We start from the raw sequence: 144,179 nt of genomic DNA, 5'->3' as shown, positions 1-144,179 counted from the left end.
GGCATGGAATTAAAAGAAATACAGAGGGAGGGAGGGAGGGAGGGGGAGAAGACTTTCATCTCACTTTGGGAATGTGCTTTTCTACTCTGGAGTAGGTGTGTGCCTCGGGTTCCGAGAGTTTTTTGGATAATAAAATATCCTCCATATCTCATTCCTCCACTAGGAGGAGGAAACCTGTTGGTAAACTCTATCTGAATTAGTAAATATTATAAATGTCAGATATTTATACAGAAATATACTTTCTTTCATACAAATGTAGTTAGATTGATTGAAGTGGTTACTATTAATAATTCATTTAAATTGACTAAGTTGTTAAAAATGGCAAGTTGTGGCCAGGCACGGTGGCTCACACCCATAATCCTAGCACTCTGGGAGGCCAAGGTGGGAGGATCATTGAGCTCAGGAGTTTGAGACCAGCCTGAGCAAGAGGAAGATCCCATCTCTACTAAACGTAGAAAAATTAGCCAGGCATCGTGGCACATGCCTGTAGTCCCAGCTACTTGGGAGGCTGAGGCAGGAGGATCGCTTGAGCCCAGGAGTTTGAGATTGCAGTGAGCTATGAGGACACCACTGATCTTTAGCCCGGGAGATAGAGCAAGACCTTGTTTCAAAAAAAAAAAAAAAAATGGCAGTAGTGATTGGCCTATAAATCATAACATTGTAAGAATAAAATAAAAATTTTGAACTACCTAAGATTTATCCAATTTTATACTCAATCAGAAGCCCCATGAAGAGCTTAGATCAGATAATCTCTCAGGTCTTTTTCAGTTGTAGAAGTCTGTGATTCAGTGTCTCAATATTACAAATTCTGGGTTTATTGAGTCTGAATTTAAAAAGTTTTCCTGCCTTTAAAATACAATTTAAAAGTTATACTGCAAAGACTTTAGGAGCTGGAAAGTGTTCAAGTGTCCCATGTGCCTTGGCCCTGTTCCCTGCCTATTCCTCCTACCTGAGGCTTCGTTGACTCACCTGTAAAGTGAGGATAATAATACCTTCTAGTAGACTTGTTCTGGAGATTAGCAGAAACATATATACAGCACCTTAAACATTACATATAACACCTTAAACATTACATATGGTAATGCCCAAATCATTGTATTAATAGATGCTGGTGCATCTATTAATATCTGCAGCACTTGCCAATAGATATTACCTCTTAGGATTAAACCAATCTCTTTCTTCTAAAATTATGCAATGTAATGATTAACAACTTTGGAGTCACTCTTGGGTTCACATAACTGCTCTATCACCAACTTACAGGCTGTATGATCATGAACAATTTACTGAAGCTTCCAATGTCACAATTTCTCATCTATAAAATGAGAAAATAATTGTACCTAATTAATAGACCTATTAAATGAACAAATGTGAAAAACACCATGTCTGATTTTGCTAAATAGCTTCTCCCCATTACCTTACATAGTACTCAGTGGCATATAACAAGCATTCAGTAAATATTAACTAAGATTTAGCTATCATATATAAGTACTTTATTATTTAACTATATATTAATATTACATATGTATTACCATAAGCATTATCATCATCAATAAACTTGTTCTATTTCTATCTCATATCTTCCTTGGTGTATAAGTTGTAGTTACATGTTTTGACAAAAGTTGGTTTTGGTTAGGTCCTAGACTGAATAATGATATCATCTACATTGTTTAATTATTCATGTATTTAAGAAGTCTTGACTGAGCAGCTGTTATGTGCCAGGCTCTGGGGAACTATGAAAAGCTAAAAGGTACACAATCCCAGCTGCCATGGAGCAGAGTTTATGAGAGAGACTAATGTTAATGAAAGAAGGACACTAAAAAGTAAACAATTGCATAACTTTGCCAAGAACCAAGGAGAGAGACACAGCTCTGTGAGGGGGCTTTGACATAGTCAGGGAGGTAAGTTGAAGCCCAAAGCAAAAGATGGAAAAGCCTGATCAACCACAAGGGGGTTTGCATGCCACATTATGAATTTTTTTGTATCCTAAATTTAATAGGGAGTAGGGGATAGTATCATGATGAGATTTCTGTTTCCAAAAGCTTACCTTGATACTATATGGAGAGTGAATCAGAACGAGACATGGAGATATAAGTAAATGTTAAATGTCAATGATTTATACTATATAAAATCCTAAGAAAGTAGTCTCCATGGTAATTCCTTCTTTGAATCTCAGAAAACAGGTCGATGCCTTGTTCGTAAGCACCAAAAAGGCAGAGGGAGAAAGACCACTCCTTTCCCCCAACAATATGTAAACTTTTCCTTTTATAATTAGTATCAATACTGAGGACCAAGAAACACCACATAGGCCTCTGAATTTATTCTTCTCCTCTGCTGCATTTGCTGTGACCACAAGAGAACAAGGTTGTCTGTGTTTACTGCTCTATATTATGGGCAGTCACATGCCTTCTAATTGGAGGGTTGCATGCCAAGCCAATGGTCTAACCTCATAAAACTTCACTAGTTATTATAGTGATGGGGCCAGGCTGCAACGCAATTACAGTTATGAAACTTATCTCTAAACCTTATATCTAACAATCAAAGAAAAAAGAAAACACCTCTACCTAGAGAGCTCTCATAGCAACCAACCACTTAAAGAGGTAAGGTGACTTGTTTATTAATATCTCATCCTGAAAATATTTATTCAACTCTTATTATGTGCCAGCCACTTCCTAAGTATTAAGTGGTGAACTGAGTCCCGTCTCGAGGGGGACATCTGCTACATCATGTGATTTAAAGGGAAGGGCTAACATTTATAAACCCACTATGTACTTGGTACTTTATATAGGTTATCTGATTTGGTCATTAAGACAACTCCACAAAATAGAAATTATGATCTCAGCTTTAGAAGAGTTAGAATCTGAACCCAGATTCATTGACCACAAAGCCCTTGCCTGGCCATTGCACCATGCTATTTCCCAAGAAGGAGCCCCTGTGCAGCGATAACTCCCCAAGGGGACTGGAAACTCTGCCATTAGTGAGTTTTCTATGTGCCAAGATTCACCCTGTCTCCAGCACCCTCTGTTTAAAAACCACAGCAGGATTTCTCAACCTCAGCACTTCTGGCATCTAGGACTGAACAGTTCTCTGTTGTGGGGGCTGTCCTGTGCACTGTGGGATACACAGAAACAGCACTGACCTCTACCCACTAGGTGCCAGTAGTACCCCAGTTGTGATGACCAAAAACGTCTCTGGACATTGCCACATGTCCCTAGGGGGCAAATCATCCCTGGTAGAGAACACTAGCAGAGAACAAAGGCAAGAGGCCAAAGGGCTGTACCCTGAGATTGACCAACATTTAAGAGGAAGCCAGAGGAAGAGAAGTTAGTGTAAACAACCAAGAGAGCCCAGTTGCAGGAAATGGCTGGCAAAGTTGGCTATTCCACAAAAATTATATGAGACATGGATAGAAAAAAAAATCTTTGAATTCAGTGGTGAAGAAGTCCTTAGTGAGCTCAGGGAGGGCAGTTTCAGAGGGCTGGTGGGTTCAGGAAGCCAGAGGAATACATGGAAAACATGAGAATAGGGTCAATGAGAATAAATTCCCCTTTCAATAAGCTTGACAATACAGTAGAAGTGAGGCTGTGCTAACTCTGGGCTCAGGACTCAAAAGATTGGAAGCTTCTGCTTTCTGTATCTTGGAATACTCTCTCTGGGAGTCCCTGAGCAGGCAGAGAAGAAGTTGACCAGACTGTGACCACCATGTTGTGTTCACAGTCTCAGCTGAACCCAGCCTCCACCCATCCCCACCAAGCGCAGTCAAAGCTGTCTTGGAGCCTCAAGGCCAGCCCATCCACCTGCTGAATATCAGTGAATGACTTAAGTCAAAGTCCTAGGAGCAGAATTGCCCAGGTGAGCCCTGCCTAAATTTCTGAATCACAAAATCACGAGGTACTATAAAATGGTAAGTTTTACAATGCTTTAATGGTTTGTTGCCCAGCGGTATGTACCGGGACAGAGTACAGTGCTAGTTCTGGTTTCCTTCTCCCAGTATTGAGATTTAAAGAACAGGGATGATAGTCTAAATGCTATGCAGTTCTCTCTGCTCTCAGAGTAACTCCTAAGGTCAAGTTTTGTGTCATTAGTATATGATGGTCTAGCTCTCAGACTCGACTCCAGAGTCATACAGACCCAAGGTCAACTCTCAGCTTCTCCACTTTGTGGCTTTGCAAAATAAGGGTTATTATAGGTCCTATTCATCAAAGTGTTGAGAAAGATTGAAATGCATTTATGTAAAGCACTTTTGCAGTGCCTGCCACGATAAATGCTTGCTAAATGTTGGCTCTCGATTAAACCATGAATGGACAGCAAATCATCACATTCTTTATTAAATGACCCTGACTTTGATTTCATAAAAGTTTGCACAGACTTCATCCCTGCACACTGGAGAGACTAATGGGGCCTTCTCCTCTCACTTTCTGTTTATTCACAACCACAATGGACCACAAGTCCATTCCTGTTGGTTGTCTTGTAGCTTCCAACCTCCAGTTCTGTTTGACCTACAAACCTTCACACACACACATGTGTGCACACACATACACACACGTGCACACACTGAACAAGAGAATGCCTCCAAACCACAAGTTCTCCTCTGGGAAATGTGTGTATTAAAGGATTGACTTCTGAATGGACTTTTAGGAACCAAGAACATTTCAGTTCCAGTCTGTATTATTTATGAATCACTCGTTTTGGAAATAACCAGAAAAGGAAAGAAAACTGGGTGTTGGGAATGTAAATAAAGAATAAGGTAGAAGGCAAAAGAGGAGTAGACATTTTTGCAGTGAAGCCCTGGGCACTCTGAAGGAAACTGAAAACAAGAATGAGATGCCTGTTTTTACCAGGAAGCAAAGGGGCTTGGTGTATAAATAGGGCCACAGGCAGGGCTGAAGCTATAATCCTGGCTACTGGACAGATATTCCAAATACACCAACTTAGCCATGAAGGCAGCCCAAGGTCTTTTCCATATCATGCACCCTAACTAGTCTCCATTTCTGGACCCACAGGGAACCTGGGGTCTTGGTTGTGTGAGTTAATACTTCGGAGTCAGAACTGAAGTATTAACAAATACTGAACGTTTAAGCAGAGGAAAGACACAGAGAGAAAATGCCTCCTACTATGCATATCATATGAAAAACCAGTGTACAAACATCTCAGTGATCTTCTCTAGGAGGGAATTCCTGCTAAGTTGCTAATAAGCAATGGGTGTTAAGATAAAATTAGTTATACAGCACCCATAATAACTAATTTAAGTGGGCAAAATGTTACCAGAAATTTATTTAGTGTGTTCTGCTTATTTTTTTTTACCTTCAGAGACATAAAAATATAAGGTGAATGGCAACCTCTGACCCTTAACCCCAATTTTCACATTGTCAGAAGTTCCTTATATTCATTCCATGGGTTTTTCAACAAGAGGACTGATGATTAATATTAGTGTGAGTGGAGGTGGCAGTGGGGAGGATGGTGACACTATCAAAGGGTGGGCTTAACAGAGTGGCAGCTGGTAGCCAGGTACTCCATCAGGGTCCTTTTGATGCCATGGGAACAGTCAGACTTTGGAGAAACAAATTGATTTGATGCCTTTTGAGTCAAAGCACTTAAGATTGTCTGCCTTGCTGAGAGCTATTCTTTGTGACCACAGGGCACAGAGCCATGGACCAACTGTGCTTCATGTCTGCAAAGGTTCCTCTGAGCATTAAAACAACTCCCCTTTCAGCCCCATTTAGACCTCCTTCCCCACAACCAGGGCTTTTCTTGGCAGGGGTTGAGTGTGAGTGGGGAATAGGAAGGAGAGGAGCCAGATCTCACATTCTTAAAGGGCCTGGAATTTAGACTTTTGACATTTTCTTCAAATGAAGTTATATAAACATTATACTTTTGGAGTGTTAAAATATTAATTTATCTACCACATACATATACCCCTGTTTTGGCATCTCTTCTAGTTTTAGTATGTCTGGGTCCTCAAAAATGGAAGTGGCCTGGGTTCTTTCCATGTCTGGGAGGCCCTGCCCAACTCAGCAATCACCTACAGCGCTTCCCCCAAAATGTTGAAACTTCTCAAACGAAAGGAGTTAGATGAGAAGTTGAAAATGGGAATGATAAGTGAATATGCAGTGGGCACGTACAGGTCCAGAGGAAGATACTAAAATATATTCCATTAAGCCCCACTAGAAGGTATGCCCCTTGAGAGCTGGGGCTCAATCTTTCATCTCCATTGGTCTAATTCATTGTACAGTCCTAGAACACAGTAGGAGCTCAATGTATGTGTGTCGAACAGGTAAATGAATGAATGAATTAACAACACTAGACTGGGCAGATGATTCTTTATGCAATATATGATACTGTCAAATTCAACTGCCTGCAAGGGAATCATTTGTCTATGGAGTAGGCAAATTTTCAATATGAAGCTGACTTCAAGCCATTGCTCAGACCAAGTGCCCAACTAAAGGAACATAAATGATTCTTAATGTCTGACCAAGAAAAGTGTAAGGGGGAGAGAAAATCTGCAGCTGGAAAAATCAAAGCATATTCCAAAACCAAAGAGAAATTCCTTTTGGATTGTCAATTATTTGGGGTTACCTGGGCCTGGGTCACAGACCATTGGTGTGGATAATCAAGAATTGACTGCACATGTGGATGTTTAGCCTGCTTGGACTTGGGCATCCCCCAGTGGCCTGATCCCAGCCTCCACCCCTCCCCACCACACAGAACCCAGGGTAGGAATGCAGGTGTGGACTCACAGCAAGGCTGGGGGCCAGAGGCCTTCTACTAATATCCTCAAAGATTGGAGTCTCCCCCAGAGCTACAGAAATGAACTGGGGTTTGTAATGAACTCTGCAGGCAGAGCAAAGTTTAGGAGGAGTAAAGGGGTCATGGAAGAGAAAATTGGGAGTTCTCTGTGCCACTTGCGTTTTCCTGGTTACTCCAACCTCAGAATTGTCTGTCTTAACACATCACATGTATTAAAAGTAGGGATGACTGTGAACAAGGTTGAAGAGTGAGAATGTCTGCTGTGATCACTGCTGCCCTTGTCTTCACCTCCCTGTCCCCATCACTTGGCCTCCACCTTTGGTCCATGAGTGGCCATCAGGGTCTTCCCCTGATGGCTTCCTCTGGGGATGGTCCACATCCCCGGCCTTTCCTGCATCATGAGCAATTTCCTGTTCTACCCTGTGTTCTGCCAGAGGCCTGCCCTCAGCTCCCAAAGTCCAGGTCTAGGATGATTTGACAAATTGAACTGGGTTTTCAGATTAACGTGTCAATGAGTACTCTTTCTGACAACGGTTTTCAAGAGAGTGGCCCCATTTGTGTTGGCCCGCCATAGTGGAGTCACTCAGGAGGAAGAATTCACAGGACAGGATCAGGTGGGGGGTCAGCCACAGGGTGACTATTTTGAGGTCTAAGAACTGAGTCTCTCAAGACACTTTTGGATTCCTATGGCTGGGTCTGTCTGGGAGAGGTAAGTGAGGATTGGGATTTTCTGCACTGAGGGACAAGTCTAGAATATCACTTGATAGTTTTCTACCCCAGTGGGCTCCAGAGGGTATTTTATAGGCTTTCCATTTTATTAGTCTTGTTTCCTGAGAGTATATAAGCAAACACAAGGGGGTCAGTTTGAGAAAATAAATGCTGGGAGAGGGATCCACAATGAACAGGAGGTTCTGTGGCCCGTTGTAGTGAGGGGAGGGCATTGGATGCACACAAACTGAGGCTCTGCCCCCGAGGTTGGGCTTTCTAAAGGAGTCCTTAACCTCACCAGAAAGAGTGGGATAATTTATAGGTTAACATTTTCTTTTAATGTGGATAGCATTTTCCTCATTTATAGTTAATTAGGTTAAGCATGCATGGGGAGCGAGGGAGAAAGGCTTTTAGTGATGCTCTAAATGATTAGTAATTTGAATAAAGAACCTCTAAAAGATGGAGCACTGGCACACGTTAAACATACTCCTCTAAGTGCTGGAATCAGCCCACTCTCATTTTGAGGATACCATGGTAATTAAAGCACTAACGATAGAAAGATACAGAATGTGCTAAATATTTTAAACAGGTTTAAGCCATATATATGTGTGCTATTAAGTGATATCAAAACAAATGGCTCAAGACTGAGCGTGTTGGATTTTTGGTGTCCTGGGAGCCTTGGTGTTGAGCTTTGGTCCTGAGTCCCACTAACTTGCTAGGGCCCAGGGATAAAGTGGTGGTGATGGACAAGGGAATCATGTTTTAAGCCTCAGCCTCCTTATTTGTTAAATGGGAATGATAACAGTGCTCCCTGCTCCACCTTTGTGCTGTCATGATGCTCAGAGGTAATATGTGCATCTCACTTAGCAAACAGTGGGCTCCAGTATGTAGTAGCTATTGGTATAGAATCAAAAACATCTCCTCCTTTGTTTAACCATCATTTCTTGTCTTCTTCCTTTTACCAATCCAGACCTGTTATGTCAATGGCCACTATCTCACACAAACAAGGTGCACGTTCTTATACTTACAGTTTTCTGTAGCACTAATCCAGGTGGAAGAGTTTCAAATACGGCTTCCTTACCAATAATCTTCAACAAACAAAAATTTAAACAACACAAAGTCTTTACTACAGTTTACAGAAAATAGGATTTGTTTCTATCACAATGCATCAGCTTTAGGGGTTCCTGAAATATCAACAAACCTTCCTCTCCTATGCACACGTGAGTGTGTGTCATCAGGAGCCCAAGGAACTTTGGTCACGTTGGGTTTCATCACCTCTACCTACATGGTGTGCAGTCCCAGCCTCTCCAGACCTCTGTTTCACCCTCCATACAATGGTGACTGTCTTCATGAAGCAAACAACGTAATTTAAATGAAAGAATTATAGATCTCAATCCGTGGGTCAAGGAATTAGTTTTCATAACACAAGGTTTTAATGGCATAAAAGGACTGTTGCTCTCCATATTTCTCTGGCTGGCTTCTCACTCAGCTCCTTCTTCTTTATTAGTCTCCTGGTGAGGGGGATGAGGAGATTTTGGGTGGAAAGGACATTGGGCTCTGGAGCCAAGCAGACTGCAATTTGGATCTCAGCGTTTCCATTTCCCAGCCACGTGAGCTGGAGCAAATGTCTTAGCCGTTTGAGACCTCTGTTTGTTCCCCTTTAAAATGGCTAAAAAAGCACAGAGCCCACTCCCAGTGTCAGCATGAGGTTAAAATAAGGATAAACAGTGCCTGGCTTATAGTTGGTGCAGAACAAGTTTCAGTTCCCTGCCTTCCAACAATCAAAAAGACAAAGCGGTGTATTTGTAAGATCCCTCTCCCCCGTGAACTCTTGCATAAGCTCCTGAAAGTACTCAGTGAAAAGATGCTTTTTATCTATCTCTTGCACACACACACACACACACACACATACACACACACCCCTACACCCTTCCCCCACCCCACTACCTCCACTGCCCTAACTCTTTGCCCTCCTTTCTCATTTTCCCCAGAAATGAAACCGGCTTGACAGAGGGGCCCAGAGAAGAGAGGGGCATTTAAAACCCGTGTGCAGACCTAGGCAGGGAGGGGTCACTGCCTTCCAGATTCCCAACCACCCCACCCCCTCCAGGCAGCTGGCCTGATGAGGAGCACGTGATTCTTTTTTCCATTGTTTTAATTTAATTCTAATTGAATGTACGACTGGAGATGCCTTCAAAGGGCTCTTTTTTCTTTCTGGTTAAATTTCCTTGGGGAGTGTGTACCCCAAGACCTCTCTCTTTGTGATAACTTATTCTGGCCAGCAGAGCCAGGGTCTATTTATTACATCTCCCAGCCACCCCCCTCCACAACCCTAGCAGGAGGGGCCCCTCTGCAGTTGCTGATGACTAGAGAATTACTCAAGTGTGAACTGTTTCACTGTCTGTCACTTTGCTCATTAGGCAAGTGAGAAAATGTATCTATGGCTCTGTCTCACAGTCCTCATTAGCTTAGAGGCACATTTTTACTTCCCTTATTTGTTTTTAAGATGAATGCATAAGAAACAGTATTAGGTTGTGTTCCTCGGTATAATTTTAAGAAGCAAAAGCCTGGATAATCTTATTATCTTCCCAATAATTGTGTTGTTCAGACGATAGGGAGAGGGTAATTGCCTCCACTGCATTTGCAGCCAGGATAGGCGGTGTAACTGCTTTAGCTGTAGTAAGGATTCAAGTCTTCAGTGTTGGGGGAAGATCATGGTGTTTTTAGAAAGACAGTAAAAAGATACCCCACTAAGGACAACTATGATACAGAAACTAATGAGCCTGTGCCCTGAGAATGTTGTTTTATTTCCTTCCAACACTCTAGTCCTTGTAGGTTGTAGGTAGAAGCTATCACTACCTTTGTGTTAAATGTAATTCTCTTTCTGCCTGGAGATTTAGGGAAAGGTTAGGGGTTGGGGGCATGGTTCTGGGGAGATGGTAAAATGAGAGGGGTACATATAAAACTTGATTTTTATGGAGCATTCTTTATAGGCATTTATGTTGTTTATCATCTCTAGATTTATTTACTGAGATGATAAAACAGAGTTGAGATCACCCCATATCATTCAGGAGTTTGACATTCTGGTTGCCTTCCTGATAGAAATGTGTCAGCCTATTTCTTGTTTGCTGCGCTTGACTTGGGGTGTTTAGGATCCATTTTTGTTCAGCCACATAAATGTTGTTCCAAATTCATTAGCATCTGTGTGGAGTCCCAGCCATGGTACCCTGTGGCTGGTGATTTAAGTGGAAAATGTCAGTCCCACAGGGCTAAAGGAAGAAAAATACTATGTTCTTTATCTAAGCTTAAAACTTCTAACGCACATGTAGTATGTTGGGGTTGGCATTAGCTACTAGCATCAGTTCACACAGTGGTCTGCAAAATAGAACAAGCTCATGAACAAGACTGGTAAATATGCAGAGTATATTTTTGTTTATTTGCATTTTCAGATCTGAGTCTTAAAATCTAATAATGGAGAAAGAAGCATTCTCTTATTTTTTTAAAAAAGCTTGATTCTTGTAACAATGCCAGCTAAAATGTCTGAATTTTTATCTCCCTCAACCATTTTCTTCATTCAGAGAAATGAAAATGCATATAACCCATTCAAGGGAAATATAATGCATTATTATAATATGACTTGGCCTAAGTAGCTAATCACTTTTTATTAACACTTTTTGGCCCAGGGAGTTGGGATTTCTCCAAGCTGCCTGTCAGGGCAGGGATTCTGGGAGTCTATATTAGTAATTAGCATTACAAGATCTTGACTCCTGGGGTGATTCAAATTAATACAAAATAAAAGTGCAAATTTCCAAATAGCTTTGAAAGCCATATCTATTATTAAATTTATGTTATTAAAACCCTTTCCAGCCAGTATGACAGGAGTCTAAAGCAGAGGGTTTCCTTAAATATCTGCACAGCTCGTCTTGGATTCTTTAAAATTAAATAAAAGAACATACAATGAAAGATCAAAAGAATTTTCTGTACAATTGAGTTACGCCTTGGCAGTAAAGTTTTCCACCAAACCAAATCCCCACAAAGCAATATTAGTTTCATGGTCACAGTTGCTTTTGGACTTTCCTTGATACATTTGGCAGCTATCTTGAGAGCATCCAAAGAACCGCTGGCAACATCAATCACTCATTTCACAAGTAGGCGCTAAGAGGCGACAGGAGGGCGCTTGGCACAATACCATCTCTCCACCATGGAGCCCCTCCCAGGCAGGAAAAAGAGAAACGGTGCGGCATAGAGACATTATGGAGCACTCGTCTTTGAATAAGGTTCTACTAATGTGTAAATAACCTGCTTTCTCTAACCATGTCTTTAGCAGACTAAGTGGTTAATTGTTATTGATCAGCTCTGCCCACTGTTCCAATATCAGTCATTATTGAAAATAATCTCAGTATCCTTCATTAGGCATGCATCTGTTTCCATGGGAATGCATTTTAAACACAGAGAGCTACTTGAGTGTTATTGGTTTCACTGGTAGTGCCGGCACTGAGGGCTGTGGTTGCCCAATCTGTCATAGTTAATCAACTCTCATCTCTTAACACTGGCTGCAGTTATCAATGAGGTAAGGATTAATATTCTGGGCGAAGCAGATGATAAATCATTTGTATATAATTAGTGTACAGCAAGGTTACAGCTGACATGAATTTTTATCTTAATTATGAGAGAAATTTGTTCCATTAATTTAATTTAGTTTGCATGAGTGGCTAGACACCTAACAAAGTTAATCTTACACCTGTCATTACAACATTAAGGAGAAAGCCTCGTGTTGAGGCGCTAGTCTCAGATCCTCCCGCTGATGAGGATAATGTTGTTCATCCTGATGTGAAAATAGATGATCGTAGACAGAAGATGTAAAGTCGACTCTTTTTAAAGTTGTCTCAGGGAATTTATGGGAGAATATTGAAGCGACTCAAGTTGCTGTGCTTTGGATGCCATCGTCCCCTTTCAAAATTACCTCTCGCCTAACTTGTAAATCAGGTGAAAAGACATAGACACAAGAAAAGATTTGTTCTTTTTTTTTTAATGTATATATGCTAACTTCAGAGCATTTGGCCAAGTAAAGCGTTGCCTCATGACAAGCTATTACATTTGCATCAAATGCAATGAATTAAGAAATGTGTGCTAGCTCAGGTTGTCTAGTCTAAGTACTTCATGTTTATATTATAATTGACTAGCAGAATTCATATAATTCGATCTACTGTACAAATGGTAATTATGCAGACATCCCAAAGGCTTCAGAATACTGCACAAACCTAAACCCTGTACTAATTATCCGAGTAATCACTATGTCTGATCAATCATATTTGATTGATAGATTAGGTTGGGGCTGTTTATGCAGCAGAATGTGACTTCCTTTATTTTCCTAATGATTAGCTACACATTTAAGATTTTAAAAAGAAAGAAAAGACTTGCTGACTTGGCTTACATAAAATTGTTTCCCTGTAGTCTTACATTTGTGATAATTATTTTGCCCTGATGTCTGACCTAGTGTAGGGAGAAATCTTTAAATGAAAAATGGCAGAAAGTCCCAAAGTTACAATACAAAATCCCTGTAAACAGGATGACCAAGGAATAATTCCAGTAATGTGGAAACAGAACTACAAATGGCATCATGGAAGAACCCATTTCTGAAACTGTGTATTTGTTATATAAGCTCCGGCTTCCAAAGGAGTGGGCCTTCACATTTAGGAAAACCCAAAATAAGTCTGCAACTGAAATGCTAATTGCACAGTAACTCAGATTAATGTATTGTAATATTAGTCCACAATTATCTCTTGGAGATAGGGTCAAGAAGTGTATAGTTGGTTATTCACAAGAAATGACTGATTTAAAAACAAAGAGCTCTAATGGAATTCAATAGTGCTTTTCAGTCATTCTGCTTGGCATCTCTATTACCTGCGATGATTCACAGTCCATTATGGGAGCTTCCATGCTAATAGAATGTCTATCTTCTGTAATACAGACACATCAGAGCACTAACTGGGAATCTGTCACAATGAATTTCATCTAGATTTCACTTCATCTCTTCATGGACTGTAAAATTTGCTCTTGTACAATGCCTAAATTTACTGTGGGTAATTGAGAGAGATCTATAGATGCAGCAGCACTCGGTAAAAAGCAGTTTTCCAAAGATCTATTGTAAATTGTGCAGCTTTGCGTCAGCTGGGAAAAGATTATGGGGAGCTGAATCTTGCCTTTACTAATGAGATGTTTTGGTGAGTTCAAAAGAAAGAGGGGGGAGATACTTTAGTGGATTCTGCCACGTGGAAAAAGGAAAACAAGGAAGGGACCTATCTTTCATTCCAAGGGAGGCTTTGCAGAAAGGACAAAAATAAGTTTGGATCCAGGCTTCATTACCTTCCATGGGAAGTATAAATCAGGGCTACGATAGACATAATATTTTCCAAATCTGCCTGCATTTACTTGGCAGAAAAAGAATGTCTCATGCATGACCCAGTCTTCCAGTAGCTTACGTTCACCTCCTCATGCAGCTGCAGGTAGAACAAATTCCATCTCTCATTTGCTAAACCTTCTGTTTCACAGATTGTTAATCCTAACTAAAATATTTGGTATTAAGCTATCTGCATGAATTGTTGATAAAGAATTAAGATAACATTTGAGCTATTAAATATAATGTGTGCTCATATTTTTTCAATGGATACTTGGGTTTCTGCTCATAAAGTACACAGACTAACCTTTTTTTTTCTTCAAACCGTTTCCCTTTCTTTATTTTACTTATTCCCATCAAAAGCTAAACAGAATCACTGGGTGCCCTTAACAATCATAGGGCTTAATATTTGTTAGCCAATTAGAATTGTGAAATATTCTATAGCTTTTTTCCTAAGCCAGGAACTGAATAATAGCATCATGCTTCACTGGCGGTGAAGTGAGCTGAGCCTTTACATTAGGAGAAAATCAGAATGGTATGACTGCAGTTCATTACTGAAATAGGTAACTGATGAACTGAAAAGACAAAGGGCATTGTTAAATGAAATGTCATTATTAGAGGTGCTCATGTTTAACAAATGTACTGTAAGTTAATTCAGTAGTGTTTTCTATAAAGTTCTCCACTGAATGTTCGCTGCTCATTTTTACTGTCTCTGCATACCTAACGTCCCCTTAAAAATGTCTTTAAGGAAACAACGTCAACTCCCAATCATAAGGAGTAATTAAACCAAGGTCAGAACCATCTTCTGGGCTCAGGTATTTGTGTCCCTTTCACTGAAGACCCTGCCCAGATGCAATTGGGTTTATTATGTTCCCAGATTCACAATACAATATGCTAGGATGTTAATAACGCTGGAGGTGGGGGTGGAGATAAGCATGATCTTGCAGAAGACTTGAGAAAAACGTTTTCAGCTTAAACAGAATAAAAAGCAATGAAACCCCTTTGGCATCTGTGCAAAACTGTTTGCTTGACTCTGGAGGTGATAAAAATAATTTATGAAGCTCCACGTTTTTAGCAAGAGGAAATGACCTCAGCTTTTGGCAATCTGATGCAGTTAGTGAAGCCTCTCTCTACTACTTTTATGGATTTCCTTGAGCTACATATTCTGTGACCTGTATTTCAGATTTATTGGCAGATACATAAGCCACATTAAGTAATATAAAATGCAGTGAATGCATCAAACAACTCAGCAGGGACCAACTGACAGCAGGCGAGAGGCTGCCTCTTCGAAGAAGTCACTCTAAATCGGATACCTGTTTATGCATTTGTCGAACCAGACTCTGAATTTTTGTTTTAAATAAAGACATTAGTTCAAAACAAAAGAGTCTCCAGCCAGACCCATAACATATTGGGTGGCAGGAAGAGACTGTATGGTCAACTTTAAAATCTAATCAAACCGTCAGAATTTTGAGTGTGAACATGCTTTGCTTCCAGTTTGGGGGGAAGCATGACTTCTCAGTAGAAGAAAGGGGGCCCCAGCATATTGTGTTTGGTTCTAAGCAAGACAATAGAGTAGCATTTTGATGAGGGAGATGCAGACTGACCAATGTGTCTTTTGGTAAATACTTACTGCTCTGAAAAAGAGAAGCTAAGTACTATTGAGAAAATGAGTATTGAATGATGCTATATACTAAGCACTTGAAACTGAGCTGGAAGGATTTCCATAAGACCTATGCCCCCATCCCTGATGCCATCAAAGGCAGGGGCCCCATGTAGCAAAGTGGAAAGAAGACCAGTATGGCTATCAGGAGACCCGATTTCTAGCTGGACCTGCTGTGTCACCTTGGGCAACTCACATCCTGTCTCTGGAGATCACAGTGGGATTCCTGGTATCCCTTTCAGCACAAAAATTCCTTGATTATTTAAACAATGAGGTATGAATGATTGATGTACGAGAAATGAGATCACAGGATACAGGGGACACCTCAACCAGCAGTGAATTACCTGGGAAGATATAGGCCCTGGCAAAAACCCAAATAGAAAAATGATGGACATGGGGAACTTCTAATTCACCTTCTTGTTACTGTTACATTTTACTGTTAACCACTCCCTGTTAAAGAAAGTCCTGTGAGACTCGGATAAAGGTACACTCTCTTCAAATAACCTTCGGGGTGAATTCTACCCTACAATGGCCTCTCCAGTCTCTGAAAATTGACAGCTATTTGTCTACACCACTTAATACTGCCCATATGAACAATTAAGCACAGTGGTTAACAGCTCAGCTTCTAGAGTCAGATGGCCCAAGTTAAGTCCTGATTTTGCCACTACTAGCCTTAAACCTCCTGCAAGATTCCTAACCTCTCTGAGTCTTATTTCCCTCTTCTGTAAGATAGGGATGACTATATAGTATTTGTTTACTGAGTTATCATGATGATGAAATTTTATCCAATTTGTAAAGCATTTAACACAAAGTATGCCACAGAGTAAAATTCTCAATCTATATTACATATTATTATTACTGTTTCATACACACCCCTCTTGTCTTTTCTTCACAAGAGTACAATTCATTAAAGGCAAAGTAACAGCAGCACATGTCACTGTGTTCCCTACAGTATTGAGCTCACATTATGTTTTTAGAAAATAAGTATTGAGGGGTTCTGTCCTATAAGGTGGAGAAAGGAGAATGAAGCCTAATAACAATAGAATAAAAATACCTGTGTTTCCATTGCATAAAGAGCAGTTCTAACAATGGCTACCAATACTAAAGATTCACCTCCTGCCAAGCACTTTACATAAGTTATTTCTAATTACTATTCTACCAGATATGTATCACTATTCCCGTTTTACAAAAACAAAAATGGAAATTCAGGGAAAGTAAGAAATATTTCACATTATCAAAGTGAAAGAATGGGATTCAAACCCAGATTCATCAGCTGCCAATTTCATTTCTATCTTGCAGCCCTTCCAGCCACATCATGCCGTCCAGTGAGATAGATGTGACCTCTGAACATGCAACATAGTTATCTCCTGCTGGTGAGTGTTAAGAAATTAGAGATAAGGTAGCCAGAGGAGGCTAAAATGAGGAGTCACATAGAGTAAGACACATTGCAGGCAGTGGCAAAAACTAAAAATTGAGAGTTGGTCTTCAAAAAATGCACAGTATGAAATGCAGATCCTAGCCATTTTGGGCTCACACCATAGCAATTACCATAACCAGGGCTCTCTTTGAAGCCCAATAATGGTGACTTAAAGACAAAAGGTGCTAAATAATTAAGACGTTGAATATGGACATTAAATAACAACAACATGATTCCTTCTTACTTGAAAATAACAGTCATGCCCTACACTTGCAAAAGATCCTCTATCTCGCTACAATGTTCATTAGCATTAAGTTAGGGGTAATAAGATAGGGGAATTCACCTTGGCAAGTTTAGGACATGGTCTGGGGAGAAAGATGGAATTAGGAGAAGCACCCAGAATCGGCCATAAAATCCCAATGGGAAGTGCCAATACAGGTTGTGACTTGAACTGGGGCCAGCAAAGAAACATGTGGTCTACGCAAGACATGTTGGGAGCCATATTGTCAGGAAAGACTTGGTATTATGAATGTCTTTGTCTGATTGAAAATATCTGGTCTCTCCAAGCAACCATTTCCAGATCTGAGTGTTGTCTACCTTCCAGAAATGTTTCATCCTAGACTTGAGTTATTCACATTGTTTCCCCAAATGCCAAGTAGCAATGCCTGGGATGATAAAATAGAAAGCACAGAATACATTTGCTTTGGGTACACATTCTCAGACCGCAAAGGAGTCCAGAGCTCTGCTAGCTAATTTAATAAGAGAGTTGAGGCAAGAACCACCTCTAATAATTCAAAACTAAAATTAGACATTTACTTGAAAAATTCAGATAACCAAAACAAAAATGAGGGGAATTTTGTTTATTTAAATTATGAGGATAATTGCCTCAATTCTCCAATTCCCCTCACTAGGGTAGTCTTGGCTTGAGTGTGTCAGTATCCATGGTGACTCATCTAATAAGTAAACTGCATTAGCTCTGCTACCAGAAAGGAAGGGAAAGGTCTTGAAATATATTTGTTGTGGCTTCCTTCCAGAGCAGGGGATTTCATTATATCCTGAAGACATGAGGCAGTTCAAAGAAATTTGAAATATGGAATGAGAAGGCAGAGGAGGAGAAGTTTGGGATTAGACACTTGTTTTTTAGTTTTGTTTTTATATATGAGAATCAGACGCTAGAGACCGAGACTCTAGGGGGAGACTTTATTCTTCTGGTTCAGGGTTTTGTTTTGATTTGCTCTAGGTTGATATCCTTCCAAAAAGTTCCCCCACACGAGCAGGCGTTCACATTTACTCTTGTGTACATAGTTTCAAATAAGTCTGACAGAAAATCCTTAAAAAAATACACATACATGATTTTATATTCCATGGCTGAACTGAAATTTGATGGAAAAAATGCATAACGGTGCCTGTACAGTAAATCCAGACAATGCGGAATGATAATAGAAATCATCCCAAAAGACGTGCCACAATATTCCTATAACAGAATAATAACTCGCTTTGCCTCCATCTACTTTTGAAAAACATTTTATGATTACAGAAGGTAAGCTATTCTAATTATTACTATAAATAATTAATCATTTCCTCTACAATCACTTAACTGGCTGTCATAACATTGTTGTGAGTTAGGTGGAAGACAAGGATTCAATATTCAGTTATTAACACCTAATTAAAATATTCATTGTTTTCCGTATGTTGTTTATAGCTTTGCTTCCTCACACTTGATTTCAGAATTTCTCTAACAAGGAACAATGTCCTTCATTTGCTTAGCTAGATCGCCATCTGTTGTTGAGAAGTAGAAAACATCCTTCTCTGCTTTTCACGTAAACAGTAGCTTAATCCTTACCTCTCAGTTTTTATTTGGAATTATAGAAGTTTGATTCACAATATTCTCCTCCTGAAATATTTTTTTTACTTTATTTGTCCTGCCACTGACTATGTAAAGTATTCTGCTGACTAATTTCAATGGTATCATGTAAGTAGTAAATTAAGTGAGCCCATTAATGAAACTAGTGAAAAATTCAAACTAAATGAAGGAATTAGCTAACTGGCTTGGTTTACATAAAGTCATAATTGAGGGAAATTTAAGGTTGAATAATCCAAATCACCTGAAGATTTACTCCATACTAACTCATCTTTATAATAAAAGCTTACATTTGCCAAATGACTGCTGAGTACTAAGCACTGTTTATTCTTACCACAATCCAATAATGGAGACACGGTCACTGTGCCCATTTTACAAATACGGAAACAGAGTCACCGAGAGGTGAAGTAATTTGCTGATGCAGGACAGGATAAATAATTTGCAGGGTCCAGTGCAAAATTAAAATGTGGGTACTTTTGTTCGAGAAAAAGGAAAAAAGTGCCATTAAAGGTACTAAAATAGAAAGCTTTTTTCTTCCTTCCCCAGTTTCTCTCAACTTTTTATGATTTTTTATTTGCTATTTAATGTCATTCTAAGTAAATAAAATTTTTAATTTTGTTATTAGTATGAATTATGTCATTTGTTTTTATATTGTACAGCACTAGTTTTTAATGCAAATATAAGAGCATTTAACTCATAGGCAGAATAATCGAAATTGCACAATTCATTATTTTGCAGCTCTTCTATGTGTATTTTGTTCTCATCAAAAACTGTAGAAATGCTACACAAAACTAACTGAACTGCCTTTCTTTCACTTGAAATGCGCACATTCTACCAACATTGCTCACCTTCGGCTTACTGATGAGTAAGAAATTACAATTCTCTTTCCTTCTATGTCATTTTCAGTATAAGTGGTTAGTTAACACAGAGAAGTAATATAAGACAGTACATGGTAGGGCTGCCTGTCATTAGTGTTTCTTAGAAGGCCACTGCCTTCTTCCTTTGTTCTAAGCATATTCTGGCTCAAACAGAAAGTTGGGGATAGACATAACCTGCTTACCTTGCACTCACTGAACCCACGCTTATTGTGGGTCCGCCGTATTCTGAGTTCATGTGGCAGACACCCCTGTTGTGTTTATCTTCTCTATGTAAGTTCATGTCCCAATAGCCCATCAGAATTCACTTATAAAATTCAAGTTCAAAGATAAAATTATTAGGAATTTGAAGACAGAGAGAGCAGAACATTAAACCAACTGTGGGGCCCTCAGAGCCTCGGGGCCGTGTAGGACTGCTGAGGTCACATGCCCACCAAGCAAACCCCAAGCTGCTGAACACATGCAAAGTGACAAATCTGAATCCAGAGCGCATGCTCCCAACCACTGTGCTCTGCTGCCCCTCAGTCTGTGCCCAGAGGCTCCTTCAAAAGTTTCTGCTTTATATGTCCATTATTCACAGAATTAAAGAAAACTGATGATGGAAGGAGAGCCTTAGAAGTTGTTTTTTTTTTTCACCTGGAGCCACGCCCAAAAAGCCTTGAGCAAGTGGACTCCCAGAAGTTTAATCTTCTCATTTCACAGATAAGAGACAAGAAGCCTAAAGATCAGGATGATAGTCTATGTGTCCTGAATCTAGACCTTCCCAATCAAATTGTCAAAAAGAATTTAGTGTCTCCTTCCCCTCTCCACCTCTTCCCCAGCCCACCCTTCCTTTGGGCATGGAAGGCAGGCAGGCCTGGCAAAGCCACGTCCTCCGCAGGAACCTCGCTACAGCTGTGGGGAAAGGGACACCCTCCTCCTCTAGGACGTTGAGACACGAGGACCACGAAATCCCAGAGCACCCAACTTGTCACCAGGTAGAGAGGGACTCTCTAAGAACGAGGTCAATGTGGAGGAAGGCAGCGCAGAGAGACGCAGAGAGAAACAAACACCTGAAGAGAACGTAGATTCTGAGCATCTCGGTGGAGTCATCAGGGACATAAATGAGTTAATAAGCTCCTCCTTTGTTTCTTACACAAATTTGAATCAGGTTTCTGTTACTTGCAATAAAGAGTCCTATTTAACGTCAATGGAGATACAGATTTGGGGATCATCCTATAAACATGGTAACGGAAGCCATGGTGAGAGTGCGAAGAGGTCCAAAGATAAAGCTTTAGGGAATTTCATTTAAGGAAAGAGCAAAGGAAGAGAGGCCAGCAGAGACGGAGGGAGCAATCGGGTGGTTTTCAAGAGACCCAGCAGAGGAGACAATGTCTACCAGGCAGGAGCAGGAAACAGTCTGTGAGCAAGGCCAGGGAATATGGAAAGTTTAAGCAGGATGAGGGTGGAAGAGAGTCTACTGACCTGGATGTTAGGTTAGCGGAGACGTGCACCGGGCATTTGTTGGGTGTAGGGAACGAAGCCAGGGGGCTGTGGGTTAAAGAAGAAATGAAAAAAAAAAAAATCTTGTATTTAAAATGGTAGGCTGAGCCCACATATTGATCAGTTCCTTCTGAGACACAACCAAAATGCCAGGAAAATAATGAAAAGTATTTTCACCTTCAGGGACAATGAGAACAAGAGAAAAGACCACAGTGGATAAAAATTGACAGTAGCAAATGAAAAATGTCAACAAATTTTTGAAAGTGGGAAAACAGACTGAGGACTGGCATCTGGCTTTGCAAGGGGAGGAAGCAGAGACACCTAGGAGCCCACCTGGGGTAACAGCAGGGAGTGATGTGCAGGACTCTGACAACCTCAGGGCTGGGGCACAGGTATCTTGGAGAGCAGGAGTAAGGCTCACGGCCGGAAACAGGGAGAGTGTCTGAAAGCCTGTATCAGAGCAATTGGACCCACCCCTAACCTCTCCCATCCTTTACGGTTGGGTCACTGACCCCCAGATTCTCACAAGTAACCACAGAATTAATCTCTGGAGATCCCGAATCCGGCCTCTGAATCACCTGGCAGAGTCACGGCCGTGGATGAGGTTCTGTGTCCCAAACCAAGGGATTAGCAAAGGTCCACATACTAATGGCGAGAGCCTGTCCTGTCTCCTGTCTTTTACCAGGGCACCAAGGGTCAGGTGTACACTCCCCACACAAGACAGAGAAAGAGCTTCTCTGCAGAAACAATGCCCCTGTGGTGGTTTGTACTGCGTGTAGCAGACTCTCCTTCCCTGTGTGGTTCTAGGTTGGGATGGCAAGAGGATCTGTGTGCAGCTTGGAAAACAGAAAAGGGAAGCAGCCTCCCCTGTGCTCTGAACGTGGGTGTAGGGTGCCGGGTGCCGCTGCAGCCCCTACACACCGTTGCTGATGTCTGGCCCACAGCTCCGCCACTTGGGGGATCTCCTTCAGCCCCCTGCCTTCTGGGTCGGGCATCACCTGCATCACCGAGGTTGAGGTGGCGAGAGCACCTCAAACCGGATGTTTGCAAGCCACAAACTAGGTGGCTTAAAACAACGGGAATTTATTCCCTCGTACCTCTGGAGGCCAGAAGTCTGAATCAAGGTGTCAGCGAGGCCATGCTTGTCTGAAACCTGTAAAGCCTTTTCCCAGCTTCTGGTGGCTTGCAGGCAGTCTTTGGCGTGTCCCAGCTGCATCACTGTGTATGATTGGGTTTGAGGATTTGCTTATACATCAGCTTCACTTCTTTATGTTTCAGGTCTTGGTTCTTCATCCATAAAATGAGACAATTGTGTTAGCTTATAGAAAAGATTAACACTAACACCAGTAATAAACAATATTCCATTTTTCAACACAATTCTGGGTTCCTTCTCTATGCCAAGCATTGTACTAGGCCTCAAGGACATTCCAGTCTGTAAGACAGGCACGTTCTCTGCAGCTTCATGAAGTTTACAATCTAGAGGGATGAGAGTCACAAATATTCACAATAAATAAACTGTAGTACATTCATACAGTAGAATACTACAGCAATAAAAATAAAACGAAATGCTGCTATACACAACCAGCTGGGTGCCTCTCACAGCCACAAGGCTGAGCATCTAGAAGTTCAAAGCCAGGAAAACTATCGCCTGTGGTGATAAAAGTTAGACAGGAGAATGACCTGGAGGGGAGAGGAGTGTAAGCCTTCTGGGATGTTAGAAATGCTCTGTAGCTTGATCTGGGTGGTGTCGCTTCCCAACACTCCCCCAAGATTAGGCACTTTGGGGCATATGTTATACCTCAATACAATGTTAATGAATATTCCCACATAAAATTAATCATTTGCAATGAGTGCTACCAAGAAAAATTACAGTGCTCCACTAGAGAACCTGGTCCGAGATGGGGGATCTGAAGGATACCAGAAAGCCTGGGCACGGGAGCAACGAGAGGCAGGAGTGTTGCAGACACCAGCCTGGCCAGAGCGGCAGCCACTTGTCACCGATAAGGATGTTGCAACTCATTTCTGAGATCGATGAAGGGGCTTTCAAGCAGGCAACAGACACACAGCATAGATTACTTTGAAAAGAGTGAGTGTTCAATTCAGGTACTTTTTTTACTAGCTGAGTTAACAACTAAGCATCTCTCTGTAACAACACTTCATTTTCCAGTTTGCATTTAGGGGATACATTCATTTAATATAGATAATAACTTCTCTCCTCACTTTACCTGCCTCTTCTACACTAGACAACAGTGCCCCTGAGCCAGTGTCTAACATACACACAGCACCAAGCAGATATACCACTCCCAGACATAGCTCTGGGAATGGACCCCATCTAAATCTACAGGCCAAGACTCTTTTGCAGAACCAGCCAACACCAACATCTAGAGAACTGTTGCTCAGACAGTGCTATGAGGCATCAGTTGGTATCTCCGGGGAAATACGCTTTTAAAATATTTGGTCAGAATTAAACAGTTTCGCTATTATAGGATTTCTCAGAGAGTTTCATTATAATTCTCTAAAAATGGGAAATAATATGCAACATTCCCAAACGGACTTGAACCATGGAACCCTTTTGTGGGATGAACAGTATTAGCAAGTCAAAGTATTATTCAATGAAACACAGTTTGGAAACTGTTGATCTGAAGTGGTAGGTACTTTCTACTAGTTAGTGATTTGTGGCATTACAATGAGCAGTGACCTCCCTTGTCTTAATTTGGTTCTAGAATAAATATCAATAAATGACAGAAAGCTGAGGTTATTTCATTTTTGTCCTTCACGGTTTTATTTCTTCTACCACCATTATCTGCTCACCTTCTTCATTTGCTCTTTGGAAGCTCATTCATCTTCATTGGCTATTGATTACTCTCTTCTCTGGTAATTTTGAGTAGCTAAAAAACTTCCATTGACTTCTCATATTGTGTGAAAGAAATCGTATTGTTGTTTTAGCCCCTTTCAAAAATTGCCATAAAGTTAATTGGACTCAGATCTCCATTCTAACTATCACCATTGACACATAAAATAGTATTTTTCATATCTCAAGTCCAAATCATGTTAAGTGTTGTAGACAATTTTCGTGGAAAAAAATGCACAGAGCCCCAGAAATATTAATTCTGCTACATCTAACATATGGAGAATTTTTGGTATTCAACCCAAGCTTTGCATTTTCTTTGCAGTTTTCAAAATGCATACCCTCACACTTTCTTTCAAAGGCTCTGGTATTATCCAAAAGCAATTACGAAGAAAAACGAAATTACCTTTCGTCATTCTATCTATTCAGGGCCTTGGAAATTCAGGCTGACAATGAGCTGACAATTATTTGCAATCCACTTTCAGTTAATTTCACCATAAATTGAGCTTGAGGACTGCTGACAAATAAAATATATTATTCATCTGAAAACTTTCTCTTTGGAGCTCCAGATCTCCAATCTATTTCATTAGTGATCACGATCAAACTAAGTTGGGAATTGATTTATGCAATAGTTATCCTTCTACAATAATTAATTAGGAAAATAATACTTTGGTGGAGCTTTGAAAAGGAGCAGTTTCTAAGGCTCTTTGATAAAACTGAAAACTTTAAAAATAATTACGAGGCAGTGTTCCTGAGGGAGTAGATATGCATTGTCTTTCCTATTTCTACTAAACTTAAATCAGAGTCAGAAATAGCTCCTTGAATCTCAATTCAGTTCATCCAACAATTTTTGAGCATGTACTACATGCCAGGCACTGTGTGCTAGGTCTGTGAGGGTTACAGAAATGGAGCACCCTCAATGAGTGTACCTGGGCAGGTATCAAGTGTCCTAATAAATGCTATAATAAACATTATTGCAAAGTATTTTTGCACACATAGAGCCTCCAGGGATTAATTCTACTTAAACCATTGTGGAATACTTTGTGGGAGAAAGTGGCTTTAGAATTAGTCCTCAGATGGTGGGTACAACTTCAATTGGCTCAGATGAAGTGCTGTGGGCTGAAGAGACTGGACGTGCAATTCTAGGCAGAGAAAATACATAAACAACTGCAAGGAGCTGGGAAAATTCCAAGAGGGTTTGAGGAGCTGTGAGAAATCTGGGCTGGCTGTGAGAAGTTAGGAGAGGAAGGTGTGTTGAGACCAGATTGTGAAGGGGAAACAAAGCCCACAGACAATTTTTAATATATGGGTTTTTAAGCCAGACGGCCATGTTGTTCAGGTGATAAATCTGATTGTAGTGTCATAGGGTAAAGGAATGACTGGAAGGTATTGTCATTGTGACAGCCAACAAAAAATTGTGGGAGAGGAAAATAGGGACGCAAGGAAGAACAGGACTTGGGAATCATTTAGTTCATCCCCCTTCAGAGAAGTCAAGGCACATTGAGGTCAAGGAGCTGGAAGGATCCTGTGGGTGTTGAAGTCGTGGAAGTTGTGAGCAAATAATAGTGAGGAAAAGACAATATGAATCAAGTGCTAATGTCTTGGCAGAAGGCAGAGGTGTCCAGGAAGGTAAAAGATGAGGATACTGTTTGTTCACTCTTTAGTTCATGTATTCATTCAAAAACCTGTGAGAACCTACTTCATCAGACACTAGGGGCACAAACACCAATAACATGCATTAAGTCAGTAGCATTGATCAGAGAAGGAATTTATGTCTTCAGGCAGGGAAAGGTTTCAAGGTTAATTAATAGACCTAGAAAGTGGAAAGTCATGAAATTCAGGATAGTGCATACAGGTTAACAAGAACTTTAAAAAAAAAAAAATGGAAAAAAGTTGCTGGTCCAACTTGAGCTTCATGTCACTTTTCCAGGCAGAAAGACAAGAATAGAAAAAGGCAAACAATGTGTTGAAGGATTTTTCCCTAGAAATCATACACTTACATTTTATTGCTCAAAAGTGGGTCACGTGTCTATTCTACAGTATGAGAACTGTAGAATTTAACTCAACACATTTTTGTGCCCAACAAGTTCTTCTAGGAAGGAGGCGAGGAAGAATAGACATTGCTTAGACAACTAGCAATTATACTTTGCATATTTGAAATAGTTTATTCTGTTATATGTTATATTAAAATATAATATATATTATATATTAATATATAATATATTATATATTAATATAATATATTAATTCTAATCAATTAAAACCTTTCTGGAGTATAAAATCTAGGTTAAAAATAATTTTTCTTTAGAATTCTGAATGCATTGCTATATTGCGTACAGCTTCCAGTGTTACTCTTGAGAAATCATGCCATTCTCACTTTCATTTCTTTGTTTTGTGACCTGGTCATTCTCTGTAAATATGAGTATTTTTTCTTTATCTCTAGTGTTCTGAAATGTCATAATAATGTGCCTTGATGTAGATCATTTTGCCATTCGTTATGCATGGCATTTGGAGCATCTTTCTAACCATGATGCTGCTTTATTATTTCTTTAGAAATCCCCTCCCCTACTGTCTTCTATTAGGATGTCTGACCTCCTGGTCTTTTCCTTGGCCCTATTTTCCAACGCTTCTAATGACTTTATAAATTTCAGCTATCATTTCTTAATTTCTAAAAGCCACATTTTATTCTTTAACTATTACTAATTATAATTAGTAATTATTTATAATTGTAATTATGTAATTATAGCATAACAGGCTTTTAAGTGAAGTTCTTAATAAATTTGGAGTTTTGGCTGAAGCCCAAAGCCTAGAATGTTATATACCCCCATATTTCAAAAGAAGATGCTAGAAATTCATGCAAGAATGGTATACCATTCACAGTAAAGCAAGTTCTCTACTCTTAGCCCACCTCCCACCTTTAGTGCATATGTGAGGAAAGAAAAATCAATAAAAAGGCTAGAGACTCTTTAGAGTGAGTCAGGACTTTTTAAAATGTGAACATTTAATGTTTCTCTCCACCCCTTGAGCCAAGCAAGGGGAGGTTTTGTGGTGCACACTCAGAACACTAAGATCAGTGAAACCAACACCTCAGCCCCCAGCCAGCTGCTGCTGGGCTGCAGAAATCTGTGGTCCTGCTCTATGTTGGTACCTGGGCAGAGTCTGGGAAAAGAGTGTTCTTAGGAAAACTAGACCCATGTACTCTGGAGTTAGGGGATCAGGCGGGTAGAGGGCAGAAGGATCAGTGCCTTCCAGGAGATGCCTGTGTAGAACAAAGAAGGGACTACAGTGGGAATGATCTCAACTTTCATCATTGAATTGGACAGAAACTCATGAGTTTTTTCAAGAAGTGAGAAACCAACAAAGTAATATTGAGCTATCTTGAGTTTCTACCCAAAAGTTCTAGCTCTAAAGAATGAGCTTGCATCAGGGATACTCAGAAAGAGAATTAGGGCCACATCATCAGAGGTCAACTGCATGAGGTTTCACCCAGTAAGGTGTGGGGAGAATAATGTAAGGTCAAAAGCCTCATGGGAAAGTAGGCAAAAAACATGCAAAAGCATTTTCAGCTTTGGGCTTCCACACAGAGGTAGCAATGCCCGGTACCAATGCCCAATCAAATAGGATTGTCCTTTTCTAATCCCTGCACCTTTGGGCATGATACTGGGGGTGGTGCAGAAGCATCAGTTAGTGAATAGAGAAAGAAGTGGGATGATGATGAGAATGAATAGACAATGCACCTCCACTTCCATTTGGCAGAATTCAGAGTCAGAGCAAAGCTTAGGAAGGCGGACAAGGTATGGATTGGATAAAAAATTGATGATTAGATTAGACTTTTCAATACTTAAAACTGAGACTATGTCAATCTCCAAAAGTGCCCAGAAGAGATTAGAATCTGTACAAGATATCATCCTGGTGTGGGGAAAAGGAAATCTGACAGAGAAAATTAAAAAAAAAATGGATGGAAAGAAAACCAGATTGTTTCCTGCTTATACCTTATTAAGTATAACCTATTTTAAAAACTGGTCATAATAGCATTTTTGCTTCCTCTTCCATCCTTTTTGTCCTTATGGAATCATACTTTCCCTATCATTTTACTGGGATTTCAGGAGAGAAAGAAGATGGACACATAAGTTCAGGACCTTTTTAAACTAAAAGTCAATGCAATTGCCTTTTTTTTTTTTACATAAAAAGCTCATTCTCTAGGGAAGACTAAGTTGACCCACTGATATGTGAAATGAGAAATCAATAGATAACAGGATAGCCCCAAATTTCTACTTATGTATTGGTCATATTCCACTTACATAAACTTATTTAAGAGAAAAGTTATAACTGTGGTTTACTATCTTGTAGCTAACTATCTGAACTTTCTCTGAAAGGATAATCATTGACTGTCACATCTGCCACCTGGTGGCCACTTTGATGCACACATCATACTAATATGACCACACTTAGCCTACACCTTTTCATCTGATCACCCCCTCATCTATCATTCATCCATCTGTCCATCCACCCATCCATCCACCCATCCATCCACATACCCATCCAACTATCCATCATTCATCCATCCATCCTCTCAACCATCCATCCTCCATCCATACATGTATCATTCACTCATCCATTTATCCATCCATCCATCCATCCATCCATCCCCCATCCATTCATGGTGCACTTACTTCTTGGGGTGGGTTCTAGTAGTGCAGATGAACAGAATACTCAGAGCCCTTATCCTTCCTTGAGGAACTGACAATCTAATGGGGAGAAAACCATGCTTTTTTTCTTTTTCTTTTTCTTTTTTTGAGGGAGGTTGTAAAAACTAAGACTCTAAGGTCCAAGTCTGTGTCTTAAACCTTTTTATAAATCTCAAATGGCTTCTTCCTTGCAATTTAATAAGACACTTAAGTATTTGGCATCTTAACAATAACAACAAAAGCCAAAGAAACAAACTTCCCATCAATCATGCTACCCCTAACCATCTTCTTATCTTTTAAGACTTTTTTTTTTTGAGACAGTCTTGCTTTGTCACCCTGGGTAGAGTGCAATGGGATCACCATAGCTCACTGCAGCCTCAAACTCCTGAGCTCAAGCAATTCTCTTGCCTCAGCCTCCCAAGTAGCTCATGCCACATTGGCTAATGTTTCTATTTTTGGTAGAGATGGGTCTTGTTCAGACTGATCTCAAACTCCTGAGCTCAAGCAATCCTCCCTCTTCAGCCACCCAGAATGCCAAGATTATAGGTGTGAGCCACCACGCTGGGCTGGATCCTAATTTCTAAAGGTCTGAGTACTCTGCCTACACCTACCTTTTTCATGTATAAAAATTATGGCCCCAGAAGTTGTGAATGTTTACAAAAGTGGCAAAGTCTTACTAAAGATAATTCAGAATTATGATAACCATTATGTAGAATGTTCCAGATGAATAACACTGCACTTTAAGATTGATCCTTTCCCTTCCATGGACAGCTATTGCTTTCCTGTTTGTCTCATTTTCTCTCCCAAGAACTTGTCTTGACTGTCCATCTGTTGGGAGGATATGGGTTGTTGGGCTTGCCTATGCAAGTGGCCAACCACAAGGTTGAGAGCCCCCAAAATGTGGTTGGACAGAATGTGGCTGCACTCCATTTGCAGCCAGCTTAATACGGACAGACAGAAGTGTGGGTTGCACTCTATTTGCAGCTAGACTGACTGTTGCCAGCTCTCAAGGTGTTGTCTAAGTGTCTCTCTCTCTCTCTCTCTTTTTTTTTAGGGGGGGCTGTTTCGAGAGAGAGGCTCTGGATCATAGAAGAGCTGACCCGGAGCGCTCCCAAATTAGGCCCACCCAGGAATGCCTATTGATGTGCAGAAGCTTCCAAAAAGATTTCAGATTTTTTTTATTGCATCCTTTAAAAGGCTTTTTACAACACACCAAATAAAAAGCTCATGTGGGTAATTGATAAGAAAATTAAATCCACTAACTTTTTGCTTAGCCCTATTCATTAAAGGGCTCTACCTGAAGTCAGTAATTTAAATAAGAAACAAACTAATTTGAAAAGACTGCCCATTGAACTAAATTGGTCTCCAAAATACAAGTTTTTGACATTTAGCTGGCTATTTTTGAAACTCTTTGTAAAAAGAAATTTGTATCTATGAAGGAAATCTCCATTTGTAAGGATGTCTCCTTCTCTGCATCTAAACCACCATAAACTTTAACAAAGGGGAAAACATTGGCATAAACTTTACATTGATAACCTTACCTTTATTTAAGGTACTTTTCCTGGCCATCTAGGCTTACCTGGATCTTTTTACCTAAGCCCTTTGTCTCAGCAAACGGTGTTTAGATGTAAGTTCTATAAATTTTCCACCTTGTTCGACCTGAGTGTCATGCCTTTGGAAGTGCAAATTTAGAATTGGCTAGCTAACAATAACTTAGGGTAATGGCAATCAGGAGATCGATAGTCTAAAGCAGGTGGGAGAGAAACTACTTGAAAACTGGCAAATGAAGAATCTTATAAAAACTATAAGATCTGTTTCTGTCAGTGTGTCCGTATGTCTATATGTGTTATGTATATGTGATATTTTTTCATCAAAATATATGAAAGAGTTCTAATTGGCTTGAAGAAAAAGTAAGTGCTTAAATTAAATATCTTAATGCATTTCAGTTCATATGATTTGGGTAAATCTTTGATAAATAAGACTATTTAATATTGGTGTTAGGAAGATAGCGAGGGATTCTGGGTCTCCTAGGGACAAAAGTGGGTGCTGCTGCAATTCACCCCCACAATGAGCTTTCAGAGAGGCTCAGGGGAGATATGCATGCACAGTAAGACTCAGGTCATGCAACTTCCAACTGTCCAATCAAAGTGGTTCCATGGTGACATTTGAACCACGAGGGAAGTCCCAATCCAGGCACTATAAAACAAGATGCTGACCATAACCAGGCCCTTTTTGCACCCTATCTTTTGCTCTCCCTTTGCTGTGACAATGGGTCTGGCCGTCATCTGTGGCGTATATACCACACTCTGTAAACCTATATCTTGCTCTTGCCCTATAATCCTATCTTTCTCTCCTCAATAAACCTCATTTTTGTGCTTGGCTTACTTTGGAGTATCTGGTCATTCTTCAGCCATAGGCAACACCAAAAACCTACACTTTCACACTGAAACCTGACATTGGTGGTTTAATAAAAACCTGTGTCTCCTGATAAAAAAACTGTGTCTTCTGATTAGCAAAATATCCATGTATTTAACTTGCTTAGGTGGCAACTGCCCAACATTTACATGCTGTAAAAATGGTTAACAAGGAAATAACTTGAGATGATGGCTAGCCTTGTTTAATGAGCAGTTCAAGCATAATTGTTAAGACTGAGTAAATTAGGTGAGTTATACGGGATAAAAGTTTATAAGTAAACTTTTTATGGTTTTAAAAATCTTTTTCAGTAATTTAACCTTAAAGTTGTGTTATGATTAAGTAGTAGATACTAATGAAATGTCTGAGTCATTTCTAAGTAAAATACTGAAACATTAATTGCTGAATATAAGTTTAAGTTTATTTTTGGCTTCTTAAATTTTATAGAAATATAAAATGTATTTAGGTCTGCTAGTAAATATATCCTGTTCTACAATGAAAAACTGTACTTTGAGGAAGCACGTATTTCTAGAAATTAGGAAATGGTGTTAGTCTATAGAATGCTGGTTCACAACTGCTAAAGATTACAGATTCTAATTAATATATGTAATTAAAACTACTAGAAATAAGGGGAACAATTCTGTATGCCAAGAACAGAAGGAAAGTGAGATGTGTTTTGGTTGAGAAAAGTTATAAGGAAGGCATGAGGATGTGTTTTTTTTTTTTTTTTTTTGGAAGGGGATAATTTTGTCTAATTTGGAGGTTATTTAAAGATCATTTCAAAATATGGACTTAGGGAGGAAATAAAAACATGGCAGTTAGGAACCAGTAAGTAGGAGAGAGATTTTGTATTCTATCAAAATAATTTCCTGTGCTTCGTGCTGTCTTTACTAGATCTTACTTAAGAAAATGGAATTAGATTGTTAAGGGTTTTTTCCTACAAATATGTAACTTCTTTTAAAGTCTTTTAATTATCACTTTGATTAAAGGAATGACTATTATTTTACAGTGACCTGGGATCCCATTTTTGATAAAGTATTTTGAACATTTATTTTTGACAAACTTCCCAAAATAAAATTCTAAAATTAAGTCTTTTTTATGTCAAACTATCTTTTGGACATTGCAGAAGAGCCCCTGAAAGTCAAAAAAGAGAGATAATTAAACAAACTAGGCTTATAAAATATTAAATTATGTGACAAACATTGTCGATAAGAAATGATGTTTAACCTTCTTTGAGTTATATTTGTATATATGTTATTAATATGTGTTCCAAAATTGTATGAAATTGTTACAGCCTTACCAGGTTCATTGCCCGCTGCTCAAGAGGAAGCCAATACCCTGAGACAGCAGGGATTACAGCAGAGAAAGAGTTTAATATCCCAGTCGCCATTCGAGGAGATGGGAGGAAGCTCTCAAATTTGTCTCCCTGAGAATTTGGGAGAAAGACTTTTCAAAGACAGTTTGGCAGGCAAAAAGCTACGCAATTGGGTCAGTTAATTGGCTGGGTTGGGGCAGAATAAAAAGGGTGTAGAATTTGTCTTCTTTGCTAAGTCAGTTTTTGGATGGGAGTTGTAAGACCAGTTGAATCAGTTCCTTGGTGTGGGCCTCTGGAATGCAGGGCCTGGAAGGTATCTCAAAAACTAGCCTCAGGTTTCCCAAGGGTGATGTTATCTATGGGAGCAGTGAAGAAAGCTGAGTCTTTATGAACATCAGCTATATGACTCCTGAGTAGAGTAGTGAGCAATTATAGGAAAGGAAGCAGGGAATGATGGCTGGTTTTAAATATAAATATAAATTTCCCCTAACACAGTTTCTACCTTGTGGCCTTTATTAATTTTATAAAGAGTGTTTTCAAAATTTCTAGAAATCTTATTGGTCATAATTTCTGTTATTATGTTAATATGTTATATACCACAGAAATGACCGATTTCCTTGTCAATTGCATCATTAGGGACTCTCACATTTTTAACTATGGCCATTTCAAGTCTTGTTGTCCACAGTTAATTGCTTTATTTTGATGCCTTTCTGAAAGCTTTTTACAAGCAACTATAATCCTAGAGTGTGGTGTCTTCAAGGAGGTTCATGAAAAGGATGGAAAGAATTCTGACAAGTATAGGCTGATAAATTTGAGATTTTTTTTTTTTTTTTTGAGATACCATTGGACTGGGTAAGTTTCTTTCAGAATTTAATGAAGAAACTGATAGGTTTGTGAAACTGTTAACCAAGATCAAACAGAGCAAGAATTGTTAACAATTACATGGGACTGAATGAACTGATAAAAAAGAACTATGGGTTTTATGACTTTTTTAATGAAAAAATTGCTGGTTCTTTTAAGGTTTTGTTTTCCAGATTTAAGAAAACTTTTTTTTTTCTTTTAAGCCATCTATAGTTCATAACAATTTGCTAATGCATACTTCTGTAAACAAAAATTGAAATGTTTGCTTTTCTTTCCTACCTGATCCCTCCAAAATTCAGGAGACAATTTGTAATATTCTTATTGCTATTTATGATAATATGGTTATTTGCATAAGTTTAACAAGAATCTGTTCTCTTTAACAGGATACAATTGGAAACACTAGTTATATTACCTAGGCTTTGACTGTAATGTCATATTTGAAAATGTGCATAAAATGCCTGCCTTTAAAGGAAAAGTCTGATACCTGCCTTGGTTTGATTTCCTAGTGTTAAGAAGTTTTTAAAAGTCCAATCTGAGATTTCTTGTCTCTGGCAAAGCAAATTTAAAAGGAGCTTATATGGTTATTCTTGCTGCACTTATGCAAATAATCAGCAAGTTTGAGACTAAACTTATTTTACAAACAAATTTTGTTACCCATGATTATCTTCGGTAGAAAGATTATCTTTGGTAGAAATAACAATAAAGAGAAAAATTATATTTCAGGAGAAAACTACAGTATACCTGTTATTAGATTGTAGCCCTGTTCATTGTTTTCAAGTTTTTATTATCTATCTGTAGATTGGACCAGATCCTGAATTCTTCTAGTTTCCTTCAATACCTGGTTATAACTCTCCAGCTAAGAACAAAAACTGCTAAGCTGGACAACTCAATATAATTGTCAAGGGTCAAGTCTCATGCCTGATGTGTGGACCACATGAACAGTTTACCAGAACACCTCATGCCACAACCAGAGACATTCAACTCCACACCAGGATGAGAAGTTGTCAACTTCATGCTGTGGACAGCTTTTCCCAATTCCATTAGAACAAGACTCCCTACCATAATAAGACTCTTACCCCTCCTAATTTTTTCTTGCTTATGCCTACCTATTTCACTTGGCAGGACAAAGTAGTTAGAATTGCACAATGAGGAGTTTTCCTGGATAACTTGATGGAATGTTGATTCTGTCATGCTAAACCCAAATCTTCGCAGGACCTAAGAGATCCTTTAGGCCCCCTAGTGGGTAACTTTAGCAACATCCCTAATGCAACTGTTGGTTCAAATTGTCTCTTTTATAGAGTTAGCACTCTCTTCTTTCGTTTAACCCACCCCCGGGGTGCTAGATGATGGAATTGCTACCTACTCACTGAACAGGAAGAAATCTGTGCAGCTGCTGACACTTCATGTAGCACATAGATAAATACATGGTGTATTGTAGAGATTCCGTTGCAAAAAGTTAACAAACAGGCTACTTGGCTAAAATGGATAGATTCCTCCTCTGACTCATCCTTTGATCTATTCAATTTTAGTTTGTTTGGTTCATGGAGACCCCGGCTAAGGAGCATATTGCGAAGCCTTGGTATTATCCTCCTGATGATCCTAACAGTAGTCTCCCTGGTACACTGTATCTTCTCAGAAAGTTTTAAATGTTTGCATATAGTCATCTGTCAAATGTCAAATGGTCTCTCTGTGGCTAGAATGACAAAAACTTAATGAAATGCATGAACATGAGGGCTTCATAACCTGTGAATAATGTGTTCATCCTGGAAACCGAGAGTAGCACTAAGGCCCTTAGTTTTGGTCACAGTCTCACCAAGGTGAGTGCGTGATTGAAAGGGGGGAATTGTTAAAACAAAAATTATAGAATGCCATTGTTTTGGACCAAACTCCTGCACTAGAACCCAACAGACCAGAATAAAAATAAAAATAGTCACCCATGCTCACCAAACTGAAACTGAGTTGTAGTTCTTTGTTTCTGCTTTCTTTAGCCTGTTTTTGCCTGTAAAGCCAAACTCCTCTGCTCAGCTCATTAGAAAACTTATTCCTTTTATAGAATGAAGTGTTGCCCAATTCTGGAACAAAGCCTATTGAGATCTTAAAACCAAGTTTGTTATAAACATGACCAAAGTAATTCTGATTTCTTTTACTCTTAATTTTATTGCTATTAAGTGACAACACAATGGTTCAATTACAAGCTTTTTGGTATTACAATTTTTAGGACAATGTTTTATTATTTTTAATTATTTAATTGTCAATTTTATATATTAATGACTTCCTTGTTCTATTTGTAGGTAGAATAATTAGAGTATTTTGGTTGTTAACAAATTCAATAAAATAATCCAGAAACACAGCAGCAATTATTTTGTCATTGCCAAGAAATGTGAAGGTTCTTGGATGATATTTTATAAATCTACAATATTATAATACTATGAAATATATAGTTGATCTTCTTCCCTTACTTCCTGATAGATATCTTCTAAAATTCTTGGAATCTTTGGAGTGATAAGAGTGTCTTTTGTATGCTAATGAGATAACTGGTGGCCAGTGACTCCAAGGTAAATTTAGGGTGGGGGCTGGTCACCAGAAAGACCAAGGAAAGATTAGAGGGTTGAGACTTTCAGCCCTATTCTGAAACCTCTGGACAGGGGATAGAGGCTGAAGATTGAGTTGATCACCAATGGCCAGTGATTTAGTAATAATGCCCATCTAATGAGATCTCCATAAGAATCCAAAAAAACAGGGCTCAGGGGGCTTCCAGATAGCTGAATACAGTGGAGGTTTCTGGAGAATGGTGTGCCTGGAAAGGGCAAAAAAGGACCGTGCTCCTTTCCTCGTGCTTTGCCCTATGTGTCTCTTCCATCTAGTGGTTCATCTGTATTCTTTGTAATATCCTTTATCATAAACCAGTAAATATAAGTAAGTGCTTCCCTGAGTTCTGTGAGCTGCCCTAGCAAATTAATCAAACCCAAACAGGGAGTCATGGGAACCCTCATTTATAGCTGGTATGTCAAAAGCACAGAGTGTTACATCTGTGTATGGGGCAGTCTTATAGGACTGAGCCCTCAACCTGTAGTTATCTCCAGATAAGTTGTGTCTGAATTGAGTTCACAGCTCACCGGTGTCTGCTGCAGAATTGCTTGGTTGTTATGTGGGGGAAAACCCCACAAATCTGGTGTCAGAAATGTTGTCAATAAAGAATTCCAAGGCTCATAAATTTGGAGAGGACCTTATATAGGGTTACAGCCTACAGGCTGGCCATCCCACAGGCTGGGAAGCATAACCTGTGGCAGAGACCAAAAGCAGGCACTTTAAGGGAGGGAAGGGTAGAACAAAAATTTATGCCAAGTGAGTTGGCTAAGTATACATATATAACAGGTTATAGGAGGAGCTATGAATATTCATGATGGGGGCACACACATGCATAATAAGAAAACATGTATGTTACATATTTCCCATGTTCACTTTTGGGTGGAGACTTAACATTTAAATGCATTAAATTAGGCTCTATACATCAAGAGGTGGAACAGAAGACACAGAGTCATCCTGTGGGCAGCACCTGTAAACTGGCCTGAACCAGTTCATGGTCAGTAGTCTCTAATCAGGAAGGAATGGTTGAGAGACTTTCTTTCAAAAGGCAAGTCTTTTGAAAGGGCTGGTTTCTGCTTAACACTTTTAAGTAAGAAAGTCTAATGGCAGTTAGTGAGGGAGGGGGTATAATGAGGTGTGTCCACCTCCCCTCCGTCATAGCAAGGAACTCAATTTTTAAGATTTCTCTGGGATCCATGGTTGGCTTGAGGAGGGCCTTAGGATTTTATTTTTATTTCTAACTGTTGAGTGACTATGAGTACACTGTGGGAAAGCACTTTAATTTTTCCTATATATACACATACACCAATATGTGTATAAATCTCAGTACATTGTTTCCATCTTATTTGATGTCAAGATAGTGAAATTATAGTGTTTTATTTCTATTTAAGAAGTCTTTCATATTAATCCAGGAAACAGTATTTTTTAATCTCTCTTCTAAAGTAATTTTTAATTTTCTCTCATTTAGTTTCACATGGAAGCTCGATAGAACTGTAATTCCAAGCATAATGTTATGTAAATGTAGTCTATTTAAAAGTGAATTTCCTGAGTCAATTGTTTCCTGCAACTTCTAGACAGTGTAAGGGAGTACTTCAGTTGTTGTTGTTAACCCCAATCCCATAACGGGACCAATAATAGGAATTTTATGGAAACAATCTTGCCATTTGTGTCATTTGAGACTCAAATCCCATTTCTATAGACCAAAGCCTGAATCACACTAGTGACAAGACTAATATGTTTACAAAACAAATTTTGCTTTACACAAACCAACAAAAAGCACTTCAATGGCTCTTCTTGTATTTAGGTAGTATCCAGTCCCATTCCAGGAGCACCCAAGGTCCTGTGTGTGCCAGGCCCTCCAGGTGACACCTTGTACTCCCACTCCAGCTCCTCAGGCACGAGGAGCTCCTCCCACAGTGGCCCATGCACCCAAGTCTCTCAGCTGGACGCAGCACTTCCTCCTCTCTGTGTCAAACTCCCTCACCCTTAGGTCTTAAATGTGACGTCCCTGGAGAAACTTTCATAGACTTCCTAATCAAAATCATTCCTCCTGTTCCTCTTTTTCATCCCACCTTTCAACTGGTCATCAAAGGCACTTATTGCAACATACCATAGTGACCTTTGTGATGTAATGATTTGCTGACTATGGATATTCATCCCACAGCTCCATTTTGTTCCTTTTCTGTATCCAGTGTGTCTCAGGCAGAGGTTTCGGGCATGCTTATGACATTGGTGTGGAGGACAGTTCTTCTTTGTGAGGTATATTAGATTATGCATGATAATGATGCTTAACAAATAACCTGCAAATGTCAGTGCTCATCACAAACACTGATATCCCATTCCCAGGTCTGGGACTTGGCTGGGCTTGGGGCTAAGGTCTGCTCTACTCTCTTACTGCTGGTTCTCATTCCAGGGGCCTGGTGGTGGCAGCAGTGGCCACTTGTGTATGCTCTCCTAGTGGATGTCAGCAGAGTAAGGGAACACAAAATGGCTCTTAAAATCTCACCCAGAACTAACACAGTCTCTTATCTGCCCGTGTCCCTCTGGTCAAAGAAATTCTTATGACCCAAAGTCAATGCAGGAAGTTTGATATGTATAACAGCTGGTGCTAAGTGTTGGTAATACCTCTGTTACAGTCTGAATGTTTGGGTCACCTCAAAATCCGTATGTTGAAATCCTAACTCTCAAGGGATGGTATTAGGAGGTGGGGTCTTTGGGAGGTGATCAGGGCTCTATCTTCATGAATGGGATTAATGCTCTTACAGAAGAGGCCTGAGAGAGGGTGCTCACCCCTTCCAGGTGAGTCAGTGAGAAGCCAGACATGAGAAATTGGTCCTCACCAAGCACTAAATCTGCCAGTGACTTGAATTTGGACTTTCCAGGCTCCAGAACTGTGAAAAATAAATTCCTGTAGTTCAAAACCCACTCATTTTACAGTATTTTGTTATAGCAGCCTGAACAGACTAAGACAGCCTCCCAGTCAAGTCACTGTGAAAACTCCAAATGGCCCTTGTTGCTGAGTCACTCCTCCCACCTCCACTGGGAACCGTGAGTACATAGAAGGTACTGAATGGGTATTTGGTGAAAAATTAACTTTGCCAAATTGCCCTCCAGAACTGTTGTAAAAACTTAATGACTAGAGAGTGCTACTGGCATTTGTTTAATGTCCTTATAATAATACCTCATTTTAACTTTTGAAAATGGGGCTGAAAATATTTTTTAATATGTTTAGTAACAATTTTTTTTAGAAAATTTCTACTCCAGTCTTGTGCTCATTTTTCTTTTAAATTTTCCTTCCTCATTTATAAGCATTTTTCCTACCTCATAATAAGAATTCTTGTTATAGGTAATGAACATTTTTCCAGTTTGCCTTTGAAGTGTTTTGATGATTTTTTTTTTTTGACAGACAGACATTGTTAATATTGATATAGTCTCATCTCTCACTGTTTTCTTTCATGGCCTATTGAAGTGCACATTTTTACTGGCAACATGATGTCACACCAAATGGACATACTATAATGTACTTAATTAGTCCCTTATTATGGGCTATTTACATGGCTTACAGATTTTTCTCTCAATAGTAACAATTGTGATGAAGATCTTTGTACCTAAGCCATAAACATGGAAGTATCATATCCAAGGATATTTTTAAAGTTCTTGACATATTTTGCCAAATTATTATTGAAATCCTATTCCCTAGGCCCCACAACTCAAATCCCCAAACCCCAGGACTCATATCCAGGCACCTCCTCATCTAGGACCCACACCCTGGATCCTCACACCCCAGGCCCTGCTGATGAAGCCCCTACTGGTCAGCCTTGAATAGCAGCAAGCAAGGACAGAGGGCTGAGAGCGGGTGTGGAGGGGTAAAGGGAAGCTGTGCAGAACACCGTGGATGCTACTTCTGCCAGGAATGCTTTTTCTTGAGGTCTTCCCATGGCGTCTTCTTGGGATTTATGGTCTCGCCTCCAATGGCACTAGAGAACGCTATCTAATAGAGTTAGATAGGGTGCCTTTGTCTAAAAGAGTCTGACTCCAGCTATTCCCTATCACATTATACTTTTTTCCTTAATAGCACTTATTTCTACCAGATATTATCTTATTGATTTACATGTTTAATTTCAGTAATTATCTTGTCTGGTTTGTTGACTGCAGTTATCTCCAGCACCAAGAGCAGTTTCTGGCACAGAGAAACTCTTCTCAAACTGGCTGCTCATTGGAATCACCTGTGAAGCTTTAATAATCCTCATGTTCCCCCCTCCAAAATAAGAAATGTTCAATTATTAAATCACTTTACCGAAAAATGTTAAATATCATTTTCTCCAGGAGATAGAGAATGTAGCAGATAGTCTCAAGCATGTTTATTTACGGCTGTGTGGTTGGATCCTTGTCAAATCCTTTTTAATGTAGCTAATAAAGTGTGGTTGTGAAAAATACAGAAGTTATTGGAATTTTTTAATGAGACTATTGTTTGGAAAAATGTACTGAAAGAACTCATCCAAGTGTGTGTGTGTGTGTGTGTGTGTGTGTGTGTGTGTGTGTGTACATGCTGGATTGTTTTACCTTCAGTCCATAAGTAAAGGGGGTTTAAGTTTGCTCCCATTACCTGTGCTTCCATTTTTTACTATAGAAGTGTGACATGCTAAATACAGGATAGTGCATTGTACAATTCTACTGCTTGAGAATAGAGCACCATATCATTAACAATTTTCAGGAAGAACACATTTAACCTAAGGACTCTTAGTTTGTTTATGGGTTTTGAATTTTGTATGCCACTGTGATCTATACAGAAACACACTCATAATGAAGTCACTGTTCAGTACTGTGTTGTATATAATGCAATATATTCCAAGGCAAAAAAAAATCCAATGTTCATGCCTCTCCCAGGCCAGTTAAAATTGCTGAGGGTAGAATACAGGTGATTCCAATGTGTAGCCAAGATTAAGAGACAATGACATAGAAGGAACTCAGTAATATTTGTTGAATGGATGGCTGGATAGATGAATGAATAAAAGGACATTGTGAATTAGAAATTTGGAGCTGTGGTTCCAGCACTGCCTCTAAGAGTGCCTAAGCTGTGTCACTCTTCTTTTCTGAACACCCATTGTTGCACTAGATGCCTGCTAAGTTTCCTCCCTGCTTTGAGACTTCACTATTCCTCCTGTTCATAGCAAGAGTCCAGAGTAGAAGGACTGGGAGAAGCCTGGAGACAGAATGATTCAGGCTTTATAGAAAACTTCATCCAGGATAAAGTTGAGCCTAATAGGAAGCTCTTTACTATGCTACCCCTTTACCCAGGAATTGGAAAGTATTTGTGAGGCTCCAAAGACTCTTGCAATTAGAGTATCACATAACTCTGTAATGAATGTGCATAAGAGAGATAGGATGACTGATTCCTAATCCCCAAATATCCTACTAGGGAGACAATATGTGGGGGTACCTGGAGCCAGGGGAAAGGGAGAGAGATGCACTTATCTGAGACATTCTTCACAATCCTTCTTGTCTGTCACTGTCTGTTAAAGGTCTACTCCAAGGCTATGCTCCGGTTCCCCTTTCAGCTATAGGCTGTTCAAACTTTCTTAACTGCTGCCATGGCTGTTTTGCTGAGATCCTTAAAAAAAAAAAAAAAGTATGCTACCCAACTCTGCTATTGTCACCCTATATAGACAGTAAAATGGGGCAGTTTCTTCCTGGGAAAATTAGTAGCTCATGTTTATTTAAAACATTGCAGGAGCATTTACAACAGGGGACTCACATCATGGCCTATCTGAGACCTATTATTCTCCAGGCCCAAGTCCCCTGCTTTATATACAGCTATTTAGGTTTGCCTGCTATGTGAGATTTTGCTACCTGTCTCTAGACATCAGTACCTGTACAGTCATCAAATAGTGGCCACAAATGATTATCATCCTTCGTTCCCCCTCAACCCATGCCATTTCAGTGAAATACAGTTTTAAGGCTACAAAAATAACACATTTGGGCACCTATGGGAGTGGGCACCTTAGAAATTGAGTTTCTTTGGCTTCACAATGGGGAAGAGCAAGATATGCAACACAGACAGCAGGGTTTCCATCTCAACACCTTAACCTGAATATTCAGATTACTCAAATTATTGGGGACCAGGGGTAGGGAGTGGCACATAGTTTTGTATAATATTTGCTAGCTACATTTAAGAACAAAATGGCATTCTTAGGGCCCTTCCAACCACTTGTGTGTTCTGGTTCCACAGAAATCTCTGTTCTGTCAGAATCAACTCCAGGAGTACAAAAGGTGCAAAAAAAAATCTTCAAGGATGAACGTTAACTGCGTACTTACTTTTTAAGATGCTAGGGATGCAAAGAAGGGGAAAAAAGCAAATACAAAAACTCTTTGATCTCAAGGAGCTATAATAAAAGTCTCACATTCCTCCACCCCACACACATATAGAAGGATCTTTTCTAGGGCAAAAGTTTTCACATAAGTCATCTCTTTCTTCATTGCTTAAAACTAAGAGAGCTGGAAAGCAATATGAAGTAAGTGACGGGGACCCCTTTTTATGGCTGCCGTCCTCTGGGACAGACAAGGGGTACATCATGTAAGTGTTGTGGCAGCTCAAATGACATGAGCACAGGAGTCCGCATTCTCAGAGATGTCCTTCCTCCAGAAAGATCCAGAAACCGTGGATGGGGTGGGGTGGGGCGGGGGACATTATCCCAAGCGAGGTTTCCTAGGAACACGATGCCACTGGCTAGGACGCTGAGGAGGGCAGAGGGCGTGGAGACTCCCTTCTCTGGGGCTCCGTTCCCGGCCCACATACGGGGCAGTTTGCCCAAGTGTGCATCAACACAGGCTAGAACCGGGCCTGGATTCGGAATCCCGAAGTTCATCTGTGCTCAGACTCCGACCCCGGAGCGAGGGGGCCTCCGAAGTCCACCTCACGCACAGGACCAGGCCCACTTGGAGAATCCGATGCCCGTGAGAGGCAGGGAAAGGAGGAGGAATGCAAAATGTCCCCAAGATGCAGGAATGAGCCCTTCCATGAAGCGCGTTGGAGAACAATTCGGAGCCCTAGCCCGAAGCCTACAGACTCAGCCCTCCCCGCCGCGGCCCGCCCAGCCTCTTCCCGGCCAGCCCTCGCGCAGGCGCAGTCGCGCCGCGCTTCCGCCCCAGCGCGCATGCGCCTCCAGGCCGCGGCGCTCCCGGCCTGCGGCTGTGGCGGCGGCGGCAGAGGAAGTTTCCGCTTTGCACTCCACCCCGGTAGCAGCTTGGCCGCGGGGACAGCTTCCTCCGGGCGCTTCGCGGGCTTTGCTGCCGCCGCACGTCAGCCCAGTCGGATCATGGGGTTTCCCAAGGGGCCGGAGGGCCAGAGTCTCCCGGAGGTAGGAACCCTGCTTGCCTGACACGTCGGGGTTGCTGAGGAGAGGGCCGAGCCCGCAGGGCGGCGGGCGGAGCGGGGCCCTAGGTGTGTCCGGGCGCCCCGCCCCCTCCTCAGGTGTGGCCACCGCGGGGAAGCCCTGACCCTGACGGCGGAGGTGGCGAGAGCAGGTGCCCCTGCGTGGGCGAGGGGCAGCGGGAGGGTAGGGACAAACTTCAGCCGCTCCCGGGTCTGCTGGGGCAGAGGTGGCCTTCTCAGTCCGACACCTCCCCTTGACGCAGCCCCCCAAGCTGCGGCGTCCCGGGTTCCCACCTCTCCCGCTCTCCCGGGCAGCCTCCCTTGCCCCCCGGCGCCCAGGGGCCAGCCCCGAGGGCCAGAGGCTGCTGCGCGCAGGAGTCACGGGACGCGCGCGCCGGGACGGTCCGGGCTGGGGTTGTGCAAAGGGCGGTGACCTTGGGTCTCCGGCTGCCGCCACGCGGGGTCCGCGGGAGCCGGGTGGCCAGCCTCCCCCGTCCTGGGGTCGGGAGGGAATGCCGTTCTCCCTGCGTTCACCGCGTCCTGGGCGACGGGAGGAAGTTTGGGAGCCGTGTCCGGCTGGGTCAGTCCTCCGCGGCGTTCGGGGTGAGGGCGCGCTGTCCAGGGGTGCTGTGTGGCCAGGGACCGAGCTCTGGGCGGAAACGCTGCTGCTTCTCCATAACGTAGCGGGTGACTTTCCAGACGTGTTATTAAGTACTTGGTGCTAGGGACAGGGCAATCAGTGGTTTCCGGATTTCCACGTTTACTGGGAATAAAGGGGAAGTGCATTCATTTTCTTTTGGCTGCAGATATCACTTAGCTAGGTGGTTTGCATCTGTCTTCCCTTCCGGTTGATTTGCTCAAAAGCTAGTCGAGTTTACTAGATTCTGGAGAGAAATGGAATCCATGCTGCACCTTGATCCCCCTCCTAAGATTCTGACACAGATATTTTGGCAAAGGGACTGTTTCCTTGACACGGTAACTGATACCTTCACACTTGCCTGCCTATGACCAGTCTTGTTTCTTCGTGCCATTCTCAATTCCTCAATTCTTTCATCCCACAAGTACCCAGTAATTGAGGGATCACTGTGTTCTGTGTCCAGAATTGGGGATATAGTGATTGAAGGATACTTATCTGTCAGTGAGTGCTCCCAAAATGCAAGTCCATTTTGTTGTTTTAAGAAAACCTAATAATTATAATGTTGTCAGAACCCCCGTATTAGGTAAAATCTTACATATGTGTTGATTTGATGGCACCCAGGATTGTGAAGAATAGGATCTGTACTGTGATATTTGAAGTTTTCTTTATTACTGCTTTGTTCTAAGCTCTCATCAAGTTTTTGCCTGGCCTTTTGCTGTAGACTCCTGTGTGGTCTCCCAAGTTCTGCCTTGAATCCCTCCAACTCAGTGTCCCACAGTTCTATCTATCAGTGGGGGTCTTTCTACCTTTTTTTTTTTTTTTTTTTTTTGAGACAGAGTCTCACCTCTGTTGCCCTGGCTACTCTGATGCCCTAGAGTGCCGTGGCATCAGCCTAGCTCACAGCAACCTCAAACTCCTGGGCTCAAGCAATCCTCCTGCCTCAGCTTCCCAAGTAGCTAGGACTACAGGCATGCACCACCATGCCCGGCTCAGTGGGGGTCTTTCTAAAATAAAAAGCAACTTGCTCCTGTGTGTCTTTTGTTTAACTTTTCAGTGACTGCTAGGAATCCGGGTCTAATTTGTCATTGTAATCCAGGTGCCTAAGACCTTTCCTAGCAATTAGGAGGTCAGGGTGAATGTAATAAAATTATTATCATTTATTTCAAAGACCAGTAAATATAAATATGGATAGTCTATGTTACCTAGCTATCACTAGACCAGTTAATTCATTAAATTCATTTTTTTTAACCCTTTACTGTATGTATGTGAAGGATAGAAAGATAGCTAGACTTGGCCCTGCCTTCCAGCTTACATGAATTACAGTGCAGGGCAAATGAAAATTTATTGGGCTTGATTTAAGAGCTCACAATCATTCATCTTTATCAGAATTTTAGTTTTAACGATTGGATGTATTAACCAGCCTGGTGGCTTTTTATGGCTTCAAGTGTGGATATCCTTTCATTCCCTGTGTATTAGTCAATTCTCTTTTCCATTTTGTTTCAGTGCTAATCTGCAAAGTGAGTTTGAAGTTAAATGTTCCCATTTAGTATCTTGTGCCAAAAAGTTACTTCAGGGCCGGGCGCGGTGGCTCATGCCTGTAATCCTAGCACTCTGGGAGGCCGAGGTGGGTGGATCACTCGAAGTCAGGAGTTTGAGACCAGCCTGAGCAAGAGCGAGACCCCGTCTCTACTAAAAATAGAAAGAAATTATCTGGACAACTAAAATATATATATAGGAAAAATTAGCAGGGCATGGTGGCGGATGCCTGTAGTCCCAGCTACTCGGGAGGCTGAGGCAGTAGGATCCTTTAAGCCCAGAAGTTTGAGGTTGCTGTGAGCTAGGCTGATGCCATGGCACTCACTCTAGCCCGGGCAATAGAGCGAGATTCTGTCTCAAAAAAAAAAAAAAAAAGTTACTTCACAGATTCTATTGCAAAAGTACACTTCTCCACACTTCTCCATTCTGGGGGCAAGTGAATGGGAAGCATGGGTCATGCATGCATCTGCAGTGGGGTGGCCACTGGGTGCCTGTTAGATAAGTGTTGAGGCAGAGATGATCCTCCTGTGGTGTATTGTTCTCTTCTTGGAAGTGTTTTCATGATAAATGATATTTTCATGACAAATGATTGAACAAATGAAGTGTTCCTGTTTTATACCCCAGGAGTTTCAGGAAAGTACTTATATGATCTCATTTTCTTTTTATGTTCTTTCTTCTTAAACCATAACTACTCTTTATCTTTTTTTTTCTTTGAGTCTTTTCACTTATAGATATTTCTCAGCCATTCTGGATCATTTGCAGAAGGGAGAGAAAGTGTGAATAATTAATATTACTTTTTAATTTTTAGATATCCACTAGTAACTGGTGAATGCTAATCTTCAGAATCCTTGATAGGCTGGACCAGGGTCATTGAGGGGTTGTAAAATGAGCAGTGGCTCAAGGCTGTCACCTCACGCATGCCACTCTTGCTCCATTGCAGGGGATTATCAGTCACTTTAATAATTATATGTTCGGCTATATGTATATTCCTTTTTCTGGCAGTGTATACTTTAAAATAAACTTCTTTCCATTATCAGCGTCATGACTATGAAAACATTTTGTTAATACACGACTGGTTTAGGTCATATACTTTATTTAAGGATTAGTAGGTCATTCTGTATTAATAAGTGTGTCCATTGAGCTTAATGTGGTTTTGTTGCAGAGGAGTAAACACAAGTGTATAATATATAGGTCCTTCTGAACTAGCCAGTAGTCCAGTTAGAAAGATAGGCATGTGCATAACACCAGACACGTCACTCATAAGAGGCTAGTACTTAATTGTATGAATGCCATAAACTATAAATAAAATAGAAATGCAGAGGAATGACCATTTCAGGCTAAATTTGTAAGGGATGCCATTGAATAGGAGCTAGAATTCTAAGGTGATTTCTTAATAGGTAGAGAATATCAAGAAAAGGTGAGTGGTGTGAAGAGTGAAGAAATGGGAATAAGCAGTGCTTGTCTAGGTTGCCCACAGCCATGCCTTAGTTGTTTTGGGGGAAGAAAAAAGGATGGGGAAGCTGGAAAGATAGTTTTCTGCCAAAGATCTGAATGCTAAACCAAGAAATTTGGAGTTTATCATATAGACAGTGTATGATGCATTGATGATGAGGGCTGGGAGATAAGCTAAAGAGGGATAACATGAAAGCCGTGATTTAGGAAGGAGTGAACAAGACAAATTATCAGGGAAGAAAGATTGAGAGGCATTTGCAGTAGTCCTAGAATGAAGTATGAATAAAAGGGAAAGGAGGATAAATCTGAGATACCTAGTAAAGGAAAACTTAACAGGCATTTTTGGTTGAGGGAGTAGTCAGAGATGAATAAGAGAATTTACCAAGTATCTTTTTTTTTTTTTTGAGACAGAGTCTCACTCTGTTGCCTGGGCTAGAGTGCCATGGCTTCAGCCTAGCTCACAGCAACCTCAAACTCCTGGGCTCAAGCCATTGTCCTGCCTCAGCCTCCCAAGTAGCTGGAACTACAGGCTAGCGCCACTGAGCCAGGCTAATTTTGTCTATTTTTAGTAGAGACGGTGTCTCACTCTTGGTCAGGCTGGTCTCAGACTCCTGAGCTCAAGCGATCCTCCCACCTCAGCCTCTCAGAGTGCTAGGATTTATAGGCATGAGCCACCACGCCCAGCCTGAATCAAGTATCTTGGGTGGTGTTTTATATAGAGAGGCATGTATGTATGTATGTCTTTATTTATTTATTTAGGGACAGGAGGATCTCACTCTGTAATCCAGGATGGAGTGTAGTGGCACAATCATAGCTCACTGTAACCTTGAATTCCTAGGTTCAAGTGATCCACCTGCCTCAGCCTCCAAATCATCCAGGACTACAGGCACATGGCACCACACCCAGCTAATTTTTAAATAAAAATAGAAGTGGGGTCTCGCTGTGTAGCCCGGGCTGGTCTCAAATTCCTGGCCTCAAGTGATCCTCCTGTCACAGACTCCCAAAATGCTGGGATTACAGGTGTGAGCCACTGCACCTGGCTAGAGGTGGTTTTTGATTTTCTGCAGTAATGGGAGAGAGGAAAGATAGTTCGTGAAAGTAAATGAATACAAAAACACTAGACTATTTAGATGGACTTAAATAGTAGATAAACAACTAGGGTCAAAGGAGGATATAAATTAAAAATTTTAAATCAAATACCAATTTAAATATATTAGATGAATTTATTATTTTTAAGGCAATCCTATTATGTGGCAGTCATCACCCTTTACTGTGTCTGGGTTGAAAGCCTTCCTTATATTTGCTTTAGAGATCAGAAAGGCAAGTGCAGAGATGGATACATATTTGAATTCCCTTCTTACCCCTCTTGTCAGTAACTTCTGGGACCTGGATGAGTATAAAGCTTTTTTTTAAAGAAAACACCAAAAACAACCTTGTTCTTGTCTACAAGGAGCTTATAATCTAGTTAAGAAGCCTGTCAGTGCAATGGGGCAAGATCTAAAAGAAAAAAAAAAGAGAAAGAAACCTGTCAAGTAAACCATGTGTTAGAGAAAAAGAAGGTATTGTGCTCTAATCTTCCTTTTCCCTGAATTCCTGCGGCACAACTAAGTAGTCTATGGTACTTGTCTTCTCCCCCGAGCTATGACACTTAACAGTCTGTTGAGGACTGGGGACCTGTGCTTTGTGACTCTAGCAGCACCGTCCATATGCTTTTTTTTGTATGAGTCTTGCTGAATTTTCACAGAGAATCTGGTGCAGTGATACAGCCCATGTTACCTGCTCCTTGGCAATGAGATCATGGCATCAGAGGATATACCTGGTGTTCCTTTATTCAAGATAGCTTTTACCAGCCAAACTTTTACCTTTTTTTTTAGGTGGAAACAAGAGAAGATGAAGAACAAAATGTCAAGTTGACTGAAATTCTAGAACTCTTGGTTGCAGCTGGGTATTTCAGGGCAAGAATTAAAGGCTTGTCACCTTTTGACAAGGTAAGAGGAAACGTTTCTAACCATTAGACTAATTTTTTTTTTTTCAGAATGACATGGTTAATCATGGCAAAGAAAGGAGGAAGAGATTACATGTTTATGTTTCCATTTCTTTCTAATTCAGATTCATTATGGAAATGTTCAAATTTTCTTTTCAAGGAAAGTAATGATATATCAGTAAATATGTCTTGAATTTTTTATCTGTGCACAAAGCTTTAGGAAGTAGAAAGAAGCAAAATAGATAGTTCCTCCCTTCAAGGAATTTACAGTTTAGATGGAGATTGTAAAGCTTATACCAGATAAAATAATCTCAGTGAATAATGGGCCATCCCAAGTCAGTGTGCTCACAGACAGTTGCCAGATGTGGTAAGTGCTCTGATTTAGGAGGAAGGAGAAATCACTATGGGATAAGTCTTTTAATTCAGCAGAACTTTAAACAATTATTATGCCCGAGGCATGTAATAGGGGTTGAGGGTACAGAGGTAAAACAAAGGCACTGTGCTCAAAGAGCCCACCTTCTGTAGAGTAGGGACAACAGACAAGTAAACCAACATGCATAGAATAAGTAGCCTGATGCAGCAAGTGCTACATTGTACTGTGCATAGAAAGGAAGTGTCCAAATCAGACGGGGTAGGCCACAAAAGCTTTCTGCTGGAAGACAGTGCTAGTGCTGCAGGGGTCACAGTCCTGGCTGGGCATAACAGAATCACCCTGGGTTGTTTTTCTAATACTGATGTCTTAGGCCTCACTCATTGAAATTCTGGTTAGTTAGATCTAGGCTGGGGCCCTAGAATCTGTACTATATTGGGCATCTCACAAGAAACTAAAACATAGCCAAGGATGAGATTCACTGTTGTTTTTTCCAATACCAAGCTGTGTCTGAAAAGGATTTTGTTTCAAAGTGGGTTTTTAGCTTTAGTCTCATTTGCGTCTCAGATAAATCCTATGGGAAAAGTAGAGCAGGGATTCTCAATTAGGTAGATGAGAAAAATAAGATATATGGAAACAATGTCAGCCTTACTGCCTACACTGCTGATCTGTACAACACATAATGTCTGTCTCCTTCACTGTAAAGAAGATCTATGTGTACTATGTTCATTTGATGATAAAAGTCAGCTTCTCAGTCATACTAGCCACATTTCAAGTGCTCGGCATTCATGTGCGGCCAGTAGCTACCATATTGGCCAGTGCAGATGCAGAATGTTTCCTGCACTGTAGAAAGTTTTCAACTGCTATTTTAGATGAATCGTAGTTGATGGGGTAAGGAAGACTCTATTTCTCTCTCTCTCTCAAGATACATAATTTTGTATGTTTACTGAGTCTGTAAGAGCTATTTATAATTTACCTACCTTCCACTTCTTCCCCTCTCTCCAAACTAGAAAGAGGAAACAAGTATGTTTTTTGTGTCTTGCAGGTAGTGGGAGGAATGACTTGGTGCATCACCACTTGCAACTTTGACGTAGACGTTGATTTGCTTTTTCAGGAAAACTCTACAATAGGTCAAAAAATGTAAGTTATTAGGGTTTTCCATGGAAGAACCTAAAGGTGGGGAGAAGAGAACTACCTTTTGAATGTCTGCTATGTGCCAGAATCTGTGCTGGATGCTTTATATATTTTAATTTTTATTACTACAGGTATTATCCCTGTTTTATAGATGAAACTGAGACTGAAAGAAGCCAAGGTCACACAGCTAGCATACGAGTCATTTAATGTTCCGGTTATTTCTGATACCAAAGTTTTTGGTGACTGCTTCATTCATCTCTTTCCAAAGGCAGCTAATTTGGGTGGAAGTTGATTAGGAGGAGGAAAGGAGAATCTTTCCTTGCCCTTTGCCTCTGTGTAAGGTGCAGCCTCACTTTGTCTGCCATTGAGAAAAGGCAGTATGGGCTCTTTGCTAGAGATTTTACCTGAGGGTGCCCTGCCCAGTCTTTCATAGCTCACCAGGGACTTGGCCATTTCATTAGACCGTTTGAGATACGTGGTTCTGCTCCCAACCCGGCCAGTGGGCCACTGTGTGACCTTGGGCAAGCCACTCCTTTGGGCCTCAGTTCCCTTATCTGTATGAAGAGAGATTTCTTGAACTCAGATATGTGTAATTCTGTGACTTACTCTATTTATTCATTTTCCTGAAGTATTACACTTCCCCAAGAAAAAAACACTTCCAAAAGGATTAAAGAGATTAAAGATGGCATATAAATATGCATGTGAAATAGTAATGGTAGAAAAGTGAAGCAAAGGAAAAAGAAAAAGTGGGGACAGAAGGCAGGGTTGGGGCAAAGGCTACCAAATGAGTGATGGGCCACAGATGCTTTGTTTTCCTTGGGTAGGTCAAAGATTTCCCCCCAAGCTTGCTGGCAGCCAAGTGGAGGTGATGTCTATGAGTTACTGAGAATCAGGCACATTTAAATTTTTTTTATTTTTCTCTTTATTTCAGAATATTACGGGGGTATAATTTCTTTGGTTACATAAATTCAGGCACAGTTTAATTTGCTTCGTATTTATATAGCTTTTTTTCCTTTGAGTTTCTAATTGCCTTTTTTTTGTTGTTGACAAAAGAAGCATATGCCTTTACCTGTAGCTCAGATCAGCTAGATTTTTTTTTAATAGGTTTAGTGGGTACAAATTGAATTCCATTACATATGTATATTGTATAGTGGTGGAGTTTGGGCTTTTGATATACCCATCACCCAAGTAGTGTACATTGCACCCCATTGGTAATTTTTCATACCTCATCCCCTCCGACCCTCCCCCATTGTGAGTCTCCTGTGTCCATTATGCCATTCTGGGCCATTCTGTAGTCACAGTTTAGCTCCCAGTTATAAATGAGAACATGCAAGATCAGCCAGCTTCTTAATCAGACTGTTTACTGGCATGATTTCACCGCCTTCTTGAGGGTACCCCTCTTTGACGCCACTGACTTTCTACTCCAATTTTCAGCTGATTGCTTCCTATACCTGTGGCACCCGTGATGTGCTGGGATTTCTTTTCATTACATTCTTTCTGGACTAGTTTTATTATTTCTTGAATTCACATGTGTCTCCTTGGTAAATTCCTTTTGAGTCTCACAGTGGTTTGTAGCCCCCGTTTTCATCTTGGTATCCTTGGGGGATATGACACACTCCTATTGGTGATAGTATCCTACTATCCTTTTTTTAAATTTATTTTTTTCTTTGACCATCTTAATGTTAAGAACCACTGTACTTTCAATAGCTATTGGAACATATTTTTTTCATATGTATTCTCAATCTCTCATCTGTATTTCTGAAATCTAAAAAGCTCTGAAAATTGTTTTTTTCTTTTAAAGTTTATATGCAAAAGTTATTTGGAGCCAGGTGTGGTGGCTCCCACCTGTAATCCTAGCACTCTGAGAGGCCGAGGCAGGAGGATTGCTTGAGCTCAGGAGTTTGAGACCAGCCTGAGCAATAGCGAGACCTGATCGCTACTAAAAATAGAAAAATTAACTGGGCATTATGATGCGGGCCTGTAGTCCCAGCTACTCGGGAGGCTGAGGCAGGAGGAAGCTTGGGCTCAGGAGTTGGAGGTTGCAGTGAGCTATGATGACACCACTGCATTCTACTCGGGGTGACGGAGTAGGACTGTCCCGGGGGAAAAAAAAAAAAAAAACACGAAAGTTATTTGGAAGCAAAACATGACCCGAACTGACTTAAGGCTATTAAAGTTTTGCTGAAGAAGTATTAATTCTTTGATTATAGGGTACTATTCTAGATTTCCCTGGAGTTTTACATAATACATAGTTTATGCCCCTTAGATATACTAAAGTACTATCATCTAAAAATTTGGAATTCCGAAACACATCTGGCCCCCAAAGGGTTTGGATAAGGGATTGAGGGTGTATTATATTCTCTGGTAAGTGCTTGATGTGTGTCTCTTAAGTGCAGAGTGATGAACTGTAATTGTGGGCAAAGCTGGGAACAGGGGTTTACATGGCTAAGGACCCCCAGACTCAGTATTGCACCAGGCAGTTGGTTCTTTATTTTCTGCAGGAAAAATGTCATAGCCAAAGAGCACTGAATTATCCAAAAATCTTTTCTGTTTGGTTTTGGAATGTGTTCTGTGTTTGGGGTTCCTCCCCAGAGTTTCTGATTAGGTGTGATTTAGATTAAAACTACCTTACGTTTGCCGTTTCTCAGTATATCCCAGTCCATGTAATGGATGGGCCAGGCAGTACCTCTGAGGAGCACACTTGCCTGTTGAGGGCAGGATTATCTCTCAGGCTCTCTTCTATATGCACCCAGCTGGGGCCTTGTTCTCCTCCTCCATCCTGCTTTCCTGTGGGTTCCATAAGCTTCTATCCTCACCCCCAGCTGCTTCTAAAGCCCCATTACCAAAGGATCCTATGCTCAGAGGCTCATAAATGAGATTTTAGAGTTATAACTAAGTTCATTTCAGCAACAAACATTTGCTAGGCACCTGTGTTCCAAGCACTTACATGTGCATTTTATTATTTTACCTTCACAACTACCTTTGAATAGGCAGGACAGAGATTATACCTAAGTTTTATGATAGGCATATTGGACCAGAGGGACTGAGTAACTTGCCAAAAGTCCCAGAGTTGGTGGCGGAGCTGGAATTTAGACCCAGGTTTGATTTACTCTCTTTGAAACTATTTGCAGTGGAGGAGAAAACTGTACTGAGCACTCTTAAAATCTAAAGGAGGGTCCGGCGTGGTGGCTCATGACTGTAATCCTAGCACTGTGGGAGTCCAAGGCTAGAGGATCCCTTGAGACCAGGAGTTTGAGACCGGCCTGAGCAAGAGCAAGACCCTGTCTCTACAAAAAATATTAATAGAAAAATTACCTGGGCGTGGTGACACGTGCCTATAGTCCCAGCTACTCGGGAGGCTGAGGCAGGAGGACAGTTTGAGGTTACAGTGAGCTATGATGACTCCACTGCACTCCAGCCCAGGTGATAGGGCGAGACCTTGTCTCAAAAAAAAAAAAAAAAAAACTAAAGGAGTCAAACTAATCACAACTGGGCATGTTAAAATCTTAGGCTTAGACACCTGTGTAGTGACCTCTGCAATTATCACTGTCTCTAATTTTTAGAAGATCTGAAGGATCCACCCTGAGCTCCAGGGAGAAACTGAATGGAGACTAGTAGATTTCTGAAAGTCTTTCTGACTTTCTTCCCTTGTCCCAGCCCACCTGTGTTTCCTCCCACATCCCCACCTCCCAGCAGTGTCAGTACCTTCAGTTGCTTCCGTGCGCTGCTGAGACTGTCCAGACTGACTTGGCGGTAGTTTCTGAGAGGTGGGTTTAAGAGGCCTGTAAACCCTGAGATGACCCAAGATGTCCTTCCCTCGGGGACTTTATGAATTGGATGAAAAGCCTGGCTCTGAGGAGTGGCCAGGGAGAACCTTGTTTAAAGACAGGAGATTAGACTGGATGGTGTTGGAGGTCGTGGCCTCTTGTTTTCAAGCTGCTGAATGGTTCTAGGCAATCGGTAACCCTATGCAAACCGGTAGATCTGTAGCCACAAGAGGGAGCTCTCCTCCTACTGAACCAAAATGTAACTAAGAGGAAAGGCTGTAGTGATCATGTGCCCCCACGTGTAGACAGTTGAGACCTGTGTTGAGCAAGGAAAGGCTGTATTGAACACATGCCCCCACATACAGATAGTTAAGAACTGTGTTGAGCAAGGACACAAAACTAGGGTTGATACTCTTCATTTGCTAAGGTTAGAGTTTGGGCAGCAGGGTCACTTAAATATTTACAAATGTTTACAGATTTCAATGAAAGTAAGAAACAAGGCTTGGGAGTCTAATAGAGATTAAAAATAAAAAATAAAGCTTACCATAGAAAGAGCCCTAGGTATGTTGCCAAATGGGTTTGTTAGTACTTCCCTACCAAACTTTCCATTCAAGTCCCAAGAAGACCTGGACAATCACAGGCTTCTCCACCAGGGCAGGTCACACATGGCAGAAAAGACACATGTGTCCCAAAGACATGCTGCTCAGAAAGGAGGGGCCCCAAGAGCAGCTAAGAGCCACAGGACAATTTCCTTCTTCCTCTCAGGACTTTTGGATAAATAACTCTTCACCCCAACTTCTGCTGGGGAGGAAGGGTGAGGAGGAAGGAGCAGAGAATGTTCTTCCCTGTGCTTCCCTCCTGGGAGATGGATGTTCCCTTTCTTCACTGAATGTGTGCAGTGGGGTATCAATCTTCCCTTCCCCACATTTTTTCTCTTAACGTATTGGACTTGACATTTGATCTCATGATCAGTGGGGTGTGACTGTTGTCCTCAGCAGGTTTTAATCTTGGTCCCACCTTGTGAAGCTGTTTTCTAGATACCAGACACTGGTTCTTAGTATATTCTCTGGGGACCATTTGCTGGGGGGCTGTTTAGCCTTTGCTCCTAGGTCACCTAGTTCCTACTAAGACTGAGGAGGTTAAAAACTGCTTAGGGGAAAATGGGTAACATGATAATAACTCTCACCAAGTTAGATATTGGTCTTGAAGCTACCTAGAAGGATTATTGAACTGCAGAGAGATAAAAGTGGACAAGATTTCTCTGAACAAACAAGGAACACTTTTGGTACATCCAAACCTTGTTAAATTTGAAGCATCTAGTAAGATAACTGACCCCTTGTTCACCAGGGCCTATGTCTGTTTAAAAAATAGTCCTGCACTTATAGACAAGGCCACAGTAGCTGCTGTGACTGGCTAAGGTTTTTAAAAAAGTGTTCTTGGGTGGGGATATAACCTAAACTATCCATGTAGGCTGAGCCAGAAGCTCCCCTTTCTCCATATGGCCAAAAGGCCATGCCTGGTGATTGTTTTTCAAGGTTCCCAAGTGATGTGCCATAGCTTTGGGGTATATCAGACCTACTAAATAACCTCTTTCTCTCTTCTTGAATCCGATCCAATTAAGATAGCATAAGAAACAAGAATCACACAGTTAGAGATCAAATACCAGCTGATTAAAGAAGGCGGCTTCAAGCCATGATAAAACAAACTTGCACCCAAATCCCTCTGTCACTCCTGTCATAAAACTGTCCTTACCCAGGCTAAGCTGAGAACCTCTCCAGCAAGAAGAGGATGCTTACCTCCTCACCTAGGTAGAAGAACACTCTGGAACCTCAGGGAGCCCAGTTCCTCCTCTCCCAATCCCATTCATTCCATAGGAGGAAGATTGAGGCATGGTGTTAGAGGGAGGTCAGAGCACCCCTCATGAGAAGCAGAACGTATCTACTATCTCTGGAAATCAGGATAGGGATACAGAGTTTCCCTAAAGGTGGGATTAATTTTTTCTTTTTCTTTTTCTTTTTTTTGGACACGAGATCTCACTCTGTTGCCTAGGCTTGTTTTGAACTCCTGAGCTCACGTGATCCCACTGTCTGCCTCAACTTCCTGAGTAGCTGGGATTGCAGGTGTAGGATTGATTTTAGAGTATCAAAAAAATTAAGAGATACTATTTATTTAAAAAAACTTTTGTACCAGAGTAGAGAACTCCAAATTTATTTTCAATAAATAAATTTGGAGGCCTTATGTTTTATCTTAATATTCTGAGCACCTTGCACAGGGTCTGGTAATTATTTGTTGCCTGAATAATATTTAGAATGATTTTTTTAAATGTGTAACCTAGTAGTTCCCAAACTTTTAGAAAAGTAGATCAGTAAAATGAAATGTAAAAGAATATGAGGCACTGAAACTTTTTATTTTACTAAGGATGTTAAAAAATAATAACTACTGTCTCTGAACATCACTATTATTTCATAAAGAAAAAAAATATCTTACTATCAAAAAAGTGAGAGGAACATCTTAGAATAAAGGATGAAGGCAGTTCTTTGGCCATAGATGCACACATCTAAATTATGCTTATTTTTCTCATTTGTAGTCATCCAGGAGAATCTTGGTCATGGTCTGTCACTGGCCTGGCATTGAGAAGCCCCAGATTCTTCTCGGATGCTGACCAGACTTTAGAGGTACCATAGGACCACTCAATGTGTCTTACTCCTTGCTTGTTCTTTTTCTGAACAGAGCTCTATCTGAAAAAATTGTCTCAGTCCTGCCAAGAATGAAATGCCCACACCAGCTGGAGCCCCACCAGATCCAGGGGATGGATTTTATTCACATATTTCCTGTTGTTCAGGTGAGAACTTCTTTGTGGTTTCTTGTCCTCTGAACATCGGAATTCCTGTAACGGGCTTGGCTCTTGGTCCATCTTGGCCTGGATCCTGAATTCAGTGGGTGTGATATAGATTTGGTGCAGCAGAACATGATGTGCTTCTTGTCATCATCTTCAAAAGATTGCCAGTACTCCGTATTGCCCAGTTTCACACTGTCACCTATTATGATCTTTGAATGTTCTCATCAGTGGCTTTTCATTGCCTGTTTGGTAAAGATAGAACTCTACAGCCCTGTACGCTCTGGTCCCATCTGGCCTATGCTGCTTGATCTCATTCCTTGCTTTTCTTTGTTCTCTTTGTTCTAGCCCCTCTGACTTTCTTTCATATATACTTATTATGCTTCCTGCTGTCACAGGGCCTTTGCATTGCTGGTTCCTTGAGCTGCAATACTTTTCCATTCTCTCCGTACCTGCTTAATTCACATTCATCCTTCAGATCTCAGTTCCATCAAACCTCTTCAAGAAAGCCTTCCCTCATCCCCTAATCTACAATAGGTTCCTTTCCTGTATGCACCCATATGGCCACATTCCCTTCCTTCACAGGAATCTTCTTACTACAGTTTGTAATCATGTATGTTTGTATATTCATGTGTGTGATTATTTATCTGCCTCTCCCATCAGCCTGTAAGCTGCATGAGGACAGGGTACATGGCTGTCTTGCTCACTGTTTTGTCTCTAGCACCTACCAGAATGCCTTGCAATTTGCAGGTATTTAGTCCTTATTTGATGACTAAATGACTAAGGGGAGGCTTCTGTCTGCCTCCGGCTCTTTCCTAAGCCTCTATGATTAAGTGGCGCTTGTATGTACAGCCTACAAACAGTTGACTGTTCATATCCAAAGTTCCATGTCCACACATTCAACCAACTGTGGGCTGAATGTGTTTAGGAAGAGAAAACACAAACAATAAATAATAAAATATAATACAAATTAAAAAGCACAGTGTAACAACTATTTATATAGCACTTACATTGTATTAGGTATTATAAGTAATCTAGAGATGATTTCAAATATACAAGAGGATGTGTGTAGTTTATATGCAAATAATATACCATTTTTCATCATGGATTTTGATATCCTGGGGGGTTTTGGCACCAATCCCCCATGGATACTGAGCAACAACTGCATTCTGTGCAGTTCTTGTGTGTGGGCTTCCCCTTTTAGGCACCTCAAAGAGGGGAGGAGCAAAGGGACTGAAGTGTGTTGCTTGCCGTGTGAAAAGTACTTTGTGTCTGATCCTATTAGAGCTCTTTGAAGCATCTATTATAATCTCTTACATTTGAGGAAAGTGAGAAATGTAATTTCCTTGCATTTAAGGAAAATGAGACTCAGAGGGTAATTGATTTGCTTAAGGACAGAGAACTAGTGAGTGGACAAAAAAAGGTTCCAGTCTAAACTCTCTTGTCTCTAAGCCTCTGGTTTTCCACTCCACCCTTCATGCATCCACTGAGAAGGAAGCTGCACATCCCTTGCTAGAAAAGTCTTCTAGTTCTGTGTTAAGATTGTGCATGTAGTGTAGGAGTTAAGAGCACAGACTCTGGAGACCTCCTGGGTTCACATCTCAGCTCTGCCACTTTCTAGCTGTGTGACCTTGGGCAAATGACCTAACTTCTTATCTGTTAAATAGAAATAATAATAACACCTACCTGACAGGATGAGAATTAAGTTAATATGTCTAAAGCACTTAGATGAAAGACTGGCACATTTAGTAAGTGCTTTATAAGTGTTACATAGTTGTGTCTGTTATTGTTACATGTTGAATATTCTCCTGCACTAGACTGCAAATTGAATGCCATGAAATTTGTAAATTTTTAAAATGAAATTTGTAAATTTAAAGCCAAGACTTTAACTTAGATTTGATTTGCATGTTTGGTGGACTTTGTGTCTCTCTGATGCAGAGGGATGCTACTTGATTCTTTTGTGGAAATGGAAAATGTGGGCCCTGGGTTGATTATTACTGAAACCTCCACCACAATCATACTGTGAAGTTGTTACCTTCCCCCTAAAGCTTGGATCTCTAGGGATTAGACCATATTTAACCCCATGTTAGAACTTCGGGGGCAAAAAATCTAGTCTAGATATGAGATGATGATGAATTGGAAGTGGCCTTCTATAGTCAATTTGGGCGTTTTGAGGGTCTGTGAATGTTCCCCATTGTGAGTGGAATGTTAGAGGGGTTCCTCTCTGGAAGCCTTCTGGATGTGAGAGCCTAGGCAAGTGGTTACCAGATTTCTTAATTTCATGGACCTATAAAATTTGTAAGAAAAAATGGAGGTTGATCCAGGGTTGCCACCTGTAGTTGGCCAGGCAAGGACATTTTTTAAATCCAGCTACTACCTTTCTTTCTCTATCCTTTTCTAAAAGAATGGGCTTTTAATTCCCAGTCTCAGAAAAAAGCACAATCTTTCGAATTAAATACATGTAGCATTATAAAAAGCTCACCATGTGCTTGTAGGTTTTTCCTGTTTTTCTGGGGACCAGTGAAAGAATAATTATGGACCAGCAGTTGGGAACAGAACCATTGACCTAGTTGTCTTGCATGAGTCTAGGCTCACCACCCTTGTTCACACCATTGTAGCAAAGCTATAGTAATACTCTCTGCATGCCAGCCAAGAAGAAACAGATCTAACTTCCAGCCACTCGTGGTTCTAAGTCATATCTTTTTTTCCATGTTAGATGTCTGAATCCTGTGAAGGTGGATATTTTTCTTGAGTGTTAGGGGCACTCTGTGGCAGAGCTTGGCTGTCCGAGAGGTTCCCTCCATAGCCCGTCATGCTGAGAACTCCAAAATTAATTCTCTCTAAGGGAATCCTGTGACTCAGCAGGCATTGTCTTCTTACCTGATCGCACTCTCCAGGATCCAGCCAGGTGGTAATTTAGGGCAGATCTAGAATTAAGGAAGTAGATCTGAAAAGGAAACAGATATGGAAGTCCAGAAACTGAGTCTCCTGATTCAAAAGAAAGCAGAGCTAAGTTGATTTGAGCAGTATTTCAACTGCCTTAATTGGCCCTTAGCTGTCCTGAGCTGTCACATTGGGATGGGAGTGTGGATGAGGGGCTACACTAGTTCTGAATGCTGTCTGATCTTCTGCTTCTACTTCTGGATTTTAATCAGTGCCTGAGGTCATTGCTTGGAGGTGGGGTGGAATGGTAGAACTAAATGGAAGATACTAACAACAAAGAAATATTCCTCATATGGTTATTTGCAGCCATCTCTATCCTGGACAGCTACTTCCTAAACATGCACTGTACTTGAGCTGGCTGCCCTTTGTGAACAAGCATCTCTTTTCATCCCTAGGAGAGCACCATGCAGCACCATGTTATGTGCCATGTGTCTACTTTCCTAGGTAGCTAAACCTCACCAAGTGTGCTTGCTCTTGGTGAAACATAGCTACTGTACCAAAACTGCTTTTGAGATGGAGTAGCTCTCTCTGGAGAGGTAGTAGCATTCCCCTCCATGATCTTCAGTGATAGAGAGAATGAATGAAGAGCAGGGGAGGAGAAGCAAAGGTTCTTTTTACACTTTACACTCTTATCCCAGAGTGGCTGGATCTTCTACAGGTTTTTTTGGGCAGGGATCGGGAGGGTTGGAGGGGGGCAGGGGGTGCGTAGGTGTTTTAATTAACTGGAGTTTTAAGTTAAGAGAAATGAAGAGCAGCTTCTTCTGGGTATCAGCCCAGTAGAGCTGGGAAACATTTAATGAAGCCCATTCGTCCAGTCTTCTGAAGTGGAAGAGCCTCCAAGCTGTGACTCCTAGCTTTGCAGCTTGCTAGCTACAGATCAATGAGCAAATTACTTGTTCTCTCTGCGCTTCAGGTTCCATAGGACTCAGCATGTTCCTTCTAATGTTTGAGGATTAAGAGAGAGAGAATGTTGTTAGTATCAAGCTAACCCAGTGCCTTCAGCTATGTACTCAGTACGCACTATTCTCAAATCTGAATATTTTGGACTTTTTTTTCATCCATGAAATGAGGAGTTACACTAGTGTTCTTTGTGGTTCTTTCCCTGATCTGTGGTACAAGCAACACAGGAAAGAGATTTTCATTAAGATCTGCTCCTGGGACCAGGAGGTTGGGGGGACAGCTATATTTGTTTTGTGCTTCAGGTATTTACAGAGCACTCTAGTATTTGTGATTGCATTTGCTCCCACTTTAGCTCTGTGAGGGAAAAAGAACTGATATCCTTGCCTTTACAAAAGAGGAAAACTGAGAACTGAGGATATGAAGTAAGTCTTTAAAGCTCTGCACTGCTACTCGGCACCAGGTCCCACTGGATCTTAGCATCTCAGATACCTGGCTGGTTGCTTTTCCTGTAGGACAACATGCGTTGGTAATTTCCTATCACCCACTCTCGTCAACTGTGCTGATTTGGGTTCACAAGTTGTGCCATGTCTGAGTTGGCCTTCACCACAGTGGAATTTTGTCCATATCAACTCAGGTTTTTTCACTTTCTTCCCCAGTGGCTGGTGAAACGAGCTATAGAAACAAAAGAAGAAATGGGCGACTACATCCGTTCCTACTCTATATCCCAGTTCCAGAAAACCTACAGTCTCCCTGAGGTCAGTATTGTGCTTTGCTTTTATTTCCAGCTGAGAACCTGAGTACACACTTAGAGACTCTGCAGGAAGGAGCAGCTCAGCTCGGGCTCCCCTGTACTCCCGCTTCCCTACTTGGCATCTCTGGCCCTACTTGGTCTTGCCCTGACGTTGAAACTAGGCCTCTTGGTTCATTAGAACTGCCTCTTTAAATGGCTGCTGAGTGTAAAGCCCTACAATTTTGTCATTTTCTCTGAATTTTGGTATTTGATCTAGAGTTTTTATTTTATAAGAACAAGAGTATATTTTTTATAAAGCTTTTTGAGAGACCACTCACCTAGGACATCCCTATAGTAACAATTTAATAACAATTACAACTATAATAAAAGCTCATAACTATTGAATATTTACTACATGCCAGTCCTAGCACATCATATGGCTTCTATTCTTTAATCCTCAGAATAGCCCCCTGAGATAGATGTTGTTTTCTTTATTTAACAGATGGAGAAACTGAGGCTTAGAGGTTAAGTAACTTACCTGAGGATTCAGCGCTTACAAGAATTTGAAATAAGAAGAACACTTGTCTTGAGCGTTATACTTTATGTCCCTCCTTTTTCTTACTGGCTGTAGGATCTATGTGGGAGCCAACTGCAGAGGTCCTAGCCTTTTCCCATGGAGAATATATTCGAATTCATTAGGAAATTGAGACTTGTCAGGCAAAGTAGTAATTAGAAGTCAATTTATAATGTAGGTTTCTGAGCAGTCCAGTTGAGTTTTAATCTTCACATGGGATTTGTTTAATCTCTGTTTTGTCTTGTAGGATGATGACTTCATAAAGAGAAAAGAAAAGGCCATCAAGACAGTTACTGACCTCTCAGTAAGTTCCTTGCTGTGTTCTCCTGTCAGAGCACTATGTAGCCTTCAAATAGCCCTTTGAGTTACATCACAAAAGTGTTACTTCCTGAGGTTTCCATCTGCTGGGATTGCCCAGGAGCTGGTCTCCAATGGGTATGTGAGGGAAGCCCTGCCCGGGTCACTGCTCAGGACCGAGATGCCAGCAGTGACAGGTAGAACTTGCCACAGCCATTCCCCTGCGTTCTCGCTTCCAGTTTTAAGGGAGAAACAGCCAAATGCAGAGCCCTTCCTCATTTATCCCAATGGCAGGTATAAACTTCAAATAGCTCCAAAGAGCAGGTGATGAACTGGAGATAGTACATTGAGGTTACTCCTTACCCCTGTGATGGCTTTGGAGAGGCAGAATAGCTTCTGAGCTTTGTGTGGGAAATTCTGGGGTGGCCTTTCTCACCATACACAGTGCATTTTAGTCACTGAGAGTCTGCACGTATGTACCTACTTCACCAGCATGAGGGGCAGTGGAGAGCTTTGATCCTTTACAGAACACTCCAGGCCAGGGCCAGCAGGGTCTTGTCAGCAGCATCCTCCATCACCCAGCCTTCCTATAATACCCAAGCTGATGGGAATGAAGCCTTGTATATATATTGCCAGTGTGTACATTTTTTTTTTTTTTGAGACAGAGTGTCACTTTGTTGCCCTGGCTAGAGTGAGTGCCATAGCATCAGCCTAGCTCACAGCAACCTCAAACTCCTGGGCTTAAGTGATCCTGCTGCCTCAGTCTCACCAGTAGCTGGGACTACAGGCATGTGCCACCATGCCTGGCTAATTTTTTCTATATATATTTTAGTTGGCCAGATAATTTCTTTCTATTTTTAGTAGAGATGGGGTCTCGCTCTTGCTCAGGCTGATCTCGAACTCCTGACCTCGAGCGATCCACCCGCCTCGGCCTCCCAGAGTGCTAGGATTACAGGCATAAGCCACCGCGCCTGGCCTATTCTTTTTTTTCTGAAAATAACGTATAGTGTTATTTTGCATACTTTTTACTTTATCTGAATCATACACTAAATATTTTACTCAACCTTGTTTGTAAGAATCAGCCAATCATATATATCTAGTTGGTTTTTATATTAATAGTTGTATTATATATTGTCTTAATATGCCACCCAGCTTAAATATCAGGTGCACTTTTTTTGCAAATGACTTGGGTTACATACCTTGTGTAATTGTAAAGATTGAAGTTGTCTGGCTTGTGTGGCTTTGTGAATTGACTATGCAGTCTTACCAGAAAAAGAATTCTTGAACTGGCTTATCTTATAATAAAAATAAATGTGTGGTCTCCCAAGGTGATTACTCTGAAAAGAACAATCGTTTGATGATTAAAGATATGAAGCGCTTATATAAAATGAGCCTTTGTCACTTTATAATTGTGATTCATATCTTTTCTTCACTTCCACTTTGGAAATGGGAGGGGTGGAAAACCTTTGAGATAGTGACACTCTGAAGCCAGATACTGTTTTCAGATTTGGCAGCAGTATTAAATAATAATAATTAGAAGAAATGATATGACATCAGAGTAATTTCTTTCCTTGTTATGATATGGGTGTTCAGTTTAGAACATCCTTAAAGTTTTTAAAAAGATTGATAGATACAAGGGAAGAAAATTAACCTTAATCTCACAACAGAGAAGCAGCCACACATTTCTTCCATGTTTTTAATGTACATTTTTAAACAGATTTAGAACCATACTTTAAAGATAATTTAATTTTTTTCACTTACCAATATAGGGTATTTTGTATGCTATTCAAGATTCCTCCTAAGAACATTTCTCATGACAATAATCAATTGGTTGGATATGCCATTGCTTTCCCCTATTTTAAGTAATACTTCATTTCTGGAAAGATGAAAACCAGGTTTACAGCATAATGTCTGATGAACTGGGGGGCCAGCAGTAGGAGAGGAAGGAAAGGAAATTTTCTCTTCCCTATAAGCTCTGTACTATTTGAATTTTATGCTAAGTCTATGTATTACCTATTCACAAATAAGTACAAATTAAAAAATTTTAATGCTTTCTCAAATATCTTCATATATAAATCTCACTCTGAGCCTGGGATAGAGAGAAAAAATGATAGTTTTTGGCTGTATATCCCAGAATAAAAGGCCAGCATAGCTGTCAGTCATCCTAGCAATGAAACTGGGCCTGGCATTTCTATTCCTATGGAATAGTTAAGGCCTCTAGAGACACATTTTTTCTTCTTCTCTGTAGTGGAGTTTTTTTTTTTTTTTTTTAATATACTTCTGCTTGATAATGTGAGAGCATCGAATTTAAGGAAATAATAATAATGACAAAAACTTACATAGTGCCCAAACATTGTTGTGTATGTATATCTATAACTCATCTAGTCCTCACAACAACCCTATGAAATAGTAGTTTTTTGTGGTTTTTTGTTTGTTTGTTTGTTTTTGTTTTTTTTTTTTTTTTTCTTTTTTTTACAAATGAGGAAACCAAAGCACAGATAAGTTAAATTTCCCTAGGTCACATTGGCAGTGACGGAGCCAGGACTCAAATTCAGTCTTGTGACCACTTTCTGTGAGCCTCTAGATAAAATGCTGTTTGCAGCTGATTAGAAAATAATCAAAGGAAAATGGAAAAAGATTTGTGAGTCTCTTTGGTTATAATTTGCATTGCTTAGTTTATGTCCTTTTTATGTGTAAACTTAATCCTCAGTTAACTGGCAGTACAATTTCAGCAGGAATGATAAAGAATTTTTATGGATAACTCACAGTTACCTTTGGGTTTTATTTGTTTGTTTTCTCCTTTTCTCATCTACTGAAAATACTTCTCACTTTTGGAAGCTATCTGCTTAAGTTTCTTAGCTGAGCTCCTTTGCATTAACTTTCATCCCTCCTTTCTACCACTCTGCAAGTGCTTCCTTAGCTGATTTGAAACTAGAGTCCCAAGAGCTCATAAGAGACTCCAGGGCTGTAATGCATATATCCCTGGCTTATTCTGGTGAGTCAGTATAAAAAACTAAATAGCTTTCAGTTTTTTATTTGTTTTCATTCTCTCCAGGGAAAAATCGCTATTTTAGTGAAGAGAAGGAAGTCTTTCCTAGAGGACCAGATGGTGTGGCTCTTTGCAAGTCTCAGGTTCTAGAGGGTGTTCTCTTCTTTCAGCCTTTTCCCAGCTCTGCCTTTTAGATGCTGTGGCAGTGTTTCTTGCTTGCTCCCATAGATGAATCTAGAATCCTAAATTTAAATTGTGAATGGAAAAATTAAGGAATAAAATAAAGCTCAACCTGTAGGTGCCTAGTTTCTAGACCCAGCCTTTTATAAAATATATATGTAGCTGCCATGTATTTATTGAGTGCCTTCTGTGTGCCTGGCATCTAAATAGGCATTTTACAAGTATTATCTCATTTACCCCTTATCAACACTCAGAGAGTTATACGTTATTACCATTTTATAAATCAGAAACTTGAAGCTCAGAAAGATTAATAAATTCCCTATGTAGCTGCAGAGCTAGGAAGAGGCAGCTAGATTTTGATTTTACATCTGATTCTAACACAACAAATGTTGGCGCTTCTCCCATTTTCTAACTCTTCACCTGGTCTCTGATTTCCCACATATTCCTGGCACCAATTTTGTAGTAATGTTGCTGACTTACTGCAAGACTCTGGGATATTACTCGTTTGGGTCCTAGGGACTCAGATTCATCCAGGGCAGTGGGGTGCTCTCTCACTACCTCTTCAGTCCCTATGGGGGCACTTACTGGGACTGTTCTCATTTGAAGACCTTTGCCCAGCCAGCAGAGGGATGCCAAGTGTAGGTTGTCCTATTGTCTTTTTTCATCTGCCAACATGATACCATTATGCCTTAACCAATAGGCTTTTACTTATTCTTTCTAAGTTATAATATACAAGTATTGAACATTTAAATATTTAGCTTATTCTTGTCTTTAGCCATCCTTAGAAGACTATCTCAGTTGTTTGCATTCATCCTTGGTTATATAGCTCATCCATTTTTTTAGTGTATGATTTTTTGTTTTAGAAAAGGTTACTTTTATTTTATGCTAATACCGTAGTAATAAGAATGAAAAATTAGGAAATGGAGAAAAACTACAAAGACTAAATCACCTGTGATAGCATCAGCAAGAGCTAACCACTGATAGTCCAAGTAGGAAATACAGTCCTATGGATATTAATAAAGAGAATTTGAGATTGCAAAAAGAATGGCATTATACTACATATTGTTTTGTTACTTGCTCATTTTGTTCAACAGTCTATCAAGGCTATCTTTCCACGCCAGTAAATATGCCTCCATAGTGTTTTTAGTGGCTATAGATTATTCATTGTGTGGAACTGGGAGGCCCAGGCAGGAGGATCACTTGAGGTGAGGAGTTTCACTCCAGCCTCAGCAAGAGCGAGACACTTGTCTCTACAAATACAGAAAAATTGGCTGGGCATGGTGGCACACGCCTGTAGTCCCAGGTACTCGGGGGGCTGGGGCAGGAAGATTGCTTGATTCCAGGACTTTCAGGTTGCTGTGAGCTGGGCTGACGCAACGGCGCTGTAGCCCCCGTGACAGAGCAAGACCCAGTCTTGAAAAAAAAAAAAATTTATACACACTCCCCAAGCAGTGCTATAATATAACCAACCATCGGTTGCGCTTGATACTGTGGTTACTGTGAACCAGGAAACAAGGCACACGACACAAAGGTGAGAAGATTCTTTCCAGGTTTTCTTTTCTTCTTTAAAGCAGAAATGAGAACCAATAAAATTAACATGAGAAAGAAAAAAAATTAGTTTAGTTTGTATCTTTTTTTTTTTCCCCTGACCATTATGTAGGACATCCTCATAGCTAAATTTTTTCTTTTATCTCTAATTATTTACTTAGGATCCACTCCATAAAGTGGAATTGGGTCAAAGGCTATGCCTAATGCTTTTAGTACCTCTTGCCAGATTGCTAGGCAGAAAAGTTGTTGTGAACTTTATCATCTGAGCTAAAAGCTCATCACTTTGGGGTATTTTCTTTTTGCTGTGGCCTCATTTTTCTTTCTTGTAGAGATTATTCCCAGTACCTGCTTTCTTCTTTGAAATGTGTTACTTTTTAGCTTTTTACCCTACCTCCTTTTCACAAAATAGCTAGCTGCTTTGTAGTAGGCCTACCTGATGGGAGGTGGTGTTTTCAAAAGACTTAAGAAACAGAAACTATTGCCACCCCAGGGCAGGCCTCTGCTTACCACCTTCTGCTTTTGCATCATAATCGTAATGGGCTTTTTTGTCTCACTTAGTGTGCTGTTACACAGCTTTATTCTCCTCTGAGCTGTCAGCCCTCCATATCCATGAAATATCTGTCCTGTGCAGTGAGATCTTTTACTTCTTAACCTTGAATAAAAGGTGTCCACAAAATTATACCCAAGCCCCCGAAAGATATATTCATTTACTATTTACAAGCATTTTTGGGTAATGTTTAGAATTTTATATGAGAGTAGAGGGAACAGGAAAAAAAGGCTTCTTAGAGCTTCTAGTCTCTTTGGAAGGGAATGCTTTGTTGAACTTACTGGATCACCTAGGAGACCATGCCATTTAGAGTTCCTACTCCAGTGCATTCTTCCATAGATGGTGCTTTGAGGAAGGCCTTTTCATCCAGTTTGTAAAATGGAAATGTGGTGACATAAGCAAAACGGTGTATCGCAATTTATTATTAATAATAAAAATATACATCCATATGTATGTAAAATTATATATTTACTGTGTGTCAGGCACTGTTAAATATATTGATTGATTATTTCTCGTAACTCTTCTAATACCTAATTTACAGGTAGAAAACCACAGAGTTTAAAGTAACTTGCTCCAAATCAGAGAGGTGTAATAAGTAATGGAACAAAGACTGAAACCCTAGTCTGACTCCAAGCATTCATTCAGTAGTATTAATTGAGAGCTTACTGCATGCCAGACCAGATTCTAGGAGCTGAGGCAACAGCCCTAACATTGCAGCTTGTAAGGGGTTTGAGGGATTTGGGAGCTCATCAAGAAGGAAGCTCTGACTACAAGCTTTATTTGGGAGATGATTTGACAAGTTTCCTTACAGGGTGGGGGAGTGGGGGTCCTTCACACTGTGAGACCATCCAGAGGCTTAGGCACAGGGGCCACCATCCAAAAGGGGAGGAGGGCAAGGGAACTCCCCCACGTGATCATAGAGGAGGCTCCTGAGTCTAGCTGATGCTGCTCAACAGCACAGGGAGCCTCTGGGTCAGAGATCTCCAAAGCTCCCCAGTGCTGTGGGGGCTTTATAGCCCCAGAGCTTGTTCTTTCTATGATTAGTAAATGCTGACAGTTACCAAGCGTGTAGTTTTGGAGGGTATATAAAGTAGGCAGGCTCTACAAAAAATCTGCTTGTTTAGGGTATGTTTAAAACAATCTGATGTGTAAAAATTTGAGTTTGATGTTGACCAACTCTTGAGCTAGTAAGTCTCAGTCTGCTGTGAAGAAATAAACAACCTAGCCGCCATTTTAGCTTATTTATATGACACAGCAACCTTATTCTTACCCACCAAGTTATACTGCTTGGTATGGACTCAAGGAGACCTGAGATTGGACTTGTGCTGGACCTCAAAAAGCAAAGATACACTTACATGGCAGAGCCCATATAAAGAGAATGGAAAAGGAGAAAGGTTTGGGGGTGTCTCTGTAGAAAACACTACAGAAAGATCGCTGTCCACCCATCTCACATCATTTTCTTCACTCAGTACCCAGCGACTTCATTCTGATTGTTTATTGTTATGAATGTGAGACATTTTTTAAAGCATTTATGTGTCCCAATTATAACTTTTTTTATGGGATCTTTCAGAACATTGCACTTGATGGAGAAAACATCTGTGGGGCCACTGTAGGTGGAAGGCAGAGTTTACTCACCAGACTCATAGGCCGGAGGCGGGTCTGTTGGAATTGGGTTTGGACTGTGAGAATGAGCTGTTAAGGTCATTGGAGGTAGCTCAGGGAAATGTTGCTTCTTGCTGAGTTGGGTGTGGTCTGGGCCACTGGAGTTTTGAGTGTAGACTGCCAAATTGGTGGTGGATGTTGCACTGCCTGCTCTGTTATTTCAATAAAGACGTTGTCTGCCAAATTGTGAGGGCAGTGATCAGGGATTTGATGCAGAACTTCTGTGGTGCTGTGCTGTTCCACTTCCCTTTCCTGCCATTTGGAATGTGAACTCAGAGGAATTACTCTGACAGGTGAACCTGACTTGTAACTAGACCTGCAAAGTAGAGATCTGGTTCTCTGCTTTACAAATGGGTCACCCTGATTTGTCTTTTTTCTGAGACAGACTCTTGCTCTGTTGCCGGGGCTCAAGTTCATTGATGTCATTGTAGCTCACTGCAACCTCAAACTCTGGGGCTCAGGCAGTCCTCCTGCTTGTCTCCTGAGTTGCTGGGACTACAAGTGTGTACCACTAAGCCCAGCTTTTTTTTTTTGGTAGAAACAGGTCTCACTACTGACCTGGTTGGTCTTGAAACCCTGACCTCAAGTGATTCTCCTGCATCAGCCTCCCAAAGTGCTAGGATTACAGGTGTGAGCCACCGCACCCAGCCCACCTTAATTTTTTAACCCTGCTCATGTGTCTTTTATTCTCTGCCACAACAAAATATCAGAACTCAAAGTGTGATCAAAGTTGAAGTATAAAATGTTTTTCAGAGTGCTAAAATTTTGGTATTGTATTGTTTCTGTCACTTACTGCCTTTGTAGCCTTGAGCAAGTTTTTTAACCTCTCTGTGCCTAAGTTTATCAACTATAGATAGTAAACAAGGATAACTACCCTCATAGATGTGAAGATCAAATGGGCAGCACATGTATCGCAGTATATGCCTGACATGTGCCTATCATGTAATAAATGATAGCTATTATTGTTGCTGCCACTATTAATGGCAAAAGGATAAATTGATTTTATATGCTCCTTTTAAGAGCACAATCATGTGTAAAGCATGGTATATTTTTTATTAATTTCGGACTTTAAATTTTTTTAATGAATTATGTTACCAAGTCAGTATCTTTGTAGGATTAAAAGAACACAAACAATGAAAGACTGGGAGTATCCTTCAAGATCTGTTAGTACAGCCTCATTTTACAGATACAGAAACTGAAGCCCACTGAGAGGAACTGCCTTTCCCAAAGTCATACAGCTGGTTAGTGGCAGAGATGGGACTAGACATCAGTGTCCTGACTCCTGTTCCTTTAAAGAGCAACTTTGCAATAGTTCTTTATAGTTGGCATAGAAACCTCTAACTTTAGGTCACATTACTTAAGCCGACCATTGTAATGATGGCAGCTAGAGCTAGTTGAAATGGCTGGTGGAGGGCTCGAGTGCCCACCAGAGGTGAATTAGTGTGGGAAGAAAGCCTTGGGATTAGAAGCCAGGGTACCTAAGGCCAGGCCTAATACTGTCCTAGGGATCTTGGACAAATTATTTTATGTCTGCTTCACTAGTAAAGTGAAGATAATAGTATGTGCCCTGCTGCTACTTCATAGTGTGCTTATGTTATAAAGTGTAAAATGTGAGATGTATATATAATTTTATACTTTAAGGGGTAAGGAATAATTCATAAAAGCCAGCATTGCCATTGTTTGGCAGAATAAAAGGCCCTTTTAGCTGTTGGTTTCAGTATGCTATTGTTTTGGAGTCAGTCTTTTTTTTAGAAGAATACAATTTCCTGTCTTGGGTCATTGACTCTTTCAATAGTAACTAAAGAAAATAACAGTTAAGTTCAATTACATAGTAGTGCTATAATAGTAGAGCTCAGTGGAAATTAAATCATATGCAGTAACTGACGTCATGCGGGTTCATTGTATTAATATTTTTCATTTCCCTACAAGTCTGTTTTATGTTATTTATAGCTTCCTATTCATAGAGACACCAACAGCAAACTAAGGAATATTTGTGGCAGCAATTTGTAAGAACCACCTTCCAGTGTCATCCCAAGCCCTGTTACAATCCTTTTCCACAAAATTGTTGAGATTATATAGTATGTATTAGAGAAAGAATGTTATTCCATATGTTTGAAACTTTATAATAAAGTTAACCAGAATTAAGGGAAATAATTCTAATTAGAATAAAATGCCACTATCTGGAGAGACTTGATAGTAAGCTTGTTGTGGTGATGTCCAGGTCAGGATTAAATGTAGTAAACCTGGGTAGTGGAAAAGAAAAGATCCAGAGATGAATTGCTATAGGATACCTTGCTGGCCTAACAGCTGCCTGCTTGCACACAGATTGCTGAGCAGATAGTACTAAGGCATCATCCGACTGTCAGCTTAGCAGTCAAGAAGGACATTCGGTCATCTGAGGGTGAAGACCTACGTTTATTCAGCACCTACTACATGCCATATTGTTTTGTTTAAGAGACAGAGATATATACATATAATTTTAGAGTATGTCCTATACAAAACAGATCTACATTTATACATTTATAACTAAATCACACTCTAATAATTAAAAAAGCCAATGAAAGTTTACAGTGCATTTTGTTTTCACAAATTCTTTTGAGGATAAACCTCAAAACACTTTTGTTAAAAAGATATGTATCTCTGAAGGGTTGTATCCAGTCTTCTTTTCTGGTATTAGAGTCTAAAAGAATTGAAATCTCCTTTAACCATTTAAGAATTTTTAAATTTGGTGTGAATATAATGAAAATCCAATGGAGTTTTTCTTAATGAACTTGACAAGCTGACAGTAGAATTTATTTGAAAGAGAAAATGTGTAAAAATAGCCAGGAAATTTGAAAAAAGACCAGTGGAGACAAGATGGAGAATCATAAAGCAAAAGAAACTGAAGAGAGTAATCAGTTGTTAGATTCCTACTTTTCACTGTATAAAAAAAATTGAATGGATTAAAGAGCTAAAGATAAACTGTAAGCTAAATATAAACTGTAAAAGTGACACGTGAGAATTTTGTTTTTACCATCCTCGGGATAAGAAGTAAGATATAATATCTGAGAACTGTACAGAAAGTGATTGATAAATTTGACTTCATAAAAAATTAAAATGTCATAGGACCAAAAAACACCAAGTTGAAACAAAATTGACAAACAATAGATTGGGTGAAAGTATTTGCTACATAAATGAAAGCCATAGGTGTAATGCTCCTATATAACAGGCTTACAAATCAGTAAGAAAATTATGAATTAATCCACAGGAAACCAGTCAAAGGATTTGAACAAGATAAATGGCAAATAAACAAGAAGATTCCCAGCCTCACTAATAGTTTGGGGAAGGCTAATCAAAACCGTGAAATATTTTTCACCCATGTGATGTAGAAAAATTAAAAAGCTTGTGAATATTTGTTGCGAAAGATGTGATTAACAAGTTGGAGGGCACATAAATCAGTACGGGTCGTTTTGTTTATTGGCTCAACTTGGTAGCGTAAAGACCCTTCAAACCAGTGATTTCAGTTCTAAGTTTCTATCCTAGCAATCTACATACACAAGTTTAAGCTTGTTTTAAATAAGAGCTTGGAAATAACCTAAAAGTACTTCAGTAGAAGATTAAATAAACTAGGAAACACCGGTATTAAGGAATAATACATCTAGTTATAAAGAATAAAATAGATTTGTGTGTAAATTTATTTCATGGAAATAACTCCAGTATATACTGTTAAGCAAAATCAAACAAAAAAACCAACAAAAAGTAAGTTGCAGAACAATGTATGCAATATACTCTTAGTTATGTTAAAAAAAAAACTCCCTAAACCATCTATTGAAAAATGTGTGTGTATTGTGCACAGTATTATATGTAAATTCACAAACAAAGATTTAAAAGAATGTGCGCCCATCTAACTGACAGTGGTACCCCTGGGGAGAAGTTGGAGCTAGAGGAAGAGGGGGTGAGACAAGCCTCTTTTCAAAAAAAAAAAAAAAAAATTCTGCATCCTTTCTTTGTGTTTGAGAAGCGTTTGAAGCTTTTTATAGGAATATACCCGTGTGTTATGCAATTTAAAGCAAATTAATACAAAACCAGAGGCTAAGGCTACTTTCTGAAGTTCTTGTTTAAAACGTCCATTATTTTTACTCATGCCACTGTAGAAAGACAATAGCTGTTTTTATCTGGGTAAATTAACATAGAAGAGTACATAGCAAACACTAATAGTGTTACCTTCTTGGGCAGGGTACATCCTCCATATATTTATGTATTATTTGAACTTTCTTCAGTGAGCACATATCATTTTTATAGTTAAAAAATTAAGAGCAAAGGACCCTCTTTTGTTATTGAGCTTTTCCCTCTTTTCTGTTTCTCAGCAAAGGAGGGCATGTGGACATAAATCATCTCAGGTAACCAGAGGTTCAGTTCATTGTCTCCTGCCCTGACCTTTCATAAACCTTGCCTCTCTGTCCTGAAGGCAGCCACCCAGAATGTCCTTTGTCCTCAGTGGAGCCCTGGACACATAGGCTGTGACAGGGAAAGACCCACTTCCCCTGACTGGCTGGAGGCATCCAGCAGCAGTTCAGGACAACCGTCTCACACTTGGTAACTTGCCTATCTCATCCACTTAGGATGTTTACAAGCCTCGCCGGAAATATAAACGCCAACAGGGAGCAGAGGAGCTGCTTGATGAAGAATCTCGAGTCCATGCTACACTTTTGGAATATGGCAGGTAATGAATGAGACCCAGTCTAGGTGTCTATTTTATAAACCCATTTAAAAGAAAAGCTAATTTAAATTATTTGTTTTGAATTAACTGGTTTGGATTCTACCTGATTTAACTTACTGTTTACAGCCATGAGATTTCTAATATCAGGGACTTTTTTTCTAGTGTTGAATTGCCTGAGTTTTTGTGGGTAACCTTTGCAATTCCTGTCTGGAAATGTGCACTTGGGGAGTTGGGGTGGTTGAGCCATTTGCAGAGGCTGGGGTGGTCTGCCCATCGTGCCCCTGCTGTTTTTATTATTAAAATCTTTAGGTAAATAAAAGAAATGAAAGCAGTTTTAGTAGTTCTACTTTAAATGTTAGAATAATCATTTTGGTTTTCTGTGAAGATTGTCCTGACTAGGAAAATGAAAAATTTAGAAGTAGTTTTGTCACTTCCTAAAAACATCTTAGTTTTTAAAAAACAATACTTATTTTATATCCTCAGTTTTTACTTAAAAAAAGGACAAGGACATGCTTCTCCCCATTGAATTTTTTGGTTGACACTGAGTATTAACCTTCTTTCATATTCTGCATTCTTCACTCAGGGTAACTGATTCCTTGATGTGAGTATGTCTCCTTGTGCTTCCTTTGTGCTGGGAGTGGCTCCTGTGTGCTGCCCTGCCTCACAGCCCAAACCTTGTTGGGTGGCTGGAACTAACCGCTACTAGCATTTCCCTGAGTGAGCAGCAGATGGCTTTCCCCTCCAGGGTACTGGAGAGAACCAGCAGGAAATTAGGCTTAACTATACTACTTTTCAAATGGAAAATGCAAATGCTTTTTTTTTTTTTTTTTGAGGTGATAGTTTGAGGTCAACTCTTTCTTTTCTTCCTAAGAGTAAAAACTAATCTGTTTCAAAGGAAGTTGAGGTAGTTCTGGCCCTAAGCTGGGTGTGATGGCTGTCCCCACAGCTCACCAGTTGCTTCTGTGAATTGAATGCCTCCTCTGAGTCAGGCATCAGGAGGACTAGCTGCATAATTTGTGGAGCCCAGTACAAAATGAAAATGTAAGGCCCCCGATGTGTTCACAACTAGTAATGATTAATTGTTAAGAATTTCAAGATGAGAACAACAACCAAGTGCAGGACCCTTCCTTCTAACCATGGGCCCTTGTGTGACTGGATGGGTTGCATGCTCTCAAAGCTGATCCTGGGGCACCATAATGTGGTCCGTTGAGCCAGGTCCCAGCTGCAAGTGAGCAGGTGAGGCGTGGCTCCAGGAGAGCCAGAGCTGGAGAGACCAGCTGCATGGGTGTTACATCTCCCAGAACCAAGGAGTACTTAGGGGAATATAGTGGTTTTGTTAGTTTGTATTGTTCATACCTCCATTTTTTCCATTATCATGGAAAATCAGATGCCCCTGAGGATGAGAAAGAGTCAGAGATCACTGCCTCACTGAGAGCATGCTGACAATATTTTGTTCTGAAATTCTCAGCTTTGAATTGGATCTTTTGCATATGTGTTGTAGATGGCAGTCATTATCACCATGTGAAGGCTGGTTAAATTTAGAACATCCTTGCCCATCCTCAGAAGTGGTTAGTGCAGTTTGAGGCCAGAATCTGGCTTGGCTCTCTTTAGGGAAGGAAGAAAGGCACGGGTTTTGTTTTTTTCTCCTCTCAAATTCTGAGTGTGAGAAATAACAGTGTCTCAATACCAATCTTAGTTCTTGTCAGTGGGGTCATGCTGATTTCTGCCAACTTCTGAGGCTGGGGTAGGTATTTGGTAAAGGTTTTAGGTTTTTGTTTTTGAGGGTTTTTTTTTTTTTTTTTTTTTTAGGGGAAGGGCTTATTTTGTTTTCTTTTTAGCTTTTCTGGCAGGGAGAGGGTAAGTTTGTGAGGGGTGGGGTAGTGGATATTTAGGACATTCTGATAATTTATTTAGCTCGTTTTCCTCTTGAGGTTAATAATGACAGCATTCAGAAAGGTTGAAAAATAACTTGCTCAAGGTCATAGAATTACTAAGAGGCTCAAAGTGGGACTTGAATTCAGATTTCTTGAACTCCGAAAGCATGTCATTATCATTATCTGCAAATATTGTTTGAGCCTTCATTGAGAGTATATTTTTAGGCTCTGGGCTTTAGAAAGACAGGCCAAGTCTTTGCTGTTTGCTCTAGACTGAACAAGAAAGAGAGTGGTTATTAAAACTGACAGAGCCAATTGTATAAAACTTAAAGCCCCAACAAATGTGTGCTTTATTCCCCCTCACTGGGAAGGCCTCTCTCTTCCTTTCTGGCCATCTGATTCTTTGCTCTAGGTTCTATTCAATAATCCTGACTGCATGGAGATCTCTCTCATTAAATAGAGATTATGTAACAGTATGTATATAAAGAATTTTGAACAGTTTGTCCTATGTAGAAAACACTCAGTTTTCTACTGTCATCCTTGTCCTTGTCATCATCATCATCATTAGCAGCAGCAGTCTTCACTTCTCAAATGCCCTTAAATATGACCTTTTCCCAGTTCTCCTTACTGTCCCTGTGTTCTCCTGTGGGGGTGAAGAGGGAAAGCCTCCCCTTGGCCCTTTCAAGGTTTGCTGAAAATGAACTGACAAAGGGTAGAGTAGCAGGAGAAGAGGGCTTACAAAATTTATTCACATGCATGGGGGGAAATCACAGAAGTGTGATTACCCTGTAACCCAATGATGGCCACAAGGCCAGCCTTCTTCATAGGGGAAAGGGAGGGAGATGGGGAAATGTGGCAGCTGAGGGGTAGTAAATGATTTGTAGGGGGGATGAATGTGCCTGATGCTCAGATGATGAGATGATATAAGTAAATGACTGAAAATTGAATGGGTGGGAGAACAGTCAATGGTTTGGGTTCTAGGTGTGGTATTTAATTTTCAGTCTCTTGCTCTACGATAGATAATGAGATTTCAAGGAGGAAATGGAAGGCAATCTTGTACTCTTTGACAGGTCCAGTCTTTATGCAGATAAGGGAAAAAAGCCTCTTCCTTCATCTGCTGGCCTTCAAGAGCCTTTAATGAAAAATATTCAGCATAACCAGCATGCCACATGTTGGGGTGACAGTCCCTGGACTCCTTCACTCTTTAGCCTCAGCTCCAGCCCTCCCTCTAGCACACACATGGCAAGACTCACCCCTTCGTCAACCAAGGGTGGCCCTCTGCTGGCCCTTGGACTCACTTTGCTCCATCCTCCCTCTTCCCTCACCCTTGTGGCATTCCTGAATTCCTCATCCCCCTTACCACAGCACACCTTCAGGAATCCACACCCCATGTATTTCCAGTGTTCCTGTTTCCTACCTCATCTCACATCTTGACAAGGGGCCAAGTCATTTGGCTTCTAGAACAAGAAAGTCTAAGTGTTTCTTATTTGCGGTTGAAAGTCACTCACCACCCTTAAGCCCACGGTGCCCCCTGGCTTTGAGGTTGTCAGCATTCCATTTTCTTCCCCTTTTTTGACTCCTCAGTTGCTCAAAGCAAGCTAAACTTTGAGCCTAGTCAGTCATGCTGAAGGCCTTAAGGACTGTGTATCTGTTAAAAACATGTTTGGGTGTATTTTTCTAAATGCTATGGAGTTAGAAAAGCAAGACTCATAGTTTTGATTTTAGACTTAAAATCACAGCCTTATAATATTTCAGTTTTATTATCAGTCCAATCAATTTTTAGAGGTTAACTAAAACACCTTACCATGCTATAAAACTGCTATTGTAGGGAAATCTGTTTTATGTGCTGTATATTTTACTTTCAAGTGGAAGTTTGAGGCATAACTACTAGAATACTGGTGTTCACCTATTACATAGTATTAGAGGTTTAATTTTGAGTTGCCTTAAAGTCATTCTGTAGTTAACAAATGAAATACAACATGTGTCTCCCAACTTGTTTGTGTCTACTATGATGGTAAGGCCTATGACATGCTCATAGAAGGAAAGTAGTGAATTCTTATTGAATGAGCAAAGAACAGAGTTCACAGTCCTTAGTATTTAGGACTTTTTATGCCCCTATTTTGTTCTGGATTCCAGATAGTTAGATAACTGTCTTAATTTGGCCTGAGGCAGTTACCTTTGAAGGTTATTTTATTTTCTAGAACGGTGATGTCCAGTATGGTAGCCATTAACCATATGGGGCTATTGAGCAATTAAAATGTGACTAGTGTGGCTCAGGAATAGAATTTTAATTAAGTTAAATTTAAATGTAAAAGCTCATTTTTGATTTAGTTCTTGGAAAATGTTTAAGTGTGTTTGGAGTAACTTGGATATGTGAATCTACTAATCTAAAAAATTATATATGTGACTCTTCTTTATATTTCTTTTTTACTGTGCTATTGTAGATGTACATCCTTGATTGAAAGACCCAGTCCTAAGTCTAGGGTATGAAGAAGTGAACCTGGGTGAAGAGAGGACTGGAATTCTGTTGGTGATGATGGTTCAGGGCAGAAAAGTTGATGACCCAGAGCTAAAGAAGGGGAAAGCAGGAACAAATAGAAGCATGGGGCACAGCAGATCAGAGCTGGCACTTGAGGGGGAAAGGGCAGGGCTGACAGGACAAGAGGAAGGAGCGGCAGCTGAGGGCAGTGCTTGGCGTGGAAGCATTACTGCCATATCATGTGGAGAAGGAGGCCTTTAGAAAAATCAGCCGGACTCTTCATTTGTTCAGCAAACATTGATTGAGTGCCTGCTTTGTGCCAGGCACTGAACCGGGCAGTGGAGATATAAAAGTGGATGAAGCTGTACATGAATATTTATAGCAGAACTATTCATAATTGCCAAAAGGCTGAAACAACCCAAATGTCTATCAGCTGATAAAATAAAATGTGGTTTAACCATACAATCGGATATTATTTAGCCATAAAAACATATGAAGTATTGATGCATGCTACAACATGGATGAACATTAAAAATACTATGCTAAGTGAGAGAAGCCAGATACAAAGGGCCACCTGTTGAATGATTGATTTCATTTATATGAAATGTTCACAATAGGCAAATCCATAGACACAGAAAGTAGATTAGTGGTAGCCACAGGCTGGAGAGTGGGGGAATTGGGACTAACTGCTGATAGGCACAGAGTTTCCTAGACAAATCCATAGACACAGAAAGTAGATTAGTGGTAGCCACAGGCTGAAGAGTAGGGGAATTGGGACTAACTGCTGATAGGTACAGAGTCTCCTTTGGGGTGTTGGAACTGTTCTGGATTTAGATAGTGGTGATGGTTGCATAACATAGTGAGTACACTAAAAACCAGTGAACTGTACAGTTTAAAATGGTGAGTTTATTTTATGTGAATATATCTCAATTTTAAAAATATAAAAAAAATGAATGAAGCAAATTCCCTTCTCTCCAGGAGTTCAGCAGGCTTAGAGGATTACTCATAACAGATAGTTATTGTGCACACCACAATGATGCTCTGGCAGTATAAACACAGAAGCACATATCTGGGGGGCTAATGTAGTTTTGAGTAGCAAGATTCTCCCACACCTCTATCTTTAAGGAGGAATAGATAGGTCCTGGGAATTGAGTCACAGAGATTTAGTTGTTTACTGCTTTATTTGGAAAATCCACAAAGTTCCTGGGCCTTAGATAAGGGCTCTCTGCCTGAATCCCTGTGGGCTACAAGCCTAGAAAGGGAAGGATAAATATTCAATATGCAAGGACACTTCTAGGAGTGGGAAACTTTGGCAAGACTCTGTATTGGTCAGGGTTCCCTGCCTGGTTGAGAACACAAGTACCCTCCTACTAGTTTAGCAGAAAGAATTGATTATTGGGATCAATGGGCACTGGGCTGAGCCAGCGTCAGCTCCCAAGCCTTATGTTAGAACTGGAGCCCCAGGGATGCTGCCTCTGCCTCCATGATCAGGAAGCTAGCTAGCAGCCTGTGGAATTGGGAAGCTGGTGCTACAGCTGTTGGCAAGGGAACCACACCACTGCTGTCTGAATCAGGAAGCTGTCTGCAAATCAGGAAGCCACTGTGAGAGTTCCTGGCCCCAGAACCAGGTTGCTTCTATTGGGATCCATGCCAACACAATGGATCCTTTATGTGTCCCCTTTCCCCTTATTTAATGGTTCCACATTCAAAACTCCAGCAAATGCATCTAATTGGTGGAACCTAAATAGCACTCAGGACCCTAGGTGCAAGAGTATGGAAAATAGTCTTTCCAGCCTCTGCAGTGTAGGAAAATGCAATAAATAGTGAGCCAGTTCACAAAATCTGCCATAAGGCCCTTTACAGAGTTTATATAGATACCCAAAAATGTAACCTTGGTCTGTTGCACGTTGAGCCTATAGATTTATGAGTAAAGAATGGGCACACTATGCCCAACAGTGAGTTTTTGGTCTCAACAGTTATATGACAGTCTATTATCATAAGTTCAGGTAATACTTTTGGTTTCTGGGTTTTCACATTATTTTCACTTACGTTTAGTGTATTCATTCAACAAACACTGGAAATATAAAATGTAAAAGTAGAATCGTTGTCCTCAAGGAGAAAGATACGGATATGCAGTCAGGCAGTCAGACGTAGTCACCATCTGGGAACCGAGAGGAGCATGTATAGATGCAGGGGGTGGGCAGGCCAGGGCCTAGCGTGTGTGCATGGGGGTACCTCAGAAAAGGAAGCTGTAGAGCCGAGGGGTGTAGGGTACATCAGGAATTAGGGGGAGAGAGGAGAATGGCTCAGTGTGTGCAGAGCTGTCTGTCCAGGCGGTAGATGGAACAAGAGCACATGAGGTGAGCTGCTGGAGGTGAGGCTAAATGGTTGTAGGCTGGGCCACAGAGGAGAAGCTTTCATGAGACTGCTGAGGAGGTCCTGTTTTCTCCTGAGGGAGGAGGCTGCTACTGATAAATGCAGGTCAGGCCAATGTGAAGTTGGATAAGGAGTAGGCAGGAAGAGTAGGGGCAGTGAGGCTAGAAGCTCAAAACGAGGTGAGAGGCATGGCGCAAGCAAGGACAGAGCAAAGCCTTTCTTTTGTTCTTCTTAAATGGTACATGGAATTTTATTTCTTTACAGATTACTTAAAGGTATAAGAGGCTGGGTGTTTTGCATTATGCTTTTTGTTTTAAGTTGAATGGTTTTTGCATTGTTATACTTATTTAAAAAAAGAAAAAGCATAGATTAATTGCAGCCAGAAAATAAACTGCTTTAAACTGAAGTGCATTTGTATTTGTGTTTCTTTGAATTAAAGTTGTGTGAATTGAGTGTACAACATTATTGGCATCGTGGTTGGATTATGTTTGAGAAGAAAAGTTGCTGAAGTAGCTACCAAAGAGCATATTTGGCTGAAGCAAACACTTTTACTTTTGTTTACAAAGATATTTTTAAGGCTTTTAGCTTAAACTGTGGCTCTGAAATGCAGTTCCTGATTCAAAGAGTAATGATTGCACTTTAGGAAAACATTGTACTCTACTGAGAGTTCCCGTTTATCATATTTACATAGTAAGTGTGGTGACTGGCTCTTTATTCAAAAAACAGTGGCATATGTTTGTGATTTAGGCACTTAAAACATTTTCTTCAGTCACCAAATAACCTAAATTCTCTTTGGTGCTTTTCATATAAAAATCCAACCAAAATGCATTTGATTGAATTTATTATGATTTTTGAATTGTAATTGAACTCCTCTTTTTTGTGGCTGCAGGAGATATGGATTTAGCCGCCAGAGCAAAACAGAGAAGGTAAGAAAAGCATAGATAATGGGAAAGAATACTTGAGAGATGGAAGCAACTCCTTCACCTCTGTCTGATACTCACAGTCTGGGCAGCAGTTCCCTGGGAAGCCCGGGAGGGGTGGTGGGCTGGCAGGGCTGCTGCTGACCAGGCACTGATCCCTGGGCAGGCTGTGGTGGCAGGGGTGTGCCAGCTGCTTTTGACCCCTGCATCTCCATCCTGACTTTTTTGGTCTGCGGCCTCTACAGACCAGGGAGCGAAGCAGCAGTCTCATCCCAGGGATGGAAGTAAGGGGTAAGTGGAAGTTATGACCCCAGGGTCAGTCAAGTGGGATCCAGTAGCTCCAAAGTGAGAATATGAAGTCTACTCTCAGGGCTCCCACAGCATTCCTCATCTGAGTCTCTAGACAGATGTAGACAGGAAGCTGGCAGTGAGATAGAGCAAAACTGTAAATTATGCACCTCCCTGCTGTAGAAATGCCAAATGTGGGAGAACCAGGTAAGTCAGGATGGGCGTTTCTAACTTCACAATGGAATCTTTGTTAATGTATGTGTTTATCGATCATCCTTAATCATCATCAGCAGGGCAGGCACATAAATCCTGTGGTACCAAACCCTTACTGTGTTGCAGGCCCTTCGTTAAGGGCTTTGCGTGTACTTTTTCACTTATTTTCCAGAATAACTCTATGAGAAGGATACTTACTGCTGTTTTTCAGGTCAGAAAGTTGATGCTCAGAGAGACTCAGTGATTTGTCCAAAGTCACACAGCCCTAAAGTGCATTAATAAGAATCTGAACCCAGGTTGTCTGACATCAAAGCCCGTCTCAAGTGCCAGCTAAAGTGGTCAGTAGCCTCTTAAAAAGTAGGTTCCTGCTCAGATGGCTACACTTCTGAGTTCTACCAAACAGTTAAAGAAGAACTCATACCTATGCTACAGAAATTATTCCACAACATTGAGGAAGATGGCATCCTCCCTAACTCATTCTATGAAGCCAACATCACCTTGATACCAAAACCAGGAAAGGACACAAAAAAAGAAAACTACAGACCAGTATCCCTCATGAATATTGATGTAAAAATCGTCAACAAAATTTTAGCAAATTGAATCCAACAGCATATCAAAAAAATAATTCACCATGACCAGATGGGCTTTATACCAGAGATGCAAGGCTGGTTCATCATATGCAAATCCATAAACACAATTCACCTCATAAATAAAAGCCACAACAAAGACCATATGATTCTCTGAATTGATGCAGAAAAAGCATTTGACAAAGTCCAGCACACCTTTATGATAAAAACTCTTACCAAAATAGGCATAAATGGGACATACCTTTAAGTTATCAAGGCTATATACAATAAACCCACAGCCGATATCATTCTGAATGGGGAAAAATTGAAACCATTCCCACTTAGATCTGGAACCAGACAAGGATGCCCACTATCCCCACTTCCATTCAACATAGTACTGGAAGTTCTTGCTAGAGCAATCAGACAAGAGAGGGGAATTAAGGGTGTCCAAATGGGGACAGAAGAGATCAAACTATCACTCTTTGCTGATGATATTATATCTAGAAAACCCCAATGATTAAACCAAGAAACTCCTGGAATTGATAAGTGAATTCAGTAAAGTCTCAGGATACAAAATTAATACACACAAATCAGAGGCATTCTTATACACCAATAACAAGCCAAAATTCAAATAAAAAACATAGTACCTTTTACAATAGCCTCAAAGAAAATCAAGTATCTAGGTATATATTTAACGAAAGAGGTGAGAGACATACACAGGGAGAACTACAAAACACTAAGGAAAGAAATCGTAGAAGATGTAAACAGATGGAAAAATCTACTGTGCTCATGGATTAGTAGAATCAACATTGTTAAAATGTTCATACTGCCTAAAGTGATGTACAGAATTAATGCAATCCCTATCAAAGTACCAACATCATTCTTTACAGATTTAGAAAAAATAATTTTATGCTTTGTGTGGAATCAGAGAAGACCTCATATGACCAAAGCAATCTTAAGCAAAAAGAACAAACTGGGAGGTATCAGTCTACCAGACTTCAAGCTGTACTACAAGGCTATAGTAACTAAAACACCATGGTACTGGCACAAGAATAGAGACATAGACCTTTGGAACAGGACTGAGAATCCAGAGGTGAAACCATCCACATACTGTCATCTAATCTTTGACAAAGCTGACGAAAATATACACTGAAGAAAAGAATCCCTTTTCAATAAATGGTGCTGGGAAAACTGGATAGCTACATGGAGAAGATTGAAATGGGATCCCCACCTCTCACCTCTTACAAAAATCAATTCTAGATGGATAACAGACTTAAACCTAAGGCATGAAACCTTAAGAATCCTAGAAGAAAATGCAGGGAAGACTCTTTCAGACATTGGCCTAGGCAAAGAATTTATGAAGAAGACCCCCAAAGCAATCACAGCAACTACAAAAATAAATGGATGGGACCTGATCAAATTAAAAAGCTTTTGTACAGCCAAGGAAACTATCATTAGAGCAAATAGACAACCTACAGAATGGGAGAAGATATTTGCTCTCTACACATCTGATAAAGGGCTGATAACTAGAATCTATCTAGCACTCAAGTCAACAAGAAAAAATCAAACAACCCCATCAATAAATGGGTGAAGGACATGAACAAAAACTTTTAAAAGAAGACAGAATAATGCCCAGCAAACATAAAAAAATGCTCAACATCTCTAATCATTAGGGAAGTGCAAATCAAAACCACAATGAGCTATCACTTCACTCCAGTAAGATTGGCCTTTATCAAAAAATCCCAAAGCAAATGCTGGTAAGGATGTGGAAAGATAGGAACACTCTTACACTGCTGGTGGGACTGCAAATTAGTGCAACCTCTGTGGAAAAGAATTTGGAGATCCCTCAAAGAGCTGCAAGTAGAACTACCATTTGATCCAGCAATACCGCTAATAGGCATCTACCCAAAGGAACAGAAGTCATTCTATGATAAAGACATCTGCACTCGAATGTTTATGGCAGCACAATTCACTATAGCAAGGATGTGGAAACAACCCAAGTGCCCATCAATCCATGAGTGGATTAATAAAATATGGTATATGTATTCAGTGGAATACTACTCAATTATAACAAATGATGGTGATCTAGCACGTCTTATATTTTCCTGGATAGAGCTTGAGCCCATCCTCTGAAGTGAGGTATCACATGAATGGAAGAATAGGCACCACATGTACTCACCATCAAACTGGCACTGACTGATCAACACTAAGGTGCTCCCACAGTAGTAATATTCTTTGGGGTAGAGGGGCTAGGGTGGGTAAACTCACAACTAATGGACTCGGTGAGCGTTGTAGGGGGGGAAAGGGCACGTCTCAAATCATGGTTGGGATGTGGCAAAGTCATAACATGTAACCAAAATGTTTGTACCCTCATAATTTCCTAAATAAAAAAAATTAAAAATAAAAAGTAGGGTCCTGCTGATTGAGATCTGTTACTAACCTTTTCTCATTCTCTACTGACCCCCAAATTTTCTTGAATGGAACAAACACACTCCTGCTGCTATTTGCCTGCCATACTTCCCCTGTCCAGCTCGCCCAAACCCCCCTCTGCTTCCTGCATTGTTGTCTCAGCCCCTGGAGGGCACCAACTGTGACTGCGAGCATTGTTTTGAAGCCAGACTGGCTGGTTTCAAATTTTAGCTCCTCCCCTTACTGTGTGACTTTCAATAATTTACTTACTCATTGTACCTCAGTTCACAGAATCTGTAAAATGGGGGCAGTCATTGTACTTACTTCACAGCATTGTTATGAAGATTAAAATGGAAAGGACTTAGAATGGTCCAACACACAGTAAACATTTAATAAGGGTTAATTAGTATTAGTACTAGTAGTTGTAGTAGTTTATTGATAATTTGTCATGCACTGATCATGATATCTTCTTTTTTGGTCTTTTCATTATTTTTTACACATTTGTGTTTTTACTCAACTAAATAATCATTTCCTGCAGAGCAGGGTGTTTTCTGGATTTGAGTATGTAATGTGTCATGTGGTGTATAAATAACGGTTTGATGTGTACATTTAGTTTGATATGTAATTTGAATCTGAAAAGATTGTCTATATATTGTGAAATAAGGCAATTTGGTTGTGACTGGAAAAATTCATGCAGCCAGGAGCTCATGGCGTTCCCGTGGGCAATGGTAGACTTGTTCTAGAAAAGGATCCCAGAATTGGGATGGTGTAAAAAGGGCTTCTGAGACCAAACCTTTCATTCACCCCTAGAAGACCGTGATCCAGAGATCAGAGGTAAGCCTGAGGTCACCCAGCTAGTGGCTGACAGAGGTAGGATTAAATCTCCAGACCTCTAGCCCATGTTTGAGGAAAAGCAGCTAATCTGGGGTATCTTTAGTTTGTTGTTTTACATAGTATTGAGCCTGAGAGTTCAGAGCATGCAACTTGATCACTAGAGGAAACAGTTTTGATTTTTATCCTTTAGGACAGTGGTTATCAAACTTTTTTGATTACTCTCAGCAGTAAATATTCTATTTTTCATCATGGTTCACTTACACAGACACACAAACACCTCAAAAACAAAAGTTTCACTAAGCAGTACTTAACCCTTTGCTGCTTACAAAGCACTCTGATGTGTTCTATTCTTTTTATTTAATTTATATAGATGCTAGTCATACCTGCTAATTTACTTTCATGTCCCACTAATGAGTCTCAATAGGCAGTTTGAAAAAACACTCCTTTAGGAGTGGTCTGCTCTTGAAGGTGTTAAAATAGGAGGAAGATCAATCAAAGCATAAGGATAGGTCTGGAAAATGTGTGTGGCCTGATATGAACTTAATCAGCTCAGCGAGCAGTTGGCAAGTGGAGACAGGTGATTGCCAGGCCCTGAAGCTGAACCTGCCCGCTCTCTATCTCAAATGGAAGCTCAGGTCTCTGGATTGTCCATTCTTTCTCAGACTGGTGCAGCTCTCCCGATCTGGGTTTCCTTTATACAGCCTCATGCCTCTTTACAATATTCTTTCACTACTGAGTCTCCAACTCCAATACTCAGCTCTTTTCCCATCTTCCCTTCTAGGCTGAGGACAAGAAAGCAGCACTTCCCACAGGGCTGTCGGCTGCAGAAAAAGCTGATACTCATGAAGAAGATGAGCTTCGAGCAGCTGAAGAGGTGTGTGGTCCATGTAGGCTCTCTACAGTTTCTGTTTAAGCCACGTGTGGAGAAATTTTACCTCCCAAATGGCCAGTGCCTCTTGCAGCCAGCTGCTGTGAGTGGCCCCCACACCTTCCTGTTTCCGTTGCTCACCTGTCTTGAGCCTCCCCATAAGATGAGATTGAGGAGAATAATCCCTGGACTTCACCCAAAGACCCGTGTGGGCATATTGCTTCTGTCTTACCTGGTCAGAACCGCTCACTGCCACCCCTGCCTGTTCCTCTTTCAGCAGCGTATTCAGTCACTGATGACCAAGATGACCGCCATGGCAAAAGAGGAGGTAAGTGGGGAGTGGTCTCAGGGGGGGCCTGTGTGGAGATGGGGACTTGGCACCCCCTTGCTCTGCTCTGGAGGTCTTCCTCCAGAGCGACCACCTTCTCCACAGCCCTCTCTCTTCAGCACACAGTGCCTCCTCTTCCTTGGGTAGTTCCTTTGGTGAAGCTTTTTATAAATGTCTAGTGCTGCTGTCTGTGGGGACGTCTGGGAGGGAGAGCAGGCTGTCCCTCCTGGGACAGCTCACAGGGCCTCTGCAGAAGAGCAGGGGCAGTTCTGCCTCACCATAACCACAAGTTATGCCCCATGCAAAGGAACCTTGTCTTCTGCTTCCTTCCGACACTGTCTAGGTAGGAAACGGAATTCCAAGTTTATAGTTGGTCTTCCCAGAGCTCAAAGTCTGTCTGGAAGGTTTAGCCAAGTGCTTTGAAAGAATCATTGCTTTTGAGGCCAGAAAAGGCCTCTGGAAGTAAAGAGACATTTTAGGGGTTCTGAGATTTCTTGTCCTCTCCATTTGCTCTTTGCTCTTCCCTGACTCCTAGGCCTGCCAAGTCCCTGCAGGCTCTGTTTAGTGACCCTCAGGAGAAGAGAGCTGGGAATGGGGCATAGAAGAGAAGAACCATTTTCCAGGGGCACCCAGGGCCAAGGAGAATCTAGCACAGTCAGCTGAGTGACTCAAGAAGTAGAGAGGTGGCTGAATATTCATCCTGAGACTTATTTTCTCCCTTCCTTGTAGATGTATGTGTGGGCAAAGCCAAATTATTTTTTCCCCTGGGAATGTTATCTATTTTATGATAATATTGAGAGTGTTCAGATTTTCTAGTGCTGTGAAAGACAAGGCATGGCCTTGAGAGCCCTTCCTCCGTGTGATTGCAGAGCCGTCTCACCGCAAGCTCCGTGGGCCAGATCGTGGGACTCTGCTCTGCCGAGATCAAGCAGATTGTGTCTGAGTATGCAGAGAAGGTAGGTGGGGGCCAGCTGGAGTCCGTGCCTCAGATAGTGCCCCAAGGCTGTGTTCTCCCACTTTTCTCCCCCACTCCCCAGCAGTCATGTGGTCCAGTTGTAACTCATCAGCCCTGTTTGTCAGAAACATACACTGGGCTTTACCACACACAGCCATCAGCACTTGCCCGTTAGCTAAATTAATTTTGTTCTGCAGTGCCCACTTTTCTATAAATATAAAGGGAAAACCTGTCTCACAGAGCAGTTATCACGGTTGATGAATCGATGCCTTAGGTATGGAACAAGCATTTTTCCTCCTCCATCAGGCTTCTTATAACTTGGGCTCAGTTTGGTGATTGGGCTGAGGAATGAAGATTTGCCACTTAGGAGATAAACCCCATAACTCAGCCAAACCCAAGGCAAAATTTTTTGTTCTACTTTATTAAAAGGATATAGAATGAAGAAAAGCCTAAAAGTCATATTTCAGCGTTAGTTTTTTCCTCATCCTAAGGATAGGCAGGAGGACCTGGAATATTTCAGGGAGACAGTGATTAATCATTTTGCACATAACTGATTCCAGTCTGGCTGAGATGTAGTATCGGTAAAATCAGATTTACAGAGCATTGTTGCACATCCCTCCTTCCCCAGCCATACTCAGTCTGCCCCCTTAAAATGTTGATGTCTGTTGAAGCTCTCAGCTTTGCTTTTCTCATCTCAGAAGCCTTGATGACAAATTAGCTCTGCCCCGACCCTCTGTGCAATATTCTTCTGAAGAGATTGCACAGGTGGGATAGTCAGGGAAAGAGTATTCCCTGTAATCTGGGGATATGATCTGCCGTAAACACAGCAAGGAATCATCTCCTGCCAAGTGAGGGGCCTTCTGAGCAAGACAGCGAGTAGAACAGCTTGGAATGCCCAGGGTGGGATTCCCTCAACACCAATCCGCACTCCCTAGTAAATGCTTCTTAACGTGGGCTTTCTAGTCCAACTGAGTGCCCTCTCTTTCCATTTGCCACCTAAGAAAGATGACACTTGTGGTCAAAGCGTCATCTGAGATTTGACCAGAAGAGAATCTTGGTTATCCTAAAAGTATGAATAAACTCAAAAGAATTGAAGATCTAGTTGTGGAAAAAATGATGAATACTTCTCCCAAGAAGAAAGTGTATTGGTTTACTGTCAGCACACACACCTGAATGGCAAGAGTGTCAGTTTATACCCACCCTTATGTTGCCACGTAGCATTGCTGAATCCTGTGTTTTAGAAAAAAAGATAGCCAGATAGGGCACCCACTGCTGTTTCTACAGGGACTTTTGATTTTTATCTTCAGACTTGTCTACTGTGAGCAGATAGGCTCTCCCATTATTATAAGAGGGAAAGCAGGCAGGCAGACCCTCCTTTGGGTGGAGGTACACCTCTTCTCCCCAGCCCTCTCCCTGCCTAGGAGCCCTGAGGCTTATCTGCCTTGCCTGCGCAGCTCTGCATTTTGCACGTCTCCTTCTGGGCCTCTGTCTCTTTATCTGCTGAGCTTTTTCTTTGTCACCCTTGACCAGTGATCTCTACCCAGCTCTGAAGGCTGCATTCTACATTCTGATATTTATCCTGGTCTATTCTTTGCTTCCATTCCATTTTTCTAGAAAAGAATGAAATTAGAAGTAATTTTGGAGAGGAGGCAAAGCCAAGTCTCTTTCCAAGGACATATTAAATATATACAGTTGATCCTTGAACAACATGGCCACATATACATAGGTTTTTTCCAACCGAATGCGTATGGAAACTGTAGTATTTGCAGGATGCAAACAAAACCCACGTACCTGGAAGGCCAGCTTTTCTTATATGTGAGTTCTTTAGGGCTGACTGCTAGATTTCAGTATGTGCAGATTTTGGTATATGCAAGTGATCCTGGAACCAATCCCCAATATATATAGAGGGACGGCTGTAGTTAAACTTCTCATGGAGAATTGGAGAAGGTTAAGAGTTCATTGCTTGATTGTCCTCATTGTTTTCTTTGAGTAGATCATATAGCATTATAGCTGATGGCTTATAAAATTAAATTGCCTTTAATCCTTTTCCCATATCACAGTTATTTTACATTTGCATATTATCTTGCAGTCTTTGTCCCCAGATATCCATAGTTGTGCGTGGTTGCAATCATCATGCGTGTCTAAAAGAGGCAGGACAGTGCAGTGGTTAAAAACGTAGCGTTTGGACTCATTGTGGTTTACATGTCTTCTCTATTTCCCAGCTACGTGACGTTGGCCGGTTATTTAAAATCTCTTTACCCTAGTATCTTCATTTATAAAATGAGAATAATATTACTGTTCTAGCAAGTGTTGTGAAGATTAAATGAGATGTAACCAAAATGCCTTGAACACTGTGCCTGGCACATTATAGCTCTTCAGTTAACGGTAGCCTTTATTTTCATTTTTATAATCTGCATTATTTTGGTCACATATCCTAAATGCTTTCCATGTTTCCAGCCTTCCTATTTGTTTTAATACCTATATAATCTACATGTTAATACAGCACAATTCACTGAACATTTACCCTTCTTACACTTTTAAGTTGTTTCCGTTTATCATTGTAGATAATATTATTGTGAAATCTGAGCAGATAGTTTCTGCTGAAAGGTTTCCAGGAGTTGGGGAATTAGGTTATGACTCCTCTGTGTTGCTTTACAAATAAGTTGTAACTATATAAAATGCTATCCATGATACAGGGAGCTTCTCATCATGCCCCCAACTCTTTCGCTTTGATTGTTCATTTGTCTACTTGGTATTTGCTATATAATGGCACCTTTTTGTACCACTGAGAGGATTGAAGATGGTTCTATGTAACTAAAGGTTACAGAGGTTAAGTAACTTATCCAGCATATAGCTAATAAGTTCCAGGTTTGAGTACAGGACTCTTTGTTTACTCTATTTTCTCCTGTGAATTGTCTGTTAATAGACTTTACTCATGTGATGTTTTCCTTGTAAATTCGAATAGTCTCTATTCTAGATTTAAATATTTTGTCATTGTGATACAAGTATTTCTCAGGTACTTTATTTTACTTTTGTATTGTTTTCCATTATATGTGAGGAATTTGTACCTAAATTGGTCAATGTTTTTCTTTGTTCTTATTTCCAAATAAGAGGTTCATTGTTTTTTCCACGGCTCTGATAAAGTAGTCCATTACATTTCAGCTAATCTATTATTATGTTTAATTCTTTAGCCTATATAGAGTTCATTTTTATTTAGTCTGAAGTATATATCCTAGTCTTGCTATTCCTATTCATTTATCCTAATATTGTTTATCAAATAATTTCTTTATACTCATTTTGAGACACAACTTTATTTTGGTGTTTTATATCTAATTTAAACTGTATGTGGCCTCCTCCTTTATTGGTTTATGCTTCTTTTTTTATGCAAGTTCCATGATAAAGTCATGTTTAGTGTTTTATTCTTATTTGCTTGATATATTTGCTTGTTATTGTTTTGTCAGTGACCCACAGCCAGAGGTCTAGTTGTGTTCAGCCAGGAACACCCCGTTGGGTATACTGGGTATATTGCTGGTTGTAGGGAGGGAGAACACATACCAATGGGAATCATGGGGCGTCTCAGTAACAGGGTGTTAGTGTAAATTTCAGTCTTGGTATAGATTTGGACTTGTGTTAGGTGATTTTGGGGAGGGTTCAAGGAAGTGGGGCTTTGCTCTGTTGGATGCTGTAAGGAGTAGTGAGCCTATGAATGAGTATCTAAGTAAATCTTATCTCTATGACATGGAGGGAATGAATCAAGTTTAAAGCTGTGTGTGGATGATAGCCAGTTTAGAGGGCATTTGGCCATTTTTGTGATTTGAACAATGTTTATGTTTTTGTCCATGTTCAGACATGATTGCAGACTGGTCCTGTTTTATCTTGATCCTTGCTCACAGTCATAGAGTGGCCTTATTTAGTATCAGTGTTCTTTGATACTGTGTATGTTTAACACCAAGGCATGGTTGAGTGCAGGCCAGCTCACAAGAACGTCAAGGCCTTGCTGATAGTAGTGCCAAGCTAGCTCTCAGATGTCAGGGGCCGCTTTTCTCATTCTCAGCTGTTTGTGTAGTCATCTATTGCTGCACAGCAATATTACTACAAATGTTATGACTTAAAACAACACACATTTATTATTTACAGTTCTGTGTGTCAGCAGTTGGGCACAGCTTGGCAGACTCCTTTGTGACTCTTAGAAGGGTGCAGTCAAGATACTGCAATCTCATCTGAGCCTCTACTAGGGAAGGTTTCGCTTCCAAGTTTATGTGGTTGTTGGCAGCATTCAGTTTTTTGTGACCTGTTGACTGAGGTCACCAGTTCTTGTTGGCTGTTAGCTAGAAGCTACCCTCAGTTCCTTGCCACATGGGCCTCCCCAGCATTGCTACTTACTTTCAACAAAGCCAGCAAGGGAGGGCATATCCTTGCAGGATATACATTGTTGTCTTATGTAATATAATTCCATACATGTAATCATGTATGTCCTGTCATCTTTGGTGTATTCTATTGGTTAGAAGCAAGGCATAGCTCCCTCCCACACTCAAGGGGAAAGTATTGGACAAAAGCAGGTGTGAACACCAGGAGACAAGGATCATGGGGCCATTGTTGTCCATCTTAGTTTGTTTATTTTTATTTTTTATTTCTCTTTTCCTCTTTCAACAATAATTTATCTTTTTTTTTTTTTTCTCAAATTGGGCTGAAACTGGTCATTGGCATTTCATCTCAAATAGATCCCATTACCTTCTCAGTAATATGCCTTGGAAATAGAGATGGGGTTGAGGAACATCCAGGAGAGAAGCCATCAATCAGTAGGACCTGAGAAAAACCTGATTAGGCTGAGATCAGGATGTATTTCTGCTTAGTGAAGAGAAGGGACAAGATAATTTTGGGAGGATAAAGTGTGAAAATGATTTTTTGACCAAGGAATAAATTGAGCAGTATGCCTGGTGCAAGTGTTTGGAAAGTTGACAGACATTGGGATATAAAAATGAGGTAAAAAATATGTGCAGACTTCTTCTTTCATTGGTAAAGTTCACAAGTTCTTTTAAAAGTATAACATGATAAATAATCCATGTATTTCAAAGCAAGTCCCTGAGATATGTAACTCAATTTAATATGGTTCCTGTTGAGTAGCAGGGAAGAAGAATGTGAAGAAGCTTCCAGATACATAATTCACGAGTGTCTGTAGGCTCTAGGCCAAGTTGCTCCATCTCCCTTTGTTTCCAAAGGGTAACTCCCTTCCCAGAATGTGCTAGAAGAGGCACCACTGTGCTTTTGTTGTTGGTGTCTAATATTCTCACTGCATCATAGCATTTATTTTTACAGGGAACAAGACTCTCTTACTGTGATTTACAGAAAGCTAAAAACTCTGGAGGCTCCCAACATATTTCCATCTTACAACCCCCTAAGCCTCTTTTAGGAGCCAGAAGAGAGGGAAGAAAGCTGGGCCAGGAAAGGTGCAAAGTCCCTAGAAAGGCATGAAGGGACTGTCCCTAATGCCACATGCTAGCTAACCATATACCATTTTTACCACTTTAATCCTTAATCTGCTAACTAAATCATTCCTTGACCAACATCTCCCTAAGATAAAATCTCAGAACATTTTGTAGCTTTAGAGGCACAATCTGTCTTGGGGATTTAGAATCTACATTCTCTGTGTAGGTGCTTTGTATACCATTATCTCATTTAGTTCTCAAGGTTTTCATTATTTTTCAATTTTAAAAAATTATCTCATTTAATTCTTCTAAGCTGCCTCCTCTGCCTTTGTCCATCATCATACTTACTCATATGCAATTGAAACTATCGTTTATATGACTACAGACCGTGTTTTCTTTGTAACCCTGGAGCCTCACCAAGTACCTGCCAATGTTGGTGCCCAATAAATGAGTATGTCATATAACTAAAGGTTACAGAGGTTAAGTGACTTGTCCAGTACCATACAGCTAATAAGTTCCAAGTTTCAATACAGGACTGTCTGATTTTGTAATGTGTCTCCCTGGCTAGGTGGAGCTTCCTTGAGGAGAGGCAAGGAATGGCCTCCTGTGCCATCCTTAGCATCTGCCTTCCAGGCTTTGCAGTGACCATGCCTCCTTAGGCTCTCTCGCCATCTGACGGCCTGCCCTGGGCTCCATGGAGGGAAGAGGCCAGGGCATACTGGGAATTAACCACAGAAACAAGAAAAGGTGAAAGTGGTGTGGCTCAGCCCAGGCACTCACACACCATCATACCTAAGCTGCCGAAGGCTGTGTAAGTTTCTATTTGGGGTATCTGAGTGGCTTTTCATGTCACTGGATAACTACATTATCATGTTCTTTAAAGAATCCAGCTCTTTAAAGTATAACATCCTAGCCAGAAGACTGTCAACATCTTGATCTTATTTCCATAGTGAGATGTATTTGAGATCATGAAGGGATTTATTTGTGGAAGGAATTTTTTTTCTTAATAAGTCTTGGAAATTTTCCTGCCCAGCAATTAAGAAATTCTGGCACCATTGCTTCTGACCTTTTGATTCTGTGGACCATTCTCTGGCAGTTATTCAGAAACTTTGCTATATCTTAAAGTCAAATCTTTCAAGAGCACCTGGGGAATCTCATTAGGTAATTAGAGCTTGGCTTTGGTCAAGGATGTGCATGTAGAAACACAAAGGAAAGGAAGTCTCTAGAGAATGCAGACAGCCACATTGGATCAGAGCAGATCTTGTCCCCCTTTGCTGTGATGATTTTTATTTCGTTTCATCATGGAACCAGCAGAGAAAACTGCCTCTTTTGATTGCAGATGGTAGGAACTCTGCCCAGCACAGTGGTATAAGCAAAAGGGAGCCTTTCTCAGCCATCAGAACTGGGAGTCCTAGGCACTCAAACAGCCTTGTCATGTCCCTTCACCCTTGCTTTGCTTGTCTCTCTGTGTTATCACCATGGAGGTCTGGCCACAGACTGTTTCAGTCTTGCTGCCCCCTCCCTGCATTAGTATATAAAATCTTAAGGAAGGACTCCTCTGTTTGGCATGGCTTGGGTCACAGATTTTTCCCCAGGAAATTTGTGTTGTTTTGGCCAGGAGTTGTGTTCTGTGGTTGGCAGCCCCTCCGAACTAGAGTGAGGGGGAGGTGGGGATTCCCCAAAGGAAAGGATCATTGTTGCTAAACTAAAAGTGGCTGGGCACACAGGGTGGCTAGTACCTCCACAAGGCCTTTGTTCTTACTAGGCCCTCAGGAAATTTATTTAAATTGGATGAAATTGACCCAAAATAATCAATTGTTAATACATATCTGTCCTCTTGAGGTAATTGCCTTCATGTTGTTATTTCTCTATCCTGCTTTGGTAACACTTTCACTATTTCCAATTAGTGTATGAAGGCTTTATAAAACATTTTTAAAGAAAATTGCTATCATTTTGGAGGTATTTTAAATCTTCAGCTTGGTTTCTTTTCTGCCAGAGAACTGACTGAATTGACCCCATAGGTGGGATTGATTTCTTCTTTCAGCAGACACCTATTGAGCACATCCTGCATCCAGGCAACATCAGTGTAGGGAAGGGATAGAGTGACACGTGAGTCAGGGATGCCACCCTGAGGAGCTCTCCGAGAGGACTCAGCCTATAGAAAGATAAATTACAGAATAACACAATTTGTATCCTCTCAGAGTAGATGCCAGTTGCTACTTGGTTTGTGTTGTCATTTGAAATGTCAGTATCTGCCCAAAGAAAAGTGGTTGACCTGACTGACATTGACCTTTTTTTGCTGGTAATAATCAGACAGAGTGGATGACATTTTAAATCCTACCTAGTTGGGGTGAAATGGAAAAAGGAAGGGCTTGGGACTGAGTGAAGATAACGCACTCCAGGGACCTTGCCTGGGTCAGAAGGTCACAGGAAGCTTAGCAGCCAGGAGACCCTGACTGCTTTATTAGAGAATCATGCTTGAGCTGGAACCTGTGTGATTTCTAATAAGCTTAGATATGAATGTTTCCAGTCCCATCATCCTGCCCTGCCTCAAAAAACGCCCTCCCGGGGACCTCCTGCCATGGCCACAGATGGAAAACCCAGGTTGGATCAGGAGGAGTGGGAGCCCCGGTGGGTGTTTAAACCCCTGGGTTCTGGACACTGCTTCTTCACATAACATAGTGAGTGTTACGCAAGCAATATCCTAAACCTCTAAACTTCTGGAGGGCCAAGACTTCATCTTTCATCTTTGTATTTCTGTTGCCTAATGCGTAACAAATGCTCAATGGAGGCTAACAGATGCCTGGAAGACTGTATAGAGACTTGTTTGATAGTCGTTAAGAATGATTCCCCTTCCTAAAATAGGCTCTTCTGTGATGTGGAGATCGTGCCTTGTCATCCCCTTCGTACTACTAACAAGGGCACTGTTTTATTTGTCTCCGTGCTGTCTCCCAGGACTAGAATGTTTGCTGTACCCAAGGGCTGGGATCATTATACATCCCTCATGCCTAACATAATGGAGTTTTCACAAACATTTGCTGATTGAAGGAAGGAAGAGAGGGAGAGGAAGGAGCAAGAAGGGCTTTCAAAACTCTTTTTTTTTGTGGCACAATTTGGGCATTGAGGAGAAGGTGGAGGTTACAACACCTTTATTTATTAATTAGTCAGTTTTGCCTGGCTGGACTGTGAAGGTTCAGAGTTAAGGTCTTTATCTTTCTGCACTTCCCCAGTGCCTACCACTGTGCTCCACACATAATAAGATCTCAGTACAGGGTAGTTGAAATAAGCCAATGAAGGTAGGGAGAGAGATCTAAAACTGTAATCAGAATTAAGATATTAAGGAACCCTGTAAATCTGGAGAGAACAAGGCTAGATGGTTTGTGTTTCCAAACAGCTCCAAGATTTCCAACATTCTGAGTGACTAAGCTACACAATGTATAATTACTAACCACAGAGAGAATAGTATCAGCCAGTGAATTGTCAACCTGGTGGTATTGTCTCAAGCCACACAGCACAACCTATATATTTCAGGGTCTTTATCAGTTTGCATAAAGACATAGGTATTAGCCTTGCCAGATTTGAACATCACTTAAAGCATCATTTGAGAAGATAAATGTGAACTGTTGCATTTAATTTCAGAAAAATCAGTCATACCAATTCACAGTTTGGTGAGGATGCCATCTGACTTGATAGTAGTTTATGGGAATAAAAGTGAGAGGTTTTAGATCTTGTTCATGCCTCCTAAATGTTAAGTGCACTCTGAGCAGGGATATTGTATTGCTCACCATGGTACCCAGAGCAAAGCCTTAGACTTAGCAAGGCTATATGATTAACAATCTTTGAAATCTGTGGAATTTCATCAATGGGCATCAAGAATATTGAAAATATTAGGTGGGTGTGGTGGCTTCTGTAGGCCCAGCTACTTGGTAGGCTGAGGTAGGAGCATGGCTTGAGCCCAGAAGTTTGAGGCTGTGGTGATCTGTGATCACATCACTGCGCTCCAGCCTGGGCAACAGTGAGACCCTGTCTCTAACAAAAAGAATATTGAAAAGAGCATAGTGTATTTGGTTTCATTGATGGAAAAAGAGTGTGGATCAGGGAAAGTGGATGATCCCATCCTGTCTGCAGTGGTCACACTTTGTCAGCAGTGCTTCAATAGGTCACTTCAAACTAGGCTGTGTCCAGAGGATAGCAACCAAGATGGAAGTACCAGCATCTTGTTATAGAGGGACAGGTGGAAGAGGCGTGGATACTTATGGACCAGTTGAACTGTCATGTGAAAGAGTGGTTAGACTTAATCTCTGTTGCTTTGGGGATGAATGGGCATGTTTGTGTGTGTGTGGAGGGGGGCAGTGTTTGAATGAGTCTTTGCAGATTTGATTCTGCTGTCGTTTTGTTGGCTTTTGTTCATATTTGAATTTTTGTGTGCTTTTGATTTTTGACTGTGAGCCCATATTCCTTTGAAATGTATCTGTAGGAATTCTTTGAGGCATAGGGCTGAAGCTCTCTTCTTTTAGGGAGGATCTTCTGCCAAGCTCCTGGGAGTACTTCAGCCCGGGTCCATTTTATATCTAGTCCTGACTTGTGGGTTTTTTGGACAATCCAGGTATAGTACGTGAATTTAGATCGCAAAACTACATGAGGGCCAATCTGTTGTCACAAAATCTCAATGAAGATTTTTTCCCTGTTACACCTGTGTCAAGGTTTATGTGGGGCAGTTGTTACCAAATTGTAAAAATCAAAGTTTGTGATCATTTGGTTTTGGCTCAGCGGAAAAAGCCAACTCCCACAGTACACATAACCTTCCTGGATTCCCACCTTTTTCTTTTTTTTTTTTTTTACTTTTTGCCTTCCAGAATTTCTTAACATTTTTGTTACCTCACAGATTTAAAAAAAAGAAAATCAAAAATAAATATTTTGTATTATCTGTTTACTTGTTTCAGTTGAAGGATCAGTCAAGGTACCAGAAATTAAGTCTCTCTCTTCAGCCTGGAGAACTTCTGGTACCCTCATGAGATAGGGATTCTTTATTATTGTGAGCTTAGTGACCATATTTTGGTGGGGTATGGGGGTGATATAGGAGAGATCCCTGTATTAGGAAGAAAGTTGATGTGTAGATAACCTTTTGGGTCTCTTTCAATTATAAAAGCATATAGTTTTAGCTGAAATAATCATTTTTTTGTTTCTCTTAGAAATTTAACATTTTAAACTAGACCAATATTATTGAGTGACATTTAAATCTGTTTCCCCTAGGAATGGAAGTTGTAAATATCTGTCAGTTATTAGAAAACATTGAATCTGCACTAGAAGTCATCTTAATCCACAATGTGGCTTTGAAAGCACGTTCTTAATCTGAAATTGTTGAACAAAATTAGATTGGCACTTTAGTACTCACTCCAGTGTAAACACAAATGAAATATTTGTAGATGGTTGGCGTTCTTTGACAGATACTGCATTTCACAAGTAGAAATCAGTTCAGGTGCCCCAAGACTTAATTTTTTTCTATCAAGGATTTAGTATAAAGCCGCCTCTTTTCTTCTGCATCTGTCCAACTCTGTCTTCTTGTTGAAGATCCAACTTGGTCATCTTCATCTTTCTCTGTCATCCTAACTTTCAGTAAATGAGCTGTTGGATGTGCCCTCCTGCTTTAAGGACCTGTTTCTGCCTTCATCAGCCTCTTGGCTTTGAGGAGGGTATTTGAAAGAAATAAAAAATTTAGAGTGTTTAATAAAAAGTATAGGTGAAAAATGGAGCAGTCACCTTTCCACTGACTAAGTTAAAAACTCTCTTCATTTCTGCTCTGGAATAACCTATTTTATCTGTCCAAAAATATCTTCCCATTAAACAAAGCAGCTTCCCATATCACTATCTCTAGACTCAAAGATGAATAGAGGAACTCAAAAATTTACATAGAACATGGACGTGCGCATGTGCACATTATTCTCCTTAATTAGACTAGGGAAATGTCAGATATGGAAATGGTACTCAATATGCCAATGTTTGTATGCATTAATGATTTTTAAGTGTGAATTTAAGGGACTCCACAGAGCACTGAAAATTGTTACCTAGCAATAAGAGAAAGCATTTGAAAGCTTATGATTGCTTGGAACATATACCATCATGACAGAGGTTTCTGTAGAGACTTTAGGATTCTTTCCATGCACTGCAAGTGTTTTCTCTCTGTTTATACGGTTCTCTGAATCTCTGGTCCAGTAAAAGAGGAGAATCAGAGGGAACTTTCCTGTCTCAGTATTATATAAGTGATGGCCAGCCTTTTGGTGGGCACACTCTATTGACTGTCTATTGGCTGTCCCAATCAATAGGTAGATTCCCAGTCTGTGGGTAGATTCCAAAGTGATCCAAGCTCCTTAGATTAAAATGGTGGTTCTCAACATTTTTAGTTTCAGGATGCATTTAAAGACTCTAAAAAATTACTGAGTACCTAATAGCTTATGTATTAATTCATTTACAAATAACAATAATGAACACATTGCATATTAACATCAAAGCAATGATATCAAATGTCATGTGACATCTGGAAAATTTCACTGTATAATCATGAGAAAATGAGAATAGAAAAGGCAAATAACATCTTAATATTATTATGAAAAGGGGTTTGACCTCACAGACCCCCTGAAAGGATCTTAAGGGAACATGTGACTCAAAATTCAGATCTACATAGAGAGATAGCCAGCCAGCCTGTAAATCATCTTTTCTGATATCAAGTTAGCTTCTGGTTTTCCTGGGAAAAGTGTTCTTGTAAGTGAAGTTCGAAGGTCATAGTTTTAAAACAAAGCTTTATGTGTGCGACATATATACTAGTAGAAGAGCATGGAGGCTGCATACGGAATGCAGTTTTTATTCTCTTGGTACTTTGGCCATAAAAGCAATTGATCAGCAGGAAAACCTGCTGGAGTTGGAAGCATCATCGCACCTATGCCAGAGCTTCAGAACAGAATTGAGTGAGTGTACTCAGTTCCCACAGACTGAAAGAAGTCTGGCAGGTGAGTGATACATGCATCCACTGGAGCCTGCCTGCCCACATCTCAGTCTGGAAGACAGACTGGCAGCTGGAAGAGATCAGGACACTCAAGAATAATCCTCACGTCAAACACAGAGACATACCATGTGGGGACTTCCAGTGAATGGGGAATTAGTTTTGTTTCAGATATCAATAAATCATGAATAGAAGGCTTATGTAATTCTGCTACTAAAGTAAACTGCTCTGAGGATGTGCCTGTGACACTTTGGAAATCAATGTTAAGGAATCTAAGTTGGATGTTAAAACCCAAAGCTGAAATTAGCTATAAGAAAAAAGCTATTAAATATATAGCATACAAAAGTGGACAAATTAGTAACAGTTCAGCGGGATCCAGTCAAAGTGGAGGAGATATAATTAGTTGATTATAATGCTGTTTCTGACAAGTGATTTGGAAATAAGCAGGGGGATGGTCTTTTCTCTTCCCCCCTCTTTTTATACCCTCAAATAATTTTGAGAAATAGTTTCTCCTTTCCCTTACTACAGGTTCTGAATATCTTGATGTATCCAATATTAATTTTTAAAAGTTAACTCTAATTCCCAGAAATCTTGAAAGCTGAAATAATGTTGGCATTTACAAAGTCCCAGGTTTCAAGGCTACATGTGTTGTAATAGCAAATGCTTAGTTTTTCTATTTTCTTTATGGCCTTCCAACCCACAAGATAGAAAATGATGTTCCTTACTATTTTATGCAGTCATACCCAGTGGGTTGTTTCCTAACTCTGGAGTTGTTAGGCAGCAGAACACTCATCATCCATTAATAATGCTGCAGAATTATTCAGAGAACTCCTTAACCAAAATAAATGGTGGTTATGACCATCCAGTTTCTCCTCCTCCTCACTTTCCCATCCCTTTTCCCTATGGGTAGATATTCCAGACTTTCAAGCTTCTCCCTCCCCAAACTGTTAAAACATACTGGGAAAGTCAAATACCCAAATAATTTTGTTGGACTTGGGCTTAGAATCAGTGATTAGCTTGGAGTTGGGGTGCTTACGGTAAAAAAGGAGATATGGTTATGATGGGTGTTTAGCTGTTTAATAAAGCTGTCTATGATCATCCAGAGGTATTTTAAGGACACTATTGCAGCAGGGTCCACCTTCTTATTTCTTTTTCCTGGGGCTTCTCATTGGAGTCTTGAGGGTAGTGTTTGTGTTCAGTGTCAACACCAAGCTGCTTCCTTCTTTATGAAGTTTCTTTTTCTTTCTTTACTTGTTTTTTATTATTTTTTACAATTTTTTTTTTTTAATTTTTAGTAGAGATGGGGTCTCACTCTTGCTCAGGCTGGTCTCAAACTCCTGATCTCAAGTGATCCTGCCACCTTGGCCTTCCAGAATGCTAGGATCACAGGCCTGAGCCGCCATGCCAGCCCCTTTACAAAGTTTCTACAGGACTCTGACTCTCCTGGGAACTGTTGCAATGTCCACCACATCACCCCATCCAGAATTCTGTCCCTCAAACACCTCCAGTCCTGACAATTGTCCTCCATTCTCTCCTCACACATTTGCAGAACTTTCCTACCTGGCCTCTCTCAGCCACTTTTATCCCTTTCAAATCTATCCTCTATTAATGCTAGAGACAGAAATAAGAAATGTTAAAAGAAAGTGGGACCACAGATGCAGGGAAATTAGTTGGGAGACTCACTTTTCATTATAAGTGCTTCTGAGTGGTTGGACTTTTTAACTATATTTTATGCTACTTTGATAAAAGTGAATCAATTTGTCATTCTTGATAACTCCAGAATGGCCCTATGAAGTAATTACTATGACCATGTTATTCCCCTATTTAAGACCCCTTGATTTAAGACTCTATTGCCTATATGACATCAATATCACAGTTACATATCCCTGTGCTTTTGCATATGCAATTCCCTCTACCAGGAATGTACATTCCATTGATAGGGGTTTTGTTATTGTCTCAGAATCTCCTTCTTTGAATTGGGCCCTGTAGATGCCCTGGCTTGGTGTAACTGACTGCCCATTAGTGTTTTACCCATGCTGAGCAAGGATTGATTACATGAACCAAGGTGAGCTAATTAAACCCTTCGGATTTGCCCTCCCTTCTTCTTCCGACAGCAGTCTGAGCTTTCAGCTGAAGAAAGTCCAGAAAAATTAGGAACCTCCCAGCTACATCGCCGGAAAGTTACTTCCTTAAACAAGCAGATTATGCAGAAGACCAAACATCTTGAAGAGGTCGGTGTTTTCTTTTTATAATTTTATTCAAGATTTTTGTGATAGATTGGGCAAGGGAGATTCCAGAGCATCCCTCAGGCTAATCCAGCTGCCACCTGTTTTTGTAAATAAAACTTTATTAGAATGTATGCACACCCATTTTTTAAAATAGATTTAAGGGGTACAGTTGAACTCTGTTACATGTATATATTGTATAGTGGTGGAGTCTGGGCTTTTGGGGTACCCAACACCTGAGTAGTGTACATTATACTCCATGGGTAATTTTTCGTCTCTCACCTCCCCAAAGCTCCCCCATCTTGTGTCTCTAGTGTCTATTGTACCACTCCGTATGCCCTTGTGTAACCATAGTTTAGCTCCTACTTATAAGTGAGAACATGCAGCGTTTATTTTTTCATTCCTGAGTTGCTTCACTTCGGATAATTGCCTCCATTTCCAGCCAAGTTACTACAAAAGCCATTATTTCATTCTTCTTTTTGGCTGAGTAGTACTCCATGGTGTGTGTGTGTGTGTGTGTGTGTGTGTGTGTACACACAACATTTTCTTTATCCACTTATTGGTTGATGGACTCTTAGGTTGATTCCATATCTTTCCAATTGTGAATTGCACTTCAATAAACATATATTAGTACAGTTATCGTTTTGATGTAATGATTTCTTTTCCTCTGGGTAGATATCCAGTAGTAGGAATGCAGGATCAAATGATAGATCTATTCATTCTTTGAGAAATCTCCATAGAGGTTATACTAATTTACATTCCCAACAACAATGTATAAATATCCCCTTTTCACCACATCAGCACCAACATTTATTGTTTTTTGACTTTTTAATAAGGGCCATTCTAATTGGAGTAAGGTGGTATCTCATTTTGTATACCCATTTGTTTACATATTTTCCGTGACAGTTTTCAAGCTACAATGGCAGAGTTGAGTAGTTGTAGCAGAGACCATGTGACCTACACAGCTTAAAATATTTACTATCTGGTCCTTTACAGAAAAAGTTTACCAACCTCTGTTACAGAAGGTCGCAGGGCAAAAGTAGCACTAGTTCACAAATATTTACTGAGCACTGCTGTGTGCTAGGCACTGAACTAAGCTCTGAGGATGAATAACGAACAAGTTATGACCTCTGCTATCAAAGATCTTAAGGTCTAATAGGAAGACATACACTAAACCAATATATTATACTCATCATCATTTAATTGTGGCTGTGATAAGTGCTTGAAGGAGAAGTCTCTGGAGCTGAGAAAGTGACTGATAGGAACACCTGACCTAGCCTCAGGTCACAGGGGACTGAGATGGGAAAGATGAGTGGGCATTCCTGGGCAGGAAGTCTGTGTGGGAGGTGTGGAGGACTTAGGTGAGGACTTACGGAACAACATGAACACAGAGCAGAGAACGGAAGAGTCTTGGCCAATTTCTGTTTTGTAGCTGGAGAGTCATAAGTGAGGTGATTGGGCAGCAGAGTCTGATCAAATAGGACCTTCCAGGCCATGTTAAGGACTGTGGAAGCCACTGGAGGGTTTAAGAAGGAGAGGGGCATGATCAGAGTAGCATGTTGCTAAGACTGTTCTGTTTGCCATAGGAGGATGAATTAGCTGGACTTGAGTGAGAAGGGGTTCAGGGAGAACCACTGGGAAGCTGATGCAGTAGTTCAGACATGGAATGCTGCTATTGATGGCAGGGGAAATGGAGGAAACTGGATCATTTTTTAGAGAGCTGTAGGAGATGGCATCCTGTAATAGTTGGTGACAGATAAGACTATTTTAGAAAGACCTTCATATATTTGCCCCAGAAAGTAGACATAAGAGAAAACTGGGAAATTTGACTCAGGAACAGTCATTGGATTATAGAAAGTTGTTATGTGCTTCAGTTGCATTGGCAGTAAGATCTAATTAGAAAAATACACATAGTGGAAGATTAAGGGAATGAATATGGCTTTCTGGAGATTCACCAGTAGTTTCTATAACAAAAGATTTTTTTAAATGGATGCCAGTTGGCATTTTAAGCCTATTCAGTTTTTATTCTTTCAAGTCCTACATATTCAAAAGATATTAACATATCAAATGGTCCTGCTCAATCATTTCTCGTGTGAATTTGTTCTACTAGAATTTGTTCTACCATGGCTGAACAAACAATAGGTTGGTTTTGCCAAAATGCTCTGGATTATAAGCAAAGAAGGGTACAAAGATTGACTATGATTTGGTTTCTGTTTGGTTATTTGTTTAAATGTTTTAATGAGTTCTTAGAGAGTATAGTCTCTGACCCTTGCTAGTGATAAGAATGTGAAAATGATTGGCTCAAAAAGTATTCATCACAGAATCAGGATGAATAGGAATCAAGGATGACCCTTCCTTATTATAATGTCTTTATCCTTGAGGGAGGATAGTTTTGAGCTTATTGCAGACTCCAGGAGCTAGAATATCTCAGTATGAGTGCATGTTCACTTCCCCCTATCTAAACTTGGGGAGAAGGAATGCCAAGCCTCATTCTAAATGGCAGTCCCGACACATTCTTGGTCCAGCTGACATTCCTCCCTGACTCTTGAGTCTCTTTTGCAATTGGTTCAGAATGTGTGTGTACCAAGAACCTATTCTTTTTCAGGCATACTGCCTGACATACAGTAGACTTTCAATAAAAGACAATAGTCATTATTGCTATTGGTAATATAATTAAAGATGACCAGCTTGTGCAGTAATCTCTAGCCATGTAGTTAGGCCAAGTGAATGAGGTAGAGAGGAGAGTCTTGCCCCAGGATCACATAGCACATGTGATGAGGGTTCTCAGATGATAAAAATGCACCTAGAGAAGTGGCTTCAGGATGAAATGAAAATATAAACATGAATGCAATATAAACATGAAAGCTTTATGAAAGTGTAAAGGACTAAAAGATTAGAACATTTCTCAAATAAGCCTTGGTATTAATGTTTTTTAAAGATTAAAAACCAGCATCAGTATTTTCTTGAACTTTTTTTTTCCCCAAAAAGAATGATTTGAGCTGTAAGAATATATATTTTTTTTTCCAGGTAACTTGCTAGACCCATTTTAATTTGTTTAATCAAAACAAACAAACAACAACTGTACCCACTAAACTTTGTTACTGTACCTAAATTAGCCTTTCTACAAAATGTTGCTCACCCCTAGACTAGCTGGTCTCCCATAATTCTTTCCTATTCTGATAGTCTGTAATTCTGTCTGCCAGAAGTCACAGGGGTGGCATACAGCAAGCCTTGTGTGTAAGAATCCAGTTCTCTTGAACTTCAGTTCCAGCTTTCTCCTGGTCTGCCTCCCTGGCTACCTCCTTCAACCCTGTGCATCCACCTCACATTCATCTTTGGTGGACACTGAATAGAGTATATATTCTGTGTGTACACACACGCAGGTATGCCAAACACATTTTTTGTCTCTATCAATTTTCAAATGCTTTGAGCATTTTTTTAAATTATAGGGATAAGCTCAATATAAATTAAAGCAGATAGTATGGGATTATATAAAGATACAAACAAGTAGAGCAAGCCACTATTTGTGTCTGCTATGTTTCTTGGTGAACCTTTTCTTAGGCCTTTGCAAAACTTATATATGCCCATTCAACTGGGGAGAGTGAGTTAGTGTAGTTACAAAATCGAGCTTGTTTTTCACTTATTCTGTCACAGACATCTCTCTATCAGTAATAGTAATGGCAAGTGCTTTTTTATTGCTTAGTAAGTACTATTGCTTTTCAAAATTAACTCATTTGGTTTACACAACATTCTTATGAAAGAGGTACTATTATTATGCTCATTTTACAAATCAGGAACCATATACTAATAAGTAGTTTGCCTGTAGTTACACAGCTTGTCAGTGAACCAGGATTTAAGCATATAAATCTAACTCATTGTTTTTAATGACTGAATAGTGTTACATAGTATATATGTAACATAATTTATTTAACCTGTCCCCTATTCATGGGTATGTAGGTTTTTCCAGGGTTTTCTTCCAATTGCAAATTTATGCTACCGTGAACATCTTTGTGCAAATATCTAAGTTTTTCTATGAGATAGACTTTAGGAAGTAGAATTGCTAGATCAAAAAAATACGTATTTTCAGTTTTGCTAGAAACCATCACATTGTTCACCAATTATTTTACCAATGTACACTTCTACCAATAGTATATGAGAGATTCTAAACTCTTTAAATTCCACAGCCTCTTTTACATGGTGATGCCGGCAGAAAGCAACTGAGATGTACCCGTGGCCTTGGTGATCATAACCGTGGAGGGGGTATTAGTCCTACAGAGAAATAGGAGGAAGGGTAGCCACCAGGGAAGGAATAATGAACATCTCCTGGTCCGGTAAGGGAATGTGCTGCAAAAGAATAGAAATGAAGCACTGCTGGTAGACAGCTGAGAAGAAACCTGAGACTGAGGAAAAGAGCAATCCAGAAAGGAATTATTAACCCTGAGCCCACTGATGAGGGAGCTGATTCTCCTCCCATGGGCCTCCCCTGGGCCTGCCTCTGCCCCAGCTCTTCTCATGCTTTAATCCCCCAGTCTAGCTCCTTGAGGGCAAAGACTGTGTCATGTTCGTGTCTTTCTCCCATATACCTCATTTGAGCAGAGCACTGGGTAAATACTAGGTGAATGGGTGGGTGCAGGCATGACAGGTGGGCAGCAAAGTGGGTGAAACAGGTGAGAAAACCCCAGGACCCTTTCCTGGAGCCTTATCTTAGTCTGTTTGGCATGCTGTAATAAAATACCTTAGACACGGTGATTTATAAACTTCAGAAGTTTGTTGCTTACAGTTCTGGGGGCTGAGAAATCCAAAATCAAAGCACCAGCAGATTCAGCATCTAGTGAGGACTCACTCTGTGCTCCATAGATGGCATCTTGTTGCTTCCTTACAAGGTGGAGAGAGGAGAGGGAGCTCATTCTAGCCCCTTCACTTATCTCGTTCATGAGGATGGAGCCGTCATGTTTTAATCACTTCCCAAAGGCCCCATCTCTTGATACTGTCACATTGGGTATTAGGTTCTAACATACGAATTTTGGAGAGACACCAACATTCAGACCATAGCAAGCCTCAAGAGTTAAATCACTAGGATTTCAAGAGAAAGCTAAACTTTCTCCAGAAGTACCCTCATCTACCAATTACACAACAGGTTAATAAAAGTTCTCATTGCACACATGGCTCCCTTTGAAAAGGGAGATGCCAGAGCCCACCTGCTTCCTCAGCAGCAAAGCAAAGGCAAATTGAGTTGGCTTCTTGATAGGCCTTGTTGGAAGTATAACCATTCATCAGTCATAAAAACAGGTAACTAGAAGTACGATTTAGGAGTGATAACTTCTGAAGGTGACACAACTCTTAATAGGCTACTTACAGGCTCAAGGATGAGGCAAAGTATTTTGAAGTAATCATTGATATATAGGTTAAAATTTCTCCTTGTTAATTTGTACCTGGGTAATAACTAAAGAGTTTGAAGGTGGTTTTCTGCCTGTTCCCCTTTTCAAATATAAAAATGGATTAACCCTCTGAACATTTAGAGGAATGCTTTCAGATTTCTAAAAGTTAAAAGAAAACACAAGGAGATACCTTTTTAGTAAGCAAAAGGGAATTGACATTTTTGAGATGTGAGTTTATAGTTATGTAACTTTGAACAGTAAAGGTAACTTCATCTTCTTTCTCTTAGTGTTGAAGTCCTGAATCCTTTCTTCTATCTGGCATTGTTTGCCAACCAGTCATATTCTATGCTAGAATCTTGAGTGCTGAAATGTAGTTTATATTCTGCAAACAGGCAAATTGGTTAACTGAATTGATTGTAGCCATACAGAAAAGTCAAACCTGAATTTGGATCCTGGCTTCTTCAGTTATCAGCTATGAGACTTAAGTAATTTAGCTCCTTTGAGTCTTTATTTTCTCATCTGTAAAATAAGAAAAATGCCTTTTTCCATTGAATATAAAGATTCAGTGATCATACAATTTATGCAAAATACCTAGAACACTGCCTGACATGTACTTGGTGTTAACATGAGGTTTTTTTTTTTCCTTTCATTTGTTTTGGGCCATCCATCTAAAATTTTCTCATTTGCTCAATTTAAATCTTTCTGAGCTTCCATTTTCTCATCTGTGAAATGGAGATACTATCCACGATAGAATGAGAGCAAACATCTTTTATCTTTTATTTACAGCTGCAAGCAAGTCATACCAACCTGCAAGCCAGATATAATGAAGTAAAGAAAACACTGACAGAGGTGAGCAGTTCTCCATTCTACGTGGGCTCTTGTCGAGAGTCATTTTTGACCTGCATTACTAATGGAATGTGGAGGAGACGTGATCCTATTCTCAGAGGCTCCAGTCCATTTGAGGACATAGGACACTTACATGGTAGCGCGTGAGCTATGCCATCAGTTTATCCACAGCGCCACATTCAAAACCATCGGCAGTTTTGGTGGGAGAAGTCGCTGTGGGCTACGAGGGTCAGGAAAGGCTTCCTGAGGAAGGAAGGCCTGATGGGCAGGGCCTGGGGTGCACAGAAAAGAACTCACAAGGACACTCACAGTGAATGGCCCCTGCTCCTTAAGCAGCAGGTTATATAATAGCTCCCAAAATACTGAATCCCTTGAGTGTGAGAAAGTTTCCTTTGAAAGACAAGAAAACTCAGAGTGATAGTGATTCGTTGTTGAGAATTTCCAGTTAGCTCCTAGGCCGAATGCGGGAGGGGTCGCAGGAGGAGAAGGGCTGTGGGTGCATTTAAACCAGTGATTCAGTTTCTAGTCCAGGTTGCGAGTGCCATCTCACATCAGCATATAGCGTTGCTCACCTCCCACTTCTGATTGCCTAGGAAACCAGGCGAGGAAAACAGATATCTCTGATGCCACATCTGTCACGAAGAGGGTTTAGCTATTTCTGTCCCTTGGTTTCCACAGAAAGCTGTCCTCATCCAGACCTGAGAAGCGCTCTTTTGTTGTGATTTTTGTGCTCGGGCTGTAGCTATACTCTGGAAGGGCCTCATTGTGAGGTCCCTACCTGATACTTTCTGGACCATTTGGAAACTGGAGTTCTTCAAAGATTTCTTTGAATCCACAGCAGTCCCTACTTTTATAAAATTTCACAAGACATTGCCAGTTTAAAATTTTTGTTTCTGTAGCGGTATGCAGCACTTAGTTTGACACCTTGCTATAAACCTCACAAAGCTTTTTAATTCTGACTTGGACTGTTTTCTTTAGTTATTGTCAGAATGTTTGAAAAGGGCAGGCACAAGTATGGCCAGTAAAATAAAATTTTTTCTTCTTTTTTTCCTAAAGATGCCTGCCTTTCCTTTGGACAGATCAGCTTCTTTTACCCTGTTCTGTGACTATATTCTTTATAAATTAGATGGTAGGGTTGGGGGAGGGGAATCCTTGCTGCTGTATTGCTTTTAATAATACAGAGTCTTTGGCAAGAAGTTTGCTAAGTCAGAGATCTGTCTTTGTATAACAATCTGGAAGAGACTAAAGGTAAAGCATCTTGATATCAATTTTCTAAGACATTTATATGGCTTAGGATATAAATTCTAAGTGGCTGTAAAGTAGCTTTTTGTACCAAACACAAAATCAAGTATTTGTTGAGCCCGTCTCATGTGCTAGAAAGGTGGAGAGTGTGATTTCAGTCAGTAGTAAGACCATCCTTAAATAATAACAGCAGCCAGCATTACTATGTGCTGGGTGTGGTCTGGGCACATCACATGTATTAGTCTGTTGAATCTTTACAGCAACCCTAGCAAAGTGCTGTTGTCATTCCTATTCTGCAGCTGGGGAAACTAAGGTAGAGAGGCTAAATAACTTGCCAAAGGCCATGCAGTAGGATGCCTGGATTTGAATGTAGGCAGTCAGGCAACAAAGCCCTCTCAGAGAGCTTACTGTCTATTAATAGTAGGACAAGCAAACTAATTCCCATCTAGAAAAGTGGGAAGTTATCCAAAACGTAATGCTGAACAATTTCTGAAGAAGCTTGGTTTGTTCAGCCTGTGAGTAAGTAATGACCTTCATCCCTGGACCTGGTCTCCTTATCTATTCAAGGCAAGGGTTGGGCAGAATGAGCATTCAGAGCCCTTTCATGCCAGGGTTCCTGGTTTTAACCTTTTTACCAAAACCTGCTCTTCCAGGATAACCTAGTGGCACTGGAAAATAGGGAGGACTTGTATCTTTTCAGCAAATTTAGGAAAAGTGAAATAGGGCGTGGAAGGTGGCAGACAGGTGGCAGCTGTGCCTGACACCTCTGGAGGAGGCTGCGCGGCCACTTCAGGAAGCCCAGGAGACTGGGTAGCCCTTGGGTCAGCAGCATGGGCTGCCAGGCTGTAGCCTGTCCACTGTGTAACTTCAGTGATTACAACTTTAATTTCCTATGTGTGAGACTGACTCTTTTTAATATATGCAGTATTCTCTTGTGTCTCTCTAAGGGCATTAATTGGACCTAATGTTTTTCTGGTTCTGTAATTTTCTTCAGATCAGAATTCACTTGTTGAGTTATCTTTTCTGTTTATGTCTTTCTTGAAATGTTTGTTGATTCTTGGGTATGTGCACATCTTTGATTTTGAAATTTCTGGTTACTATCTCTGGATGCTGTGTCCGTTTTTTGCAGCCTGCTTCACGTGTTTATTCTGGAAGGGTGCTGCCTACCCTTTGGTGGGATCAGCCAGTGGTAACTGCTAGTCTGGGTCGGGGAACTCCCCCATTTCTCCTGGGTATTGCCAACTATCTGGGACCCTGCTCTGCCTCTGAGATTTAAGCACCAACTATGGGGCTTGAGGGAGTCAGGCGTCATTGCTTAGCCAACCTGGCTCTTCCTAATGTAGATCCCCAGCCCTGCAAACCAGTCCTTCCTACCTCTGCTCACTCCACATGGCATCCTCCTCAGCCATTCCTGTCGGCCAGCCATCTTTGTTGTCCTGTGAGGTTAACTCTCGTGTTCTTGTCTGGATTTGGGGGGTGTTCCTGGGGCAAGAAGGGGTTGCTCCAACTTGTGCTTAGTCTGGCTATTTTCTTTCTTTTCTTTTTTTTTTTTTTTGGGAGGGGGAGACAGAGTCTCACTCTGTTTCCCAGGCTAGAGTGCCATGGCATCAGCCTAGCTCACAGCATCACAGCAACCTCAAACTCCTGGGCTCAAGCAATCCTTCTGCCTCAGCCTCCCAAGTAGCTGGGACTACAGGCATGCGCCACCATGCCTGGCTAATTTTTTTCTATATATATTTTAGCTGTCCAGATCATTTCTTTCTATTTTTAGTAGAGATGGCGTCTCACTTTTGCTCAGGCTGGTCTCGAACTCCTGACCTCGAGCGATCCACCAGCCTCGGCCTCCTGGAGTGCTAGGATTACAGGCGTGAGCCACCATGCCTGGTCCAGTCTGGCTATTTTCAACTAGAACCCTTGGAATTTTTTTTCAAAACTTTTTTTTTTAACAGGTAACACATTCACATGGTTCAAAATTTAAAAAGTACAAAAGGTGTAGCCCTATAACCCAATTTTCCAGTTACCCACTCCAGAGAAACCAATGTAACCAGCTTCTTTTGAATCTTTCTAGAGATATTTTATGAATATGTAAGCAATTACATGTATTTTTTATACATGTATACATTCAACATTTACATTTCTTTATACACTTTGGAAGCATGCTGTGCTCATGGTCTTGCATCTTGTTTTCTCCACCTTACAGTAGATACTAGAGAGCATTGTAAAAGAGCTGCTTTTTTTAAGTAGCAGCTTAGTATTCTATTGTATGCTGTAACTGCATGCTTCATACATTAAAATCTGAGTTTAAATTTCTTTTTTTAAAAATCCTTATTATCTGCCTCAGAAAAAGAAAGTGAAATTGTTCAAGAAGTCAAAAGTTTTAACTGTACCATTAACATCCATGATAATGGTATTCTAAGATTTAAGCCTGAGTCTGTCCCATGACCACTTTTTATTTCCCCCTTGCTACCAAAGGCAGCTGCTCTTGCTTTTGGCTTTCCATCCATTTGCTGCAGTGATTTGAAACCATTGCCAAGGTTTTTCTAACCAACAGAATGTGTCTGGAAGAGTCTGGTTTTGACCTTTTCAGGTTACCTCTCCACTCCCATCCCATTTCTCTGCTCCATCTGTTTTCTCAAGGCACAGCCAAATGCAGTGGGCTTGGCCACCTATCGAAAGTGGGGTTTAGGTATGAGCCAGAGGGAAGGAGGATGGGAGCGCCCACTCTTCTATCCTACCAAGTCCCTAGCAATGATGCCTCCATTCTCTCGTGCAGCTGAAGAGTTATAGTGAGAAACTGGACAAAGAGCAAGCAGCCCTTGAGAAGATAGAATCCAAAGCCGATCCAAGGTAAGAGGTTGCAGCATGCATTTATTTTCCCTTTGAAAAAAGGTAACTTTGCCAATACATGGTGGTTTAATTTGGGGACAGGACAAAACAGCCAAAGGCTATCAGTTCGGGCCCCTCAGTTCAGTTCATTTCACATGCCCATCCATACAGTGGCGGCTCTCTGTTGCTCAGGCACGTTCTGAAATGTGCCTGGGTTGCCTTGAGTCAGCCACCTTTCTCCCAATTCCCCAGAAGCATCATTTTGTTGTTTGCTTTTCTGTTTTTAAAATCAGTCATACCTTTACGGTGCAAAAAGGGCATATGGTGAAAAGTCTTCCACCCCATCCCCAGTCACCCAATTCTCTTCCCTGGAGTCCACCAGCGTTACCAGTTTTTTAACAAAACATATATCCTAGGGAGAACAGGTGCAGTCTTTTTGTTAAGGCATAGCTGCTGTAGTTCTGTTTTGTTTTGTTTTGTTTTTATATTTCCATGTAAAATTAATTGTCGTTAGAGGAGAAGAAGCACTTAACATTTGACCTTTTTTGCTCCAGACTGTTTGAGTGGTAAAATCTCCTAGGTGTTGCTTATTTGAATGAGATTGTAAAATCACAAAAAGTTTTAGGCACAGGATGAGCAGTTCTGGTTAGATGGACATTTTTAACAAAATGTACCCACAAATTACGTGGCTCTGTAATTAAAAACTTTTCTTTCATGATTTGGATCAAAGTGCTGTCATATATTTGACATTTTTATTTTTAAATTAGTGCTTTTAATGGCATTAAGCAACTTGTTTCCTTTTCAGAATGGATATTAAAAATGGTTTTCAGTACTATATATGCCCTGAATATAGTTGAATAATTGGTATCATAAAATATATCTAGTACCTCTGAAACTCATTGATGTTTCTGTAGTTGACATTTTAATTCTAGAATCCATAATGTTAGTTTAGAGCTGGCCTGATGGTCTTGGGCATATAAATGAATAATAATGTCAGTTAAATCAATGGCGTTATCCTTTGTGGAGAATTCATCAGAAATTCTTGGAGGAGACAAAGAAAATTAAAAAGAGAGTCCTTTTATTTAGCTGGGGACCTGGTTTTTGCTGTGATTCATAAAATGATAATGGCCTGCCATGTGTTTTTTTTTGTTTTTTTCTGTTTTTTTTGTTTTGTCTTTTTCCTTCAGTATTCTGCAGAACTTGAGAGCACTTGTAGCCATGAATGAAAATCTGAAAAGTCAGGAACAGGAGTTTAAAGCACATTGTCGAGTAAGTGTTGTTTAGCATCAGCAAACAATCCAGGACTCTTATAAAATCTCTTGGTGTACTTCCCCTTGTCCTGTGGTGGCATCCTATCCAAGTGCAGTGTCCAAAGTAGATTCATCGAACAGTTACATATCAGCTGTATAAGATGAGTAGAGCACTATGGTAGGTAGCCTCCAAGGATACTAGAAGTTAGATTAGTATGAATAACTGTGTGCCAGACCTCAAAATTGAGAGCATAGTCTAGAAACAATGTTATCTAATTTACAAAGGTCTTTGAAAGAAAAGTCTTATAAAGTTTTTTTAAAAAATACATCATATTTTGTTGACATGAGCTTTGTGAAAAGAATAACATCGCACAAAACCAGGGCTGTCCTGGAAACCTGGGATGTCGCTGTGTCCTGTATACAAGCCCTGGCTCCTGCCATCTGGGAACTTGTAGTCTAGTCTTGGGGGTGATGTGTGTACAGGTGACTGAAGTGGGAGGCAGGAAATGAGGCTGGGCAAGTCCAGTGTGAGATCCAGTGGAGGAAAGGCCACTCCGACACAGGGGCCAGCAGGAAACTAATTCTTACTTCAGGGCCAGGGAGGATGGCAAGTGGAGGAGGGAGTTCCAGGTAGCTCCAGGCTGGAAGGGCCTCGGGTATGGTGGACAGGTGGATAAGGCTGAGGCCTGCTGCGGGGAGGAGCAGATAAGGCTGATTGGAACTAGGCACTAAACCACTCTCATTCATTTCAGTTCCTAGTGATTCCTGCGCACCTCACTGGCCCTTTAGAAAGAAAGGTCTCTCCTGACTGAGGTACAGCTGTCTGTATCCTCCTGAAAAGAACTTTCCCAGGCTGAAAATTGGGGATCAGTGCAGCCAGCTTCTAATTGGCTTTTTATCCTAGCATAAATTCATGAAATGTGAAAATAAGATTTCTGGATCAAATAGTTAAATAAGTGCATCCAGTTGCTAGCTTGTTCAAGTTCTGTAAATGTTCCTATCGCTTATAAAGGAGGAGATGACACGGCTGCAGCAGGAAATTGAAAACCTGAAAGCTGAGAGAGCACCAGGTGGAGATGAAAAGGTAAAGGCTCTGAATTAGTCCTTGAGACTGTTGGGTGCTATTGTGACGTACACAGTGAAAGGATTTCTAGAAGACTAACCAGCAACCAGTCTGGTGCTCACTTAACCTGGTCCTGTAAATACACATCTCTCAACTGTTTTCCTCCTGTGATTTTCTTAGATTTCTACCCACCTCCTTTCTCTTCCTTCTGGGAGTAAAAGGGAGCAGTGGATGTGAAAGGCAGCAACCCAGATAGGAATTACCAGATTGTACAACTCATGCCTCTCTCTCCCTTTGGGGCGATGTTTCCAGGAAACGTCTGAGCTCTGTTTCCTATTCAACGTATTCTTTAAAAGTTTCTTCCTGTTGACTCATTCTACTCTCCTCCTTTCCTGTGCAGGGACATGCCCCCTTCCCCAAAGGCAATAATGAACTTGAAAAAGGAGAATGGTGTCTGCCCCCTTCCCAAAAGGGAGCAGTGAACTTGAAAAAGGAGAATAGTGTCCGATTTAATGTTAGAGCCCCAGGATTGCAGGAGCATTCTGGGTTTAGGGAACACTTCTGATCAGCTGGTTCTTCGAACAAAGGACTTGATCTTCCAAGGAGCTAGTGTGGATTTCTGTCAAATGTTAAATCAAAAAATAAGGACAGGAAAATAAAGTCTGTTTCTCTCACCAGATATGATTATAGGGATTCCTTTTTGTTTTCACTTCTCACACTTCATTCAAATCTTATTTTCTGAGGAACCCTGTGACTAGAATGCAAGAGCTAGATGTGATCTTAGAACCCATCGTTTGCAACCTCTCCCCTGTAGAAACAGGAAACTTGAGGCTCGGGGAGGGGAAGAGATTGTCCCAGCCAACCAGCACTAGAGCCCACAGAGTGCCCCGCTGCCCGGCCCAGCACTCTGCACTGGACTGTGCCCTGGCTGTACAGGACACTGCCACACCAGCAGTGAGCAAAGGCCTTGCAGGTGTTCTTCCCTGTCATGACTGGTTGTGTCATTTACATCTGTGAGGGGACTGGCATGGGTGAAGGGCAGATCCCAGGAAAGAAGCGGTGTTCTGAGACCATCGTCACACAGCCTGCCTTTCCAGCTGTTTCTGAAACTTTGAAACTTTGAGGCTCAAATCATGAGTTTGCACAAATCACAGACTCTCAGGATCATGTTTCTTTTCTCAGCACATCTTGTTAGAGGGATTCTTACTTGTGTTCAAAAAGAGTTACGGTTTACCTTGTTTGTGTGTAACTGTAAGAACAGTTTAGAATCTGGGGCTCATCCAAGGCTGTTCCCTTTCTGCTCACTCCTCACACATGCTCGGTGGGCACCAGCATTTCCCAGCTGCACTGTCATGCCCCCGCCCTGACCCTTTCCTACGTCTAGACCCTGGTCCTCTCTCCCTTTCCCCTTACTCAAGAAAGGTGTTTATTGTGTTTCCATCATTTCAGACCCCCTCCAGTGGAGAGCCACATGGTGCCCTGACCTCCATGGTGCCTCATGAGGTAAGTACCTGCCCATTCTCAGGACTGGTGTTGTCCCCAAGGGCGTGGTGGCCAGCTTTGCACTCTCCTGTGACAGTTTCTCATGCCTACCTAAATGTTCTCTATGGCCACGTCCCCATCTGCCAGGCCTTCAGGGACATCATCCCATTTGACATACCTGGCCCCTCAGGTAGAGGCAGGGTCTCACCAGGAGCTGAAGGTTACCATTCTGGAGGATTTCCTCCCAGTCCAGCATGCAAGCATTCTGTCTTCACACTGGCATCTCAGCTGAGAAGGGGAGAGGCCTTCACTGGCTGCGCATGCTGGTTACAGCCATAGGCTCTGAGGGGTGGGTGTGGTACAGAGGGAAAAAACTCTCTCAGTTGTAACTATATAGCAGGGTCAGCAAACTGTTTCTGTCAAGAGCCACGTAGTATTTTCAGCTTTGTCGGCCAGCTCTGCTGCAGTGGACATAGTCGACATGTAAATGAGTAGACATGACAGTGTTTAAGAAAACTATTTACAAAGATGAGCCACGATGCACATTTGACCCAAAGGCCATAGGATTTAGCTCATAGGCTGTAGTTTGCTGACCTCTGTCCTGAGTTAAACCAGTGCTCCCAGCATTCCACCAAACCTCTCCAGGAGGAAGAAACAGGAAAGGAAGAGGAGGAGGAAAAGAAAAGCAGGAAAGCTCTAAATAGTTGCCATCTTCAAGGAGTCCTCTTCCCTTTGTGCCCTTATAATCTCCTAGTAGAAAGAGCTTCAGGACTCCTACAGTGAAGGCTGTTTGAGTTCGCCTGCAGCCGAGCCCTGTGGAGGAGACTGAGTGTGTGTATTCTCTGCACACACAGGGTCAGGGACACCTCTGACCCCTTTGGAACTTTCTCTGAGGCAACAAACCGTCCATCCAGGGCTCTTACCTCATCAGATTCAGTAAGGGGCTAGTTTCTTCTTATTCTCTACATCACCACTGTCCAAAAGAATTTTCTGCAATGATGCAAATGTTCTTCATTTGCAGTGTCCAATGCAGTAGCCACTGGCTACATGTGGCTACCAAGCATTTGGACTGTGGCTAGTGCAACTGAGAAACTGAATTTTTAAAAAAAATTTTAGTTAATGTAAATTTAAATAGCCACATGTGGCTAGAGGCTATCGTGTTGAACAGTAGAAACATAGAAAGAAAACCAGCATCATCTCCAAACACAGAGGCGTAGACCAACACGTTCTTCAAGTAATGATTTGTCTCCTTATTGTTGTAGTTTTTTTTAGGGGAAGGGGGGAAAGGGCATATAGATTTGGAATTTACTTCACTTAAGAACACTGGAGTCAGCATTGGGTCCCAGAAGGAAGAGTTGTTACAATGTGATATGAAAGGGTGTCAGGGGTCTCACATGAGATGGGACCCAGACCTTAAACTTGGCCATTTAAGAAAAGAAATTTGAGGGTTCAGAATAGGGGAGATAATGATAAAAACATATTCACTTCCAAAGACTCCATCAAAAAATGAAAGTTTTCTATTCCCAGATAATCACAGCCTTTTCTAATTTTTAGGAAGACCTAGACAGACGGTATCATATGGAGAAAGAGAAACTCTACAAGATACGTTTACTACAGGTGAGTAAAAACAAGAACCAAAAAAATATGTAAATGCATCTAACTAGGTATGAATCTCTTATAACAGCTAGAAAATCTCTAGCTCTAAGACTAATGTCTAAGAACTAGATAGGCTAGGTAATAAGGCTGTTCACCAGTCTTCTTTCTATCTGGAGTGTAAGTCCATGATTTAAGATGTTGAAATAATGTCTCACATTGGTGCATTACTTTATGTCACTCATTGGAGTGGCTCCTCAGTCCAGGTGGAGAGTAGGTGTTATCAGCTTCATTTTTCGTATGAAGAAATTGACTCAATAGATTAAGTACTTGCCCAGAGTCAAGCCACTGGTAAGTACCAGAGCCAGGATTCAAGTTCCCTAGTACTTGTCAAATGTTCTTGTCTAGCACTATTCCTTGCAAATTAAGTGCCCATTTTAGCTATCTTTTTTGATAATCAGCAGTTTATGAAAATGGCATCAAATGTGAAGGAGGTAGGTTTTAAAGGCAGCTCTAAAACTCAATTCACATAAAGTCAAAATTACATTTTAAAATCCCCTACATTGCCGGTCTGGCTCATGGAAGCTCAAAAACCAAGAACTTTTGCATTTTGTGTTTGGCTCAGGCCATCTTTCTTCTCTGGAAGGGAAAGGCCAGGCCCTGGTGGGAATGGCCGAAGGGCTGCAAGGGCCAGTGAGATCCTGTTTCCCTTCTCTCTGGCTCCTACTTATTTTGCTGAGCTCTGTGATTAAATTTGGGTGAGTCAAGTTTGTTTTTTTTTTTTTTTTTTTTTTTTTTTTTGAGACAGAGTCTCGCTCTGTTGCCTGGGCTAGAGTGCTGTGGTGTCAAGCTCACAGCAACCTGAAACTCCTGGGCTTAAGCAATCCTTGTGCCTCAGCCTCCCGAGTAGCTGGGACCACAGGCATGCGTCACCATGCCTGACTAATTTTTTTCTATATATATAATTTTAGCTGTCCAGATCATTTCTTTCTATTTTTAGTAGAGACGGGGTCTCGCTTTTGCTCAGGCTGCTCTCGAACTCCTGACCTCGAGTGATCCTTCCACCTCGGCCTCCCAGAGTGCTAGGATTACAGGCATGAGCCACCCCACCCGGCCTCAAATTTGTTTTTGATGCAAGGGTTCTACTAATCTTTAAAAACTCACAGAATTAAATAAAATCAGGACTATTTAGAAATAAAATCAGCTGCTTATTTGGAAACTTTTTGACTGAGTGCTTACTACATATTCAGCACTGCACTAGATCCCAGAGACAGTAAATAGGATGACTCGTCTTCTGGGAGCTGGCTGCTGGCTATTTGAGAACTAAGACATGTCCAGAGATGTCAAAGTACAAGGGGGTTATATGCAAATAGCCTACTAAGGGCAGCTCCAGACTGACTGGGGGAAGCTGCAGGAAAGCCAGTAGCTGGCTGAGGCAGGCATTGGCCGTGGGGCTGAGTGGAGAGGAACTGGTAGGGGGGAGATTGAGGAGCTGTAGCTGGCAGAACTTAGTATTGGCTGGGTGAGAGAAAGAGAAAAGATGATGCTTGTGTTATTCATTGAGAAGAAGCATAAAAGGTTAAGCATAAAACCATAAGGTTAAGAGGGAGGGTGGGAGTATGAATAGGATTTAATGCTGTCTGTTTGGGGCTTTTAAATGTTCGGATATTCAACCAAGTAGAAATGTCCAAGGAGTGGGTGGTTGTCAGGTCCAACTCTGAGTAGTCTGGGAGGAATACATGGGTGTCTGCGCTGGGTGAAAGAGGACTGAGGCTGTGAAAATGTAGAAGAGGCCCTGGACCTAACCCTGGTGAGCATAGCACGTGAGGGCAGGCAGAGGCAAGGGAGGGTTCCCCCAGTGAGTATGAGCCCAAGCAGGGGGATGGGAAGACAAGAGCATGAGGACTCCTGGCTACTGAGGCGTGAGCTCAGTAGAGAGGAGGGGAAGTGCTGCTAGAAGTCAGGAAAGCTAGAAGCTGAGAGTTATCTACTAGATGTGGCCTCAAGAAGGTCTACAGTGACTTTGGCAAGAGCAGTTCAGTGGGGCTCTGGGGAAAGCCTGATTGGTGGGTTGAAGGATGACTGGACGGGGGAAGGTAGAGACCCCAGGGGTGCATGGCTCTCAGAGCATTTGGTTGTGGCAGGGAAGAGAAAAAGAAAGAGGGTGGGAGCTAGAAGGCTTAAGGAAGGGCTTTTGTAAGGAGTGAGGGACTTGAGCATATTTAAATGCTGGTGAGAAGGAGCCAGGTGATAAGGAAAGGTTAAAGATGCAGGAAAAAGACTGAATAGTTATATCTTAAGATTCCTGGAAAAAAAAACAAAAAACAGGAATCAGAGCCTGAGCACCCACAGAGAGCTTAGCCTTGGCATAAAGGAGAGATCCTTCCCTCTAACCAGAGCTGCGGACACCCTACTTTGGGTTTGGTCGCCAGAGTGGATGGTGAGTTTCCTACTAGAAAGCTCTGATTTCCTCAATGAATTAGAGATCCACATCTGCAAGCGAAGCAGGCAGGGAGAGTGGGAGGATGTGGCGGACAGAGGAATGAAGAAGGCACAGAAGAAAGGCAGTGCCCAGAGCCCACTTGGTCCCAAGACCACAAATGTGCAGCGGGAGCCCTGTGCAAGTGAGCAGCTCACCCTGCGGCAACTGGCTTCAGCGCCTCACAACATAGCACTGCACTGCCGGTCAGACCCGATCAGTAGGGCGGTTTCCCCAGTCCATGGAAGTGAGAAAGTGCTGGAAGGGTATTTGAGGGGTAGATTGTAGAAGCTTTTCAACCAGGCCAGGGAATTTGGAATGTATGTGGAGGCAGCAGGGTGGCATAATGTCCATCATCTGGGAAGCATTCCTGTCATTGCCTGTCCCCATTTGGCAGTGGTGGAGCCACCTACTCTAGAGTCCTTTGGGGCCTGGCGGGCTAGCTGTGAGCTCTGTCCACAGAAGCCCTTCCCATTCAGAATCTTCCTTCCTAGTCCATTGACTTGATGCCTTCCGTGGTTCACAGCTGTGCCTCCTCCCATGCATTGTACAGTGGGATTGTCAATCCAAATCTGAGAGGGGGACCTCAAGCTAAAGGCTGAAATTTGTGCCTGCATTCCAGGCCGTGTGGTTGGGCTCAGGTGGGGGTACAGGCAATATTTTGGCTCCCCAGAGAACACGTTAGGCCTTTTACCAAATAATTCTTCCCTCTCTTTTGCATTCAGGCTCGAAGAAATCGAGAAATAGCAATTTTACACCGCAAGATTGATGAAGTGCCCAGCCGAGCAGAGTTAATACAGTATCAGAAGAGATTTATCGAACTCTACCGCCAGAGTAGGTCCATCAACTACAAACAAGGCTGGGGAGGGACAGGAGGTGACGGGCTCTGTCCCACTTTGGCAGGGCAGAGCGTGCACCAGAGCTCAGTCCATGAATGCCACCACCAGAAAGGGCTCCTTTCATCATCGGGCCTGCTCAGCAGTCCCGGGAGCAGCACCGTGGCCTCTCACTGCCCTCCCCATGGGCAGGTTGTTGAAGCCAGCTGAGTTCTTAGAGTAATGCTTTGAACCAGCCCCATCCTCCTCAGCCATGTGGCCTTCCCCTGAGCTCCTGCTCCACTTTCCAACTTCTCATGGAACTTCATGGCCCAGTGTCTCGAAATCAGTCCTCACTCATTGTTCTCTACAGACTTCCTTGCTGATGTAGTCCTTACCTTCAACAGGATCATATCCACCTAGTCACTCAGGACTGGGTCCCCCTCAGCCTAAACCTGACCAAGTCATCAAGCTCAGAATGGCCCTCAACGCTGTCATTGCCTTTCTCTTCCTACCACTCCTGCCGTATCTGCTCTCACTTGCGTCATATCTCAGCTAAATGACCGTTAGCTGGCCTGCAGCACCTCCTCCACATCCCTTAGCCACGCATCTGGTTATATCACTTCTCTACTGACAAATCTCAAGAGCTCCTCAGGGCCTAAAATAAAGCCTTTCTCCTTATTGTGCCTGGGATTCTCCCCAGACCCCTTTGCTGATCTGAACCCTCACTTTGGCCTCACCAGTCTACGCATTGCCTCTGTGCACACCCTGAGCTTTGACATCTGATCCCTGACTCCTCGGATTCCCTGTGCCTGGATCCCTTCTCTTCTGTCAGGGAAAATCCTTCAAGACCCAACTCAGATTCTGTCAGCCTACCCTGGGCCCCCCACCCCAGGCAAGAACTGATCACCCCTTCTCTAGGCTCCCACTGTTGCATGTCTCCGTGATACCTCAAACTCAAAAGGTACAAACCTCCCTAGCCCATGTTCCTCTAGCCAGGCTGGCCTCCTCTCAGTTCTCTGACTCATGCTGCTTGCCAGTTCTGTTTCTTAGTAATTCTCGAGTTCATTTAATTCTTTCTCTAGTCTCTTGCCTGAGAGACCTTTCTCAAACATAAATTTGATCATTTTATAGCCTTACTCTAAAAGCTTTAATGTTTTATAGCTCCCCATAATATGTTGGATAATCTTCAGAATCCTAAATACACTGTGCAAAGTCCTGCATCATCTGGGCCCACTTCACTGTCCAGCTTCCCCTGCAGTCACTTGGTGCCCCACCCCTTGGCTGGATGCCACTGTCCTGCAAATTCCCACTTGGCATTTAAAAATCCACCTCAGTTTTGCCTTGAGGCCTGGCCCTCTCAAGCACCCGTCCTGGTTCAAGTTAGAGCACCGTCCCTACTGGAGGGATACAGATCAGGCTTCCTTTCACAGGTCCTGCCCCAGCACTTGTGGTTTCATCCAGTCCTTGCATTGGCCTCGGATGATCTGAGGCAGGTATCAGCAGTGACAATTTTCAGCAGAAAATAGTTTCTGCCTTAAGTGAAATCTTTTCCTTTTAATTTTCTATTCCTGCTTGTTTCCAAACTTTTAGTAGTAATAATAATAGTAGTAATAAATAATAATAGCTTGCATTAGTATATTTCACAGGGCGAATTTTACAGGTTAAAGTCACTTGATACGGGTGTTTTTACACCAAAGAAATTTTCAAGCAGTTGCACCAAAATAACTGTATCAATTTTTATTGCTATTATCAAATATCTACAACCCCCACTTAATGCGTGAACCAGATGGTTTATTTATGGCAGTAATTTTCAACTTTGACTATCCACTGTCATCATGTGAGTCCCACCTACAGACATTCTGCTTTCATTGGTCCTGAGAGTTTTAAAAGTGTATCCCAGGTGATTCTGTTTCCACACTGTGGGGCTTCCGCAGAGAGTGAGCGCCCAGCCCTGACACACCTGAGTGCTGGCGGCATGCGCCATGGGGAGGGCACTTAGGCTGTTCTGATGCCTGTTCTTACTCGTGTGCCGATTTCTTTGCGTTTACAGTTTCAGCAGTGCACAAAGAAACCAAGCAGTTCTTCACTTTATATAATACCCTGGACGATAAAAAGGTTTATTTGGAAAAAGAGGTAAGAACCTTTATAAAAAGAAAATGGCTTAATCAGAAGATCAGCTAACAGTGCAGTTGACTCCAGATATTCAAATGAACTTGATGTCTGGGTTGGATGTGTTCTGTGTAAGCAGAAAGAGTGCCAATTTATGCCAGCTTCTGGGATACCAAGTCAGAAAATGCAAGATTCCTTGGGAGCTCACATTATCTGGGGGGGAGTGAGACCTGTTGACAGCTGTCCCAGAGTACTGTGTGAGAGATGCCATCATAAGAAAGACAGTGGGAGCACAGGAGCTGGTGAGACTAACTTGAGTTTTAAAGGAAGGGAGGAACCAGCTAAATGAAATGGGGATGGTGAGCTTATTACTTAGAGAAAATAGCTATTTAATCATCAATGGCAGACATAGGAATGAAATAAAAGGATTATAAAATTAAAAACAAGGGTGAAAAGAGTTGAGAAGGGCAACCCTCTCCTTACAGACTCTCTCACTCAGGTTAAATCCATTCATGATTCAGGGCTCCCCCAAGTTGGATGACAAATGATTGGAGCAGAGTGTACAGCTGTGTTTTATGAAAAAAAAAAAAGAGAAGAAGAACATTCCTAGTCCAGAATGGCAGTGCAGTGTGGTGGAGAGAGCACGGGCTTTGGCGTCAGACAGATTTGGGTTTTAGTATGGCCTGCTTTGTCTCACCTGTAAATTGGAGATGACACCTGATTGTGTTGGTGATGATTATGATGAAGTCAATGAGAAAAAGTTCATTGCACACGGTCAATTCTCAATACATATTATTCCTACCTACTCTGTCACCTAGAGTTTGACAGAATTTATTTTTTTTCATCATCACCTCACAACCTGCGTTAATTACCACTTTAATAAGAATAATATTATAGATGTATCATTTACTTGAACCCAAATTGAGGCATCTATAATTATTGTCACCTTTATTTCCTGCTGTCAGTCAAACCAGATAAACCTCTTCTAGGCACTCCTTGAAGAGGGGTTGAGTTTTATTTTTTTCGGTATCCTGGGCCTTACACAATGACAGGCACGTAACAGGCATTTGTTACATGTTTGATTAAATGAATGCATTTGGTGGGATTCGTATCAGACCTGGGAATAGCTCTACCCACACCCTGGCCCTGGGCTCTTCCTACCTGGCAAGGAGAAGATTTCCCAACCCTAACTCAGGGACAGGCCAGCTCCTTCTCAGAAGGGCTTGGACCCCATTGACCTTCCTTCATCAGCAATGTTTGAAGTTGTTGCATTTTTTAAAAAACTAGGAATATTGGAGTGTGGGTGTTGGAGGCTGGGCTTTTTAATTCTAAGCCATGGTAACACAGAACTTCACATTTGAATAAATTGGATATTTTAGTCTGAATGCATTTATGCCTGTGATATTTTAGCCTTAAAACTTCGCTTGGGAGTAATAGGGACAAGAAATATTTCTATATTGCAGACTCTGAACCTGAAGTTCAAATACAGTAATTACTTAGTCCTGAGCCCCCAAGTCAAGTAGTTGCATAGCCAGAAAGAGGACCTAGATTGCTGTACTCCATACTCAGAGCCCTTCCCAGGACTGCATCACGGGGGCAGACTGAGGGTCCTACTGTGGGGACTGAGGCAGTGTCCATGGGAATGGGGCCTTCAACAGTGTATCCCCTGGGAGGCTGCCAGAGCCAGCCAGCAGCTAGCTGCCCTGGCAAGAAGATTCTGTGGGAAGGGCTGGGATGGACACCGAGTCCTCACTTCCCACCCCAGCTGACTCCCCCTGAGGTGATATCCCTGAAGGTAAAGTGCAGCACTTGGCAAGGTAGGGGCTGTGGTGGCAGCTTGCCCACAGAGCCCTCATGTTAGCTTGGCATCTTCTCAGCTGGGGTCCAGGTCCCTTCAGGGAGCCCTCTTCCTACATCCCTGTGGGAATGCATTGCAGAAAGGGCGTCTTCTGTGAGTAGAGGGAGGTGGATTCCCTGAGGAAAACTATAAGACTAAGAACATGTTCTTTTTTTTCATATGTTATTAATACTTTAATCTTCATAAACAAGGTATGTGTTCCTTTCAGAAGCAGTGTCTGGAGACAAAGCAACCTTTCATTGATTGAGGTAGTACAGAAATCTTTCAGCCTTTTACTTAGTGTTGTGTTTTGTTTGTTTTATTATTTTGCTTCCTTAGATTAGCCTGCTGAACTCAATTCATGAGAACTTCTCACAGTAAGTACCGCCATTCCTCCCGCCTGTACATAGCTGGTCACCCTGCACTTCATGTTCCGTCCACCTTGTATCCCCATAGTCTGACTGAGAAAGTAAACACAAGACTTAATGTGAGTTATATGATTCTTACACTTTCACCCCCGCTACTAAGTACAAATGTATCTGTCCTTGAGTTCCTGCAAAAATATAATGATACTGGAGTGAATTTTAAAAACAAAGGAAGAGCTTAGGAAAAAAGTTCACTTTCAAATAAGTTGCCTATGCCTATCTACTGTAATGTCTTTGCATATTAGTTTTGCTTGGTAGGATCAGATTAATACAATTTGTTCTTGAGCACATAGAGCTGCTTTAAAATTTAAATAATGAAGTAATCTATATAATTTTTTAAAGATTTTTAAAATTTTGTGGTAGATTTTGTTTTTAAATTAATGTGTATCCTCTAAACTACTTTGGTTAGATAGGAATTTTTTTCTCCAAAATTGGATGGCAAGGCCCGCTTGGCCCCACATCCTACCAGCCTTCAAGCCTGTCCACTGGCCCATCTACCATCTGGGCAAGCCCAAGTTTTGCTCCCTGGATAGCAGGCTTCCTTTCTCTCTAGCACAAATCTCTGCTGTCCCCTGACCAGGGGCCCATTAAGACTGAGATTTTAATGAATTACAAGCCCTAGATTTTAAGCTTCTTTTCTAATTGAAAAAAAAAAAAAAAAAAAAGCAAACCCACAGCTCCCTGATAAGTTTCAGATTCAGTTAGTGACATACAACCTTGTGACATTTCTAAGAATGGTGCTTTCATTTTTCTTTCTTGATAATTGAGAGATCCTGCAGTTTGAGTGTTTTGTGAAGAGTTCTGCTCTGCCAGTGCATCCTTTGGAAGAATTCTCAATCTTGTGTGTGTGTGGTGTGCTCTGAGCCTCCTGGTGTCCTTCCTCTGCAAAGCCGGAGGTGAAGAGGAATGCTTTAGGACAGCAGGGAATCCACTCATTTAGCTGCTGCTTCTAGAAAAGGACCAGGTTTCCCACCCCTGGTTTTAGGAAATCTCAGAGTATATCTATCAGTCTTAAGCAGTGTCTTCTCCTGATACTCAGGTTTTTAAAAACCAAATGAAATCCATTTCTTAAGCAGTACATGTCATAATCCAGAGTAAATAACATTTTTGTTCATTTTAGTCACACTTGATTTTACTTTAGTAAAGAAAGTTGTAGGGAGAGTAGGGACAAAAAGAATGAATATGCAGTTATAAGACTGGACTAATTTTCATGTCTTCCTCAGAGGTTTAGAATCCTTAATTGCCTAGGGTCCCATGGGCCCCCGTGGTGCACTGTGCATTGCAAAGTCCCATTTGCCTCTTGGGACATAATCTGGGTACGGGGCTGACTCCCTGGCATCTCCCCCTTTCTTAGTCTGTGTACTGGTCATAACTTTTGCTGATTTTTCTTTCAGGGCCATGTCCTCCCCTGCCTCCCGGGACCAGTTTTTACGTCAGATGGAACAGATTGTAGAAGGAATTAAACAAAGTAGAATGAAGGTCAGATGGCTTCTTTTCTCTAATGTAGCCCGAGTTTCACAGTGGTGGGGGAAGGTCCTGGAAAAAATAGGTTGTTCTGGGAGTGAGGGCTCTCCATCCTGCAGACCCTCATTGCCGCAGAGCGGCTCCCGCTGTGCATCTGACTCTGCGGTGACAGTTCCTGCTGCCTGCACCTGGAGGTTTAAAAGCTACTGTTAGCAATTGCTTCCCGGTATTGAACACCTACTGTGTGCCAAGTACTGTGCTACTCCTCCTAAAGTGAGTGGTATTGAACCCATTTTACAGATGAGGAAGCCAGCTTTCACTAACAGGCTTCCTCTCTCACCTAGAATCACTTCCTCACTGGACCTTTGGTTCCTGACAGTCTGCCATGAGAGTTTCATTCTTTAGGATCCTGAGAGCATTCTAGTTTTCAGGAACCTCCTATAAAAAAGGTATATCATCGCTGAACTGAGTTCTGCTTAAGTGAGGAGATTGAACAAAGTCAAGGGAGAAAAGAGAGGCACTGGAAAGGGATATGGGAGTACCAGAGAGCTCTGCAGAGAACCTGAGGCAGCATGGGGTTTCCCTCCCTCCGTGGCTCTGCACGTGGGCCCTGTTTTGTCAGAAGTAGGGTGGGCTTGCTGCCTGCTTTAGCCGAGGGCAGATTCACAGTGGCAGTTTCCTACCACCATTCCTAGATGAATACTAACTAGTACCTCCAAATATCACTTGCTTGTGATCCTGTTTAAATAATGCATCACACCAGAGTGGTCCTCTGACAAGGCAGTAAACTCTTCGGGGACTTAGGGTATCCCCTCTTATGATCTTGGGGCAAAGTGCTCCAGTGAGTAATGCCAGAATGTAAACACATAAAAATAAGAATTGCCTGTAGGTCCTGTCATTGTAGGAAACCACTTACAGAAGACAAACATTCAAGCTGCCTGTAATCTCATCTCACAAGAGATGAGCTAAGGACAGAAGTGCTCCGTATCCCTTTCCCTGTAGAAAAATATCATTAATCTCACCGTTAATGACTTCAATAAAATGATGTCAAAGGAGGAAAAAATGTATCAGTAGTAATAAGCATGATTTCTCAGACTATTCAGCCACAAAAATGAGAGCAGGCGTAAGTCAGCGCTTGCCTGTACACATGCACTCACCCAGGGCAGGATAGGCTGTCTGCAGAGAGCGAATGAAGTTTGTTCTCAATGACCTGAGGTGTGAGGTTGGTGGAAAACAGAACCTGGCTGACCAAGGGCCTGTGACAATCCAGGTCGCAGTGTGGTAGTCCTTTCCACCCTGCCATTGCTCCTCCTCAGGAGCTGCTCTTGTTCCCAGTAAAAGAACGACAGGAATTCTCTGGGTTTTCTTCCTTTGGCTTCCCCTTCCTATTTACTGAAAGCTGCCTTCCTAGTGGGGAGGGGGGCCTGACCCCTTCATTCTCTCCACTCTCCTCCAGGCCTCCTGCTGTTGGCACCCCAGTGCTGGCCAGTGAGGGAAGTCGCTGCTGGGTCTCTGTCTCCCCACGAGATGGTGGACTCCAGACGGGTGATCGGGACCCAGGGCAGAGCTGGCTCTTTCTCAGGTCTGCATCCCCAGTGGCTAGCATAGTGCCTGACCCGTGGTGGGCTCTTAACTATTTGTTGAATGAGTGAATTCATTCAATAGAGTTTAAGATCAGTTCTCAAAGAGGGTTCCAGATAGGGTTTGAATATTGATTGGCACCCTGAGTGGAATCAGTCTGTCTGCTCTGCGCAACAGCACTCATTTGGATGGGTGTGTTTTGTTGGGTTTGTTTAACAGAAACAAACATAGCCCTCCCTGTAACAGTGCTGTAATGGGTCCTACTCCTGTAGATGTAGCAGCACGGTCTGTGTCCTCCTGAGCACAGATTCCTTCGACCTGGCGGGTTCAGGGTGTCATGTGATAGACCAACACATGTGATAGACTATCACTTTGGGTACAAGTGATAGAATGGATGTTTTATGTTCCATCTAAGTGTTTCTCAGTAGAGAGAGAGTCACATATTAGTAGGCATTTTGACCTTACTGAGAGGAGCTAGGGTCTTGGGATCTCTAGAATACTGTGGGCAAGTGCTTGGCACAAGCAGTCTGGAGTTCCTGACCTAGGGTGTGAAGAGGTGACAAGTAGGGAATAGGAATGGTCTGAGCGCGTAGGGGATGCTGAGAAGAGTGTGCAAATGAAACTGAGACTAAAGAGTCAGCTCTTGATTCTGAGACTGAGGGGGACTCTGACCACTCTCCTTATGCGTTCTAGGAGAAGAAAAGCTGTCTTCATTGAGCAGCCTATATGAATCAAATGATAGATCTTTCACTTAACATTTAATATCACATATTCCTCGTAACAAAACCCATGATCAAAGTGATATTGTCCTTACTTAGCTAAGGGACCTATCATTCAAAAAGGTTAAATGAGCTGTGAGGATACACAGTGAGTGGCACAGCTGGGATACAAACCTAGGCCTTTCTGGCCTCAAGCTCACACCCTTTCTAGGTTACCACACTAACTCCCATAGTCGGTCCTGGATAAATTCATAATGAATTCAAGTGCATTGTCTATCACTAGGACATAATCAGTCATGGCCAGATTTTTCTCTAAAGTACAGAACAGACAAGAGGCCTGCGGTAGAGCTGCCTTCTGTGCTAAATAAGAGGGAGGGACCTACCTGCCAGGTCCTAGCCAGGCCAACAGGAAAAGTATCTGTCAGCTTTGAGAGGTGGGGTCCAAGAAGGAGCAGCAGTGGGAGTTGTGACAGCTGGTAGGTCACCGTGGCAGGACAGGAGCTGGTGTTAGAGATCCTTGCAGGCAGCACCAGGGGCTCTGTCTGCAGGGAGGGGACTGTCTACTCTGGAAGACCTGGGCACAAGGCAGGTCACCAAACTCAAGACCTAGCACAGGTATGCAGCAGGTTATCTGTTCAGACCTGTGGAAAGAGGAGAGCATAGAGCCTTGGGACTCAGGAGCTGCAAACAGGTCAGGATTGGACCAGACAAATAAATTCCCGTGTGGGGTGGGCCATCCTTTGAACAATGTTGGGACAGGCCTTGGGGACACCAGGTTGCATTTCACCTATATGGTCAACAGAGGCCCGTGGTGCAGAAAGAGTGGAGAGAACTACTGAAGGAAGTCCCCCCAATTCACCTATAACTTGTGTTTACAAACTGTAAATTCCCGTCCAAGGCATAACTCAAAACTCATGGTCAGGCATCAGCAACGCCAGGGCAGAGCATCACTCGTTTCATTCAACAAGCTTTTGGGCACCTGCCACACATCAGGCACTGGGTCTGTGCCGTAACTCTTCCTGCCCTCATTTTCTGGCTGGCTGGCACTCTGGGTTTATCTTCTAGAAATACAGCACATAGCACCACCAGCTCTGCTCAAGGGTCCCTCCTCAGAGAGCCCTCCCTGACCTTCCAGTCTGAAGAGGCCGTACGTGTACCCACTCTCCCCTGGTACCTAACCTTGTTTCATTTTTTCATAGTACTAATCACCACTGGGAATTTTAATGTGTATCTGTTTGTTAGAGTACTTGCTTGGTGTCAGTTTCTCTAGAATGTACACTCTGTGGGAGCGGTGACCTTGTCCTGTTCACCACTACGTACAGGTACTCAGTAAGTGTTCAGTCAGTATTTCTCGAAAGAATAAGCTTTTAGGTACCTTAGAAAAGTCTGTTTAAATCAAAGTCTAGCCCCTATTTATGAAATCAAAATCCTGGAAACACTCTAAATTGCCTACCAGTAGAAAGATGGGTAAGTAAACAATGATCAGGAATATTGTGTTGTTTTTATAAATTATAATTGTAAGAAGTTTATAATAACAGAGATACTTATGTTAAATGAAAATCGAATATACAGTTTTATTATGTGATCACAACTGTTTAAATCAGGATTTCTCAACCTCAATACAACTAACATTTTGGGCCAGATAATTCATTGTTTTGGGGCTGCCCCATGCATTGTAGGATGTTCAGTAGCACCCCTGGCCTCTACCCGGTGATACCAGTAGAACCCCCTCCTCACAGTTACAGCAATCAAAACTATCTCCAGACATTGCCAAATATCCTCCAGGAGAGGATGGGGAATAGCCTCCAGCTGAGAATCTCCAGCCAGTGTATTGTGAAATTGTAATGACCAAAAAAAAAAGGAAACAGTTAGTGCCCAATGATAGAAGAATTGCTGAATAAATTATGCAGCCTCCATGTAATGTTATGCAAATAAATAAACCAACCTGAAAAGTTGTATGCAGAAGGAAAATACTAGAATAAATCCATGAAAATGTTGGTAAGATTGCCTTTTGGATGTTGCCACCAGCCCTTGTTCAGAACATGCCTTTTCATCAACATTTCCCAAAATGTTTGAACAGATGGAAAAGAAGAAGCAAGAGAACAAAATGAGAAGAGACCATTTGAACGACCAGTACTTGGAACTGTTAGAAAAACAGAGGCTATACTTTAAGACCGTGAAAGAGTTCAAAGAGGTAAGAGGAAGATTGGGCAGGGCTGTTAAGGCTAAAGTGAGATTTACATTCTCCTGAAGATGAGCCTTTAAAAACCAGAGCAATTTTGTGGTTTTCCCCTGGTTTGTGGAGGGAAATAGCGAAATGGCAGTGTGATCTGAGGAAAGTATGGCATCTGGGTAGTGGACGATCACATTTTTATGTGGCCCATATTGAGGCTCTAATTAAATGTCCTAAGAGACATGACATCATTTTCATTTTCTTAACACATAGTAAGTGCATTAAATTCACAAATAAAATGACACCATCAGCCTACATAGAGGCCACCTGGAAACAGTGTTTGTTATGGATTCTGATATAGAATCTTCCCTCCTGCCAATCTTAGGATGGGGAGGGACCCTGAGAAGCCCTGTGAAGATAGAGAACTTTGAAGAGTGACAGGCTTGGGTTCGAATCCTGCGTTTACCACTTACTGGCTATCTGCTTTGGGCAGTGACCTAATCCCTCCCAGCCCAAGTTTCCTCATTGGTGGGCTCCGTCGTGTCAGATGAGAAATACTAAACATCTACCAGCAGGTCTGGCACCTACTAACATCCAGCACTTAACTGAATTTTGTTTGTCCCCGTGTTTCCTCCCTGCATTTGGGCAGGGTTACTCTTCATTGTTCTCTGCCTTTTTCTTAAGAGATTTTCCAAAAAGAAGAGTTTATTTTGTGACTTGCTAAGGTCTCAGCAGCCTTATTTTCAGGAATTCCTTCCCCCTTCCTAACCTAAATATATGTGATTTTGCCGAGTTTAGAGGCTGCTGAAAATACAGAAGAATTAACTGTAGGTGGTTGGATCGTGGAGTTTGGTCTGCAGAATAAGAGTAATCTTTCCATGCCCATAATTTTGTTCTTATTTATTTTTTAAGACTTTTCTCCCTTCCCCATCATTCCTCTCTCCTCTACTTTTCCTTTCCTTTTTTGTGATTGAACTCGTGGGAGCCACAATCCATGAGAATTTTGGAAACTCATCCTTTCCAGTGTTCTTCCAGCTCCTGCTGTAGCCCTGGACAGATACCAGGTTGTAAAACAGACCTGGTCCCTCTCCTCAAGGAGCTTACATTGTGGTGGGGGAGACAGATGAGAAGCTAAGAACAGGTCATGACAAATAAGTAATAACACTTCCAAACTGTGCCATGTGAGGGGACTAATTTAGGTGGCGCAGTCAGGGAAGGCCTCTCTAGGGTGAGCAGACTAGCAATGGCGAGCAAGATTACTTCATCCAGGGCAGCATGTGGGATGGCCCTGCAGCTGGGCAGCACAGGGGAGGGAGCAGGCCAGGTGCTCCAGTCTAGGAACCCTTGTGGCTGGCAGAGGTTGGAGTTCCAGAAGGCCAGTGAGTGAGCTGGCAGGAAACAAATAGGAACCCGCTGGTCCCCTCGGAGCTCACTCTTCCCTTTAATCCACATAACTCACAAAGAGAAAAGGCCCAGAAGAGAATTACATTTCACATGCTTCTTGGACATGCCAGCACTCCCTTTTGACTATATAGAAACAAAAAGCAAATAAGTTGAGGAAGATTAAGTGTAAGCTGTCAAAGTCAAAGCAAATAAAAACGAAATGGAAAAAGCTCATTCTTGCGCTGCAGGCTCTCAGGTGAGGGCTTAGGATGAATTTGAAGGAAACAGCCCCTTCAGATGTGTTAAGCCTGGAGGGTCCCATGTTCCCACCTGCACGGCACAGTGTCTCGCAGAGACTGAGGTGCTTCGTTCAGAGCTGGCTAGGACCCCCAGACAGATGCTGGCCCATGCCTAAGTTTTCTTCAACCCAAAGCAAGTTAAAGAAAAATGGGGGTGGGAAGAATGCAATATGTTCTTATGTATTTCATTTAAATGCATTTTACCTTCAAAAAAACTAGCATGTCATCTCACTCTTTGATGGTAAAATCGCCTTTGTCTTATAATGGTGCTGGTGGGTAGTCCTTTCTTTTTTAAACATTTTACTCAGCAAAAATTTTAAATTGGCAGCCACGTGTCAGTGTTCCAAAATCTTAAACTTTCTCCCACCAGCTCCTCTGAGGGACTTTGGGGTGGGCGACCACAGGTATTGAGGAGGAGGTGGCAATGGGGGCTTGCTCCGCCCCAGTCTCCACCCCATGCCTTCAGCCATGCTAATTCTGCTGTTTTTCTGTTTTTCATATTGCAGTTTCAGGTAAGATCTTATTTGTGGCAGAAAAACAGTTGAAAAAGCTGTACTTTCATCCCAGCTTTCTTCCAGAATCCTCTCTGTTCTGCCTTCTTTGCTAGAACCCCCCTTAAGCTGCCCCTGTTGGTCTTATACTCCTGTATTCTGAATTCTCATTGCATTGTGGCACCTGGCTCATGTACTAGGCAGTAATTTATTCTTTATGCAAAGCACAGTGTTATATTTTTTGTTTTTTTTTTGGAGAGATGTGGTCTCACTATGTTGCTCAGGGGCTGGTCTCAGACTCCTGGCCTCAAGTGATCCTCCTGCTTCAGCCTCCCCAAAGTGCTAGGATTACAGGCGTGAACCACCATGCCCAGTGAAAGCATAATGTTGTCCAGAACATGGTCTTTTGCCCCCTTAATAGTTGCCTTTAGGGGGCTTGGTTTACTCAACATTAATTGGTCACCAAATCATGCCCTCATCCTGACTCCTAGCCTCTTCTGATATCAAAACCTTTTGATTAGAGACATTGGCTTTTCTCTAAAACCTTAATGACTTGTTCTAGTAGATGTTTAATGACAAGTTTGCCAGGAAACAACACACTCTGAAATCACCTTAATCACAGTAATTGTGTCTGTAAACCACAGTTTCTTAAAAGGTCATAAAACTAAGATTTAAATTCTAGCATAGCACTGATGAATGCAAATCCTACATTTTTATGAAGCTGGCTTTGAGCACATAATTTTGAGCAAACAGAGCTCACTGGTTTGGTACATGGTGGGCCTGGATATAGCCTGAAAAGGAAGGAGACAGAGGCAATGAAACATTTTCCCTTTTTTTCTAGAAAGAAATACCTAAAGGGCTTCTTTTGTATTTGCTTTGAAGAGACAGTATCATCCTGTAGTCTCCCAAAAGGCTTCCAGTAGATTGCATGAAATTTAATCAGTGCTCACCCAGTGACAGTATAGGATATCTTTACTGAAAGATTTAAACATCATTTCAGTGTGTGTGATGCACGGAATTACCCATGGTGGGGACTTTTTGTGGCAGGAGTGTTTTCATGCTTCTGAGTTGCTTTTGCCTCATTTAAAAGGTGAGTAGGGTGACAGTTGAACTAATTTATATATTTTACATTTGCATTATAGAAATCTTCAAAAATATACAAAAGTAGAGAGTAGTATAACAATATAATGTGTAACTGTCTGCCTGTTCTTCTTCCATCTTTTTCTCTCTCCGCTTTTTCTTTAAGCTAGAGATCTTTTTCCCCAGGCGAATCTTAGTAATTCATTTTAAAAAGGAAAACTTTCATCTTTTCTAATAGAACAAATATAACCAAACATCACCTTATTTCTTTTCCCACTCCCCCCCCAAAAATCAACTGCCTCCCCCTCCAAAAAAATGTGCTCAAACGGTGTCAGAGCACCTTGCTTCTGACAGTCTTACAGAAGAATTCATCCTTACCCCCAGCCCAAGCACCCAGCTATTCCCAGCTCTCCAAGTGGAAGATAAGTCTAAGCCCTACAAATGCACCAGCACTCACTAAGACCCAGATCATTGCAGTCATGCTGCCACAGCACTGCCAAACGGAGCAGAGGGCTTCCAGAGAGCTGGGAGCACCTGAACCCAGCCCAGGGAGGTGGAAAAATTGACTTTGGGGGTCTTGGATGCAAAGGGTTTGGGGCAAAAAAAGTTTTTCTCCCACAATGAATGTGTCTCCAGGAAAGCACAGCTACTGCAGGCCTGACCACTGCTAAGCCTGGGCCCTGTGAGCTCTACCTCTCTGGGCCCTTCCCATTACCACTTTAACCTCCTAGTGTAAAAGTAGGGCTCCCCGTGACCAGCTCAGGGAAGGGGGTTGGGGATTGTTGGAGTTCTGCTAGCAGATAGAGGGGTCCTGAGCTATCAAAACCAGTAGAAATGAGGGCAGAAGGGTGCCCAGTGAGCAGCTTTTGAAGATGACCAAAGAATGGAACATAAAATGTTTCAGTGGTGACTTGTGCACTGGACATTAGATTCCATAGGCAGGGGATGGTGCCAGTGACCTCCCTCAGTGATATCCCTCAGCACACGCAGCCCTTGCTTTCATACAACTCGTTTTTAAGGAAAAGGAAGTGTCCCTTGATGAATATCTCTCATCCTATTTTCTGTGATTTCTTTTCTTAAAACTAGGACTATTCCTAGCCTTCACTGTTGTTAGAACTTCTCTGTGTTTGCCTGCTGTGTAAACTAAGGTTGCCTTTTATGACTCCTTAGACTGCTGTCTCCAGGCCCCTTTCCCCCTTTCTCAGTGTAGTAGGGCAACACTGGCAGATAAGAGTGCTTTCTACTTCGGTGCCCTTGAAGATTTTAGAGACTTTATAAAGTCTTTGGAATGACAATACCTAATCCTTTCATCCTATTCTCAGGTGACAACCCAGAAACAACATCATTATAGCTGTTTTGGTTTTAAAGGTCAATAGGTCACCAGGACGTTGCACCATGCTGGTGACAGTGTGCTAAAAGACTGGTTTAGTTGTCTGAAGGTGTCTCCCATGGGCCTTGGGGGAAGGGTGGGCTTCACATGGGTGCTAATGTAGTCACCACCTCTCTGTACACTCACTCTCTCTGCTTCCCTCCAGGAGGGCCGCAAGAATGAGATGCTGTTGTCCAAGGTGAAAGCCAAGGCCTCCTGAACATCCGCAGCCGTCGTTGTATGTCACTGATTCTTGTTTTTTAAATACCATATATCTACTACAAGATCATGAAATGGTTCTGAAAGCGACAGTAGAGAGATGCAGGTGTAATGATTTCCGCACCCTGGATGTTTTCTTTCTCTTTGCTTCCATTTCATCTCTGTGTTGGCTGCTGTTGATGGAATCAGATGGTGTAAACACTGGCTTGGATAACACCCATCATCTCTGAAGAAACATGGGCAGAACTTGTTCTCTGTGTTGATTCAACTTTCATTTCTCCAGTAACATTGCACTTATGAGGTACCTGTACCTGTATGGATGCTGAATAAAAAAAAATTCATTTGTTTAGCAAGTATTAATTGAGCAACCACTGAGGAGTGAGCACGCAGGGAGAGCCAGAGAAGTAGAAAACAGTTCCTACCCCACAGGCATCCAGCAGGTGGCCCGAGAGCAGATGTGGCCTGCTGGACCCCAGAGCTTGGCCATCTGAGACTTTTTGCAGTGAACAGAAGGCTTTTAGCTGAATGATCAGCCCGTGTGAGTGTGAGTCCCTTGGGCCCTTCACCTGCTCATGCTACCTTTTGTTCCTGGCTCTTCCAGGTGCCGGCCAGCAGGCTTGGATGGCAGAGTGTCTAGAATGAAAGCTCAGTGTTGTTGGTTTAATCCTATTATGTCACTCAAGTTTATTTCACAAAAAAAAAAAAAAAATTGAAAATAGGGCCTATATTGAGGATGCTTCAATAAAAATTACACCTTCCCTTGCCGCAATTGTCATTCAAGTCACAGGCAACACGTGGATGGGCCTGTGTGTCCCCCTCACTGAAGGCACATCCCATATGCCTGCGCTGTAGACAGGCCCCGTCTGAACAAGGAGGGAGATGCACACTGTTCACTGCACTCAGGGCAGCAGAGTGAAGACAATGAGCAGGTCCCACAGGGGGTCAGGAGGAAGAGGAGTGGGGTTTTCAGAGATCCAGGGAGGCTTCATGGAGGAGGTAGCATTTGCGTTAAGTCGGAAGGGGGAAATAGGATGTTAATAGGCAGAGATAGGCAGGAAGGCCATTTTAGTTGAAGATCACTATGATTAAAAACTCAAGAGGGTGCGGAGGATACAGAGTATTCATGCTGGGAGAGGAAGGGACAAGCCAGTCTCTGCACGAGGCTCTAGAGACCAGTCTGGAAAGATGGGCTGGGGCCAGACTTTGGGGTCTTGAAGGGTAGCCGAGGGGTTAACTTTATCCCTGGAAATGAGCAGTGCAAAACACAGAGGTTTTCCTGCGCTGGCCCTCAGGAGTCCAGTTCAGTCATGTGTAGTAAACCCCAGCAGGAGGCTTGTGCTTCAGTCTGCATAAACCTTGCACACGGACCAGTCAGCAGGTTTGGACCGTAAAACATAAAAGCCTTAAATGTGTCAGGCAAATGAGGCATTCAGCACAGGCACAGAAATATTGTGTTAATTTTTAGTTCCCTTATGCATGGCTAATGTATACAGATTTAAAAATAATAATAATAATAATGGATTAATGACAGCCACTGGTTTCTGTGTCAGGGCCAGCAAGGCCTGCGTGAGCCAGGTGGAAGCAGCAGTGTCCAAAATGGCACTGCCACGTGCCAGAGCTTCCTGGGCCATGTGCAGCTCCACCTTGGCTGGTCCCTGGGCCAGGGTCCTGTGGGGGTTTTGAAAGGGCTCGGTAAAGTTGAAGCAAGTAATTGCAAAAGAACAGCTGGCGCTTTGAGAGCAGGGGAAGGAGGCAGCAGTTTGAAATGATTTCAGGTTCAGAGACTCATCTCCTTTACCTTGATAGATGCTCCTAGCCCCAGCCCTGGCTGACTGAACTCTGTGAGCAGTTAGACTGTTTGTCCACAGGTGGTGGGGAGGCAGGAGCGGGTGGCATTCTGAGGTTACTGGAGTCCACCTCTCTGCGTTGGTGGGGAAAGTATGGCATGACTAATCCGAAGCAACCAATAATTCTGTTTGAAAGTAGAGACATATATTTTGGGCTGTGTTTCTCAAGGGTTTCATTTGGCTTGGTTTTGGTGTAGAAGTGCCTGTAGATATCTTTTCCCTTTTTTTAATCCACAAGGCCTACTACAGACATAAAATAAATGTTTTTGTTGCATGAACACACTTTGAATTAGACTGCGGAAGCCAGTCTTAGGAATTGCTCATTTTCAGCAGACAATCTGCAGCGTGAATGGTGCCTTATAAGTAATTAGGACATTATGTGAGTTTTACAGTCACGCTTTACAGGAGATGCCCCAAGTCCCTTGATCCTTTCAGAAGCCACCTGGGAAGGAGAAGGGGGTCCTCCCAGGGCCACGGCCAGAGTTAAAGGGAAGAGGGAGAACATCCTTAAGTTACTTTTTTAAAACATGTGCTTCAAAAGGAACCAGGTTTCCCCAGGAAGCAGAGAGTTCTTCCTGCTCAGTCAGCGCAGAGCTTGCTAGCAGGCAGGCTGCCACGGCTGGCTGCCGGTGCCCTGGATTCTCAGCCAGCCTCTGGGTCAGGGGCTCCTCTCCTGCCCACATGCTTCCCAAGAGTACACGGGGCTGCCCTGCTTTAAACCAGAATCAGCTGCTGTGAGCAGGTAAAGACAAGATGATCACGAGGTGCCTGGGGAAACAGGACGTTTTTTTGTATTCTCCTTGGCCTGTGGTCAGTCTCTCCTGGATAAACTGCTGGAGAGAGGTGCAGAGTATTAGAAAACATTTGCCAAAGTCACACACGAGCTTGTGTTTTAACAGAGGGCAAATTCCAAGTTTTTCAGCCATAGCTCTTCTCAGAGTCTGAAGTTCAGAGTTTCATCTGGGTTCTGGTTTGTAGCTCGTATTTTGAGGATAGCCAAGTCCTGCCACACAGGGTCTACTGAGCCTGGTGGCACAACCAGAAGGCAGAGGGCAGGTACAGGTCGGAGGTCTCTCCCCTGCCTGACAACACTGTAGCCTTGGGACCTCCTGCAACCTGAGCAGAGGATGGGAAAGGCGTTCAGGCAGCCCTCTTACTACCTCACAAAGTGCCAATCCCGTGACCTTGGGGTTGTGACACTGACAGGCCCTGATCATGTCTATAGTGACCAAAGCAGACCTGCCTGAAAGGACAGTTTGGACAGTGAGCAGTGGTCACAACTTGTGCCCTCTGCATGTCTGATGCTTTGGATGCTCTTCTCTGGCCCACTCTGCAGGGGACTGAAGATCGATTTGAGGGAACTCACTATTCTAGCAGTGTTAACAGTGACTTTGGCTGAGTTGAGTCCCCTGTTTTGAAATCCAGGTAGTTGGCTGGAAACATGCTTTGAGGAAGAACACTTTAAGGAAGTGCTATGGTTTACTCATAGCCAGTACTGGCTTCAGACTAGTTCAGTGAAGAGCCCAATAGGATGGGGTGCCATGATCAGTTCATTATCTGGCTGGGCATTGCCAGGGGAAGTGCCTTGTTTGATCCCCCACACCTTCTCTTGGTCCTTTTCACCACACGTGGCAATGGGCTGAAAATGCTCTGTAAAAAATGATGCTGCAGTAGTCTCTCCTCACAATAAATATGTTGTGTAAAAATATCAGGGGGTTTACTACCTGGTCTGCGGCATACTTAACACGGGGAATGCTGCGGACGCTCCACGCCAGCCTTACGTCAGTTCCCCAAATGCACCAAGCTCACACCTGCCTGTGGCCATGGCCCTGCTGTCCCCTCTGCCTAGACCGCTGTCCCCTCCAAGGTCGTAGGCAGTGGCTTTCCTGACCACCTAATACACATACAAACCCATTTAACTCAGCCCCCAGCCCTGATCACACTGTGCCCTTCCCTGCTGTTTGTCTTGATGGCACATGTCACTGTGCAAATGTCTGTTGCCTGCCCTCCCTTCCGGAATGAAAGAGGAACAAAAGTGGGAGCCTTGCCTGCCTTACATGCCAGTCTCCCCACATCTAGCTCAAGGTAGATGATCAGGAAATTCTGGTCAAATAAAATGGCTTCTCCAAATTCCAACTTTGCATCTCTGTGTTAGCGTAGTTTGGATTTAACCCTTCCTCTAATTTATGCTTAGTTTGAGAACAGGTAGACAGTTGTATTTATCAACTTTAGAAGATCTCTCTTAGAGTCTTTGTTATGCTCTAACCTTAAAGGATAGGATGAAAAAAGCTGTCAGAGGTTTCAAACCTTTCAAAGGAATTACCTTTTACAGATTTTTTTTCTCCCCATGAAAGGGGGAAAAAACAGAAAAGGGACCACACAAATGTCAGAGATAAGGTATGTTTTGGCTCAAAATGTGTCATGAATCTAAAGGTAACTTGGCTGGTAGAAATGTCTCAGTCACATGAAAGTAAGAAGTGGGACAATTCTGCAAGGCTGTGGGAGCAGTGCTCAGATACGGTGTTGGCAGAAGTGTGAATTGTACAACTATGTGGAGGACAGTAGTACAGTGTCTATCAAAAGTGCAAAGGCATAAACCTTTTGAACCAGCAATGCTACTTCTAAGAATTTTTCCTATGTTTAAGAATTTTTATTGAAACATTGTAATAACAAAAGTTGGAAAGTACCACCAATATGGAGAAATGGTTAAATACGGCCAGTCCATACAATGCAATATTTTGCAGAAATTTAAAAGAAAGGAGCTGCTGTGTGTGTACTGCCATGGAGTGATCTCCAAGATGCATGGTTAAGTGGGGGAAAGAGGCTCATGGTATACCAGTGCTTGGAATGGAGGAAAATGTGTCTGTAGATGTGTATGTACGTATACACACATGTCTATCACATATGTCTGCTTGCGTATGCCTAGGATGGCTCTGGAGGATACCCAGCAACCTGGCAGTCTCGGTTGCCTCTGGGAAGAGGGGTGGGAATTACTTTTCAATATACACCTTTTGTACCTTTTGAATTTTGTACCATGTACATGTATTATCTATTCAAAAATAAATAGTTTTTAAAATTTTAATTTGGTTTACTTTTCTAAAAAAAAAAAAAAGAACCAAATGGAAGAAGATTACTAGTTCAGTAAATCTGCTTTCACAAGGAAAATAGAGCCCTTGAGTCAAAAATAAACTCTCCCTCTTTGGGGTCTTGGGGGCACTGGGCCATTTAAAAGGGGCTGCCTCTTCTGGTGGAACAGTGGTGGGGCGATGGAGCACTGAGGCTGGTTCTGCCCCTGTTGTGCTAGGCTGGTGGGGACAGGGACAGGGGAACGGACTGTGGAGTGGCTACGCCCTCAGGCGGACGGGGGCCACTGCAGGGCTGCCTTCATCTTGTGAGACTCACACTGCAACCCTGGTTCCTCTGACTTCGGGGCACATATGAAAGACGAGGATGATACCTTTGAGCCGTGGTCCAAGGCGAGCTGTTGACATCCTGAAGCCATGCTCTTCTGTGGAAACCTGCCGTGGGGAATCCTTACCCACCACACAACTTTGATTTTGTCCATGTGTCCAGCCCCAGGAGAAGAATCATCACAGCTGTGCTAACAGTCGTGGAATCTTATTTCTGTTTGCTAAGAGTTGGTCTACAGGGTAGTTGTGTAACTCAGTTATGGCCAGGAGGGGAAGACTGCTGAGGGGTCCAGGAAAGACTTTCCTGCTGTTCGGCAGTGAGAGATGCGTTAGGACAACTTCTGCCTCCCCTTCCTGTTTTTGCAGGTTGTCAAGGAACGACAGGTTTGAGCAACTTCTGCCATCTTGAGGCCATGAGAGGAGACATCTGAACCAAGCTGGGGACCACTTGCCTCCATTTTCTTGTTCCATAAGAAAAATAAATCCCTGTTAACTTGTGCATTCTAGCCAACAAATATTTGAGTTTCTATTATGTGTCAGGCCCTGGGAATACAGCAGTGAACAAACAGACAAAAGAACCTGCATTCCTAGAGTTACTCTCTAAGTAGGGGAAAACATGCAAACAAGATAAGTACATAAATTTTATAAGTTGCTTCAATTTGCTGCTTAAAGCAAGGAAGAAGTATCAGGAGTGTCTGGTTTGGTGGTGGTTGCTATTTTATATTGCGAAGTCAGGCAAGGCCTCACTGATTAGTGAGGGAGTGAGTCACATAGATATCTATGTGAAGAAAATTCCAGGCAGGGGGAATAGCAAGTGTAGAGGCCCTGAGGTAGGAGCGTACCCAGAAGCTGAGTTTGCAGAACATTAAGAGGGTGCTATGTGGGAAGCCTTTGGTGGATTTTGAGAAGAAAAGCTACATGATCTGATTTCCACTTAATAGGGATCCCCCTGGAGGCTGTGCTGATGACAGACTGCAGGGAGGCCAGTTAAGAAACCACTGTAAATAATCCAGATGAAAATATAACTGAAACAAAAGTGTCATGGGACAATACCTACCCTTTCAATACTACGCTACTCTGATTTTTTTTGTTGTTGTTCTTCTTAACTGTTTAAAAATGCTGAGCACTGAATTATTGGTTTCCATTCTCCATTCACCTATAGTGGACACCTTTGTCATGACCAGTGGAATGTTCTTCCCCACCCCCTGACTTGGGGCTTTTGCTTGTCCTACAGGTTGTTAGCAGACTTGACACAAGTTTTGAAAAATGTGTTTGTGTGGTTGGGTTTGCACTCTTGCCCATCTCTCTTGAGAATATACTCTGTTCACGTATGGAGCAGACCTAGACCCAGCCTGCAGCCTGAAGCCAAGCCCAGAAGAGCCCATCCTAGGCCAGTGAAATCCCAGTCAATTCATAGCCATATGAGCAAGAAATAAAGGTTTGTTGCTACATACCACTGAAACTTTGTAGTGATTGCATACAATTATTGCTAACGTAGCTGACTGACACAACCACTGACTTGATTTTATGATAGATTGTGACCTGGAGTTTAAAAGACACCTCTCTACACCTCCCAGCATTAGTGTGAAGGGGCCCAAAGAGTAGGCTTTTGGGGAATGGAACCCACATGTGTTCACAGAGCACAGCAATCATGATAAGAATCCAAATTCCCTTCGTATATGCCAGAAGAAACATGGAAGCCATGTTAAAGGGGAGAAAAGTAGCACATTTTATATGTTATACATGACCAATTTTATAAAATAAAACTATTAGGTTATCCACATCCATCCTATAGGCCTGGAACTCTGTGGGATTGGATTCTGACCCTAAGACATCTTAGTGACACCTTAGTAAATAAATCAGACAGAGACAAGGTGAATTCCTCTTACAGCTTCCCAAGTCCATCTTAGTCATGTTCTACAGCAAAGGGATTGGAAGCAGAACAGAGACACCAAGCAAGGATGTTCCTTGAATGTTAATTGCAGATCAGATTTTTTTGTATAACGTGTATCAGTATACTCTGATCA

General features: G+C 41.6%; 1 protein-coding gene across 2 annotated transcripts; it reads left to right on the top strand.

Moving 5' to 3' along the window:
- Positions 1-43,009: 43,009 nt before the first annotated feature.
- On the top strand, positions 43,010-137,251 carry CCDC93 (coiled-coil domain containing 93). Of its 2 annotated transcripts, none has more exons than XM_045558609.1 (24): positions 43,010-43,212; positions 48,726-48,839; positions 50,251-50,345; positions 56,837-56,948; positions 61,442-61,540; positions 62,337-62,393; positions 73,914-74,014; positions 81,630-81,666; positions 86,752-86,844; positions 87,116-87,166; positions 88,036-88,122; positions 102,662-102,775; positions 108,934-108,996; positions 113,009-113,082; positions 114,249-114,330; positions 115,324-115,395; positions 116,824-116,877; positions 118,411-118,473; positions 121,654-121,762; positions 123,797-123,879; positions 126,032-126,069; positions 127,512-127,596; positions 131,962-132,075; positions 136,843-137,251. In XM_045558609.1, exons 1-24 carry the CDS (start codon positions 43,171-43,173, stop codon positions 136,894-136,896), a joined length of 1,893 nt encoding a protein of 630 aa, XP_045414565.1. In that variant the 5' UTR covers positions 43,010-43,170; the 3' UTR covers positions 136,897-137,251. The 2 variants fall into 2 exon arrangements, with proteins under 2 accessions (XP_045414565.1, XP_045414564.1); XM_045558608.1 differs by having other exon boundaries at positions 102,659-102,775.
- Positions 137,252-144,179: the final 6,928 nt, after the last annotated feature.

This window comes from Lemur catta, chromosome 8, assembly GCF_020740605.2.
Source record: "Lemur catta isolate mLemCat1 chromosome 8, mLemCat1.pri, whole genome shotgun sequence".
Classification (NCBI taxonomy): domain Eukaryota; kingdom Metazoa; phylum Chordata; class Mammalia; order Primates; family Lemuridae; genus Lemur; species Lemur catta.
This window is presented reverse-complemented; position numbering and strand designations above follow the sequence as displayed.

Coding starts and splice junctions, on each gene's coding strand:
- CCDC93 (XM_045558608.1), top strand. CDS start 43,171: ATGGGGTTTCCCAAGGGGCCGGAGGGCCAGAGTCTCCCGGAG. Junction 81,667..86,751: donor GCCAGAGCAAAACAGAGAAG/GTAAGAAAAGCA, acceptor CTTCCCTTCTAG/GCTGAGGACAAGAAAGCAGC. Junction 102,776..108,933: donor AGACCAAACATCTTGAAGAG/GTCGGTGTTTTC, acceptor TTTTATTTACAG/CTGCAAGCAAGTCATACCAA.